This window comes from Argopecten irradians, chromosome 15 (genome assembly GCF_041381155.1).
Source record: "Argopecten irradians isolate NY chromosome 15, Ai_NY, whole genome shotgun sequence".
Lineage (NCBI taxonomy): Eukaryota > Metazoa > Mollusca > Bivalvia > Pectinida > Pectinidae > Argopecten > Argopecten irradians.
Genome location: NC_091148.1, coordinates 29,783,249 through 29,927,427, shown reverse-complemented (window position 1 = coordinate 29,927,427; position 144,179 = coordinate 29,783,249). Strand labels below are relative to the sequence as shown.

The 144,179-nt window shown below is 36.2% G+C and overlaps 4 protein-coding genes, 1 long non-coding RNA gene and 1 pseudogene across 5 annotated transcripts; 3 read left to right on the top strand and 3 right to left on the bottom strand.

Annotated features, from left to right (window-relative positions):
- Nucleotides 1–43,756: 43,756 nt before the first annotated feature.
- On the top strand, nt 43,757–44,815 carry LOC138308764 (uncharacterized; the record flags this gene model as incomplete). Its single annotated transcript, XM_069249785.1, has 1 exon — nt 43,757–44,815. A coding segment is annotated over one exon (1,059 nt), but the record flags the coding sequence as incomplete, so codon positions are not given.
- Nucleotides 44,816–45,200: 385 nt separating this feature from the next.
- LOC138308861 (uncharacterized) lies at nt 45,201–46,584 on the bottom strand. Its single transcript, XM_069249892.1, has 3 exons — nt 46,451–46,584; nt 46,108–46,204; nt 45,201–45,851 (listed from the first exon to the last, which is right to left on the bottom strand). Exons 1-3 carry the CDS (start codon nt 46,558–46,560, stop codon nt 45,201–45,203), a joined length of 858 nt encoding a protein of 285 aa, XP_069105993.1. The 5' UTR covers nt 46,561–46,584.
- Nucleotides 46,469–49,542, bottom strand: LOC138308862 (uncharacterized). The gene is made up of 4 exons (XM_069249893.1): nt 49,367–49,542; nt 48,697–48,857; nt 47,967–48,136; nt 46,469–46,607 (listed from the first exon to the last, which is right to left on the bottom strand). Exons 1-4 carry the CDS (start codon nt 49,462–49,464, stop codon nt 46,596–46,598), a joined length of 441 nt encoding a protein of 146 aa, XP_069105994.1. The 5' UTR covers nt 49,465–49,542; the 3' UTR covers nt 46,469–46,595.
- A 775-nt stretch (nt 49,543–50,317) lies between these two features.
- Nucleotides 50,318–66,652, top strand: LOC138308763 (uncharacterized; annotated as a pseudogene).
- A 12,160-nt stretch (nt 66,653–78,812) lies between these two features.
- On the bottom strand, nt 78,813–131,828 carry LOC138308762 (telomerase reverse transcriptase-like). Its single transcript, XM_069249784.1, has 33 exons — nt 131,257–131,828; nt 123,198–123,303; nt 121,706–121,817; nt 121,213–121,269; nt 117,611–117,723; nt 115,563–115,645; nt 115,204–115,290; nt 113,991–114,060; nt 111,459–111,535; nt 110,706–110,770; nt 109,866–109,939; nt 109,256–109,344; nt 106,151–106,233; nt 104,373–104,457; nt 103,979–104,052; nt 98,450–98,564; nt 97,037–97,074; nt 96,358–96,486; nt 95,398–95,454; nt 94,846–94,924; nt 92,730–92,754; nt 90,585–90,678; nt 89,686–89,859; nt 89,124–89,198; nt 88,198–88,408; nt 87,874–87,966; nt 86,309–86,378; nt 85,970–86,012; nt 85,638–85,770; nt 85,140–85,201; nt 82,918–82,964; nt 81,825–81,933; nt 78,813–81,560 (listed from the first exon to the last, which is right to left on the bottom strand). The coding sequence occupies exons 2-33, from the start codon at nt 123,296–123,298 to the stop codon at nt 81,483–81,485; spliced, it is 2,802 nt and encodes a 933-aa protein (XP_069105885.1). The 5' UTR covers nt 123,299–123,303; nt 131,257–131,828; the 3' UTR covers nt 78,813–81,482.
- Nucleotides 131,829–134,405: 2,577 nt separating this feature from the next.
- On the top strand, nt 134,406–135,436 carry LOC138309848 (uncharacterized). The gene is made up of 3 exons (XR_011206334.1): nt 134,406–134,790; nt 134,967–135,037; nt 135,349–135,436. It is a non-coding gene; the product is annotated as an uncharacterized lncRNA (long non-coding RNA).
- Nucleotides 135,437–144,179: the final 8,743 nt, after the last annotated feature.

The window sequence follows — 144,179 nt, the reverse complement described above, 5'->3', positions numbered from 1 at the left end:
TATTGACCGATCTGTCCCAAAATGCAATATGCACAACAAGGGTCCTAGGGGGAACCTACATATGAAATTTGAGAAAAATCCCTTCAGTACTTTCTGAAAAATAGCGGTAACAAACTTAACTATCAAAATCCAAGATGGACACGGGTCGGCCATCTTGTTCACCGATCGGTCCCAAAATACAATGCACAACTAAGATTAAAGGGGAACCTACATATAAAAATTTGAGAAAGATCCCTTCAATAATTTTTGAGAAATAGCGGTAACAAACTTTAACTATCAAAATCCGTTGACGGATCTGTCCCAAAATACAATATGCACAACTCGGGCCCTCGGGGAACATATGAAATTTGAGAAAGATCCCTTTAGCACTTTCTGAGAAATAGCGGTAACAAGAATTGTTAACGGACCACAGACGAAAGGCGATTTGAATAGCCCACCATCCATCTGATGATGGTTGACTAAAAAAGGTAATATTATTGTTTACAAAATCATTCTTTTAACCACAATATACTATATATTACAGGAGCAAACATGTTTCCATATAACAGTTACTGTTAATATGAAGCATACCAGTTCTATAGAAATTAATAATTCTAATTCATAAAATTCTACCATATGATAATTTTTTTTTGTCACAACAATCTGAGTTATTAGAATGTGTCTGAATATTTCTTCTGTCAAATCAATTATGAAAATTGTTGTTTATTGTATGACAAATACTTCTAAAATTGAATTCAAAATGTATTTAAAACAACATACATGGATTAATTACAAAATGTTAACTTAAATGATATTTCCAAGAAAGTTATTATACTATCCCTAAGGAAGATCTCTTCAATACCAAATACCAGAAGCAAACTATAAATATCAAAATTCAAGAAGAAGATGGCTGCCTAGTTGCCATTTTGGTTGCAGAACGACTACAAAATGTAACACGAACAAGAGGCCGATCGGCCTTAACGGTCACCTGAGTTAGAATATATATTGAAACAAATTAAAGACATATAAACACTATATGCTTGGCCTTGAAGTTGGTCAGTGATTTATAAATTTGACTTTTTAGACTATGAAGAGTATTTGCTTCCATCAAACCTGTGAACTTAAGAGGTATTTTTTGAAATTTTAATCATTTTGACCCTGTTTGGTTCTGCCCCTCTGGTCCCCCAGGGGGTCATCGAGGACGAATATGGATGTTCAAATGCTATATCTTAGGCTAATAATTCTAATCTAGTTTGACTAATTTCCTACGAAAATTGGGCAAATAATGTTCACAAATATGTTTTCCTTATATAAATTAAAGTAAACTTGACCCCTCCCCAGGGGGTAACGTGAGACCCCAAGGTCATATAATTCACAATTTTTATAAAACACCTTAAGACCTTTCCAACTATAATTATTTGATTCTATTTCCAGAATTTTAGAAGATTTTTGAAGTTTTAGCCTATTTGACCCTTTTTTAGCCCCGCCCCTCTGCCCCCGGGGGGTCGGCCAGGACCAATGTGGATATGATATTAAAATGCTATCTCAGGCTAACAATTCTAACCAAGTTTGACTCGTTTCCTATGAAAATTGAGCAAAAAATGTTCATCAATGTGTTTTTCCTATATAAAATATAGTAAACTTGACCCACTCCCCAAGGGGAAACATGACCCCAGGGTAATATAATTTACAATTTTAATAAAACAAACTTAAGACCTTTTCATCTTTAAACTGTAATTGATTCAATTATTTGTAGAATTTTAGAAGATTTTTGAAGTTTTAGCCTATTTGACCTTTTTTGGCCCCGCCCTTCTGCCCCCAGGGGGTCGGCCTGGACCAATATGGATATGATGATAAAATGCTATCTCAGGCTAATAATTCTAAGCAAGTTTGACTCGTTTTCAATGAAAATTGAGCAAAAAATGCTCATAAATGTGTTTTCCTTATATAAACTATAGTAAACTTGACCCCCTCCCCAGGGGGAAACGTGAGACCCCAGGGTCATACAATTCACAAATTTTGTAAAGGACCTTAAGACCTTTCTATCTATGAAGAGTATGTGATTCTACCACATCTGTGAGTAGAGAAGAAGATTTTTGAAATTTTACTCAATTTAACTCCTTTTGGCCCCTCCCACAGCCCCCTGAGGGGGTGGGGACCATATAATGCACAATTTTGATTGACCTTATGCCTTAGAAGGTTTGTGCACAATTTCATTGAGTTTTGGAGAAGAAGTCGAAAATGTAAATTGTTGACATATGACGGACAAAAGGCGACTTCTTCTCAGGTGACCTAAAAACTAGGAAATAGGGTCACAAATGAAAGGCTGATTTGAATTAAGCCCATGGTGGGCAAAAAATCCAAGATTGCTACATGTAAGTCATCTTAGAATGCAATATGTGTCACATATTACACTACTCCAAAGTATGCATTCTGGAATGCATAGTCATACAGAGAAAACAAGTCTTCATCTGTTGGAAGATGAGTGGTTATTGTTGGTCGAGGAAGATAGAGTGCATTGATGCATACGTTTGCTGTAGGATTGAATCCACGCTCTGCATCACCTACAAAAAATTGATAGACGGAGGTTGAATATATCCAAGGACTGGCTCTTCATCAGCTCTTGTGGCAAACTGTAGAATATGACTGACGGATATTACACTATTCCAAAGTAGGCATTCTGGAATGCATAGTCATACAGAGAAAACAAGTCTTCATCTGTTGGAAGATGAGTGGTTATTGTAGGTCGAGGAAGATAGAGTGCATTGATGCATACGTTTGCTGTAGGAATGAATCCACGCTCTGCATCACCTATGGTGAATTTGATAGACGGAGGTTGAATATATCCAAGGACTGGCTCTTCATCAGCTCCTGTGGCAAACCGTAGAATATGCCTGAGGGATACTGCCCCTCTTCTTCCTGCTAAAGAAAGAAAAACAAGAGGCCCATGGGCCTTAACGGTCATCTGACTATTAGTACAATACAACATAATCGTTTAAAGATTTTAGCCTATTTGACCACTGTGACCTTGATTGAAGGTCAAGGTAATTCATTTGAACAAACTTGGTAGTCCTTCATCCCAGCATGCTACATGCCCAATATCAGTACCCTGGGCCTTCTGGTTCTTAAGAAGAATTCATTTAAAGATTTTAGCCTATTTGACCCTCGTGACCTTGAATGAAGATCAAGGTCATTCATTTGGACAAACTTGGTAGCCCTTCATCCCAGTATGCCACAGGCCTAATATCAGGTCTCTAGGCCTCATAGTTATTCACAAGAATTTGTTTAAATGATTTTAGCCTATTTGACCCCTGTGACCTTGAATGAAGGTCAAGGTCATTTATTTGAACTAACTTGGTAGCCCTTCATCCCAGCATCCTACAGGCCAAATATCAGTACCCTGGGCCTTCTGGTTCTTGAGGAGAAGTCGTTTAAAGATTTTAGCCTATTTGACCCTCGTGACCTTGAATGAAGGTCAAGGTCATTTATTTGAACAAACTTGGTAGCCCTTCATCCCAGCATCCTACAGGGCAAATATCAGTACCCTGGGCCTTCTGGTTCTTGAGAAGAAGTTGTTTAAAGATTTTAGCCTTTTTGACCCTCGTGACCTTGAATGAAGGTCAAGGTCATTTATTTGAACAAACTTGGTAGCCCTTCATCCCAGCATCCTACAGGGCAAATATCAGTACCCTGGGCCTTCTGGTTCTTGAGAAGAAGTTGTTTAAAGATTTTAGCCTATTTGACCCTCGTGACCTTGAATGAAGGTCAAGGTCATTTATTTGAACAAACTTGGTAGCCCTTCATCCCAGCATGCCACAGGCCTAATATCAGGTCTCTAGGCCTCTTAGTTATTCACAAGAAGTTATTTAAAGGATTTTAGCCTATTTGACCAGTGTGACCTTGAATGAAGGTCAAGGTCATTCATTTGAACAAACTTGGTAGCCCTTCATCCCAGCATCCTACAGGGCAAATATCAGTACCCTGGGCCTTCTGGTTCTTGAGAAGAAGTTGTTTAAAGATTTTAGCCTTTTTGACCCCTGTGACCTTGATTGAAGGTCAAGGTCATTCATTTGAACAAACTTGGTAGCCCTTCATCCTAGCATGTCACAGGCCCAATATCAGTACCCTGGGCCTTCTGGTTCTTGAGAAGAAGTTGTTTAAAGATTTTAGCCTATTTGACCCTCGAGACCTTGAATGAAGGTCAAGGTCATTTATTTGAACAAACTTAGTAGCCCTTCATCCCAGCATGCCACAGGCCTAATATCAGGTCTCTAGGCCTCTTAGTTATTCACAAGAAGTTGTTTAAAGGATTTTAGCCTATTTGACCCTCGTGACCTTGAATGAAGGCCAAGGTCATTTATTCGAACAAACTTGGTAGCCCTTCATCCCAGCATCCTACAGGGCAAATATCAGTACCCTGGGCCTTCTGGTTCTTGAGAAGAAGTTGTTTAAAAATTTTAGCCTTTTTGACCCCTGTGACCTTGAATGAAGGTCAAGGTCATTCATTTGAACAAACTTGGTAGCCCTCCATCCCAGCAACCTACACGCCAAATATGAGTACCCTGGGCCTTCTGGTTCTTGAGAAGAAGTCGTTTGAATAAAAAGTTTACGCACGGCGCACGGCGGACGGCGGACGGCGGACGGCGCACGGCGCACGGCGCACGACGACGGACGGTGCATGATGACAATAGGTCATCCTGACCCTTCGGGTCAGATGACCTAAAAAGATAAAATGAAAACTGAAAGTAGCAACCAGATGGCTGTGACTAACTAGAACAATGACATGTTAGAAAGGACCTTGTAATATGATTTAAATCATATTTACCTTCAGTTTTGCTTAAAGTTATATGTGCTGTGACTGGTCGAAAATTTTGACTGGTTTTCTCCCGAAATCTTTCGAATATCAGATATTGATGAAATAAGGTCATTTAAAGCCAATGACAAACATGCATAATACTTTACAGACATTCGTAAAAATACAAACTTTATACAAATGTTAAAACCTTCTTTAGATATTCTAAGCATTTTAAATGAAAACAAGTGAAAAGAATCGCATTAACATCACTGGATTGTTAGTACAATATATCACAATGGAATTATATAGCAGTTGAAAAAATATCTTTGAATAAAATACTGAAGACCAAATGGGCTGAAAGTGCTCGCCCTTTCTTCCATTAACAGTTCAGACATTGTCTACTAAGAATTCTTCACTAGAAGTTGCTAGTTTTTTTTTTATTTATTTGTTTACAAGTATTTTGGCCTTGAAAGTAGTATCAGATCTCTAGGCCTCTTTGTTATTGAGAGAAAGTCATTTAAAGATTTAAACTTATTTGACCCCTGTGACCTTGAATGAAGGTCAATGTCATTTATTTGAACAAACTTAGTAGGCAGCATACTACAGGACCAATATCAGGTCTCTAGGCCTCTTAGTTCTTGACAAGTGGTTTAAAGATTTTAGCCTATTCGACCCCTATGACCTTGAACGATGGTCAAGGTCATCCATTTGAACAAACTTTGCAGCCCTTCATCCAAGCAAGCTACAGGCCCAATATCAATACTCTGGGTCTTTCGGTTATTGAGAAGAAGTCGTTTGAATGAAAAATGTATGAACTGTGCACGACGATGACGGATGAAGCACGAAGACTATAGGTAATCCAGACCCTTCGGGTAAGATGACTTAATGGATTTGTATTAAAATTACATATACAATATCTACACCATACATGCCATATATACATGTATGTATCTATACCTGCTGCCAGCCTTGCATATTTCATAAAAGCTGCGTAAACTGCTCCCTCAAACTTCCTAGCATTTGAACCTTCCTCCGAAAAATCAGGTTTCAAATGGTGGATGACAGCCCTAAATGTCAATGTTTGATTGTTTTTCCGCATCAGATGAAGGAACATCGGAAGCTTGCAACCAACCTATACATGAATGTGAACAAAACGTTATGGAATGTGAAAAGAGAAACTGCATTGCTCTGGTATGATATTAAGTAATTATTGTAAAAAACTTTTCAAAACACCAGAGCTATATTTCCCAAAATTGCTCAAGAAGTCAAGCTAAATTAAAAGCTCCAAAGCAAATACCAAAACCTATTACCGGGTATGTGTTTCTTGATAAGATGGTAGTCTTATGGTAAGGGAGATAACTTCATATTTTTTTCATGCAGACACTTGAATTAGTACAGATGTCCCTAGATCTTCAAGCATTAAAAAACATATGAACACAACTCAAGTCACTAGATATTGCTGAACAAGCTGTTTCCTTTGAAGAATTATTAAAAAATTCATTTATTTGTTTTAAAAAGGCCAGTCCCATAATCTTAATAGTGCTATTTATGTTAAACATACATATGTACATTGTTTAACTATTGTTATTTAATTCAAGATTAAAGATATTGACATCTAGGTTATATAATAACAGAAATACATGCATTGAATTTAAAAAATAAAGGATATAACTCCATAATCATAGTGCCTCGTTCTGCTTAAAATGTTGTTTCTTGATAAATCTAGGTTCAATTCTCTTGAAAATTTGACTTTCAGAATAAAAGCAAACTTGTAAATTTGTATTCTATTAATTCTCTGCAACAATTAAACTTCACAATTTTGATCCGTTTTGATTTTTTGTGAGGATTTTTAGTGCATTTTAGAAAATTTTACGTCAATACCAAAAACTATATCCTCAAAAATTAATTTGGAAGAGAAAGGAAATATATTTTCTTGAAAAGTATAACTATATATTACGTCTGTTAAACAATAAATCATTAACTTTTTTGGTTCAGTTTTCTTATTAATTTGGCAGATTTACCATTAATCCATGCATAACTCTAGGACAAGTACCGATTTATAGGATTTACCTATAATTCCCCTATTGGGCCCCGCCCCTCCTGCCCCCCGGGACCAGAGCCAAAATTTATACAAACTCAATTCTTATTCTCCCAAGGAAATTTCTGGCCAAATTTGGTTACATTCCATGCAGAACTCTATGACTAGTAGCGATTTAAATGATTTACCTTTTATTTCCCCTATTGGGCCCCATCCCTCCTGCCCGCAGGGGGTCAGAGCCAAAATTTATACAAGTTCTGTTCTCCTTCCCCCAAGGATGTTTGTGGCCAAATTTGGTTACAATCCATGTAGAACTCTATGACTATTAGCGATTTAAAGGATTTACCTCTATTTCCCCTATTGGGCCCGCCCCTCCTGCCCCCGGGGGGTCAGAGCCAAAATTTATACAAGTTCTGATCCCCCTCCCCCAAGGATGTTTGTGGCCAAATTTGGTTACAATCTACGCAGAACTCTATGACTAGTAGCGATTTAAAGCAAATGTTGACGGACAGACAGACGGACGGACGGACGGACGACGGACGCCGCGCCATGACATAAGCTCACCGGCCCTTCGGGCCAGGTGAGCTAATGATACAACCTGGTATATTCCAAGCTGATCCAGACCTTCCCTAAGATTCTGAATGCACTTAGAATCACTTGAGCTTCCTGGCAGTGAAAATATCTCATCCAGTACCTTTTCACCAATTGTTGGTATGGGTCCATTTTGCAGAATGCTTAGTGCTTTGAAGAGAGAAAAATTAAAGACAAAATTTGATATGAAAATGAATAAGTGTTCCAAGGAGGCCTTTATTGTAAATTTCCATAGAATACTTAATTTGATACTGTATATAATAACTCAGCTCAATTAGAGTACCGGTGTAGTATGGTATTTTGACCCCCATGGTAGAATGACCCTGGGGTCAAAATACCATTATAGTGAAATGACACCCCCCCCCTCCCCCTTATAAAAGTTACTACTATAACACTCGTAGACATGATTTTTTCTTCTCATTTATGATAAAACTCCAAATTGGCATTAAGTTCCTATGGCTAGCATGTGGAAGGCATTTTGTTTTTGTTGAGGGAGGAGGGGGGGGGTCAAACTCATATTTAACAGCCTTTTAATGAATATTAAATGTTAGTTGCAAAAAACTATAACTATGAGAACTTCAACTTAGAAGGGGAAGGGTTGTGGGTTCAAAATACCATGGCCATGGTAAAATGACACCCCCCCCTCCCCACACCAATTATATCTTTTTACTTCACACTTAACTGCCTTAAGAGGTTCATTTCACCATGGCCATGGTTTTTGACCCCCCTCATAAATCATAATATATATAATTTTATTGCAGCTTAAGGCAGTTACATGTCAGTTCAAAAGAATTAATTGGAATGGGGAAGAGGGTGTCATTTCACCATGGCTATGGTATTTTTACCCACCCCCCCCCCAAAAAAAAAAAAGAAAAAAGAAAAAAAAACTTCCACTGCTAGTCATAGGTCTAACTTAATCCCAATTGTGGTACCGGTGTTTATCATTAAAGAGAAGACAAAATCATGTCTTCAAGTGTTATAATAACATGGTTCATACAGATTTTCAAACTAAAATTCCAGCACTTTTCAAGCACTTTTCCAGCACCTTTTCTAGATTTTCAAGCACTACTTTTTACTTCTACATTGGTCTCGAAATCAGAATTTTCAGATAACATGCCTAAAATTTTGCAAGCAATTTGTTAGTACAATTTTGTTAGAGTAATTAGATTCAATTACACATTCTTATCAAACAACAAAGTCATCCCAAGTAATGTCTGATTACTGAAATTATGATAAATTGATTGACAACAGAGCTTTTGTCCGTGTTCTGGGAGCATGAAGTTTCAATTCCAGCACTTTTCAAGGATTTAAAGAAAAATTCCAGCACTGACCCCAAATTCCAGCACTTTTCCAGCACTGACCCCAAATTCCAGCACTTTTCATCTTCTGTACGAACCATGAGTAACTTTTAGAAGGGGGGGGGGGATCATATTTCACCATAATGGTATTTTGACCCTGGGGTATAACCCCTCTAACTCAAACTTTCATTCCTAGAATACCCACCAAATTTGTGGAACTTATCCCATGGTCCGGACTAGGTCTCTTCAAGTATAACAAAACCCCAGATATCTTAACCATTATTTGTTGAATATAATGTACCCTTATTTCTTGAACAGAAATATATCCCCTTTCCATCAAATATATAGTTATTAATAAAACCATCTCTTCACAGAACAAGTGTTTATACTCTTGGGATTTATTGTGCCCTGCTGATTCCCTTAAGCTATTGCAGTAGCCTAGTAACATATCTTTAGTAACTGTGACCTTTAATTTGCAGGTGACCATTTGACTCTAAATTCAATCCCAATCTGTGTTACCTTATAAGCTACCGTTGTAAGAAGTTTCAACAAAATCAATCGATCTGATAATTCTCATTGACAAGTTATCGTCTGGAAACCAACATCCGGACAGATAGACAAATATACAGAAATGACGCTAGTCCCCTCGGGTTTCACCCGCAGGGGACTAATAATTTAAATGCCATAAAACTCAGAAATTCAGATGTCATTGACATGCATGCTTTTGTCATATTTTGATATTATAGTTTTTTGACTCTTAAAGTCCTTGAACTATTAACAACAAATGCTTAAAATTTTTATTTTCCTTCATAACTTTAAACTGTACAAAAATATTACACATGATGATATAAAAATATCAGGATCAAAATCCACAAGAATTTTTCATGGGATCTTTTCATCTATATGGCAAAAAAACTATGGGTCCCAGTTTTTACTGACCCATTTCCAGAAATTTCAATAATTAACAATTAATCTATTCATATTTCTTAACAGTTTAAATGTTTCTGAAACTTTAAATCGATAATTGATTGCAAGATCAAATTGATGGAGCTTCATAAAATAGATTTAAAATAAATTATTCAGTTATGATATTTGATTATCATGATCATCATTCAACTCTTTTATGTACCTACCCATTATTTTCCCAACAACCTTGTAGTCTTCACTGAGCAATTCTCTGAGATCATTGTCAAAGTATTTCCTCTGGATTTCACCTAAAACCAGCCTGAAGAATTCCTTACGAGGACCGCCACAATCTTCCGCTGCCTGATAAAAATTTTTAATGAGAAGTTGTGTAACTTGATCAAAAAAGGTTCTACCACAAAAATGTACAAGAGGCCAAAAGGGCCTTAACGGTCATCTGACAACCACTTGAAGTTTGGAAAAAACACCTTTTCTTGGTATTTATGCAAATTCTTCTAAAAATAATGAAGTCAAAATGGGTCATTTTTATACTCTATCAGCATAAATTGTCTATGCCAGAATGCTATAGTGGATTGATAGTATGAAGGGAGATAACTCTCAAGTTGTTGATTATATCAAAAGAAGTAGAAATACTTGGAAGTTGTCAGTTTCTGAAATATTTCACAAATTATGACCTTGAAAGAGTGCTTCATCCTGCATTGATAATATCTGAATACTTTAGGCCTTTATATAACTGATTGAGAAGATGTTTGAAGGTTTTAGCCTATTTGACCCATGTCACATTGAAAGTAGGTCAAGGTCATTCATCTGAACAAGCTTGGTAACCCTTCATCCCAGCATGCTGTGAGATCTCTAGGCATCTTGGTTTTGAGAAGGTGAAAGTTTACGAACGGGGAACGACCACAAAGACGGACGAAGCATGATCACTATAGCTCATCCTGACCCTTCGGGTCAGATGACCTAACAAGCAAGCTTCAATGCCAGGAGCCAAGGTCTGCCACCCACTGAAAACCTGTAGGTTTATGTCTAGATTTGCTTTAAATTACAGATTAAACTAGGAAATGTGTATATCATTTATTATCCTGTATGTTAATTAGGAGATTTAAGCCAAAAACTATATGTGCAAAAGGGTACAGTGATGAGGCCCATTACTGGGCCGAGTGCAATACCCTCTCACACATATAGTGCATATTAAGGCTTATCTTTTAAACACGGTTCCTTTTGTGTTAATTAAAACCCTACAATATTAACCATTTATTACCTATAAACAAGGTAAAGGTAAATTAGCACATATGTGTTCATCCATATCATCACATTCATTACATGTATACCAAAAACTAGTAAAGCCTTCACCGCTTAATGTAAGGCTGACGTTCAGTGGTCTGTTTCTGCTGTTCAGATGAGAATAAGAAGCCTGAAAATAATTACCTCACCATAAAACTCCACTTTTAGTGTTGGTCTTAAATCATTAAGTGATCCCACTTCTTCCAAAGCTGTTTCAAGAAGATTTCCCCGATCTACCAATATAAGGTTAGTGTCCCCTTCCAACACTTCAGACACATCTTCAATTTCCAGTTTTCTTCCAGTAACAATTTGTTTCTGCATGGATCTGAGGATTTCAACAGGATTGGACACATCATCCTTCAAACATTCCTGTATGACATTTGCGACCAATACATCAATGGAGTTATTGTCCTCTTGTATATCTGGCAACGATTCATCATCACTAACACTGATATCCTGGACTGTTGAACTTGATGCATGCAGTGGCACACCACGAGTAGGTGTCAAGCTTGGTCCAAGGTATGATAGTCTGTTCCTGTTAGAATAAGCCCGAAATGGTACCGATAGTCTTGGCAATGATTCTGGTCTGTGAACAGTTGATAATTGATCCAGTGGTAGTGGAAAATCTGGAATGATGGGTTCAAAGGTACTAACTTCATTATCATCCTGACCCCTAGAGCTTGAATTCTCTGTGTTCTGCTGTCTATTCAAAATTGTTGCAGGTTCTAACAGTCTTGTTGGAGGTGTTCCAGCATCAACTTGTGCACTGTTTATTGCTTGATCTTGTGGCTCAACACTGGTAATGCTATTATTGGAATCTTCACAATTCTGTACATGATCTCTTAGCTGGAGAACACTCACAACTCTGCCACAATGATAACATTTTTCTGTGAGTTCATTGGTGCTTGAGGCTGAACACTCGTTGGTTTCCAAGTCTTTTTGAATGGGTCTTATATATATTTTTGTCTGATGACTTATGTGTTTTTTTATCTCTGGGATACTCCATTCACATTTTAGCACTTCCAGTTTTCTGGTGCTTGAATTACATGTTAGAAGTTCAAAGCCTCCAGCATGTAAAAGTTTTGGGAATGTTTCTTTCAAAATTGAAACAACATTATCTGCTGTGTCAGCTTCTGAAAATGTTATCTTTCTCATCCCCAGTCCATTTTGCTGTAGCAATGTCTTTTGGTAGCTACTGGGTACTTTTTGTACATTTTTATCTGACAAACAAAAAAATATGATAGTCCATGTGCGAGATTTCCTTTTTCTGGAAGATCTCTGCATGTTGCCTCTTGTAGTAGAAAGGAACAATTGCCTAATCCTGTTATGGTTTGTAGGGGTGGCATCAGCTGCTGTGTTGTTGACAGCATTTCTTCTTTCTGAAAAACAATCAGATTGGCTTTAAAATTTGCAACCAGGTAGCTAGGAATTCACATTGAATCTTACAGATAAGTCAAAGATTGAAAAGGAGCTACATACATCTATAATTGTAATTTGTAATTAGTATAAAGGTTGGATTTTCACTGAAAGATAATAGGCCAAAGGGGCCAATTATCAGTAAAATATCACACAATAAGAAGAATACATAGTCCGACTATCGAACTTTGGATCAAATATGAAATACAAAATGAACTGTAAATCCTCACATTTTCTTTGGCCAACAAGTAAGATATTATATATTAATTAAGAATTATTAGGTAGAAATTGTTAGTTTCTAATATATTTGACCCATGTGACCTTGAAAGTAGGTCAAGACCACTAATTTTAGCAAACTTCAGATCTTCACCCCAGCATGCTAGAGGCCCAATACCAATACATTAGGCCCTCCAGTTATCCATAAGAAGTTGTTTAAGATATTAAAGCCTATATGACCTCTGTGACCTTCGATGAGATCTGGGACGGTTCATTCATTTAAACAAACTTGGTAGCCCTTCATCACAGCATGCTACAGGCCCAATATCAAGTCTCTAGACCTCTTTATCATAGTTATTGTCAAGAAGTCGTTTAAAGATTTTAACCTATTTGAACCCTGTGACCTTGAGTGAAGGTCAAGGTCATTAAATAACTTGCTAGCCCTTCATCATAGCTGCTACAGGCCAAATATCAGTAGCCTGGGCCTTTTGGTTTTTGAGCAGAAGTTGTTTGAATGATCGCTATAAGTCACCCTGACCCTTCGGACTGAAATGATCTAAAAAAAGATATATGAAAGGACAACCTTATTACATTAGGGCACCAGCATCTTGATGTACAGATGTTGACACATATATATGTATACCGTATTCGACCCAATAAGCGCCCAGGGCGTTTAAAAAATTGAAAAAATGAAAAGGTGTTAGCCTAATAAGTTTGGTGTAGTTTTGGTCTATATTTATGCATGGACAATTGAAATCGAGGCCTCAAAAAGGGGGAGGCCGCTTATATGGACATGGGCGCTTATTGGGTCGAATACAGTAATACAGTTTGCTTTATAATTTTATCGAAATTATTTTGAAGTAAATATAAAAATTGTTCATGAAAATATAAAGTCTGTGTGATAATGGAGACCCTAACATACATTTTATTTTCTGCTTCACGGGTTTTGGGGCCAATAATAAAGCTGCATTGCAATAAAATTACAGGGAAAGTATAGGAACTTTGTGGCAGGTGAGCATACGTACATGTACATGAATAATATACCTTTATGACGTCTGATTTCTAAACGAAGTCTGATTCTTTCACCCATAACCAGACCAAGGTTTTCTAAATCCTTGTCTCCTAAGCTGTCGATTAAATCCACATCATCTAACTTGTTCTCAAGAAATTTTGGACCAAAATGCCATAAGCCACACTTCTTCAGGACATCTTCCATTTTCCCCTGAAATCATTGAGAATTTGTAAGTACAATGTTTATACAATAGTATCATTACATTATGGAATTTTTTCAAAAGCAAATATCAGATTTGTTTATCATTTTGCTTTGTTTTCATACAAAAATGCAGACAAAAATTTCATCTTTGATTTGGTTTATAAAGCTTCTTATAATTAATGTCCTATTGAGTATTAGGACAAAAATAAAATATGGTTTGTTTAGAATGTTAACATCTTTTATTGACGCACGGTTATTGGGCCAAAAAAGTTATTTTTATACCGAACAAGAGATCCCAGAGGGATCTTGGCGCCCACCAAAGAATGATCTACGTCTGACAATAGAAAGAGGGATCTTTTCTCTGCTTTCAAACTTTTACTACATATGAAATTTGAGAAAGATCTTTTCAGTACTTTCTGAGATATATAACACTAACAAACTTCAATTATCAAAATCCAAAATGGCTACCTGTTGGCCATCTTGTTGACCGATCGGTCCCAAAATGCAATATGCAGGTCCTAGGAGAACCTACATATAAAATTTGAGCTGATCACTTCAGTACTTTCTAAGCGTTAACAAACTTCAATTATCAAAATTCAAAATGGTGGCCTGTCGGCCATCTTGTTGACTGATCGGTCCCAAAATGTAACATGCATAACTAAGGACCTAAGGGAACCTGCACATGAAATTTGAAACATATCCCTTCAGTACTTTCTGAGAAATAGCGGTAACAAACTTCAACTATCAAAATCCAAGATGGCGGCCTGGCGGCCATCTTGTTGACCGATCCGTCCCAAAATGCAATATGCACAACTAGGGCCCTAGGGGAACCTACATGTGAAATTTGAGAGAGATCCCTTCAGTACTTTCTGAGAAATAGCGGTAACAAACTTTAACTATCAAAATCCAAGATGGCGGCCTGGCGGCCATCTTGTTGACCGATCCATCCCAAAATGCAATATGCACAACTAGGGCCCTAGGGAAACCTACATGTGAAATTTGAGAGAGATCCCTTCAGTACTTTCTGAGAAATAGCGGTAACAAACTTTACCTACCAAAATCCAAGATGGCGGCCTGGCGGCCATCTTGTTAAATGATCCGTCCCAAAATGCAATATGCACAACTAGGGCCCTAGGGGAACCTACATGTGAAATTTGAGAGAGATCCCTTCAGTACTTTCTGAGAAATAGCGGTAACAAACTTTAACTATCAAAATCCAAGATGGCGGCCTGGCGGCCATCTTGTTATCCGATCGGTCCTAAAATGCAATATGCACAACTAGGGCCCTAGGGAACCTACATATGAAATTTGAGAAAGATCCCTTCAGCCCTTTCTGAGAAAGAGCGGTAACAAGAAATGTTAACGGACGGAAGGACGGACGGACGGACGGAAGGACGGACGGACGGACGGAAGGACGGACGACGGACCACGGACAAAATGCGATTTCAATAGCCCACCATCTGATGATGGTGGGCTAAAAAAGCAGAAGGCCGAAAATACCCGAAGGCGCTCTATAGGCCTGCCTAATCAAAATATCAAAAAATGAACGAAATCCTTGAGAGGAAACCAGAAGGGACTGTCTACTCTAAATCAAAACATGTTTTAAATTTCCCTCTAGTGTGGTCCAGATTTACCGGGATGTAACACTCGCTCTGTGGGATAGGCCTACGATCGCGAGTGTGATTTTCACATGGAATTTAATACAATCATTCTAACAATCTCATCATATAAAATTTTGAGGATTATTCTGAGGTTTAATTAATCAACTTTTATTCACTGAAATGATCCGCTACTCGAGGAGGTCCGATGCTGCATGAACAACTGTAGATCTATTCAAATAAATTTACCGCCAAAAACCATGTGGGCCTGCATATTCACACATAGGCCTATCTTGTATCTGGGCGCTGCCATTTTGGATTCAGAAAGCTACCGGCGGCTTGATTTCAAAGCCTAAAAAGACGCGTATACTCCCTCAGTTGGTTAAACATAAACTGGATTTTGAATGTTATGTTATGAAGTATGTTCCTTGTATTTAAATCAATAAATGACGAGAAAACTTACCAACTTCAGTTGTCAGGCGAGCCGCCTCTGTCTCCGGACGCTGATGCAGGTGCACAGGTGAATTTATCCCGAAAAATTGTTCCGGCCCTGGTCACGTGAACGCTTCTCATTAGCATATTTTGCTAGCATATAATGGTGAAATGGTATCATATAATGATGAAATCCCGCCATATAATGTCAGTTTATCAGAATGACGAAATCCCGTCATATAATGATGATATCGTATCATATAACGCTAAATTCGCATCATATAATGATGATATCACATCATATAATGGTGAATTCGTATCATATAATGGTGAATTCGTATCATATAATGGTGAATTCGTATCATATAATGACAATATCGTATCATATAATAGTGAATTCGTATCATATAATGACAATATCGTATCATATAATGATGAATTCGTATCATATAATGGTGAATTCGTATCATATAATGACAGTATCCTATCATATAATGTCAATATCCTATCATATAATTAAAACTTGTATCATATAATGCCAATATCGCATCATATAATGATAAATTCGTATCATATAATGATAAGTCATATCATATAATGACAATATCGTAACATATAATGATGATATCGTATCATATAATGACAATGTCATATCATATAATGCCGATATCGTATCATATAATGATGAAAACGTATCATATAATGATAAGTCATATCATATAATGCCGATATCGTATCATATAATGAAAAATCGTATCATATAATGATGATTTTGTATCATATAACGATGAAATCGTATCATATATTGGACATTTATAATATAAGGCAGCTATGGCTTTCCATACGGACGTTTTCAGTAGTCAGTAGTGAAACAATATAGTTGCCTTCAATTCAAACGATTAATCGATTAGTAATCGATAACATGTGACCGAATAATCGAATACAAAAATTACTAATCTTTTCAGCCCTAAATTATTTATTATTCACAATCACATTGTGTGTACTTTGCTTCAACTACTGCCAGAACACGTACGGTTATTAAGTTCGCCTCAGCTGACAATCAGTACTTACATAAACTATTGCAATCCATTCGAGTCTTGATTCTGAGCAAACAACAATTACAATAGGCAAATACACTATTAAAATCTTCCATATCTTTGAATCAAAGTCCATAGCACTGTCTGAAGTCTACGATCTCTAACAAAAGACTACACCTGATTTCATTGTACAGCACGTACGCCAAAGCATATCTGAAATGACGTGCCTCCACATTAAACACAATGTCGCCAAAGAACGTCATCAGTAAGTTGTCAACATGACATGTCCTTATTAAATGTCCATAAATTGAAATCAAAGTACTGAAAGTACTGAAACACAAAGGCTACCTGATCAAGTTGGTTCTAATAGCAATACCATTACCATTGTTATGAAAGGAGTAAATTGGCCGATTACAATTTTTTCATGAATGTATGTACTTTTCCAAGACTGGCACGAAATTATTGCATTCTAGATAGAGACAAATTTTATACATACTGTATGCTAATAGTTATTGAGAAAGAGAGAAAAAGCATTTAAGTAGGTATAACGAATTGAAAATAAGAAATAAATTGATAGTTTCTATAAAAAGACAAAGTCCAATAACAATTATTATTTCAAAGGGCAATAACTCCGTAAGTTACAGTCGAATCAAGCTGATTTTCGAACTCGTCCGAGATCTTTCTAATGTTAGTCTCCTTTAAAGTTTCAATAAACTCTGTGCATACTTACTCAAGTTATCGTATAAACAAAGTTCAGTAATAATTATTAGTGCAAAGGGCAATAATTCCGTAACTTACAGTCAAATCAAGGTGGTTTTCAAACTCGTTTATTCATTTAGTTGGTTCAAATTTACTGAAGTTTGTGTTCACAAGAATGGACAAAAGAATATCACAGGTCATCATGACCTATGGTCAGGTGACCTAAAAAATTAAAATGTATGCTTCACGCGTAATTACGGTAATTTAAGTGGATTTGAAGTGGGTCACCTATGGGGATTTTAAGCATTTAAAATATTTAAATTATTTACCAGTGTTTCTGCTAAGGGGATTTGCAGTGGTCCATTTAAGGGGTTATCAAGTGGTTTCGATAAAGGGATTTGAATTGACCCCACTATGGGGGTTTGCAGTGGTCCAGCTAAGGGGATTTGAAGCGGTCACACAAAGGGCATTTTTTAAAAACGTCTACAATATGTAAATGAGGACACCAGTGGATTTGAAGTGGTATCCTTAGGGGGGTTTGATGGGGTCTCACTTAGGGGATTTAAAGCGTCTAATCAAAGTACTGAAAGTACTAAATGGCTCGGTCTCGAGGATAGGAGGAATATATTTCTAAGGTCAATACTACTGTAGTTTTGTACAATAAGAATAAATTTGGCTGGTGTTCCTTCCAGTTTGGACTTTTGAGGATTCCTTGGACACCAAGATGTAAAATAAGAGACACATACTAAAATCTTGGAAGCCCATTCTAATATTTCCTATGATGTTATATGTCAAATGATTTTACTGGTCCTGGGACCACAGTATCAGTTATAACAAGTATTGTTTTGCAGCAGAGAAAGACAAGGGGCATACTTTTCTATGCCAAAATGTCTTAAATATAGAATATGTCTGTCCTCTCGAAGACTTATCAATATCACCATGTGATTTTTTAATAAATTGGTCAATTGGTCTACTTTTAACAAGTTTTGTAAGTATTCTTTTGTAAAACAGCAAGTTGATTGATATACATGGTATCCGAACTTCAATTCAAACCGGATAACTTGTTAGCTCACCATAGACCATGAAATTGTTTGTACACTTTCTTAACTTCAGGATCGTTTTACAAAATTACAAATGAATTTTTCTACAACATTTTTTATTTTCAAATCCCCATACCTCTGATGAGTATAATAAAACTGTCATTACAAGTGAATCAAATATTTTCAGTTTAAGATGAACAGGAAGAGATACATTCCTTTATTTCTTATAAACAGCAAACACCGATTTAATTGTTTGTTCAGCAGGTTTTTTCCCTTTCTTTAAAAACGCTAGCATTAACATTATTTTCTGTACCTAGATATGTAAACAATTCTTATAAATCTAATTCTGTATTCCATAACATCAACTGGTGTTGTTGTACCGATTTACGTCTTGAGAATATCACAATTTTTATCTTTCTGATATTAAAGGCCCACTACCTTTCCGAAACGGCTTTTAATTTTTAAAATGGGAATGTAAAACAAGATCGATAATTTTGTAGAGGCTTAAAATTATTAACTTATCGTTAATACTACATTTATCATTACCTTCTGAACTATTTGATTAAAATAAATAAAATGTTTATTTTCATAACGCGGGTCGTATTATGTTTCCCGCCGCCGTCCTAAATACCGCGCGGTAGTTGACTATCACTGCGCCAGACGGCAAAACAGCGAATTGACTCTCCACTGTATTCATATATTACGCAGGAAATCTTGCATATGTTTGGTGTCGTAACCTTATTTTAGGTCATCGGTATGCATTTTCTGATGTTATTAATGTTATTAATGTTTTTTAAGAAACCTTTATATTTTGCTCCGGAAAGGTAATGGGCCTTAAAGTTCTAATTTCCATGTTATGCAATATTGTAAAAATTCATGTAACACTTGTTGTAGACCATCAGATGTTTCTGATATCATAAGAGTGTAATTGGCAAATAATATGATAAAAAGTTTGGGATACATTCCAATACCATATACCGTAAAAACTGGTATAATTTTGCGCAGGTAATATTTAGGGCTGAAAATGCTTAAAACATCTACTATCAGTATATTTTGCGCATCACAAAAATGGGGAAAACAATGTACAGGGAGTCCCAAAACCGATGTATGAAGGTGACAATTTCAATGCAAAATATTCCCCATAAACGCTTGACAACTTGCACAAAAAGTGTTGTATTTAGAAGAAATAACATATGAAAACCGCATTGTGTTTGTTTTCTTTTATTGGCCACCGTAACCTGAAACTGAAATATCTAGCAGATGTCTAAAACATCGGCGGTCTGCTCCGCCGTACTCCGTGCACATGTCAATGTTTTGAGATATTACACATGAATAGTAATCAGGAATATTTGAAAAGAGTAGAATATATTTACTTAAATTGGCACAATAAGTAATTAGTGTGTTTGAGATCATTAACAATCAACAGCAATCAGCTAGCGGATACGTAGTTTAGCTTGCAACAATCACAGTGTGCATAATTTGTCAAGATTTGTAAGACAAAATATTCTTTTCCACCAGGTAAGATTCTAAGTCATAAAGGTAGATTGAAAATAGGAAGGGAGATAAAATAACCAGATAAATATTTGTAGCGGGATCAGACTGGGTTGATTACCGGTGGTCAGGTAGCTCAGTCGGAAGAGCTACATTTTTTTCTCTCCTGTTACAGAATTGGCGCCCAACTAAATAACCAACGGCTGTGGTGTTTGAAAGGGTCTCGTATGTATTCAAAAAAGGAGGGAGGAGTGTAGCGGGACTGGACTGGGTCGATTATCGATGACCAGGTAGTTCAGTCGGTAGAGCACTCAGCTAGTGTTCGGAGAGTCCCGGGATCGAATCCCGGTCTTGCCGCTACATTCTCTCCTCGCCTGTAAATCATCAATGTTCGCTGATCTTGCAGAATTGCCTTACAGTGTTATAATGAATGCAGTTAATGTATGTCTCATTGGTGTGATTGATTTAAAGGCAGTTCATGTGGTGACCGAAAAAAGGTAAAATCAATACTTTCAGAGTGATCAGGGAACATTGATAGTCAAGGCGGGGAAAACATAAGACGACCTGTGTTATACAAATAATGTTTAATTGATTTTCATTAAATTGTCTCGAAGGTGATGATTAGTGTGTTATGAACGATAAGCTTAATATGTTTTGACAAAAAATATAAACAGCTAATGTCATATTGTGTTTTAAATTAAAATAATCTTTTATTTATTCATTTCATTTCAAGCATGTACATGTCATAGAATATAAACAAATATCAGGTATATGCTTAAATCATATTACAGTTAAATTCACAATAAGGAATTTGAAGATGATGATAGTAATTATTTTCGGATTGAAAATCATTACAGTATTAAGCTTCCACAGTTGAAAATTACTTCTTTTTGTTCACACAATTCTTCTCCTAGACTGTTTCCAGTTGAAATGATACATGCATGCTGACATTCTGTAAAACATAAGGAAACAATAAATGTATTAACAGAGTAATTACTGAAAAGGCTAATATCATATAATTAAACATTTTAATCATAAATAGCAATACCAGCATAGAGGAAATATTATTGAAGTTTAATTCCCGCTGTTTTTCAGTCCTCCTGTTCTTGCATGTAATAGTTTTGTCCTTCATAAATTGATTGTAATGTACAGTCTATAGCAGTTGTTATATAATGTGCACAAAGAAGTATAAATACACACGTACAATGTATGCATGGGTACAGTGGTACATAATAAGTTATACAGAAAATGATGGTGCTGATCATGAAAAGCGTAAAGTCTATTTTGTTGAGTAAAAAGTTAAAAAAATTAACATTGTTCACACCCTAAGATGTAATCGCACTAAAAACAGTGATCATGTGGGCTTTTGTGCGATTGCATTTGTAAGACTGTGCCAGGTGGTAGAGATTAGTTCCGCTCGAGTGATCACACAATGCAAGTGAGAGTCGGGAATATGTTTATGTAAGTTTTAATTGCTAATCTCTGATGCTTGTTGGTAAAATATAACTCAGGATAATTGCTAAACAATTAACAGTTTTCTCTACATTTGTTACAGATTGAAACAGCTTTTTAAGTGCCGTTTTACGGAAGAATCAAGAAAAGAAATCGTTACTTTCGTCGATCTAGTAGTCCCAAAAATATCACTTCGAGTTATATGGTAAAATATAACTCAGGATAATTGCTAAACAATCAACTGTTTTCTCTACATTTGTTACAGATTGAAACAGCTTTTTAAGTGCCGTTTTACGGAAGAATTATGAAGAAGAAATCGTTATTTTCGTCGATCTAATAGTCCAAAAAATATTACTTCGAGTTATATGAACATTCCATATATGATTTATGTCATTCGGCCTAAAATTTACTTCGTATTACCTAGTTTAATGAATATGCTGTATGTATATGATCAGAACGTCAAGCTCCTGTGGTGAAAATAACTAAAACGTTTTAAAAGTATGGTTTAGTGGTAATCTCTGAACGTGCTTTAGTATATATAGATATAATCTGATATTTATACATGTGCTTATAAAATTATCGATAATAATGAATGTGGTAAATATTCATACATTATTAACTGCCGTTAGTTTTAAGATTACGCCACCTTGGTTCACCGTCTGTCACGAGCTATTTTATCAGTAGTCCAAGTTTGTCCAAAATTTTGTTAGAGTTGTCTTTCTTCCATTGTGGATTTACACGTACATGTGGCATAACGCAGCCGTGATAAACAAATCTCAATATCGTCCTGAAATATATTTGCTCCCGAACTAATATGATTCAAACTGCAAAAATCATTATTGTAACAATTTGAATGTTTGAGGTGAAATATAGATTTCATTTTTTCCATTGCGGGATAATTGTCACTAGTAGGGACTAAACGCGTGGGGCGAAGCGAAGCATTTTCGGGACGAAACGTCTTCATGTGTTGAAAACAACATTTTCGGGACGAAAAGTCTAGATACATTGTACACAATTCAAGTGAAAATTTTCCAACATAAGATCATTTGGATGATGTATATGGTAAGGATATGAAAGCAGTAATCTACTATTCCTATTTCAACATTACAGATACGCTTATTTCAGTAACTTTCATATTCAAAATTTGCTATTCAAAATTCCCGGTAAAATCAAAGTTGTTGAATACACTGCCGCTAGGAGCGCTAGTATCTGCGAGCAAGTTCTTAGCCAATCATATTGAGGAAATTGACTGTAAGAGAATTTTGTAACCACGATCACAATGGCGAGGTGACCCTCGCCAAAAATCAAATGGTGCTTAACAAGAGTTATTTCATTAAATTCATCTTTGGTAACTTCTGGCTTAAAAGAAATAAACTGCTGTAACAGCTGTTGTTTGAATATCTAAGCAAATCTGGAGTCTAGGGGTTTGTGAAAGATGTTTTACTGGAATAGCTCTTGTTTCTGAAAAATAACAAAAGTGACAACTAAATAATAGTTTATTGTATTTCATATACATTCTTCTTTCTTTCTTTTTTTAAAAACATTCATAAATAAAATATTGAATGGTAGTACATGTACACATAAAAATTAGAAATAAATACCATAATTACAGGACAACATGCATGTCAATCTACATATGCTCAATTTAAAATATATATTTTGTAATATAACAGCACAGTCATTACTTTATAGTATAGATATTGACTAATGATATTCTGTATTTGCATATAATAGAGTTATCTGCCCTAGCGGGTAGGTATTGATTGTGATGTCATGTGTTTGCAGGCATAATATTATACTTTAAGAGAAATCTACCAGAATTTCTCACACAAAATAATGACATCATAATGGATACCTACCCGCAAGGGAGGTAATTCTGTAATCTGCAAAGATTGAATAGGTTTTATATGAGGAGACACAACAATATTTTATAATTGATGAGTTTGGTCAAATCCATGAGTTTCCATTTTCTTCATTTGGTTTATTTCTTCGTTGTTAACATTAACTTTAAAATAATTCACATGTTGTTTTTAGTGTCTTTTTGTGAACAGCATATGTCTTTCTGTCATCGCAGTCTACTTCAGTGTCTGAAATGCATGTAATAAAAAAAACCATTAATAGTTTTTGCATGTGTGATGAATTTCTATTGAATGATATATTTTTGTATACTGGCACAAGATGAATTCATCACTATTTGTTTTTAAAAAAAAATGAGATTTCTTATTAACAATCCTAATAATATTTTCATATTCAAAGGACTGTAAATTCATACAACTTTGATCTTAAAATGAATATCTCAAATATGGTCCTCGCCATTCCTCTGACAAAAGGGGTGTAGGGAGGCAGTAGGACTCAATTTATATAGCCATAAGGCCACTGCTTCCCATAGAGGGGTTTTAATCAATTACAAAAAGGAAGGCCTTATAGCTATAATATACCGACCATTTTTTATTAATTAAAAACATCTTCATAACAGCTACAAGTATATACCCAGTATAAATTAAGGAGTTGATTAGACTACACATTTGTACACGCAGTCTCCATTATTCTAGGCTGGCGATACAGATTTCATTTCTTGTACATTTCTTCAAAAACAATAAAACATACATTTAGGAAGCTCTTCATTTCTTCGGGAATAAAACCTTTAGGAATATTATGATCATTGACTAGCAGATTACCTGGTACCAAAATAAATATTTAGATTCTAAATACAAGGCAAATTGAATTTTGAAATGTAAATCTCCGAAGTTAAAATTGAACAGAATAATTTCCAGATAAAAAATATCAAATGTCACTTCATAAAAAGTTAGTTTTTAGCCCACCATCATCAGATGTTAACAATTCTTGTTACCGCTATTTCTCAGAAAGTGCTAAAGGGATCTTTTTCAAATTTCATATGTAGGTTCCCCTAAGATCCTTGTTGTGCATATATTGCATTTTGGGACCGATCGGTCAAACATCTTGGATTTTGATGGTTAAAGTTTGTTACCGCTATTTCTCAAAAAGTACTGAAGGGATCTTTCTCAAATTTCATATACAGGTTCCCCTAGGGCCCTAGTTGTGCATATTGCATTTTGGGACCGATCGGTGAACAAGATGGCCGACAGGCGGCCATCTTGGATTTTGATAGTTAAAGTTTGTTACCGCTATTACTCAAAAAGTGCTGAAGGGATCTTTCTCAAATTTCATATACATGATCCCCTAGGACCCTTGTTGTGCATATTGCATTTTGGGACCGATTGGTGAACAAGATGGCCGACAGGCGGCCATCTTGGATTTTGATAATTAAAGTTTGTTACCGCTATTTCTCAAAAAGTACTGAAGGGATCTTTCTCAAATTTCATATACAGGTTCCCCTAGCACCCTAGTTGTGCATATTGCATTTTGGGACCGATCGGTGAACAAGATGGCCGACAGGCAGCCATCTTGGATTTTGATAGTTAAGTTTGTTACCGCTATTTCTCAAAAAGTACCGAAGGGATCTTTCTCATATTTCATATATAGGTTTTCCTAGGGCCCTAGTTGTGCATATTGGATTTTGGGACCGATCGGTAAACAAGATGGCCGACTGACGGCCATCTTGGATTTTGATTGTTAAAGTTTGTTATCGCTATTTCTCAGAAAGTACTGAAGGGATCTTTCTCAAATTTCATGCACCCTAGTTGTGCATAGGACTGATGCGTAATGCCTTTCGGGACTGATCGGTAAACAAGATAGGCAACCGGCCGCCATCTTACATTTCATTGTTGAAGTTTGTTACCACTATTTCTTAGAAAGTACTATAGCGATCTGTCTCAAATTTTATATGTAGTGTGTTTGAAAAAGTTTGAAAAAGTTTGAAAGCAGGGAAAAGATCCCTCTTTCCATTGTCAGACATTGATCATTCTTTGGTGGGCGCCAAGATCCCTCTGGGATCTCTTGTTTTAAACAAAAGTTAAATAACATTTTTTGTCATCATATACATATATCATGACTTTTTGTAATTTTCACATGGATCAATTGAGAATCACTGCAATCATACCTGTTTGAATGACTTCATAATAGAGGACATGTAGCTGGTGTGTTCTCCATTTGCCCACTTTTTAGAGGTATAAAAAATTCACAGGTAATTTTAAAACATAGGTAAATCCTGGTTTACTTCTCTGAAATAGACTATAACCCTTGTCATAACATTCTGCTAATTATCAGATTATAAAAAGTGGGCAAATGGAGATACAGCCATGTAGCTCTGTAATATTCATGATTGATCAGCCAAAAATGAATGTATTCTGCATGATGACATAATTATGTAGTTTAATAATTAGGATATATACTACATAATCAAATTGGATATATCTCACTCAGATTGCATGGTAAATTAATCTAATTAATACATGTATACAAATATTTCAAAATCAAAAATAAAAATTAATTTGATATAGTCTACTTCAGTAGGCGGCCTTATTGTTTTTTATCTCTACATTTTCCCAGTTTTAATTTTACTTTGCTTGTTAAAAATTAAAAAATATGCTATAATGTCTTCAATAAATTTAAATACCAGATACTTAACTTTAAATTATAGATTTTATTTAAAGTCACATTATTTCTTTTGGAAACAATCATAAACACAAATATCTAAGCTAAAATCAATAATTACAAATTAATCAGCCATGGCAAATAACTCCATCTCTCAAAATATTACTGTGAAGTTTGCCGTATATGTATGTCATACCTACCGGTCGTAGTCATCGATGTATTGAAGAACTATTCTGCTGTCCTCACGAAGTCTATGTTCTCCAGTGTATAAGAATATTTAGCATGGTCAACATCGGTTGTAAGCCAAGCAGTCTGTGTCCGTATTTGTTTACATTCAGCAATCAGACATTACGTAAACAAACACACATACCTGTGTTCCCCGCGCTGAATAATCACGTGACTAACACATGTGTCACAAAAGAATGCCGTAGACACACTCTCTAAACGGTGCCCTCTAAACAAAGAACTGTCGCCGACAAGTTTTGTTGTTAATACTCTATTTAGTAAACAGTTAACAGTTAACAGGTATTATGTTGTTCTATTTGGATAATGCTTCACGTAATATAAATAATATTAGATCGACATCACATGTACGACAACTTTGTCTATTTGTATCAAGAACATTTTCCGGCATGTCGTGAAAACCGTAACGATCGAGATTCTAAAAGATTACAGAGAACTTCCACTTCATTTGGCATATGTCTGATGAGAATTGTCATTATATCATTGCTTAAATAATATCGGTACAACATAGGCCTACTGTACGGTATTTATTGTGGTAGGCCCTACGAGTATGTACTGAGTATGGAATAGTGCGTCAGATCCAAGCTATCAACCGATTTCACTTCATAACTTTCCTAGTTTTACACACGTGTCGTGTTACAAAGACCTCGCTCATGGCCGTTCATGATTGTTTAATTAATATCAATTGCTTTATATATAATTGCTGAACATTCTTTCATATTTACACGTAATGATATCGGCAAAATCCTGTCTTTAGTCAACCGGAGCTACCGAGGGGAGATTAATCAATTATGTGTAATGCCCGATGTCGTTCAGGTTGGTCTTTAGTGTGACCTTCTTTCAACCGGAAGTTGCGCAGATACGTACACATATGCAAATGACGGGCGGAAATAAGGTCATCGGTCATCATAATTTATGCAAATTGTCTTGACCATTTTACGTAAATAGCGACTTTATCGTACTTTTTTATGAGTCCTTGGTATCTTATTCCCAAATTAAATCATCATTATAGATATTTGTTAATTCAAAGATGTGTTATGGAAGGTAGATATGAATAAGAGGAAGATAAAGAAAAAATCGCATTTAAATGAGAGGTCAACCGCATTTAAATGAGTACAAATGTAGGTCAGCCATACGTGCTTGTATAAACACAAAAGGCATATACATGCCTTTGTGTTAAAAACGTGTCCACTTTCGATAGATGACAAATATTAAAACTAATATCATAATAAGAATTGCTAAAACTGCAGACGTCTCACCCGCCATTCCGCCATATTGTTACGACCGAAAGTCGCAAATGGCTTCGGGAATTTTTTTTAATATTAATACGTAAACTGTTTTTTTTTCGATCTGGATACGTAAAAAAACATGAAACGACTACCACTTAACACAAAAAAATAACTAAACACAATTTTTATCATCCATTTGTATCGACAATATTTCGTTATGACGTTTCATTTTCATTGAGGGTCCCTTGTATCAACGTTATACCATCGAAACTAGCACGATGTAAATCCGATTTTGTGGAGATGTTTTCACGTCAATAAGGATGCGATTTATATTTTAAGAAAATATTAAAAGAAAGTACTACATTTCTCTCATTACTCGACGAAAACTGCAATCATCTGATCAAGTCTTACACACAGAAAAACAACAGACGATAGTGAACCCCAGAAATCATCGTAAAAATAAGAACCCCAGAAACACTGTCCACCAAACGATGCATCAACTGATTTTTTGAAGGAAAATTTTTGTTTGTTTGTTTGATTTATTAACGTCCTATTAACAGCTATAGTCATGTAAGGACGGCCTCCCATGCATGCGGTGCATCTCTATCTCTATCAAACTACATTGTAGTCTTTTAGCTATTTCATTTAAGTCATGTGTGTCAGTTAGATTTCCTTAATAGGTCGTCGATATAAAAACAATCGTTGTCACTTACCTTCCAAGCGGTAGCCTCCATGGCGGTGTGATATACCGGAAGTGATCATTCGGAATACCTCGTCGTTTCCGGATCAAACAATGCTGATCAGTACGTTGATGAAAACTTCATTCGGGATAGCGTTTTTTCTGACTTTAGCGGTGCGAGTCCAAACCTACTCATTTACGATGTGGACGAGACACTGTGGGGTTGCAATTTTTTTAACATGCAGCCCCAGAATGACATTTTAGACAGACTTTCTTGAAGTGTTTGTGGGGTCGACCCCACAAAGCTGAATTGGACAAACAATCAACCCCATAATGTCGCCTCGCTGAAACCCTGATTGGTGTTTACTTATGACCTGATGTTTAGTGATGAAATTTAAGACATATTTAAAAATAATATGTATAACAGAATACTGCGGTTATCGCAATTGGCATGTAATTAGTTGTATTGGAGGCATTACCTTTACCTTTATAAATAGCTGTAACATTTGATTAGTGTCAACCACTACTTATGCGTATGAGGAGAGTTGCTCCGGTTGCAGAACATGTACCAGTGAAGCTCCTGGTTGTTCCGGATATTTGTCGAGGAGCCCTCTCGAGATGGGAGGTTTCTTCAGATGAAGAGGTAGAAATGTTTGTTGACTCGGATGAATCAACATGGCCGATTTCAGTCCGCAAACTGATTCAGATACAACAAGCTACAGCAAAGGATTTGCAGCTCACGATAGCTTTGAGCCTTACTAAGACTGGCTAGCTAGATAGCGAAAACTCTTTACAACATATGAAAGGCTATTTTGCGGTGCGGAACAAACTGTCAATCTCAAACGGATAGCTACTCTACAGACAGGATCGTTATATCTGGCTGATTACAGAAACAAATCCTGGATTCAATATTGCCAAGCTGTGCCGTATGCCTTTTCAAGGTCAACAAGATGTTCTTTCTTGGCAAAGGCTTCTCGTAAAAATATTTTCTAGTCTAACTGGTCTACCGTTTCCCTGCGGTTTCTAAAGCCGCTTTGCAAAGGACTTAAAGGACTATAATAGTAAATTCCTTCCAAAATTGTACCAATCAATTCCCAAACTTTCTTCGAAGATGTATTTTTAATTGTAATTTTTAAGACGTACTCTTTCCAAGTACTTTTCTTGTTAGATTTGATAGACCTTCAAGCTTTTGCTCTCCATATTTTAAAATTGTTATAGTTTGAGACGGTTGGTGAAGCCAAGTACCGTCTCAGAGCTGCATTTCTACCAGATCTTCTGATGAATGAATCATTTGAGAGAAGGACTTTCGTCAGTACCTGGGGAGCCCCAGAGGCTATTATGACTGTTAAAGTCACCCATGATAATATATGGCACTGGTAGTTGCGATACGATGTTACTAAGTTGATCATAACTAAATGGAGTATTTGGAGGTAAATATATAGAACAGCCTTATTTTTCGGTGAAGAGTTGTACTTATGGCAACAGCTTGTAAGGTGGTGTTTAGCTGGATGTTTCTGTTGGTGACATGTTTATGTACTGCCATCGCCACACCACCTGATACCCGGCCGTCTGTTGTTTGAGTGTTGATGTACAATGTAAATTGTCTGAGGTTGATGTTGTCTTTCAGCATCACTTCTTGAAGGCAGAATATAGATGGGTTCTTTGTTTGTATAAGATGTTTAAGTTTTTCACTTTAATTCCGCGTTAATAGGACGTTAATTAATCAAACAAACAAACAAATTAATTCCGCGTTTGTTCCATTGTATGATTGTGTTGGTCATGGTTCTCCCTGAGGATAGTTTGTCGGACAGGTAAGTTGTTTGGTGACGTTAAATGTGCTGTCGTCCGAAAGAACATCATAGATGTTCCGGCCAATGATAGGGTCATCTGGTCCCTTACTGGGTTTGTTGTTTAGTGCAGGTAGCCACACCAGCTTTACCTTGGTGATATTGGTCTGGCGTTGCTCCTGCGGTGGTGTATTTGCTGGTTGCTTGGCGATATCAGGAAGCGTTTTAACGTCAATAGACGGTTGAGATAAAGCACGTCTATGACGAGCGCCGGTAACTTTTTTCTTATGCTTGATGTTTTTTGTACTTTTGGAGACGCCGGTGGAGTTGACGTTTTAACTCAAGGTTGCCCAGCAGGTGGTTTCGTCTGTGGTTTAGGAGGTTGTTTCTGTGGACCCGACTTGAACCATTTCGGGTCCCCCACAATGACTTTGCAGACCTTAGCATCAGCCATGTCTCGGACAACATTGCCCCGGTTAGGCTTATCAACCAAGGCCCGGGCTGACACTTTTTTGACTGTGACACTGTCATCCGGCGTCTTTGCGCGAGTGATCTCTGCATAAGTGGCCACATTCAGGTCTGACTATCCTCCTAGCTTCGGGTAGACGACTTGGGTGTATTTGACCTGTAAGATCTCCCTCTCCCGAGTCCAGGTACGAGCAGACGCAGCATAGTCACCTCTGCAATTGACGCAGTGACAGTTGAAAATGTCACATTGTTTTTTTCGTTGTGGCCTTCAAGGCCACAGTACTGACATACCATCTTCCGTCTACAATTGCTCTCGTGATGGCCGCACATCTGGCAGTTACGTCACCTCAGTGGAACTGTTGTCCTTTTTGTTGTGCTATATCACTGAAGCGTGTCGCCGAAGACACCAAGTAACACACCCCAGAACGGGCGAACCAGTCGTCTCACTCCCTTTATGCTGAGCGCTAACCAGATTACCACTCTTATAGACTTTGGTGTGTCTTGGCGATAGAACCCGGACGCCAAAAGTGAGTTGGTGACAAGAGAAGACGTTAGGAAGAATAAAGTAATTTAAGGAAGAAAGAAAAGAGAAGATCCTAAATTTTGTCGCCTCTTACGATAATGCAATAGGGACAGCAAGTACAATTCTTACGTCCTACCTGCAGGGCTATACTGAATATATTAACACCATTTTTACCGACATCTACATCAAAGTTCAACAACAATTAACATGCATCTACTATGCTACCCTTTAGTTATAACCCATAGGTACCACAACAACATCTGCAGACACCAATGACTAACGCTACTTTGCATGAAATGGATCAGGATGATTTCCAACATGCCTGGTAACTTTCCATATATTGATCTAGTACCTGCTGACCAGATCACAGCCATGACATCACAGGACTGCAGAATTAGAGGAAAGGGTTAAGTTCATTGAGAGTAATCTCCTCAAGGAATTACTGACAAAACTTTCATTTGAGGATGAGCCATTTTCTTTTTTAATGGAGTTTATTTGTGAATAAAAAGTTACTAAATACTAAGTACTAATTATGCCTGAAAATATTTTTAATTAATTTAATTTGGAATTCACATTTTCAAGGGGTTGCTATAAAATTGTTTCATGGGACTTCCGGTTGACCGGTCAAGGCAGGTGGACGTGTTTTGTATCGCTCCAGCGATACTCGCCAATATCTACAATATTTTCAATCGTACCGTGCCTATTCTTGGATGATGGATTATACGATTATGAGTAACTAAAACAGAACAGGAAATAAACTCGACAACACCCTGAAATGTGAGTAATTAAGGCATTATTTGTGACATTATAGTTTACCACTGAACTGTACTCGCCTTTACTTGTACATAGCGTAACGCGCATATATGTACGTGTACCTTCCTCGCTAATATCGATATCGTGCATATATATACATCACTGAACATTTTACTGTACACACATCTGTGATTATAATGGCCGACAAAAGAAAAACTATATCGACGTCAAGTTCTGATTGCAGTTTCCTTGATAGTCAAGATCCGTGTGTGAAGCCCGCCAAAAGAACTGTGAAAAAGGCAAAAACTAGTTTAAGCTCGACCCAGTCCACCCTATCAGCTTTCAAACTAGATAGTAACCAACTAAAACGATTCGGAGAAGAAATGATGAAGGCCATTACTAATTTAGAGTCGAAAGTGTGTTGTGTAGACCAGAAACTTTCGGGTATGGTTACCATGGAAACATTAAACGAAAAATTCAGTATAATGGCAACAAAATCAGATCTCGATAGAGCAGCATCGGAAATTGTAGAGAAACTTAACACCAAGGTAGAGAAACTCGAAAGTCGTGTATTTGACTTGGAAGTAACCAACGACGAACTCACAAAAAAATCGATTTCTAGAGCAAAAAGTGTCGAGTGTAGAAGAGTCCATATCGGAAGTTGGATACACAGCTGAAAAGGCCTCGTACGACGTAAACGAGTTAGAGCAGTACACTATGAAATCCAGCGTCCGCATCTTCGGTCTTCAGGACGACAAAGGTGAGTAGGTCGAAAATACATGTAAAAAAGTGGAGGAGCTTCTAAGATCGAAGCTAGACATTGCTATCACTAACAGCGATATAGACATTGCCCATCGTTTGGGTGCCTATGACCAGAAGAAAACCAGGCCGATCATCGTGAAATTCATGTCCAGACGTAAGAAAATAGAGTGCGTTTCCAATAGATACAAACTAAGAGGATCGCGTGTAGTTATTAAAGATGACTTGACATATGAAAATCAGTACCTGATGGACACTTTCAGATATGACAAGAATATTGAGGACGCCTGGACAGACAACGGGAAACTATACGCTCAGTTGAAAATAGACAAATCTATTCATAGAATCCATCCTGGAAAGTGTTGAAGATCTCCTTGTGGGATAAAACGACATGTACATATTGCATGCGGACAGACGTACTGTGTTTTTATCTGTTAGTGATCGCTGACCCGACACCTGGACAGTCTTTTTGTGTTAGTGGTTATTGCAGTGAATTCATTGTGTATCTGTAATACGTACATGTATATATGTGCATGTTCTTTTGATGTCCTCTGAATATTTTCTCCCTTACTTAAAAGCTTACCAACCATTTTTTATATAATTATAATATATATATATACATCATTTATGTTGTATGATACTTTGTGTGATTATATTGATATTTACTTATTTATTCGATGACTAATGGGGGAAAAATATGTGCATATCTAGTGAGTGCCTCCATAATTACACTTATGATATTTACAAAAACAAAGAAGATATTATAACTAAATCTTGTACTACATTATTATACTATGCATTTTTTGCTCATCAGGCAATTATTATACAAGTTATAATCTGGTATCACAATATGAAATAAGTGTACATGTTTAAAATGAGACACCATGTTATCATTTACATACGAGTCGCATGTATAAGTCAATATTCTCAGAAACATATATTTGTTCATATTGAAGAAACTGTCGCTTATCGAAATTTGGAGTAACACATTATATAATGAACCGGTTCCACCTGGTTGGACACGAGCTATTTCGACACTTATACCTGTAAGCCGAATTACGTGATTTGATAGACAATATTCCATCTACGATCTGATATTCCAATATTACTCTCATCGCTAAAAACAGTTTTGTGAGTGGCCAAGATTATGACATTGAACAATGAACTGTGAAAAGTGAATTATTTTTCTGACGGTTCCACTTGATTAAACAAGAGTTATTGTTCACGGGCAAGCTTATACTACCGAAAAACCGTGCACGTGTGTGTTTGTGTGTTCGTATATGTAGCACTGACTTTGAACCAGTGTGTGGACGACGTATAATCTACCATGGATAGTCAACAGGAAACACCCAAAAGACCAAGAGAATCATTTTCAGAGAGTCATGAAGAAAGTCCAGAAATGTCTAGGGCATCTAAAGGTAACAAGAAAAACAAACATAAAAAAAGAACAAACAAGAAAATAAAAAGCAAAAACATTAGAATTCTTTACAAACAAAGCAGCAGAAGAAAGCTCTGAATCGCCGAATAGTTGTGAAGAATACGTGAGTTTGGTCAAAAGACTTGAACGCATAGAAACTATATTGTCAAGCCTACCTTCGAAATCTGGCTTACAAAACCTTCTCACCAGAGAACAACATGAAAAGTCGATGAGACATCTGGAAGCAAAGTTTAACACTCAAATCGACACACTAAAACACGCTCAATCAACTGAAATAGAAAAACTTGATAGTAAACTCCTTGAACTTGAGCATCAAAATAGAAATCTTGAACACCAAGTCAAGAAATTGACAACTGACAACGAAAATTTTAAAAATCAGCTTGAGTGTCTATTTTATAACAATGAAGAAACTCTGCATTCCATCAATGATCTAGAACAACATGGACGCGCAAATTCGATACGGATTTCTGGTGTAGATGACAGGAAAAATGACGAGACGGTAGAAGAAACTGTACAGGCTATTACTACAATGTGTAAAGGAACCCTCAACCTAGATATCGATTCCAAAGAGATTGACGTCGCACATAGACTAGGATCTTACACAGAGAAATGCTCGAGAAATAGCATCTGTAAATTCGTTCAACGGCGGACAAAATTCAAAATCATGGACCAACTACGCTCTGTAGATAAAAGAAACGTACTTAAAAATAAAGGAATAACAATTCGGGACGACACAACTAGTTATAATCAGTCGATTATCGAGCGCGCCCGCCAATGCCCCTTTATCCTACGCGCTTGGTGCAGCAACGGAAAAATAAAAGTTAAGACAAACTGTGGTGATACGGTACAAATTATATCGGAAGAAGACCTCGACTATCTATGGGGATCGCTTCCATAAAGGATCAGTGACAATAAAATGTGACAAAGTTCTAACCGTAGAAACTTACATGTATAAAGAAAATTAATGCTTGACTTTGAGTTATTGTATCTACTACCCTTCAATCCGTTTCCTATACTTATATATAAGTACATATAAATATGTGTACCATAGTTTATAAACCGGACACCGATGAATTTTTGATAAATGTATATTTGTATTATTGTAATTACAATCACATGCATGTACATGTGTATATGGGCAGATATCAATATATATACAAAATGTATGTGATTTTTCAGCTCACTGAACTACATGTAAAATAATTTCAAACTTTATGACCTGATATTTTAACTAAATTCCTACAAATAAGTACTCCAAAATCTGTACTCTTAATTAGTCTTATTTCTTTTTTTTTCTCTGAATAATACTTTTTAATACTTTTCCCTATGGGAGTGGGAGAGCCAAATACACTACTTTCAAAAATCCTAAATATTTATATATATAATATATATATCAATTCCTTAAATACAGCACAAAGTGCATAGCTAGCCAAATAAGTTTTTTTTTCTGCTATGCGCTTTCTACTTTAACGATGGGAAATCTATTTTTTATTCTATTTTTTGTTTATAATATTTCTAAATTCCGGATTCCTAGTACGGCAGAGGAACCAATTTAACTATTAGTCGCTGAAACACAACTTCCTGTTATTAGTCCCATGTGCTCACTCCCAACTCTGTCGAGGAATTATTAAGGAAATATCAGCCAATTATGACTAGGCGGATCTGTCCCTTGTAAGTATTTGCGACATATTCTAATCTATGATATATTTGTGTTTCATTTTGCTCGATGATAGTTCTTAAACATATTCGTAACTACATACAGCAGAAAGCATTTTCCCGGTACGCACATGTGTGTGTTTTAATTATACCTGTTACAATTCTACAAGGTGCTCATATGTATGGTCCATATCTATGGCAGATGAACCTTTTTTAACATGTATTAAAATACCATTACCCCTAAAGCGAAACATGAACGTCTTTTTAATAAACGCCATGACTTCTGTGTTTTTTACAGCAGCGGTTATCCCCCTTAGATAAATCTAAATTAATATCTAAGCTCAAATGCTTTCTTACTTACCTATATCTTTAGAAGTATAAGACAGTCTCCAAATAATTTACCATGATAATTTATCTTTTTAAGTAATAATGGTCAAACATAACAGACAAGCGAATTCATTGTTATTGAGAACTCAAATCATATATCCACAATATATCAGAAATTACTTTGGATAACAGAAAACTGATCTGTCAAATTTATATGGTCAAGTGGAACAGTCTTTTTTTTTTTGCCCCCTTTCTTCATCTTAATGTACTTTAATATGTTGTTTTTAGCTCACCTGGCCCGAAGGGCCGGTGAGCTTATGTCATGGCGCGGCGTCCGTCCGTCTGTCCGTCCTCCGTCCGTCCGTCCGTCAACATTTCCTTTAAATCGCTACTAGTCATAGAGTTCTGCATGGATTGTAACCAAATTTGGCCACAAACATCCTTGGGGGAAGGGGGAACAGAACTTGTATAAATTTTGGCTCTGTCCCCCCCGGGGTAGGAGGGGCGGGGCCCAATAGGGGAAATAGAGGTAAATCCTATAAATCGATACCTGTCCTAGAGTTCTGCATGGATTGTAACCAAATTTGACCACAAACATCCTTGGGGGAGGGGAAACAGAACTTGTATAAATTATGGCTCTGGTCCCCCAGGGGCAGGAGGGGCGGGGCCCAATAGGGGTAATAGAGGTAAATCCTTTAAATCGCTACTTGTCCTAGAGTTCTGCATGGATTGTAACCAAAATTAGCCATAAACATCCTTGGGGGAAGGGGAACAGAACTTGTATAAATTTTGGCTCTGATTCCCCGGGGGCAGGAGGGGCGGAGCCCCTAAGGGGAAATAGAGGTAAATCCTTTAAATCGCTACAAGTCATAGAGTTCTGAATGGAATGTAACCAAATTTGGCCACAAACATCCTTGGGGGAAGGGGAACAGAACTTGTATAAATTTTGGCTCTGGTCCCCCGGGGGCAGGAGGGGCGGGGCCCAATAGGGGTAATAGAGGTAAATCCTTTAAATCGCTACTAGTCATAGAGTTCTGAATGGAATGTAACCAAATTTGGCCACAAGCATCCTTTGGGGAAGGGGAACAGAACTTGTATAAATTTTGGCTCTGGTCCCCCGGGGACAGGAGGGGCGGGGCCCAATAGGGGAAATAGAGGTAAATCCTTTAAATCGCTACTAGTCATAGAGTTCTGCATGGATTGTAACCAAATTTGGCCACAAACATCCTTGGGGGAAGGGGAACAGAACTTGTATAAAATTTTGGCTCTGACCCCCTGGGGGCGGGAGGGGTGGGGCCCAATAGGGGATTTAGAGGTTAATATTAAAATTCCTTCAGAAAAGAAACAATGAACCTGTATTCAGAACATTACTTGGCATTACAAACCAGGTGAGCGATACAGGGCCTCTTGTTCATGTTGATGTTTTCTTTTGTGTGTGTTAATGTATGTATGGGCATCTTAGATGATGAAGATTTAATGAAGCCTTGCAGGTTTTAGACACTTTTGGACAAATATCAGGCCTGAAAATAAATAATGATAAAACAAATGTCATATGGATTGGAAGTAAGAAATTCAGTAAAGATGTCTACCACCATAGATGGAAACTAGTGTGGGGGGAAACAAAATTCACCTTATTAGGTATTGACTTTTCTATAAATTTAGATGAAATTAGTAATATGAATTATGATAAGGCAATTAATACAATAGATAAAAATATTGTGCAATGGTCAAAAAGGGTGCTCACATCCATAGGAAGAATTGTAGTAATAAACTCCATTTTATTACCTAAATTAAATCACCTATTTATGTCTATTCCTAACCCAAATATAGATAAAATCAATACGCTGAATAAAAACTTCTTTCACTTTGTTTGGCAATCATCAATTGATCGAATAAAACGGGATACATTGATTAAAAATTATGAGGACGGGGGTTTAAAAATGATTGACCTCCAGAAATTTATAATAAGTTTAAAATCAACTTGGCTACGAAGACTAATAGTGGCTGAAGAAAAAGAATGGATAAGTATATTTGAAACAGAACATTTTAAAATTTCAAAGTTTATAGATATGGGATCAGATTTTTTGAAAAAAGTTAAAACTAATAATAAATTTTGGGAAAATGTTTTCCAAGCATGGTCAAACATATCTGATTCTGACTTCATCACAACACTTGAAGAATTTATAAAATCTCCTGTATGGTATAATCCTCTTCTTAAAATAGATAATGTATCCTTTTTCAATAAAGAATGGTACGAAAAAGGTATAAAATTTATATCAGACTTTATGGATTCAAATCAAATGTTTTTGAATTTTGAAAGCTTCAAACAAAAATTTAATTTAGAATCTTCCAATTTTTTGTTCTATAGAGGAATTTGCGAATCAATCAAAACTGCGCTAAGATCGAACCAAATAGAAAAGGGAAAAAATTTTGATATAACTAGACCTTTTATTCCAAATCATATAAATATTCTGATAAAAAATAAGAAAGGATGTAAAGACATGTACAATTCACTTATAAATTCCGTACAAAATACAAATACAGCTGAATTGAAATGGACTTCAAACTTAAATATTGATATTGAAAATTGGAAGCAAGTTTATGAAAATACCTTTAAACTGTCAAAAGACACTACAATACAATGGTTCCAATACAGACTACAACATAGAATTTTGCCTGTAAACACTTATCTAAAAAACATAGGAATAAAAAACTGTAATAAATGTAATATATGCAAAACTGAAATTGAAAGTATTCAACATCTATTTTGGGAGTGTGATGAAATTAAAAGGATTTGGCAGATGCTTATAGAGTGGATACAAAATAAAATAAATAAAACTATTCAATTAAATTTAACTTCTATTCTTTTTGGTAAAAGTGAAAATTTGCAAACTTCTTATCCTCTCAATTTCATAATCCTCCACACAAAGTACTCTATTTATTGCTCATCCAGGAAAAATGATAAAATAACGTTAAATGAAATAAAAAACTTCCTTTTGTATAGATTTAATATTGAAAAAACATTAGCCCAGAAAAACATGACTATTGACAAATTTAACAAACTGTGGGAAAATTGGCAAAATATTTTCAGCTAATGATTTCTCTGAAATAAAATCAATCACTTATGCTGGTCCAACCATTTGATTTTCTTTATTTTATTAAGAAACCAACTACAATACTCTGTATTACTCAATCATAGTTTCTTATCCATAACTTAGTCCTGTATTATTTAAAAAAATAAATGGCAACAAAAATGTTTGTTTTTTCGCGTATCATGTAAATGTAATATATCGTTATGCACATCCGTGATTACTGTGTGTGGGTGTATGCGCTTGAGTCAGAGAATATGTGTGAGAGTACAATGATACATGTACATTTGAGTATTAGAAATGTGTTTTTCATTAGATATTTACCAAGTCATTTGAGTAAAATATATAAGATATTTCAAGATAAATCATTATAATCTTTTTATTACTGGATAACTGATTTAATGTGATTGAAAATACATTGCCTGTTCAAATACGTATTTTAAACTAGTACAACAATACACTTGATATTAATATTGTGCTATTTATAACAATTATAAAATTCAATTCTAAAATTTTCCCTTAAAATGAAATATTTGTGTGTACATTCTTGCACGAATGTGGGTGTGTGTAAGGGTGAGTGTGTGGATGTGTGTATGTGTGTTTTTATGTGTGCTCGCGAGTGATATGTGATTGTGAATACATATATATGTGTACCTGTATATTGTTTTATGTGACTGTGTACATTGTGTTGTAATGTAATTATGCAAAAAGAAAAAAAAAGAAATTTTTTTAAAAAAAAAGTCAATATTCTTTTCCAGCGGTGTAAATAACAACCAATATTATGTGTATATATACACATATTTCTTTATTTTTACATCAATAATGTATCATCATGTAGAATTCCCTATTTGATATTTATTTTTACATCATAAGCGAACGCACCAACTATAATACAAGATCCGTCCATCAACATGATCAGGTGTGATGTCGAGTTTTTTCCTTCCTGTCGGACGTCGATCGGCCTGTTGTAGATGTCTATGTATTACTTCTTGTTCAATGTAAGTGGGGCCGCGGTGGCCGAGTGGTTAAGATGTCTCGACATATTACCACAAGCCCTCCACCTCTGGGATGCGGGTTCGAATCCCATGTGGGGCAGTTGCCAGGTACTGACCGCTGGTCGGTGGTTTTTCTCCGGGTACTCCGGCTTTCCTCCACCAACAAATCTGGCACGTCCTTACATGACCCTGGCTGTTAATAGGACGTAAAAATAAACAAACCAAACCAAACCAAAAATCAATGTAAGTGATGTTATGTCTCTGTTTTTATGTTTTGTACCAATATGTCTGCTAAATTTAGGTCAACTATGTTATTATTACATCGGTTATGTCCGCCACTAAAAGTTTGAAAATTTTGTCTGCCAACTACCAGGGTCTTGGAGATTTCACTAAACGAAAAGATGTGTTCTCTTATCTAAAAAATAAAAATTATAACATATACTGTCTTCAAGACACACACTTTACTGTAGAAAAAGAAAATAAAATCCGTTCAAATTGGGGATTTCATTGTATTTTTAATTCATTTACTTCTCAATCTAGGGGAACTGCTATTTTGTTCAACAATAACTTTGAATACAAGATTTTACAAGAAAGAAGAGATATATATGGTAACATTTAAGCTATAAACATACAGACACACGAAGAAAAAATAACAGTAGTTACATTATACGGCCCGAACACTGATCAACCTACTTTCTATGATGAAATTTTCAATATGATAGAGGATTTTTAAGATGAGAAATATGTATTGTGTGGTGATTTTAATATGATTATTGACCCTAAGCTTGATTGTGATAACTACAAAAACATAAATAATCCAAACGCAAGAAATAAAGTATTAGAATATAAAAATGATTTTGGTATAATAGACACATATAGAGAAATGAATCCTGATACTAAAAGGTTCACCTGGCGTAGAAAGAACCCACATAAACAGGCTAGACTAGATTATATTCTTATAGCAGATAGTTTACTACCATGTCTCACATCTTCAACAATTGAACCAGGGTACCGCTCGGATCACTCCTTCTCAGTAATTAATCTATCTTTTAATAATTTTAAACGTGGTAAAGGTTTATGGAAGTTCAACAACTCTCTTTTATTCGATAGTGAATTTTAAAATCTGATTAAACTAACAATAGATAATATCAAACTACAGTACGCAATCCCAGTTTACAATATAAACAATATCAATAGTGAACCTTTAACCCCTTAATATAAATTTCACCATTAATGACCATTTTTTTTTAAACGCTCATGATGGAAATTAGGGGTAAATCAATTGCATACTCGAGTCACATTAAACATAAATCTAACCAAAGAGAAAATACATTAATAAAAGAAATAAGATCTTTAGAAAACTCATATCCTAACAACACCACAATCATTGAGTTCGACGAGAAAAAAAAGAATTAGAAGAATTAAGAAAACATAAAATAAATGGTAAAGTTATACGTTCAAGGGCCAAATGGATTAGGGAGGGAGAAAAACCAACTAACTATTTTTGTAATTTAGAATCTCGTAATTATACAATTAAAATAATTCCACCCATAACAAAAGATAATGGCACAATTGTTTCTGATCAAACAGAAATTCTTAAAGAAACTGAAATTTTTTTCACAAAAACTTGTACAAAAAATAACACTGGACGATGTTAATCTTAATCAACTTTTAGAATCCTACAATGTACCTAAATTATCAGAGCAAGAATCAATAAATATCGAGGGTCCTCTTACATTAACTGAAATTTCAAATACGCTATTTAAAATGAAAAATAATAAAAGTCCAGGTTCGGATGGCTTTACTGTTGAATTCTTTAAAATATTTTTTAACAATTAGGACCATTCATTCTTATATCTTTAAATTACAGTTTCACTGCATCCGAACTTTCAACAACGCAGAAACAAGGAATTATTACATGCATTCCGAAAGGCGATAAGCCACGGAACAAACTAAGTAACTGGAGACCTATAACTCTTTTAAACAATATTTATAAATTAGCATCTAGTGCAATAGCCGAGAGATTTAAAAAGGTAATATCTAAATTAATTAGCAACAATCAAACTGGTTTTATTCCTGGTCGATACATAGGTGAAAATACAAGATTGATCTACGATATTATGCAATACACTGAGGAAAACAATATACCTGGCCTCTTGCTTTTAATTGATTTCGAAAAAGCTTTCGATTCTGTTTCATGGAACTTTATAAATAGAACTCTTGATTATTTTAAATTTTTGTCCCAACATTATAAAATGGATTAATATTTTTCAAACCAATACAAAATCGGCTGTAAATTATCTAATTTCTTTGATATTGAAAGGGGATGTCGTCAGGGTGATCCTGTTTCTTCTTATATTTTCATCTTATGTGCTGAAATTTTATCAATAATACTTAGAAATAATGAAAACATAATAGGTATATACATTGAAAACAAAGAAATTCTCCTTTCACAGTTTGCTGATGACACATCTGTAATTTTAGATGGCTCTGAAAAATCTTTAGATCAAACGCTAAAACTTTTTTGCGTGTATATCAGGATTAAAAATGAATTACTCCAAGACCCAGGTAGTATGGATTGGCAGTATGAAATATAGTAATAACAATTTCAATAATAATTTTAATTTATAATGGGGGTCAACACGCTTCAACCTATTAGGCATTGAATACGATGTTGATTTGAGTCAAATAATAGCGCTCATCGGCTGCACATTTTCCCGGTAGGTGGCGCGCGTGCTCTACTTGGTATGTTCTGGAAAGACTGAAGAGTTCCAATACATAGGTTGGTAGCTAGGCCAAACAGTACGCTTTTTATTTCATTTGCAATGCCCTATTACTGTTGTGTTCCCGGTTGTAAATCGGATGGAAGTGGTCATTCATTCCCTTCTGATCCACACTTTAATAAGTTATGGCGAGTTGCAATCCGTCGTGTGGACGAAAAGACCAAAGGTTTATGGGAGCCCGGCAAGCATTCAAAGGTCTGTTCGGATCACTTTTCCGAAACGGATTACGTTGAGCAGACATTGCTTGGTAAGAGACCAACGATATCATCTATGTATTTTGGAAGGAAGACACGAACGGTTACTGTGAAATGTTCATTTTTTCGTTGATAATATAAGTTAAATTAAATATCAAGACCGATTCGTTGTTAGTTGTTAATAGTGGCGAATGCGACCACGACAGTGGCGTGTGTGTCCTACTATTGGTATGACCACAGGTGCATGCATATTTGATTCATATCGAATAATTTCAGACAGTAATCGAAACATTTCTGATAAAATCAAATATGTGTAATCCTGTGATACACGTTTACCTACAAATATCTTGTATATACATGTAAATCTGCATGCATGTATATAATGAACATGACAGCTGAATGAGAAAAAAACACTTGTCCATTTGAATTTGTGACTGTGTTTTATTTAAGATCATGATATGATTTAAACAATTTTATGCATATGAATTGCATCAACAAAATGCAGTGTACATGTAGCAGTATTAAAAAGAAGTTGGAGAAAAAAATATACAAACAAAGAGAAAAAATACATAATGTATACAAACAAAGAGAAAAAACATACAAACAACTACACACAGAATTTACTTTGTAATACCTGATAAATTCAAGATCTCTTAATTATTGCTATCTATAAAAGCTTTAACAGTGTTTTTTGTGTACCTACATTGTATATCAGCTTCACAGCAACATTATAAAAAGCCAAAAAAAATAAATTAATTAAAATACTGCCAAGTTTTTCCCCATACAAAAATCTTATTCTTACTTGATATTATATTTCAGGAGAACGTAAAAGATTAAAACCAAATGCTGTCCCTTCAGTATTCCCATTCTCCTCTAGCAACACTGTCAGTCCTTCCTCTAAAGCACGTAATGAACGGCAAAAGAGAAGAGAAAGTGATTTAGTGCATGTGCCTATTCCTAGTGTTGGTAACAGTGTTGTTGTGGAAAGTGAAGTTTCAGAGTTACATATAGTTACAGCTACTGAACATGTTGACCAAATTAAATCATTCAGTGATATGTCTACTCAGTGTGAAATTCAAGAGAGTAGCCAAGGTTATTCAATTGAAAATTTCCGCAGCTCTCCAAAAATACTAAAATACTACACAGGATTTGATGACTATGATCATTTCAAGTTATTTTTCAATATACTTGGTCCTGCTGCATATGACTTGCAGTTCAGATGCTCTGTCTTGTCACCAGAAAATCAGTTGTTTTTAACATTAATGAAATTACGCAGAGCAACAGAAAACATTGAACTTGGTCATCTTTTTCACATCAGTGAAACTACTGTTTCAACCCTGCTAAATGTTTGGATAAACTTTCTGTATTTCCAATTGAAAGAACTTGACATTTGGCCATCAAGAGATGTTGTTGACGAGCATATGCCAGATAACTTTTCCCAGTTCAGTAAAACCAGAGTAATTTTGGATGCTACAGAGATTCCAATTCACAAGCCGCGCAATGTTAATGCCCAAAGTGCTACATTCTCTTCCTATAAAAACAAAAACACTCTCAAGACTATGGTTGGCTGCACACCCAAAGGTGCTGTTTCTTACATATCAGATGCTTACGGAGGCTCCGCGAGTGACCGCCAGATAATTGAGCGTTCTCGCCTTGTACAAGATCGTTCTATGTTTACATCTGGTGACAGTATCATGGCTGATAGGGGGATTATGGTACAGGATCTATTTGCATCAAAAGATGTTCAAGTAAATACCCCAACAATGTTAAAGGGTAAAAGTCAGTTAGAGGCAGAAGATGTAGTTAGAGATAGGCGTATTGCTTCCAAAAGAATTCACATTGAAAGAGTAATAGGCTTAGCAAAAAACATATAAAATACTGAATTCAAATCTGTCACATTGTAAGGTTACTCTTGGATCTAGAATTTTATATATATGCTTTGCTATTCAAAACTTCAGACAATCCATTGTAAGTTAATTATATAAATATCCTTCATACATGTAATGTACATATATAGGCGTACATAATAGTGTACAAGTTCATTATCTTTTTGTATCATGATCATTAGTCAGCACTACTAGTACAATGTACATGTATATAAAAGTAAATACCTACTTCAACAGAATATTAATTAAAATATGGTAACTTATAGTATTGTAATTCTAGAAAAATACCAGAGTACCATAAATATTATAGTTGATTACCTTAATGTTGTACACAGGAGCATATTTAACAACGTTTTGAAAAAATATTGCAAACCTACATTTTTCCTGCTACAAATTTCCTGTAGTATTTTTGGTAAAATAATTCTAACTTTGGCAGCATACTACCTGACCAAAAAGAATTATCAGCATAAATCTCCTCTACAAAAATATCTGTAAATGTATAGACTACAAAAAAACATTTCTGTTTCTTGTAAATGTTCAGTTGCCCTTGAATTTGATAGTAATAATTATGGTTTGACTTAAGATGCATGTTTCCATGCTCATCTTTTACTAAAAATGGAAAGTCAGTGTTTACATCAATTACAGAATGTCTACCTCTGTATGGACATTTGACTTCTACAAGGTCACCCTGGCTTGTAATGCCATCTGGTGAGGCAGCAAGAAAACTATTATTGATATCCACCCTCAACCCACATGCATAGACTCTTGTCCCCTTAATTTCCTCAAACTTTTTAACTGCGGCCTTCTCAAAGGATTGTCCATGTATGATAGCTGGTGTACTAAGTGTGGCAGGTTCAAACATAGATTGACATAACTGGTCCTTGTTCCGTCGGTCAGTGGCTTTACATATATCCCCGAATCTGGAAGAAGTCAGGCGCCACTTTCTCTCCTTGTGCCACTTCTTGCATAGACTTTGTTTTTTTGTAGTTTCTTCAATTTTTAGGGATTCTTCCATAGATAACACCTAGAATACAAAATTAAATACTTTTTAACTTATTTTAAAATATTGTTAGTATTTAATTCAGGTAGTAAACATGCTATAAATAACTTATAAATAATACACAAGTCTTATAAATTCAACATTCAATAAAAATTGACTCTCATGATAAAAAAAACTCATTATGCAATGTCATTCACCATGTTTTTTAAATGACAGGGGTTAACAACTCTTTGACAGTCATATATTCAATGTTGTAAGTTTTTTTTTTATATAACAATACCTTATTTCCTGCATCAACCCAATGTTCAGTAATAGGTAGTGTGCTGTAATCATGGTCTCTTGCTGCCACTTGTATGTTCGCCTTCGGCATGAGATATCTGTTGCAAATTGACCTAATGTTATTTTCATGTGTGCAATATTAATCATTTCCAAGTTTACTAGTAAATTTCAGCAATTAACAGTAGAATACAATATTTAAAATATTTACTTAAGCAAGTAATGTTCTGAATCTAGATTCATATAGGTTTCTATATTTTTGCATTAAATTTTACATATTTTTCTTAAATTTTCATACATACAAAGATTTCATGATAATGCAATTTAATCACTGTTTAAAAATTTACCTAAAAGCAAGGTCCTTGGATGATGCAGCGCAATAGTTGATTACTTGGGTTTTGACAAATGCGTTGTAACCAGCATTACCTCGGTATCTCTCAGGTCTAGGATCATCCATGTTGATGTCGTAACTGGATTCAATATCTTCTGCCTTCACTGGTGAACCTATGACACACGTAGACAACACAGTTCAATATATGCATGTATAAGATTATTTTGGAACAGAAAACACAGTAGCAGAAATAAACTGAATTTCAATATTACAAACCAAATATATATTACACTGTAATACTGACTTAAAAATTATGGTGATTGGTATAGACTAGGCGAACATACATTTCTTATAATACATGTATATGGAAAGGGAATGTGTGTAGTAGTATTATTACAGATTGCAATATGTTCTGTTCAAAAGCTATTAATTATCTTGGTACATGTATGAAATATAGGTTTGATCAGAACTAGCATTTCTAGATGATATTCTGTTGTCATATAATACTGCCAGCACCTTTATATTGCTATAATAAGTCCATTAATTATTGTCACCAAATAAAATGCTTGTTTATTAATGTTTAAAAACAAACAATAACAATCAAAAACAAACAACAGCAATAAGAACAAAAAAAAGAAAACAATAAAGATGTGTTGATATGTTCAGTAATTATACAAAATACCATACCCGGTATAAATAAAATTCTGAAAACAAACTGAATATAACCAATTAACCAAAGGCAGATTGATAATTACAATTTGTTTTCAGGTCTTCTTTCAAATTGGTACATATATGTGTTTTGTAATTTTATTCTAACACTATATAATTGTATATACAATGGAACTGTGTTTTTTTTCAAATCCTACTGCCCATTCACCACTGGTTTATTGATTTATATTAAAAAGAAACAAAAAAACTTGAACGAACATTTGTTTTGTTATTGCCTTGGTAATTCTTCTTTGGTTTGTGAAAAGTTTGCAGTTGTTCTGTGCAGCTTCCCTGAATAGCAAGTCTACCCGTTTCAATAAACTGAACAAGGACAAGCAGAATGGCTGCGACATGCTTGCATGTACCGCATGGACCTTTACCAGCTGGACACTCACAATCCGTATTTATGACTTCGCCATTTGGTCCGAGTCTTACTTTGTAGTTGTATGAAATCTGTAAAAATTGTACAGTAAAACCTACCTTAACGACCACCTCTGTATAAAGACCACTTCACACTGACAGAACATTGACTTGTTGGTAAGACAAAGTCTACAAGTCATGTAGGTGATTAACTAATCTCAAATTAACATCAAGACCATTTTTCTAAGGTCTAAAATGACCAATTTTAACACAATTCAACCTGTGTATGATGACCACTTGGCGATTATGACAATTTTTGCTTTGTCCATTGAGTGGTCTTTATTGACAGGTTTGAATGTACACCAGGTATATGTACCAAAGTGGACTAAATAAGGTGTTTTATATCTAAGTTTTAAGTATGTTTTTCAGTAGATTGTTTGTCTGGTTATATTTTGCAAGCTTACTCTTTTTTTCATTGCTGCTGCAACTGTTCCAGTCAGAAACACATCAGAAGCTTCTGCCTTAAAGCTGCAGGCCTCGACCCGTCCAGACTCCAATAGGAGACGGCCTTTAGTAATAGCTTGAATATCGGACTGATGTTGTTTGTCAACAGCCATCCTGTACAAAAAATAACCTACAAAAACAAGATACAGTTATACATAGTTATATGAAAACAAAATCATATCAAATTGGAAAGAATGATTAAATTTTTTGGGATCATACTGTTTAAAATTTCAAAGTAAATTAAATCAATTTTATAAATATCCTGCAATAGCTTTTCATACCAAGTTTGTGTGAAGATCAATGTTTTTTACTGTAATAACTACAACCTACATTTAATTACATTTCCTTGAATACTAAGTAACACATGTACTTGAATTGGACTTCAATATTTGACTTTACACATGTGTATACCAATGGGGCCACAGTGGCCAAGTAGTTAACATGTCTCGACACATTACCACAAGCCCTCCACCTCTGAGTTTGAATCCCAAGTGGGACAGTTGCCAGGTACTGACCACTGGTCGTTGGTTTTTCTCCAGGTACTCTGGTTTTCCTCCACCGACAAACCTGGCACATCCTTAAATGACCCTGGCTATTAACAGGACGTTAAACTAATAAAACCAAACCAAAATCTATACAAAAAAGTATGGTTCATGTTATGTATTTTAATTAAGTTAAGATATACAGTACCTTCTACCTGTGACATTCCTAGACTTGGCAGTTGGTTTCTGTGGTCTAGCGTCAACTGCCGAAACCCAAACATTCCCACTGGCCAATCAGGTAATGGTGATGGTGTTGGCAGAAGGACAACATCATCCCGAAAGTTTTTGTTCCTGTCGTAGGCTTCTAGACTGCAATAAATATATACAGTACACTGTATAGTGTATATGCATGTAATTTTAAATCAATCTGCTGGACTCATTGGCTTAATGTTGTATGCATATTGCAGTAAATAATCATGTTGTTGGTTTGTCCATGGGAAAACATGCGTTAGCTTACTGTTAATATGTGTGAGATACGTTACGCCTAGGCACTATCAGACTTTAACATACATAAACAGCGACTAATGTATATACATGACATGTAAATAAATAATTTATGTGTTGCGGTAATTTACCGTTAACGATCTGTATCTGTATATTAACATGAAATTACCAACACTGGCATGTAATATTGACGGGAATAGCGTTCATACAATGTTCATGTATCTGCCGGATAGGCCTACACTAGTCGTTCGTACATGTAACTGTTGCTTCAAGCGAGATTTGAAGAAGTTGACAAGTCCTAGATAGGCATTATATACATATAGCTTCATATTCGTAATTCTGTGGAATGAAAAAATGCCCAAATATACACTTACCGTTCAATTAAATCAGCTTTTCTTCCTCGTAATACCGCACCACGTTTTGCCAATTCTAACTTCAATCTGTCAACTTTCCACAAATGATAAGCCGCCATATTGTTTATATTTCTATACCAACTAGAGCACTAACGCCACCTAGTGCCGCCAAGAGCGATAACTCCCTGATGAACCCTATTACGAGCCTTCCGTCATCACATAGACCCGCCAACCGTACTATTAGAAACCAAAAATTGCAAAATGTCTGTACCAAGGGATTAGTCAGATATCTAGCACCCAAATAATATTAAAGATGCTACAACGCTAGCGATTGGTATATTTTCTCTTTCATATCCATATACATGTAGCTTTTTATTTTACATTGAGACAAAGCATATTACGAATATTTAATTGCGTCCCGAACAAAGTCCAAGGCAGAATACCCTATATTGAATGAGGTACTGATCCATGAAAAGCAAAACAAGCTGTTTTATAATATTTTTGTGTTAATAAGAACCCATTTAAGGATGTTCCGAACAGCGATCGAATGCGCCGTTCGTTCGGACCTCCTCGGGTCAATGAGTGCATTCGGAAATGCACATGAAAACTCTTTTGTGACTAAGATTATGAAGAATAGCGATCTATATGTAATCCGTCTTACGACATCTTACCTTTTAACGTTAAAATCAGGATAATATAGTCGATAAACGGCGTATTTGTCGATATTGTACTTAGTTCGGTTTGCCGAAAGCTTGATACCGGAGGAAAATCAAAGTTTGTGCGGTAGGTCTAGGACCTAGTTTCGACAAACTAGAAAAAAATAATGTTGTCAGATCTTTGAATTTGGTTAGGATAATATAAAATGAAGCTTCATTTATCTTTTGGGAAGCAAATTACATAACTCGTATATGCCGATACCGTCTCGATCTTGTACCGAATAAAATGAGAAATGGGTAAAATCTATGTATAATAATGTCTACGGGTATGTTTATAATAATTGGATTTCAGACAGATTTAATATACATCGTGGTATTCGACAAGGTTGTCCGTTATCTTGTCTACTTTTTATCATAGCGGCCGAAATTATGGCAATTAGGATACGCACCAACAAGAATATATGTGGTGTAATGGTAAGAAACAAACATTTAAAAATAAGTCAATTAGCAGATGACACAACTTTGTTTTTGAAATATGCTGACATAGTAACGGCCATAGAGGCAATTGGAAGGTTTGGGGAACTTTCTGGGTTATAGATTAACAAAGACAAATCAGAGGGTATTTGGCTAGGGAGAAACAAATTTAGAAATAATGTATATGAGAATACAACCTGGAGTAGAGGGCAAGTAAAATCGTTAGGATATTTTTGGACCAGATAAATTTGCCTGTCAGAATCGAAACTGGGAGTTAAAATTAGAGGCTATAGAACGTGACATTAAGAATTGGAAGAAAAGAAAATTAACTATGCTAAGTAGAATTACTGTCGTAAAAGCCCTACTTTCATCTAAAATAACATATATAGCGTCGACTCAAAACATAAGTAAAGTACATATTAGTGTACTGGAAAAGATACTTTTCACCTACATTTGGGATGGAAAAATGCAAAAAGTTAAGAGAAAGACACTTATCGGTAAACACGAAGACGGCGGGCTACAAATGATCGATGTGGAATCTCATATATATATGTTAAAAGTGGCATGGGTTAAACGATTTTTGATAATGTTGGTGCTAACTGGACCTCTATTCCATTTTTCTATTTTGATCAATACGGTATAGATGGCCTTATTTTCTTATGCAATAAGAGTCATACTGACCATGTAGTCAACTTTAAATCAGATTTTTATTTAGATATAATAAATGCGTGGAAAAATTGTGGGGGGTGGATACAAATGCAATCCACGAAATCACCTAGAGATAAGAAAAGAAATCATTTGGGGCAACAGAAATATTAAAAACGGGAAATATTCCTTATTATTTCAAAATTGGGTTAAAGATAAACTATTAATAATTGACAATGTAATCGATGACTCTGGAAAAATCTGTGAGGAGTACATTTTGAACAAAGCTGACCTCGCAACAGAACTGGATGTCACAGCTTATTATGTTAAAAAAATCAATTCCAAAATGGTGGTTACAGGAACCTCCAATCTAATTCTTCTATTAATACAACAATCACGCATGACGCTTTAAAATTGCAAATAACGACTAAGAGTAGACAGTGTATTCCTCTTGAAAAACTTACCAATAAGTAATTTATGACTTATTAGTAAAGAATAAGAAAATTCAAGCACATACATTTAATTTTTGGAAAAATAAATTTGAATTGTCAAGCGATACTCAATTAAAAACAAGTCTCAACTTTTAGTTTTCACTTTTTGGATGAGAATAAATTAAAAATATTTAGGTGGAAACTGTTCATGTGTATACTACCCTGTAAAAAAATACTGTACAGATGGAAAATAGAATCCAATCCTTTGTGTACTACATGTCAGGTAAAGGAGGATTACGATAATTTCTTTATTTTATGTGAACATGTAAAAAGATTCTGGGAAAAAGTCAATGAAACGTTTAAGAAAATTAAAATTGGAAGGAACTTAGCAAATATAAAATATATTATTACCGGCTATAAAACGGAATCGCCAGTATATGAAGATTTAAATGTCCTAGTATCGATTATATATTTTTCTGTTTATAAAACGTGCTACGTTAGTGAAAAAAGAACGAAGGAAATTGACATTTTTAGGGTATTAAAAAAACGAATTGAAAATGTATAGCGATGTAAGGACAATTAGACATTTGCCAAGCAACACATGCATAAATAACTTTTCACATGCGCGTAATGATACCTTGTAAATTAATTTCTTTAAATTATCTAATTTGCATGTACATGTTTGTAATAATATCATGCAAAATATGGCAATTAGTATTCATACTTGAAAAAGGTTTTTTTTTACTTTCTATGTATAAGTTTTGAGTGTCGTAGCCTTTTTCCTTTTTATATGGACTGTTTTGGTGGAATATAGGGCAATGGCACTTGATGTATACATGTACAAATGAAGATAGCGTGCGCATGAAATCAATTTTGTTAAGTATAATTGTATGTAATGTTTTTGGTTCATGACTCGCTCAGAAATTAAATACAGTGTATTTGAAACAACGGTGAAAAAAGATAATAACAAAAAAAATGCACTATGATGACACTGAAAGAAGAATACATGTATCTTTAGCAAATATGGAAAAAGTGAGACAATGGATATTTACACCAATTAAAAAAATCACTCAAACGATATATAAATATTCACATTTCTTCTTTCTGCATGATTGTATTATAATTGAATATTAGCGTACTGTGAATCCTTGTAAGAAAGATGACGACTTCATGACTCTCACATAGCTTACTTTAGCTTTCGCACTTGATCTAGCCTGTCTCTCATTTCTCTACTCACTCCCTTTACCGGATATACTCACTCCCTTTACCGGATATACTCACTCCCTTTACCAGATATGCTATTTTTCTCTAAGCTTTCTCGCTCATCTACTGTAGTCCTACTTGCCACGCGCCCACGACTGTCTTGCTTGCCTCCACATCATCTCTATTCTCTAACTCCCTCTTCCTGTCTTTCCCTCCTGCTTCCTTTTTTCTGCTCACTCTCGCTGTCTTTTCCCTCCTACCCTCTCTCGTTCTGTTTTTATTTCTCCCCTTCCCCCTATCGCTTTATGTGTTTTCTCTCTCTCACCATCTCTCTGTATTTCTCTCTATCTTTCTGTATTTTCTCTCTACCCCCCTCTCTCTACGTTGCTCTTTACTCTCAATACCCTCCTCTCTATCTCGATTCTCCTCTCTTTCTCTGTCGGAAACAATTACTGTTAGAAACAATGAGACTTGTTATTGTGAAAGATATAAAAAAGATATACATATGCTATATACCATTGTCGCATAGGGACCATATATGCATAGAGAATGACCTTAGTCCTGAGTGATTAAAAAAATGAGATTTCGTTAAGTTCAATCAAGTGATTAAAATATTTTCTGTTCAACTACGTTAAACTGAATATATAACACTTAATACCCCACGTGTTTTAAGGGAGATGCATAAATACAGAAATATTTTCATCTCTCAATCGCCCCACCCCTGCTTTTCGTTCAATTTGTACAAGCTAGTATATTTCATGAATATTGCGATGTAGATGTCTACATGTATCATGTTTAGCTAATATGATCCTCAATAAGCACTAACACATTCGGGAAACAAGACCTTATTTACTGTATACATGTACGATAAGACATAGGCCTAACTGCTGTAATTAGATGATGCATGTATTTCCCGTTTTGAGAAAATGCATGGAAGTAGTCTGATTCAGTTGATCAAACATTATCTTACGAAAAAGCACATGTAAGCTAGTGTCAACAACAGTATTATATCTGTGATATAGAATCTAAACATGTACGTGTAGGCATAGACAAATTATTTTCCTGTTTACAGTAATCACCTGAACGTAGATCGAGGAGAGATTTTTTCTTAGGCGTACACTTGTCATACAGGTTCTATTGAGGATCCAAAAATCTGTTTTAGTTTACTTCGGATAATAAATATATATCTACATGTATTAAACATGCAGATATCTCTTCAAAAAACATACAAAGACATACAGTTGTGTATGATGACATCGATTTTATCGACATTATTGTGATCAATTTGTTGTTATCAACTTCGATCGTCGTCACGTAGACGCTTTTCATCGTAACAAATTTGGCGCCAAATTTATGCTTGAATATCTGCCTCAAACGACCATTGAAGCTAAGATATCTTGACGATGGAAATATAGAATTTGATAAAATATTTTTTCCGCTAAAACAATATAAAATCATGGATTATCTAAATGGTAATTGAAGTGGAGCCTTACACGAAATTTTCCATATTAATTTTACAGATATTATATCCAGGCAAAATAATGGCTTATTTGTGCCATTTCTTAGCTTTGTATAGCATCAAATCGGTGGCATCGTGACATAAAATTAACAGGTATAACAATTTATATTATCAGACTATTACACTTTATAATGTTGAATATATAAGATGTTATTTATAAAAAATATTACCGCTCGATTTCGGTCTAATAATATAATTGTGAAAAAAAGTCATTTTTAGGGAGTAGGGGTATAGAAAGGCTAATTACTCAAAGAATTTTTTTTATATTCTTTCATCATAACCCAAACAACAGTCTAATTATGTGGACAAAAAATAAAGAAAATTAAACGACAATTTTTTTTTTGAAATAAGGTATTTAAGTTGAAATTCAAATGCAAGAATTGGCTCTTTTTAGGCCTCATTTACACGCATTCTCGTTAAAAATTCACAATTAATGTATTTCTAAGAGTGGAAACGGCATTGAGGTTATTGATAGCCATATAAACTTACATATTAAAGATAAAAAATGTTGTTGTTGCAATATTTTAGTTAATTACCAAACTTTGAAAATATGTGTGTAAAATTGTATTTTGAGAAAAACAGACGGTAAAGTAGGGTTATTGAGAGTACAATATTTTCAAAACCGAACGGTCAAATTTCAAATAAAAGCCTTAATAAACAGTTTCTCAACCAATTTTTCAGTGAGCAAATTTTAAAGAAAATTAAACGAGGGGAAATTTTTAGGCCTTACTGTATCGAACCACCTTAAATGAGTAAACACTATTTATTGTTCAAATAATTAGTATCGTTTCTGCTCTGTCGGTGGTGGAACATCTTTAAATTAGTCGCCCTCGCGAAAATAAGGGTGGGAGACAATTCTAGATGTATCCCTCGACAGAGGGCCATAATTGTATAGTGTTTTTCTTTCAGAAAACATTGGTTTTGTCAATTTTGCAAATACTCATATCTACTAACCAACCAATATGCAAACTATTGCTTTAGTTGGCCGTATGTATGCTTAAAACAGTTCTGATAAAATCACAATCTGCGTCAAATAGCTATCTTTGATTCCAAATAGCTCAAAATCAAGCACACCACCTTCTTTATTAGACAAATTATTATGCATTATCTAAATTATCTTGTCAAAGTAAAATAAGATTGCTGAGTGCATTTTAGACTCGAACTTAAGTCCAATTCTTATGGAAAATTTAGCTGATTGTATTCAGTGCATTTTGCAGTAAGAATAGACCAAAATGCGGGTCGCAAAATTTACCCAGTAATTCTACTTCGACAGGATAATTTACTTTGAAAAAGTAATTTACTTTACAGGAAAAGAAAGTAGAAATCACTACTTTTTTCACGATTTCGCAAACAGGAATGTAAATATCAGTGATTTCCCACTAATTTGGAGATTATCACATGACTTTTTCCATTGTGAAGTTATGAGATAAAAAGCTTTCCATAATATGATATGAAACTAGTTCCTATTGCGGTGAATACCCACGACTTCGATGGTGTTCAACAATGTGTTTCTTTTCAGGAATACGTCCGAAACTTAAGGCACTGTTCGAGAAAGAAAAACCGACACACGTTATCCTTCTGGCTGAACGAGAAGGAGGTTGATTTTAATAACAATCTCGAATTATATGATAATCATATATATCATAAAAAATATTTTTATACCTCAAGTGAGAATCCTGCATTTTGATTAGTCGAGAGATATTTGGTATTTCACACTATCACACGGCAGTTAGCATTATAACAATAAGGAGAATACAGGCACTTTCGTAGCTAAATTTTTAGCCTATTTGACGTTTGTGAACTTGAATAAAGACTAAGATTAATAAAAAAAGCATAACTTTTGTAGAAATCTTCCCATACTCTGTCTACGCGAAAAATATATCAGTAAAGTATTAAAGGCCATAAAACCTTCAACATGTTTGGCTATATCGCCGTCATTTATGACGCGATGACCTTTAAATTGGTCATTATATGTGCCTGACTACATTCTCTTTCATATGCACCCTTCGGAACACTTCTATGGTAATGTTATTTGACCTCATCTGACCCTCTAGCGAACACTGACTTTGACATAATCTCTGATAAGATATTGTGAAAAGACCTTCAATATCGCGATTTACCTTAATAACCAAATGTACACGTTGTAGAACCTATGGTTATTGAGTTATAAGCGTTTAAAATTCCTTCGAAAAAAATACACATCTGTGATCTTGACCTTGAATTGTACAAATTGTCCAAATCTGAACATCGTAGCGTGTGTACCGTTCGTGAGATATTGTGCTAACAAGATTTGTGGATATAAGAAAAAGAAGAAAAAACATAACAAAACAAAAAACATCCGAAGTGGAAATCCTTATTAAAAATAATAAGGAAAAAACTAAATCATTCATTCCAAAGTGGAAATCCCTAACAAGGAACAAGGCATGTGCAAATTTGTTGAGTAATAATTGATTTTGCAATTGGCAATTACATCGAAACTAGCATTGATATTTGCTTCCATCAACCATAATTATATTAGTTGTAGTTATTTTCGTGTTCATATTGAGTGTTATAGTGTGTTATCTATTTTTACAGATTAGAGACTGATAAAAAAAAACATTTTGCTCGTCATCATAATGTGAGCGGGTGAGATATGTGTGTTATATACATGTATGTGTGTTATATATGTGTGTTATATACATGTATGTGTGTTATATATGTGTGTTATATATGTGTGTTATATACATGTATGTGTGTTATATATGTGTGTTATATATGTGTGTTATATACATGTATGTGTGTTATATACATGTATGTGTGTTATATATGTGTGTTATATACATGTATGTGTGTTATATATGTGGGTTATATACATGTATGTGTGTTATATATGTGTGTTATATACATGTATGTGTGTTATATATGTGTGTTATATACATGTATGTGTGTTATATATGTGTGTTATATACATGTATGTGTGTTATATACATGTATGTGTGTTATATACATGTATGTGTGTTATATATGTGTGTTATATACATGTATGTGTGTTATATATGTGTGCTATATACATGTATGTGTGTTATATATGTGTGTTATATACATGTATGTGTGTTATATATGTGTGTTATATACATGTATGTGTGTTATATATGTGTGTTATATACATGTATGTGTGTTATATATGTGTGTTATATACATGTATGTGTGTTATATATGTGTGTTATATACATGTATGTGTGTTATATATGTGTGTTATATACATGTATGTGTGTTATATACATGTATGTGTGTTATATACATGTATGTGTGTTATATATGTGTGAAATGTATCTGCGCGGACGAGTTAATGTTGCTTTTTTTCAGTTTTAATTTACGAAACCCACTACAGTATGTTACTAAATGTTTAATAGCCATTCCGTTCGATTTCACAAATGTATATATATATAAATTGTATTGTATATTGTATATATAAGCAGGGGATGTGGATGTGGCGCAGTGCTAGAAGGCGCAGGTATGTTTGGCTAGGCGATTGGGTGCCGTAGATCGTGAGTTCGAGGCCCGGATAGGATACGAGTCAATAAATTGTCATGCTTTGTTAAATTGTGTTTCTGTGATATTTGATATTTTATACATATTGAACATATATATTATCTTCGTTGGATATCTGACAATTCCAATCGGGACGTTTTCTGATGTGCTAGTTCTTGTCCTCGGGTTGTCCTTGACTGTCGCAAGTGCCATTCACAATTGTGGTCGGTAAATATGCCCAGAGCATCCAATTGCCTTATTTTGTTCATTACACTTTAAAGGGACAATTAAGTGAGGCGTATTATGTTACACAACCACGAAGCAAAATATCACATAAATGTAGTGTTCTACATTCCCTATGAAGCATATAAACATAAAATATTTTTAAATCCACGATATTGTGAAGTACTTTAATTCAAACCGTTGAAATTCGAAATCGTATAGCAATACCGTTTATCAGTTACAATATGTGCGCTGTACTCATAGTAGAGTCAATGTCACATAAGTTAATACTGTTAACACACTGCTATATTCACATATTGTAGTATGTTTTATATAACAGTTTGTTAAAGTGACAAACTAACATATGAAATACAAAATTAAGAAAAAGTTACAAAAACTACGAAGTATAGAAATAATCGTCTTCGTGTCAGCGAGTGTAGACACACACCAGAGCCTGTACACAACCTGACTTCATCGGAATGCATTAATTGAATAGCAATGTATCATATACAATTATGGACCTATATGTAGGTGGACATGGCTCTAGTAATCAATTCAATAAAGTATTATGACCCGAGGCCGCTTGTCGTTGTTAACTAATTCACTCCGCTCACAGTGTGAGTAGCACTATACCCGAGATATAATATCAACGCGCATACGACTGGCTGAAACTATTTACGAGTTTTGTGGTTTGAATGATGCGACGTATGACTTTACATATGTAATTATAGCACGTCCTCCTCCTCCAATGTGACAATGCCTCAAAGGTAAGCACTTAATTCTTATTTTTTTTTTTTTTTTCTAAAAAAAATCAAACCTTTAATATTTTGGATAATAAGTCAATTACTTGACGTCTTCACCAATATACCACGTTACATCAAAATAAAAGCTGATGAGATTAAATTTAGAAAAGTGAAAAATAAGAAAAGTCCAATGAGATATATTTTATTTTGAAAGAAAAAAACAACAAAAACAACACAAAAATACACTGTAAGTCTGGTTAAGTGCTCCCGAACTAGGTCCTTAAACTCTATTTGTCTTTGAATTAATCTTTAAAGCCAGACATAAAAAATATAAATGTAAATATAAATCTACTTTAGTGCGTTCTTAGAATTCATGTGTTCTAAAGATGTACTAACCATCCGATATCGCTAACAGTGTCACAATTAAAGTGAATTAAAGATTCATCACTTGTTTATGCCTTACTAGCTAAGTCCGTATTCATCACTTGTTTTATGCCTTACTAGCTAAGTCCGTATTCATCATTTGTTTATGCCTTACTAGCTAAGTCCGTATTCATCACTTGTTTTATGCCTTACTAGCTAAGTTCGTATTCATCACTTGTTTTATGCCTTGCCAGCTAAGTCCGTATTCATCACTTGTTTTATGCCTTGCCAGCTAAGTCCGTATTCATCACTTGTTTTATGCGCTGCCTGCTACGTCCGTATTCATCACTTGTTTTTATGCGCTGCCAGCTTAGTCCGTATTCATCACTTGTTTTACGCCTTGCCAGCTAAGTCCGTATTCATCAATTGTTTTATGCCTTGCCAGCTACGACCGTATTCATCACTTGTTTTATGCCTTGCCAGATAAGTCCGTATTCATCACTTGTTTTATGCGCCTTGCCAGCTAAGTCCGTATTCATCACTTGTTTTATGCCTTACTAGCTAAGTCCTTTCATCAGATGCCTTACTAGCTAAGTCCGTATTCATCACTTGTTTTATGCCTTGCCAGCTACGTCCGTATTCATCACTTGTTTTATGCCTTGCCTGCTACGTCCGTATTCATCACTTGTTTTATGCGCTGCCTAGCTTAGTCCGTATTCATCACTTGTTTTATGCCTTACTAGCTAAGTCCGTATTCATCACTTGTTTTATGCCTTACTAGCTAAGTCCGTATTCATCACTTGTTTATGCCTTACTAGCTTAAGTCCGTATTCATCACTTGTTTTATGCCTTACTAGCTAAGTCCGTATTCATCACTTGTTTATGCCTTACTAGCTAAGTCCGTATTCATCACTTGTTTTATGCCTTACTAGTTAAGTCCGTATTCATCACTTGTTTTATGCGCTTGCCAGCTAAGTCCGTATTCATCACTTGTTTTATGCCTGCCAGCTAAGTCCTATTCATCACTGTTTATGCGCTGCCGTCCGTATTCATCACTTGTTTTATGCGCTGCCAGCTTAGTCCGTATTCATCACTTGTTTTACGCCTTGCCAGCTAAGTCCGTATTCATCACTTGTTTTATGCCTTGCCAGCTACGTCCATATTCATCACTTGTTTTATGACTTGCCAGCTAAGTCCGTATTCATCACTTGTTTTATACGCCTTGCCAGCTAAGTCCGTATTCATCACTTGTTTTTATGCGCTGCCAGCTAAGTCCGTATTCATCATTTGTTTTATGCGCTGCCAGCTAAGCCCGTATTCATCACTTGTTTTATGCCTTACTAGCTAAGTCCGTATTCATCACTTGTTTTATGCCTTACTAGCTAAGTCCGTATTCATCACTTGTTTTATGCCTTGCCAGCTACGTCCGTATTCATCACTTGTTTTATGCGCTGCCTGCTACGTCCGTATTCATCACTTGTTTTATGCGCTGCCAGCTTAGTCCGTATTCATCACTTGTTTTATGCCTTACTAGCTAAGTCCGTATTCATCACTTGTTTTATGCCTTGCCAGCTGAGTCCGTATTCATCACTTGTTTATGCCTTACTAGTTAAGTCCGTATTCATCACTTGTTTTATGCCTTACTAGCTAAGTCCGTATTATTCATCACTTGTTTTATGCCTTACTAGTTAAGTCCGTATTCATCACTTGTTTTTATGCCTTGCCAGCTACGTCCGTATTCATCACTTGTTTTATGCCTGCCTGCTACGTCCGTATTCATCACTTGTTTTATGCCTGCCAGCCTAGCTCCGTATTCATCACTTGTTTTAATGCCTTGCCAGCTAAGTCCGTATTCATCACTTGTTTTATGCCTTGCCAGCTACGTCCATATTCATCACTTGTTTTATGCCTCGCCAGCTAAGTCCCGTATTCATCACTTGTTTTACGCCTTGCCAGCTAAGTCCGTATTCATCACTTGTTTTATGCGCTGCCTGCTACGTCCTCGTATTCATCACTTGTTTTATGCGCTGTCCAGCTATGTCCAGTATTCATCACTTGTTTATGCCTGCCTAAGTCCCCCGTAGTATTCATCACTTGTTTTATGCGCTTACTACTAGTCCGTATTCATCACTATGCTTACTAGATAACGTCCGTATTCATCACTTTTTTTATGCCTTACTGCTAGTCCGTATTCATCACTTGTTTTATGCCTTAGCCAGCTAAGTCCGTATTCATCACTTGTTTTATGCCCTGACTAGCTAAGGTCCGTATTTCATCACTTGTTTATGCCGCTGCCAGCTAGTCCGTATTCACACTTGTTTTATGCCTACGTCAGCTAAGTCCGTATTCATCACTTGTTTTATGCCTTGCCAGCTACGTCCGTATTCATCACTTCGTTATCCTTGCCAGCATAAGTCCGTATTCATCACTTGTTTTATGCGCTGGCCAGCTTAGTCCGTATTCATCACTTGTTTATGCCTTACTAGCTAAGTCCGTATTCATCACTTGTTTTATGCCTTACGTAGCTAAGTCCGTATTCATCACTTGTTTATGCCTTGCCAGCTAGCTAAATCACTTGTTTAGCCTTGCCAGTCCCGTATTCATCACTTGTTTTTGATGCGCTTATTAGCTAAGTCCGTATGTTCATCACTTGTGTTTATGCCTTGACTAGCTAAGTCCGTATTCATCACTTGTTTTATTGCCTTTAGGTAAGTCCGTATTTCATAGCTAGCTACGTCCGTATTCATCACTTGTTTTATGCCGTGCAGCTATACGTCCGTATTCCATCACTTTTTTATGCCGATGCTTAGTTAGTCCGTATTCATCACTTGTTTTATGCCTTGCCAGCTAAGTCCGTATTCATCACTTGTTTATGCGCTTGCCAGCTACGTCCGTATTCATCACTTGTTTTAATGCCTGCCACTGCAGTCCCGAATTCATCACTTGTTTATGACGCCTTTGCCAGCTAAGTCCGTATTCATCACTTGTTTTAATGCCTTGCCAGCTAAGTCGTATTTTATTTTCATCACTTGTTTTATGCTGCCAGCTAAGTCCGTATTCATCACTTGTTTTATGCCTGCCAGCTAAGTCCGTATTAATCACTTGTTTTTTATGCCTTACCAGCTAAGTCCGTATTCATCACTTGTTTTAATGCCTGCCGTATTAAGTCCGTATTCATCACTTGTTTTATGCCTTGCCAGCTAAGTCCGTATTCATCACTTGTTTTATGCGCTGCCTGCTACGTCCGTATTCATCACTTGTTTTATGCGCTGCCAGCTTAGTCCGTATTCATCACTTGTTTATGCCTTACTAGCTAAGTCCGTATTCATCACTTGTTTTATGCCTTACTAGCTAAGTCCGTATTCATCACTTGTTTATGCCTTACTAGTTAAGTCCGTATTCATCACTTGTTTTATGCCTTACTAGCTAAGTCCGTATTCATCACTTGTTTTATGCCTTACTAGCTAAGTCCGTATTCATCACTTGAGTGATTGCGTTGCCTAGCTAAGTCCGTATTCATCACTTGGGTTATGCATTGCCAGCTAAGTCCGTAATTCATCACTTGTTTGATTGCGCCGCCACTACTAAGTCCGTATTCATCACTGTGTTTTATGCCTTGCTAGCTACGTCCGTATTCATCACTTGTTTTTATGCCTTGCCTTGCTAAGCTAAATTGCATAAGTTGTTCATTCACTTGTGCCCTTACTTACTAGCTAAGTCCGTATTCATCACTTGTTTTATGCCTTGCTACGTCCGTATTCATCACTGGTTTTATGCGCTGCCAGCTATCCGTATTCATCACTTGTTTATGCCTTACTAGCTAAGTCCGTATTCATCACTTGTTTTATTGCCTTGCCAGCTAGCTAAGTCCGTATTCATCACTTGTTTATGCCTGCCTAGCTTAAGTCCGTATTCATCACTTGTTTTTTGCACTTACTGCGCCAGATAAGTCCGTATTTGCATCACTTGTTTTATGCCTTGCCAGCTAAGTGCGTATTCATCACTGTTTATGCCTATACTAGCCTAAGTCCGTATTCATCACTTGTTTAACGAGCTTACTAGCATAAAGTCCGTATTCATTGTTTATGCCTTACTAGCTTAAGTGTCCGTATTCATCACTGTTTTATGCCTTTACTGTCTACTTAAGTCCGTATTCATCACTTGTTTTATGCCTTGCCAGCTAAGTCCGTATTCATCACTGTTTGATGCGCACTGCCTAATTCCGTATTCATCACTTGTTTTTTATGCCTGCCAGCTAAGTCCGTATTCATCACTTGTTTTATGCCTTACTAGCCAGCTACGTCCATAAACTTCATCACTTGTTTTATGCCATTGCCTAGCGAATGTCCTTCATCACTTGTTTTACACGCCTTGCCAGCTAAGTCCGTATTCATCACTTGTTTATGCGCTGCCAGCTTAGTTCCTAGTATTCATCTTGGTTTTTAGGCGCTCAGCCTGCTGAGCCCGTATTCATCACTTGTTTTAGTATCATCATAGCTCATATATATATACTATATATAAATTAGTTTTATCGTTTAGGCCTTATTTTCAACTCTACATGGACACATCCTTTTTTTCTCTTTTTGATCTATATATATATATATATGTATTCTATCATCACTTGTGTTTCTGAGTTTTTATCCATGATTACAGTAAAAATATATATAATATATGCACTGTTGTTGAACTTCAGATATACATTTGAATTTCCTGCTTCCTACTATGAAATTACATATATATGCATGAGTACATATATAAATTATAAGTAGATTTTAATAAAAAAGAATTCCATATATTCTGTAATATGTATACTATTATATTGGAAGATATCCTTGTGAATCGTTGTTATTATAAATTTCTATTGAGTAGTCATATTGTAATATTAATTTATTAACCTATAATATTTTATATTTGGTATATATGATTTATTTTTTATTTTGCAGGTCTTTGCAATGCTCTATGGTTCTAAACAAACCAACATTTAACCATCAATGATGCATCCCGACGACAATCAGATGTTCTCCCTGTACCCCAACGATTTGAAGAATACCAGGACTATAATGACTTCAGACAAGTGAAACAAATACCTGTTACTATTGCTGATCTTAACTCCCAATCACAGGCATTGTATAGGTATTGATATAACTATGATAATTGGCAGGATAAATCAACCCTTAAGTAATAGGATTAAGATGGAACTACATATATATCATACAATAAATTATAAAATGAATGGGATTTCTATTTGTCAATGAATACTTGTAATCTTTGTTGGCTTAATGAGATTTGCAGGGGAAATGAAATATCAATCAAAATATTTAATACTAACAACTACCAATTGTGCAACAATGTCAAGGAGTTTTTTTAGAAGATCCAAATGTTCTCTCTAAAATGTTTTAGGATATTAGAAAGTTTGCTCCATGTCTATCCAATCACAATCCGATGTAAAAAGGGGGTTTTATAAAATATTTTTTTTTATGTTTTCAGTATACTTCTTAAAGATGTCATGAAGTCGTCACCGTCTTGGAAATCTGGTGCAGAGGAAATCAAGGCTTTAGCCGATTGTCTTGTTTCACAGAAGGACTACCTACATACCCAGAGCATAACGACGACAACAAACCAATCTCTCCTACATCCCGTACGAACTTTTGCCAAGAATGCTACTATTGAGCACAGAAAACATGTTGCTGATGTAAAGAAAGTATATATGAAGTGAGACACGGCTATGGTTGCCACCAATCTACTGGAATCAGTTTTCTTTGATGAAGAGCAGCATCTTGATGACATATTACCCCCCCCCCCAAAGCGGAACAGAATTTTGGGAAATATGCATCTGTCTGTTCCAATTGATATCATTAGATTTAGTCCGGGGGTGGGCAACTGACACACACGGCCATATGCAAAACTCAACAAGACAGGTCCGAAGCCGAACTGCTGGTACAAGGTGCGAGGGTAGTCCAAAGCCTGCAACAGAATATGAAAGAATTTCATACAAGAATGCAGAAAAAAATTCCAACAGAAAATGAAAAAAATTGTTTCACTGACTCCACATGTGAGGGACTTCATATACAAGGAGCTGTCATTAGATGCTTCAACTGCAAATAACCCTCATCATAGCTGTTAAGGCTGATATCTTTAGGGAATAAGGAAATCATAGCTGACCAACGACATGTCAACCCAGGAAGACCAGGTGGAGGATTTGATGGATTTTTTTTTGTATCTTGGGCGAGATTGTGGAGAACATAACCGCTGCTGATGATCGATGGCATGGACAGGCTCATTTATCGGAGTTCATCTCTTTGGCAAACATGGTCGAGCAGGCTGCAGAGAAATGTCCTCAGGACACACCGATTCCTTATGAGAGCTTAGTTAGACTCCAGTTTGCACCACGCAACCCATATTGTTAAGGTGCACTTCGTTTTACATCAAAGCTCAATGTACAATACAAGATTCAACGACGTCAGCTCAAATAAGCTCATGTTGATGCACATTTCTGCAATGCAAATTTTCGGGTTTTCTATCGAGATGAAAGACGCACTGCAATATTCCTTGTTGTGATGACAAGGCCAAGGTACCTGGAGAGCCAGGGCAACCAATATCAACTGGCGCAAGAGGAAAGATGTCCATCGCTGCAACAACAACAACACTAGTAGCAATGGATCATGACATGTTTAAAGTATCATTCACCCCATCTGTAGTACTTGATTGTCACATCCCACCATCAGCAGGTCACATCCACCATCAGCAGACTCTTTTTTGTTCAGGGACAGGTCACAACAGTTTTAAATGACAGCATTTTTCAGCAAGCGTCACCATTTCGCCTTTTCGGCAGTTATTGTTAAAGTTCTTGACCAACAACAAAAGCCAATACTGCAGAAGTTCACAGATGGAGGAACTGATCAAAGAAATAATCTAGAGAGTGTTCGTGTAGCAAACATATGAGTTTTTAGGGAGCTTGGCCTCGACCTCCTTGTCCATTCTCGCTGTGCTTCAGGACACAGCTTCACAAAACCCAGCTAAAAGAGTAATGTCCATCTTGAATCTTGGCCTCCAGAATGTGTCAATGCAACGAAAGGAAACTACAGAGAGGGTAGAAACTACCATCAAGCGGAAAAACAGCATGGCTGAAATTCGAAAAGCCAATGAAGACTACCCAGACTTGAAGATCAAAGATGAATGGGTAGAAGTAATAGAACCTGTGCAAGCCCTTATTGTGAATAGGTATCTCCCGCCTAAAACTGAAAGGCAATCCAGTCAAGGTCATGCCTGCCGTTTCAGATATATAGATGTTACCCAGCGACACATACGTGAACTGTTCCCTGAAATGGATACCAGCAAACTAAAAAAAAGCACACACACATAAATGTAAGGCATGTCAGGAATGGATTGAAGAACACTGCAAGTGTTCTCATTACACATTTCAATTCAAGAAGTGCTCAAATAGAGGATGCTGCCCCGAGCCAGTAATTCCTGGGCTATCCTTTCTCCCCGACCCTATTATAGATGACAACGGAGAAAGGTATAAACAATACTACGGATAATGACAGACCATCTCTTAAGGAATTGTTGAAAGCCAGTAAGACCATGGAAAAAAAACTAAAAAAGTAATTGATACTTTAACTTTTGTTTAATTATATCACTATACTGAAGCATATTTTGATTGTTACATAACACCCCTACTAGGGTATTTTCAATATTACACTACATACTGTAGATCGATATACATAGGATATGAGAGAGATTGGCATACAACATGTATTGGTACTAAGTTATGTTTCATATTCAGTGTTTTTATAGCTTAATTTTTTGCAAGTTACACGCGCATGTTTCCTCGTATAAGACCAAGGGCAGAATAATCCCTTTTTCACCTGAGGGCAGTCTACCCTATGATGGTGTCATATCATAGTACCATATCATGTTTTTTATGTATTTTGCCATATAACACTACATACTGTAGATTTATATAGATGAGACATCTATATTTAGATATGAGAGGGGTCTGCAAACAACATATATTGGTAGTTAATTATGTTTCATATTCATACTTGTTTTTATAGCTTAATCGATGATGCCAAATGACTCAGTTATTCGTTTTTGCAAGTAACATGCGCATATTTCCTCGTGTAAGGCCAAGGGCAGAATAATCCATTTTTTCACCTGAGGGCAGTCTACCCTATGATGGTGTTATGTCATAGTGCCATATCATGTTTTTATGTTGTTGATTTCAGGTCAGTTGTTTTTCTTGTAGTGTTACCTTCATTATATCATAAAAGTTTCAATGCTATGGAGTGTGTTTTGGTTGTTATTAAAAACTGTCATTTTACATTAACCTATGTTTCATAAATTCATTTTTGCAATTTTATCACTCGCTAAAAACGTTAAATATGTTGTTTTACAGTACTTGCATATTGCTTAGTACCAATTTCAAGATTATGATTATCTTTACAACAGTATTATAACTTTTCTATAACAAATATTAACCCTTACTTCTTTTTTAATGAAAGAACAAAAGGGATACATGTTGAAGATGCCCTCTATGTTTCGCCCCCCCCCCCCCAACAAAAAAATATCCCTAACGACCTAACCTATTTTTTCAGTCATGTAACCTGAAACAAACATATTTTTATTTTGCCTTATCAACATCTGTATCGAAGGTGAGGCCGTCATATATTTCTAACGCATCGGAACCGATACATGTTAAAAACCTTGCTGTTCTGAGTTCTTTTGGCTTACTCTGTAGGCCTGTAGTCACTTCATAATTTTCCCAAACAGTTTCGAACTTTTTCCAATTGACAGACAGGTTTCCCTTCATATACAACTTTGTGGGGAACGGCAAATTGGAAGGAACATGTACAAACATGGGTTAAACTTGTACTTGGGGTGCTCATGATGATTAAATGTGATAAAAACGGTTAATTATCCTCACGTAAATCACTCATCACATACATTGGCTACACTCGTAAAATGGCGGGAACCGCATGGTCAAAGCATGTTTACACATTGTCTGGGAAAAAAAGTTCATTTTCTTGCCCGTTTGCGTAATTTTTTCATAATTCCAATGAATGTTTGTGAATGTCAATCTTCTTACCACTCATTGAACCGCTTCTGACACCATGTTACGTGGGGTAATGGTTTATATAGCCCATACAATGCAGCAACAAGAGGCTCAGAGGACCTGTATCGCTCACCTGGTTTGTAATGCCAAGTAATGTTCTGAATACAGGATCACTGTAAATTCTCCGTTGGGCCCTACTCTTTCTGTTCATAGGGGTCAGAGCCAACATTTATACAAACTCTGTTCCCCTTCCCCCAAGGATGTTTTTTGCCAAATTTGCTTAAAATCCATGCAGAACTCTATGACTAGTAGCAATTTAAAGGATTTGCCTCTATTTCTCATATTGGGCCCCGCCCCTCCTACTCCCGGGGGGTTAAAGCCAAAATTTATTCAAACTCTGTTCCCCTTCCCCCAAGTATGTTTCTGGCCAAATTTGATTAGAAACCATGCAGAACTCTATGACTAGTAGCGATTTAAAGGATTTACCTCTATTTCCCTCATTGGGCCCCGCCCCTCCTGCCCCTGGGGTCAGAGCCAAAATTTATTCAAACTCTGTTCCCCTTCCCCAATGTATGTTCTGGCCAAATTTGGTTAGAATCCATGAAGAACTCTATGACTAGTAGCGATTTAAATGATTAACCTCTATTTCCCTTATTGGGGCCCCGCCCCTCCTGCCCATGGGGGTCAGAGCAAATAAATATATAAACTCTGTTCCCATTCCCCCAATGATGTTTCTGGCCAAATGTGGTTAGAATCCATGTAGAACTCTATGACTAGTAGCGATTTAAATGATTAACCTCTATTTCCCTTATTGGGGCCCGCCCCTCCTGCCCATGGGGGTCAGAGCAAATAAATATATAAACTCTGTTCCCATTCCCCCTAACGATGTTTCTGGCCAAATGTGGTTAGAATCCATGTAGAACTCTATGACTAGTAGCGATTTAAAGGATTTACCTTTTTTTCCCTTATTGGGCCCCACCCCTCCTGCCCCGCGGGGTCAGAGACAAAATTTATACAAACATTGTTCCCCTTTCCTCAATGATGTTTCTGGCCAAATTTGTTTAGAATACATGCGGAACTATATGACTAGTAGCGTTTTAAAGGAAATGTTGACGGACGGACGGACGGACGACGGACGCCGCGCCATGACATAAGCTCACCGGCCCTTTGGGCCAGGTGGACTTACATCCATGTACATCGAACAGCCATGCTTATGTACCATGTTATTCAACACACGCATATCAGTTAAGTAGTGCTACTATTACTTTACACAAGTAAGTGAACCTAACTGATAGATACGTTACAGATACGGGCACATCCTCGATACTCCAGGGGTTCCGATCACTTACGATCTCTACACCCCTGGACTATCTCATAGTGAAATTGAACGCAGCTCAGCGGAAAATATTTGACCAAGCGCAGGCCAGCAAAGATTCCCCTTGAAGACTACAGAGAGGGCGACGCCTAACACCAAAGCCAACAGTCAACCACAGTGTACCGTTATCAAACGACTAAATCACCTGTTATGTTCTGTTGCCTCCAGTTTTACTATGAGATAGTCCAGGGGTGAAGATATCGTTAGTGATTGGAACCCCCGTAGTATCGAGGATAATACGGGTATGGACGTTACAATAGGGCTACCAGTTATCAATGTGGGTATTGGGGATGAAAGCGATAACATTGGTACTTGTGACTGTTGTTCGGCTTGGCCCGTAGCTTGTGTAGTAACAGGTGGGGAATTCGTAGTCGCCATCACCGGAGTACATGTACACGTTACGCACGTTTTGTTGGGTGGTGTCAGGCCTGTACGTCCAGTTTGTCCAGTTTTACTTAGTTTTCGCTTTCGCCCATTGCATAACAAAATTTCAGCAGTAAGACTATCAAGATATATTCAGAAGTTTAGTTTTGCACATTACGGAAACAAAGCAATGTAAAATTCCACGAATTCAATAAAATTCTACAAGAGCTCACCTAACACCTGCCGTCCATCTTGTCATGCGCAGTGACCTATATACAATATACAATATGCTGATCGAGAATGTCCAGAGGAGAGCGACCAAAAGATTAAATGGATTAACCAAATTATCCTACGAACAGCGTCTAAGATCCTTAGGACTACCAAGCCTTGAGTATAGGAGAAAACGTTCCGATCTCATACAAATTTTCAAGATTATCAACAACATTGATAAAGTCGACAAAGATAAATTGTTTACAATGTCTCCCATCACCTTCACAAGAGGTCACTCTAAAAAGATCTTGAAGCCAGTCTCCAGACTAGAATTGACCAAACATCGGTTTAACAGCAGAATTGTATATATTTGGAACAATTTGCCAGAAAACATAGTGTCTGCAAAATTTTCAAGATTATCAACAACATTGATAAAGTCGACAAAGATAAATTGTTTACAATGTCTCCCATCACCTTCACAAGAGGTCACTCTAAAAAGATCTTGAAGCCAGTCTCTAGACTAGAAGTGACCAAACATCGGTTTAACAGCAGAATTGTATATATTTGGAACAATTTGCCAGAAAACATAGTGTCTGTAAAGTCTGTGAACTCCTTTAAATCGCGCCTTAACCAGCACTGGCACAATGAACCCTCCAAATTCTCTCCTTCTTGTTATAGTGCTACCTGATCGATTATTTGATCACATACAAGGATACGCCTCCAGAACTCAAAAGGACTTTAATTGATGTTATAATTACATGAGTACATGATTACATGCACAACTAGGGCCCTAGGGAAACCTGCATGTGAAATTTGAGAAAGATCCCTTCAGCACTTCCTGAAAAATAGCGGTAACAAGAATAGTTAACGAAAGGAAGGACGGACAACGGATGAAAGGCAATTTGAATTGTCCACCATCTGATGATGGTGGGCTAATATAAAAAAACAGAGCTCTGATGAAGCTGTATAATGTGTTCATTGATAATCAAAAGTCATATCATAACTGCTTGAATATAAGATCTCGGTTAAAGGGACAATTAACTCAGGCTAATTCTTTTATATAACCAAGAAGCAAAATATGGCATAAATGTATTGCTCTACATTTCTTATGAAACATATGACATTAATTATTGACGAATTCTACGTCAATGCTTGGTATTTTAATTTATACCGTTTTAATAACGAATCGTTGATCAATACGATTAAGCAGGTACAATATGTACGCTGTACCCATATCCGAGCCAAAGTCGTATTACTCTACGAGCAAGGGACAGGGTTCGGCATACAAGATGTTTGACCACAATTGGAATGGCGGACAGCGAACGAGTTGGAACATTTCACACGCATTTCAACACCATGGGCCTTTCTGGCATATCACAATAAAACCGATCCCATTTCCATTAGAACTTGGGGTTTTCTGATATATGTACAAATTTAATGTCCCCTTAGACTGAATTGTCCCTTTAAAATAGTTTTTTTAATATCAATACAAAAGAAAAATCAAAATCAAATTTGAGGATTTTGTTTGTTAACTGAATGTAGTAATTTTACCATTCAACTGAAACAAACGGTCGATATGAATAGCATGAAATTTTGATATGCTGTGAGACATTTAATCAAAAGAGAAGCAGTAATTACGGAGGTACACACATTACACTATATTGAAAGTAGATACAGTAATAAAATAGATGGACTGTAACATCGTAGTTCTAACAGCTTACATACAATGCTTCATGATAGAAACTGAAATCTGCTTCATAAGTACCACTGTGAACACAATCATCTTAACAGGCCTAACCGACCGTGATTTATTTGCCAAATACAATTGCTTGGCATGCATAAAACGAAAAACAAAGAAACTAGTCTACATGTAGCATTTTTCATCAGGAAGACTAATTTGGACTTATCATTCGTTCATACAAATTTCAATATCGCTGTAACATATTTTCATTTTTTTATGGGAAAATATTTTTATTCAAAATTTGCCTTTGCACTATTACAAATAATGATCTCTCTATTCAGCATTTACAAATGAATATTGAAGATGAATTTATCAAGTATCTTGATACTGACAAGTCTTAACTACTTGTTAATGCTAAAGGATGAACGAACAAAGTGCAATGGTATGATTCAAATGACTGGAGTAACTCATATTGTAATTTAGTTCATACACAGTGAAGTCAAAATGCGACAACAATTTTGACTCAATGCTACAGTAAAACTCCATCGTATCGCATTGTCGCATTGTGACAGCACTTAATTCCAATGGACGGAAACGGGCACCATTCTTTTCCTACTTGTAAGTTGTAAAGCTGCAAATTACACAAGATGAAAACCCCATGTCCATCTGATTGATTTTCGCACTGCCTCCTATAAATACACCAGGGTCTTCAAACCCCTCCAAATGAGCATAATCGAGCACGTGTGTGCTGATTGGAGCTGCTGTGTGCTCTCAAAAGAAATGTGGGAGCCAAGTGGTTAAGATATCTCGACATATTACCACAAGCCCCCTACCTCTTGGTCGCGAGTTCGAATACCATGTGAAGCAGTTGCCAGGTATTGACCGCTGATCTGCGATTTTTCTCCGGGTACTCCGGCTTTCCTCCACAAATAAACCTGGTACGTAATTACATGACCCTTACTGTTACTAAAAGGATGTTAAACAAATAAAACCCAAACCCTAAAAAAATTCAAAAGACTTCTCAAAAATCCCTTTGGAGGTGTGGTTGTCGCCCCTGTCCATAAAGAGAGCATTTCCTCTAGGGTAACGTGTGTGGAGCCTCCTTAAAATCATTGTCAATATTTTATAATTTTTGTCATATTGTAATTAACGAACCGATTTTTCAATGATTCAGCTGTTTTGTGCCTTATAAACATACAATCATCTTCTATCTGATACTCATATAAAACAATCACCAGCTTGACTAAGTAGTTCTAATGAGTATGGATCTATCTGAGGTTTATGATTATCTAGAATAATCGAGTAGCCGATTGCATTGTTGACCACCATGTGATTCTTGGGAGGGATATTTCCGAGTGTCCAGATTGTACCTGATGTGTTCCGGAGTCTGGTACCTAACTAAAATACATGTACATACAATGAAATAATAGTGTTATGATTGACAGATGTTGCTTATCTAGAAGTGTCAAATTAGTGCAAAAGGAAAATGACCAGGCGGTTCTGCTCAGAGTTTAGCTGAGGTGTTGTACCTAAACGACTAAGAATTAATCAATGTGTGATGTTTTTATAAATATATTTCACAGAGAGTCTTTTGAGTTTCTTTATTTCAGTAGAAAATAATTAATGTAAAGTTTTCCGTTTCGCATTTCCCTGTAATACTTTTTTTATGGGAAAATATTTTTATTCAAAATTTGCCTTTGCACTATTACAAATAATGATCTCTCTATTCAGCATTTACAAATGAATATTGAAGATGAATTTATCAAGTATCTTGATACTGACAAGTCTTAACTACTTGTTAATGCTAAAGGATGAACGAACAAAGTGCAATGGTATGATTCAAATGACTGGAGTAACTCATATTGTAATTTAGTTCATACACAGTGAAGTCAAAATGCGACAACAATTTTGACTCAATGCTACAGTAAAACTCCATCGTATCGCATTGTCGCATTGTGACAGCACTTAATTCCAATGGACGGAAACGGGCACCATTCTTTTCCTACTTGTAAGTTGTAAAGCTGCAAATTACACAAGATGAAAACCCCATGTCCATCTGATTGATTTTCGCACTGCCTCCTATAAATACACCAGGGTCTTCAACACCCCTCCAAATGAGCATAATCGAGCACGTGTGTGCTGATTGGAGCTGCTGTGTGCTCTCAAAAGAAATGTGGGGAGCCAAGTGGTTAAGATATCTCGACATATTACCACAAGCCCCCTACCCTCTTGGTCGCGAGTTCGAATACCATGTGAAGCAGTTGCCAGGTATTGACCGCTGATCTGCGATTTTTCTCCGGGTACTCCGGCTTTCCTCCACAAATAAACCTGGTACGTAATTACATGACCCTTACTGTTACTAAAAGGATGTTAAACAAATAAAACCCAAACCCTAAAAAAATTCAAAAGACTTCTCAAAAATCCCTTTGGAGGTGTGGTTGTCGCCCCTGTCCATAAAGAGAGCATTTCCTCTAGGGTAACGTGTGTGGAGCCTCCTTAAAATCATTGTCAATATTTTTTATAATTTTTGTCATATTGTAATTAACGAACCGATTTTTCAATGATTCAGCTGTTTTGATGCCTTATAAACATACAATCATCTTCTATCTGATACTCATATAAAAACAATTCACCAGCTTGACTAAGGTAGTTCTAATGAGTATGGATCTATCTGAGGTTTATGATTATCTAGAAATAATCGAGTAGCCGATTGCATTGTTGACCACCATGTGATTTTCTTGGGAGGGATATTTCCAGAGTGTCCAGATAGTACCTGAATGTGTTTCCGGAGTCTGGTACCTAACTAAAATACATGTACATACAATGAAATAATAGTGTTATGAAATGACAGATGTTGCTTTATCTAGAAGTTGTCCAATTAGATGCAAAAGGAAAATGACCAGGCGGTTCTGCTCAGAGTTTAGCTGAGGTGTTTTGTACCTAAACGACTAAGAATTAATCAATGTGTGATGTTTTTATAAATATATTTCACAGAGAGTCTTTTGAGTTTCTTTATTTCAGTAGAAGATAATTAATGTAAAGTTTTCCGTTTCGCATTTCCCTGTGATACTGCGGTTTCAGCTCCTTGTTAAGGAGTCCAAACTACATACAAAAATACACAAAATACTTAATGCATAGATTGTATATATGTTTACATGTTTTGGTAAAAGTTATGAAAGTTAGCCTTTGTAACAAATCAACAGTTACTAATTACTTTCGGTGGATATGATTTCACAAACCGCTATCTAAATACAATCACATGCTACAAAATTAAATGTTATTGTAAGAAACCTTCACTTACTCCGTTATAAGTTGCTAGTACTCTTGTGTGTGTGCGCCAAGTACATAAATCGTTTACTACTCTATCGTCAGGGAATACTAATTCCGTGAACGCAATAATTATTTCGTGGGAACGCAATAACTATTGCGTTCACACGCAAAAGTATTGCGTTCGAACGCAATAATTATTGCGTTGCATGCAATAGTATTGCGTTCGTACGCAAAATGTTTTTTTTTTCATGTCCTTTCCCAGCCACCGCACCTTTTAGCTTCGCGGCGGACCAGTAAATCGTGGGTCGCGGGTTCAGGCCGGTGTAACGTTGATAATGGACCTGCGTTGAAAATTGACCTCGGGTCATTTTTTCAACGTTGAAAACGGACTCCGAAATGCCGTTGAAAATTGAACATGCGTTGAAAATTGACAGCGTCTAGGGTCTATTCTCAACGGCAGGTCTGTTGAAAATGACCACCCTCGTAAATAAAATAGGTTTTGCGAGTTCCGTTTCAACATGCGTGCAAGTAATTGTGTCGTCTCCTTCATGTAAATCTGACTGGTACACGTACGAACAAGTTGTTCCTGACTAATCAGAATCCGGAGAAGGATCCCTTTCCTTCTGTGTACAGTTAAAATTCATATCCACTTTCCCACGCTTGGATTATGGTATCAGATCAGTTGTTCCTTTTTCACTAATACTGCGTCAGAACATCGGTTGTCCTACAAATAGTGCTTCAGTCTACTAGCATTGATGATGCTACGCAAACCTTCAAGGCGATATGTCCTTTTCGGAAAAACAGATTCGTCTTGTATGGGCCAAGCCATCGGGAATCATGATTTCTTCCTTTCCTCATGTTTTTCCTGGTGTTATGAAAAAAAAAGACTATTGTTTTTGACGCTTTTTTGTCATGATAATGTTTTTGTCGACCCTGTGCCCGCTTCACGTGTTCCGATGCCTGTTTCCGTTATGCAGCTAAGTTGACAAAACACTCCACCATCAACTGCAGAGCGGCTCATTTGGTAAATCCTCTCCAACAACAGATAAATCCAGTCCAACTGGCAGCACAGCTTTTTGTGCCATTTACTAATGAGAATGGGTCCATTTTGGTAGACTTGTGAATCGCCGTTCTGTATGCCAACAGGACAAAATCCAACTTTTATTCCTAGTCGTCGCTATTTTCGTTTGTATATTACGAAATCATTGTACATAGTGTCCAGTTATACCTCTCTGTAAGGTCCCCGGTCTGTGGATGATAAGCAGAAGCTATCCGGTACTGTATCCCCATTCTTTTGCAAAAGGCTTCTTTTATAACGTTGCAAAATTCGCGTCCTTGCTCGGTTATAAGAGTTTTTGGAACACCATGATTCGAGTGTTGTGTTGATGTGTGTTGTTGTTTTGTGTGTTGTTTTAAGTGTCGTGTGTTGTTGTGTGATGTGTTGTGTGATATTATGTTGTGTGGTGTTGTAGTGTCGTGTTGTGTTATCGTATTTTGCGTTGTTCAAAGGTGTAGTGTTGTTGTGTGATGTTTTGTTGTGTTGTGGTGTGAGGTTATGTGTGATGCTGTTGTGTTGTGTGTTGATGTGTTGTGGTATGGTGTTGTTGCGTGTTGTGTCGTTGTGAATTGCGTTGTGTTTTGTTTGTTTGTTTGAGTTTTACGGCCCATCGACAATTGTGTTTTCTGTGTTGTGTTGTTGTGTGAATTGTGTTGATGATTTGCCGTTTGGTGTTATAGTGTGTTGTGTTATGTGGTGTTGTGTTTTTTTGGTTTTGCTGTGTGGTGTTGTGTTTTTTTTGTTTTTTGTTTGTGTTGTTGTGTGTATTTTGTTGTTGTGCGATGTTTTGTGTATTGCGTTGCTGTGATGTTTTGTGTTGCTGTATTTTGTTGTTGTATGTTGTGTTATGTTGTTTGATGTTGTGCTGGGTGTTGTGTTGTTTTGTAGCGTTGTATGTTGTGTTGCTGTGTGACGTTTTGTGTGATGTTGTGTTGTGGTGGTGTTGACTGATGTGTTGTGTGTGGATATGTTGTGTTGTCGTATGGTGTTTTATGTGTTGTGTTGTCATTTGGTGTTGTTGTATGTTGTGTTAGTGTGTGTTGTGTAATGTTTTGTTGTGTGTTGTTGTATGATGTTGTGTTGTCGTATGATGTGTTATTGTGGTGTTGATGTGTAGTGTTGTTGTGGTGTTTTGTGGTGTGTTTTTTCTCTAGATGCTCTGGCTTTCCACTACATGTACCTCCTAAACCTGGCACGTCCAGAAATGACCCTGACTGTTAATAGGAAATAAACCAAAAATAAACCAAACCAAACTAACTAGCACATTTGTCCGACAACTTTTTGCTAATTTATGCACTTATTTCTTCATGATATCGTAAAAAATCGATAAAAATGTGCAAAAATAATAATATTGGGCTTTGATAAAAACGTTGAAAAATGACCCGAGGTCAGTTTTCAACGGGGGTCCATTTTCAACGTTACACCGGCTGGCGACACACAACTCTCTCCCTGTTACACAATTATGAAACTGTTATGATCATGTATTTCGAAAAGGTTGTGCTAAAACTGGTAATATGGATACTGGTCTGTAAATTAGAAATCTCGGACTCAGATCCGCCTTTAACTTTAGTGATACTCAACTTACGATGATAAAATTTGAGAGCTTGTACTGTACAATTGATATCATCAAGACCAAGCAACTAAAATACAAATCTATCTCAACTTTAAATATATGCCTATTGTTTGGGTGCCACCTTACGGAAATATTTCTACAGAATTTTAGGGTTATTGAGATTATTCTTAATCATATTCTGAAAATAGGTCGACTTTGTGTCTTATTACGTTTCGTTGTACTTATACCTCAGATAGTGGATTCAATTAAGTCCAAATATTTACCCAACTTTTTATTAGCTTCTCAAAAGCATCGTCTGTCATATCAGCATTGTAAGAGCACGTCTGACTCCGACGGATTGAACTGAAGAGGTAGAGCTATTTGAACCATCGAGTGTATGTAGAAGTGTGATTCTCTATCTCATCTCTCAGACGAATGTTTTCGTGACGTCCGACACGGTACAAATGTAGAAATCATACTAAAGACTCAATTGACCTTAATGACTGTAGGTTCATCATAAATACCATACAATAAAGAAAACATGAAGTACACTTTGAAGCATTAATGATTGTAGCATATTTGATCCTTGTGACCTTCTGACATCCGTCATTGAACATAAAGCCATTAATAATATTTTCGCCTATTTTACCCCTGTGACTTCATATATATGCCCCTTAATTAACCATAATATTTAGCCTTTTTGTCCTTATTGGCTTCAATGAATGTCAGGGTCATTCATATCAACAAATTTGGTAGCCCTTTATCCCAGCATGCAACATAACCAAAATCAGGTCGCTAGGAATAATACTTAGTGACAAGTCATTTGAAAATTTGAGCTTTTGTGACCGATGTGACCTTAAATTCAGGTCAATGTCATTCATCCCAGTATGGTAAATGTGCAATATGAGTATGGTACTCCTTTTGATTATTGAGAAGAAGATCCTGAATGAAACGTTAACGCACGACGGATGGTGCATGACCTAAAATTCATGTAAACTTTGATGTTCTGAAATCTAATATAATTTGTTTTGTGTAAAAACATTTATACAACAAACGAAATAATTACTATACCTATCTCAGTAGATGGTGTGAATAGCGTGAATTCAATTTGGTGGACGATACACAAGCAACTAAGGAATGTCTCTTTGCCATTTTTAATAGGTTTCTTTTCCAGATATTTTACACATAATTCTTGTATCGTATAAGTGCACTGAAAAATGTATTGGTACAGTACATGTTGTCTTTTCCTGGTTCTAGACACTGTTATGACAATGTTGTAACATAGATAAATGTATATATGTATATATGTACAAAGTTAAAGTTCCAAATTTGGACCAGCTCATTGTACTTCTAGGCAACAGAACTTATGCCAGAGAAAATATATAATACAGAGTCAAAGCCATGCATTTTTCTGAAACATTGACATACCGAGTACTTAATCCTCGACTAAAATGAATGTACTTCTTTCCTGCTATAGCTACATATATGTAAAATTATCAAGATAACAATTTCTGTTCCATTATATGTAATGTACTTCAGTAACACATTGTTGCACAACTCAGATATGTTATACAGTAACAACTTCAATTACACTTTGTTGTACAACTCAGATATGTTATACAGTAACAACTTCATTTAAACATTGTAGTACAACTCAGATATGTTATACACTAACAACTTCAGTTACACATTGTTGTAAAAACTCAGATAATTTCTACAGTAACGACTTCAATTACACATTGTTGTGCAACTCAGATATGTTAAATATCAACAACTTCAGTTACACATTGTTGTGCAACTCAGATATGTTAAATATCAACAACTTCAGTTACACATTGTTGTACAACTCAGATATGTTATACATCAATAACTTCAGTTACACATTGTTGTACAACTCAGATATAATATACAGAAACAACTTCAGTTACATATTGCTGAACAACTCAGATACATTATTAGGTAACAACTTAAGTAACACATTGTTGTACAACTCAGATATGTTATACACTAACAACTTCAGTTACACATTGTTGTACAACTCAGATATGTTATACAGTAACAACTTCAGTTACACTTCGTGTACAATTCAGATATGTTATAAAGTAACGACTTCAGTTACACTTTGTGTACAACTCAGATATGTTATACAGTAACAACTTCAGTTACACTTCGTGTACAACTCAGATATGTTATACAGTAACAACTTCAGTTACACTTCGTGTACAATTCAGATATGTTATAAAGTAACGACTTCAGTTATACATTGCTGAACAACTCAGATATATTATTAGGTAACAACTTCAGTTACATTTTGTTGTACAACGCAGATATATTATACAGTAACTTCATTACACTTTGTTGTACAACTCAGATATTTTATAAAGTAACAACTTCAGTTACATTGTCGTACAACTCAGATATGTTATACACTAACAACTTCAGTTACATTTTGTTGTAAAACTCAGATATGTTATATAGTACAAACTTCAGTTACACTTTGTTGTACAACTCAGATATGTTATATAGTAACAACTTCAGTTACACTTTGATGTACAACTCAGATAAGTTATATAGTAACAACTTCAGTAACACACATTGTTGTACAACTCAGATATGTTATACAGTAACAACTTCAGTTACACATTGTTGTACAACTCAGATATGTTATACAGTAACAACTTCAGTTACACTTTGTTGTACAACTCAGATATGTTATATAGTAACAACTTCAGTTACACTTCGTGTACAATTCAGATATGTTATAAAGTAAAGACTTCAGTTACACATTGCTGAACAACTCAGATATATTATTAGGTAACAACTTCAGTTACATTTTGTTGTACAACGCAGATATTTTATAAAGTAACAACTTCAGTGACATTGTTGTACAACTCAGATATTTTATAAAGTAACAACTTCAGTAACACATTGTCGTACAACTCAGATATGTTATACACTAACAACGTCAGTTACATTTTGTTGTACAACTCAGATATGTTATATAGTACCAACTTCAGTTACACTTTGTTGTACAACTCAGATATGTTATATAGTAACAACTTCAGTTACAACTTTGTTGTACAACTCAGATATGTTATACAGTAACAACTTCAGTTACACATTGTTGTACAACTCAGATATGTTATACAGTAACAACTTCAGTTACATTTTGTTGTACAACGCAGATATTATTATACAGTAACTTCATTACACTTTGTTGTACAACTCAGATATTTTATAAAGTAACAACTTCAGTTACATTGTCGTACAACTCAGATATGTTATACACTAACAACTTCAGTTACATTTTGTTGTAAAGCTCATATATGTTATACAGTAACAACTCCAGTTACACTTTGTTGTACAACTCAGATATGTTATACAGTAACAACTTCAGTAACACATTGTTGTACAACTCAGATATGTTATACAGTAACAACTTCAGTTACACATTGTTGTACAACTCAGATATGTTATACAGTAACAACTTCAGTTACAGATTGTTGTACAACTCAGATATGTTATACAGTAACAACTTCAGTTACACATTGTTGTACAACTCAGATATGTTATACAGTAACAACTTCAGTTACACTTTGTTGTGATCAATCAAGGAATACTGTCCATAACGTCAGTTACATATCATTAATTTAACTTGTTAAAAATTGTCAACAGACTTAACGCAAGTTGTGACATTCTGATTGCAAAGTTCCATGGTGGTTACTTCTGCCAGGAAAAGCTCACTGCCCCCAGTCCAAGATACAAAAAGGAGTGGTAAATTAGTGGCCTAAACTTTAGTTTTTATTTTTCAGGTAACAACTTCCTGTAAGTCATCAGGCATTCTGTCCCCACACAGTTGTTTTAGCATTGCAGGCAAACCTTTCTCCTGTAAATACAATAACAACATTAATGCCGGTCATTAGACGTGTGATTACAACATTAACAGTCACATTCAACAACTGTCATATTTAAAAACAAAGTGAAAATTTATATTGATGTTAATGTGAACCCTACAATTCATCTGACTTTGATACTCAGCGAATTTAATCCAATCTCTTCATTTGTTTGCTTTAATGTGTGAGGGGAATTTCTTTTTAACTTCCACAAATAATTAACTGTGACCCTACAGTAACACTATGGAAGCACCTACCTGGGATTCTAGCCTGGCAGTGATGAGTCTTGACTGACGTCTAATTGCTTTGTGACTGCTTTTGTTCTTTACATATTTGAAAATAGTTGAATAGGCCTGAATACATAACCTGGAGGAAAACAATACCAGAAACTGCTGTACCATACAACACTTATAAATGTACAATGTTAAGACATGTAGAACAAGAGGCCCATAGGCCTAAACGGTCATCTGACTATTAGCACAAAACAACATAGTCGTTTAAAGATTTTAGCCCTGTGACCTTGAATGAAGATCAAGGTCATTCATTTGAACAAAGTTGGTAACCCTTCATCCCTGCATGTCATAGGCCCAATATCAGGTCTCTAGGCCTCTCAGTTATTCACAAGAAGTTGACCCCTGTTACCTTGAATGAAGGTCCAGGTCATTTATTTGCACAAACTTGGTAGCCCTTTATCCCAGCATGCCGCAGGCCCAATATCAGTAGATTGGGCCTTCTGGGTCTTGAGAAGAAGTTGTTTAAAGATTTTAGCCTTCTTGACCCATGTGACCTTGAATAAAGGTCAATGTCATTCATTTGAAGACACTTGGTAGTCCTTCGTCCTAGCATGCTACAGGCCATATATCAGTATCCTGGGCCATTCCATTATTGAGAAGAAGTCGTTTGAATGAAAAGTTTACGCATGGCGGATGGCAACAGACGGTGCATGATGACAATAGGTCATCCTGACCCGAAAGGTCAGATGACCTAAAAATGCACAATGTGAAGAAATCATACAACTAGGATAAGATAAGAAAGGCAATGATGCACCAAACACATTGTGGTCAAGGGTATATACATTGTGTACATGAATAATTCTAATCTCATTTACCCACAGTAAAACATACTCGGTTCTGAGATCAACACTTAAATGGAAGATCAAGATGAAACTAAAGAGATAAAGGTATCAGGAATTTAATGATAGGCGAGAAATCTCAACACAGTAACATACAGTGAACTACGAAATAGTGTCATCATTCAGATCATCAAGTCCGTCTCAAGTACGACATGGACATTTAAAAGTAGACAGACTATACAGAGTATTGATAAAGAAGCCTGAGCAGGGTTACCTACCATTGTACGACATCCTTGGATATGCTGAATACAGCAGGCTGAGATCCCTGTAAATCAAACATTTTATAATGAGGTGTTGATATTTATAAACATTGGGGCTCACAATTATAACTTTACAGACAAAGATTTTTATACACCTGAATTTTCATGAATGTGAAACTTGATTTGTTTTGGCTATAGGTTTGTAAGAACAGTCAGGCCACAGGATCATGAAACTTGAATAAAATTTTTTTTTTTAAAGTTTTTGCATAGCCAATCAAAAATGATGTAACTTTTTGTAAAGTTATCGGCGATTGGCTTAGTCTAATTTCCAGAATATTTAAGACTTAAGAATGTTTCTTGATCTTGGGGCTCGGACATAGTGAAAACAGTAGATGAAGTAAGGTTACAATTTGTCAAAGTTTTGACACTGGTACTTTAAACAGTAGATGAAATAAGGTTACAATTTGTCAAAGTTTTGACACTGGTAGTTTAAACAGTAGATGAAATAAGGTTACAATTTGTCAAAGTTTTGACACTGGTAGTTTAAACAGTAGATGAAATAAGGTTACAATTTGTCAAAGTTTTGACACTGGTAGTTTAAACAGTAGATGAAATAAGGTTACAATTTGTCAAAGTTTTGACACTGGTAGTTTAAACAGTAGATGAAATAAGGTTACAATTTGTCAAAGTTTTGACACTGGTAGTTTAAACAGTAGATGAAATAAGGTTACAATTTGTCAAAGTTTTGACACTGGTAGTTTAAACAGTAGATGAAATAAGGTTACAATTTGTCAAAGTTTTGACACTGGTAGTTTAAACAGTAGATGAAATAAGGTTACAATTTGTCAAAGTTTTGACACTGGTAGTTTAAACAGTAGATGAAGTAAGGTTACAATTTGTCAAAGTTTTGACACTGGTAGTTTAAACAGTAGATGAAGTAAGGTTACAATTTGTCAAAGTTTTGACACTGGTAGTTTAAACAGTAGATGAAATAAGGTTACAATTTGTCAAAGTTTTGACACTGGTAGTTTAAACAGTAGATGAAATAAGGTAACAATCTGTCAAAGTTTTGACACTGGTAGTTTAAACAGTAGATGAAGTAAGGTAACAATCTGTCAAAGTTTTGCCACCGGTAGTTTAAACAGTAGATGAAGTAAGGTTACAATTTGTCAAAGTTTTGACACTGGTAGTTTAAACAGTAGATGAAATAAGGTTACAATTTGTCAAAGTTTTGACACTGGTAGTTTAAACAGTAGATGAAGTAAGGTTACAATTTGTCAAAGTTTTGACACTGGTAGTTTAAAACATTTCTTCTATGTTTTAATCAGTATGATTTACCTTAGACTAACATTCTAAATATTACTAGGATAAATCACACAAAATGTTCTGATGTTTTTATCAGTATGATTTACCTTAGACTTACATTCTAAATATTACTAGGATAAATCACACAAAATGTTCTGATGTTTTTATCAGTATGATTTACCTTAGACTTACATTCTAAATATTACTAGGATAAATCACACAAAATGTTCTGATGTTTTTATCAGTATGATTTACCTTAGACTTACATTCTAAATATTACTAGGATAAATCACACAAAATGTTCTGATGTTTTTATCAGTATGATTTACCTTAGACTAACATCCTAAATATTACAAGGATAAATCACACAAAATGTTTTGATGTTTTTATCAGTATGATTTACCTTAGACTTACATCCTAAATATTGCTAGGATAAATCACACAAAAATGTTTTGATGTTTTTATCAGTATGATTTACCTTAGACTTACATCCTAAATATTACAAGGATAAATCACACAAAATGTTTTGATGTTTTTATCAGTATGATTTGCCTTAGACTAACATCCTAAATATTACTAAGATAAATCACACAAAATGTTCTGATGTTTTTATCAGTATGATTTACCTTAGACTTACATTCTAAATATTACTAGGATAAATCACACAAAATGTTTTGATGTTTTTATCAGTATGATTTACCTTAGACTAACATCCTAAATATTACTAGGATAAATCACACAAAATGTTCTGATGTTTTTATCAGTATGATTTACCTTAGACTTACATTCTAAATATTACTAGGATAAATCACACAAAATGTTTTGATGTTTTTATCAGTATGATTTACCTTAGACTAACATCCTAAATATTACTAGGATAAATCACACAAAATGTTTTGATGTTTTTATCGGGGAAGGATTCATATATAACTGACCTTTTTGGTAAGAAAGGTGAAGGTCTGGTGATAAAAATAGCCTCCCAGTGCCGGAAGTAGGTCTGAAATAGTAGTGGGTTCATTATAAAGATTCCATTATGTATTTCACAATTGGATGTATATGTGACAAAATCCTACAGTGTCAGCCCCACCATTTGTATAATTTTTAATTACCATCACATAAGAATGCAACCAATACAATATGAGTGCATTTGAGTGCTATCCAATGCTTACTTTTAGAGAGGTTACTTATATAGAAAGAGGCATATTGACCCCTTGGTATCAAATAAAGCTGATCACCTTAATTTGATAAGAAATGTTTTTACCCGAGATGTTCTTACCTGTTATGAATTGGTAACCTTGATGTTACAAGATGTTCTTACCTGAGATGGTCTTACCTGTAATGAATTGATAACCTTGATGTTACGAGAGATGTTCTTACCTGACATCTCAGGTAAGAACATCTCTCGTAACATCAAGGTTATCAATCAGTCTTACCTGTAATGTATTGATAAACATTGTGTGATGATAGAAGGTCCTCAGGAAGGCGTTTCTGGTAGCTGTGAAATTTCAGTGCATTCAGGACAAAAACTTTGAAAATGTTGGTCACAACTGTGTCTGTTGTGTTCAGCTGAAACAACAAAAATAAAGATAGGGACCATTAATGATGTCAAAAAAGTATTTACCATTCAAGGAACTTTGTGACAATACTTTTTCTTTTAAATATTAAACATACCTTGATTTGTGGCAATACATTTGTACATTTATATTGTAATATCTAGTATGTATTGCGTTTATTTTTGAAAATCAGAACGACTTATAATACTTACTTCTGTGTCTAAGTTCACAGCACGAGACTTTGGCTGTAGGGCACTACAACAGATCACAATAAGTATAACATATATATAGTCATTTTATAACTTGTAAACTGTGTTCTTAAATACAAGAACTAAACAGGTATGTGAAGCTTGGAAAATGAATTGATACATGTACCCCATTTATGCAAAAACAATTAAATTGTCCTTGTGGTAAAATGTAATTTAAAGCACTGTAGTTCTTTATTCATTTATTGCCTAAATTATTTCTCAGTTACATTTGACTTAAAAATGATTGCTACAAGTTGTCAGTATCACTGATTGGGCTATGGAAGGTGTCCAAAACATTCTTACCTCAAAAGCTTAGCCTTCAAAGTTTTCAGGGGTTCTCTGCTGACTTCAAAAGCTATGGTATCTCTTATGGCTAAAAGTGAAGGAAAACAATAAATTTGCAAAAAGAACCCAACAAACAAACAAGAGACCTAATGGACCTTAACGTGTACGGTCATCTGACTATTAATACAATACAACATAATAGTAGAACTGAAGTACACAGCAAGTTTTTAAAAGCGTGTAGCCATTTTTACCCATGTGACCTTAAATGAAGGTCAAGGTCATTTATTTGAACAATCCTGGTAGCCATTCAACCCAGCATGCTACAGTCCCAATATCAGGTCTCTATAGGGCTTTCAGTTATTAATAGGAAGTTGTATAAAGCTTTTAACATTTTTGAACCATGTGAACCATTGGGTAGGTGTCAGCTAATAGATAACATTGATATTCATCCTGTAGGAAACGTATAAAGTAACATTGTTTCTTGGAAATAAACCTTACAAGGCAAAGAGTAGACACTACAATTTAACCTCATGCGTACTAATTTGCCAGGCAATTAAAAAACAAAATCTTTTAATGAGGAATTACTAATTGTTGTGCATCAAAATTATCTATTCAGCATCATTTGAATACATTATTTATCAGGTAATCCACCTGATATACCTGATTTTTACCTGTGTAATTGTAATTTTGCCAGGCAATTAAAAACCAAAATTCTTAGAACTAATGAGGAATTTACTAATTTCCCCTATTGTTGTGGGGCCATAATTTATAGACATTCAAAAGTTTATCTATTCAAATTTGCATCCATTCTATGAATACATTTATTTATCTATTTCCCCTATTGGGCCCCGCCCCTAATCCACCTGACATATACCTGGATTTTAGGACAACCTCTAATTCCCTATTGGGCCCGCCCCCTCCTGTAATTGTTTTTGCATATGGCCAAATCATTAGTGTAATTTAAGGATTATGACCCCGCCCCTGGTGCAAATTTTTTCATTGGCCAGAATTTGGTTAAATTGCAAGAACTATTGTTGATGTCACGACAGAAATCACCGGCCCTTCGGGCCAGGTGTGAGCTAATAAAATGACGTCAGGATTTAGAGGATAGTGCATATAAAATGGCAACCTTCCCTCAGATTTTCACATCAAATTTTGATGCTATGAACATTCGAAATTTAGCTTGTTGTCGTAAGTGAGATTTTCTTACAGTTTTTGTATGTGATACATTTTGATGCAAGACACTTCCAGAAATATAGCTTAGTTTTGTAGTTAAATAATATCCCACACCATGTGATAGAAACTTATCTTATCGCTAAAGTTTTTGTTGATTATGTAAACATTCATTTTTTTTTATTTTATCTCTTTCCCCTATTGATGAAAAATTTTATACTTGTCCCCTTCCCCAAATGTTTGTGGCCAATTTGTGTTAAATCCATGGCAGATACTCTATGTTATTACTCCCTATTGAGGCCCCCGCCCGCCTACTTGCACCAGGGGGGTCAGATGCCAGTTCGTTCCCCTTCCCCAGCTAAGCTAATAAAATGCAATAAAAGCTTGTAAATTGGATCTAAACCTGAGTTAGTGGACTGGAAATGATTCCATATCCTGAGTAGGGTTCATGAAGTTCGTAAGGACTTTCTCTGAGTTGACCTCCAGATTATAATCTCTTAGTCCTGTTAGGTAAAACATTTAACTTTTGATAATATGACATTTAATAATTTGATGGAATGCAAATTAAAAGCAGAGTAACTTGAAAAACAAAGACTATTTAATTATTGCTTAGAAACCCAAACCAAATGTGGCTCTAATACTAAATAATGGATCATTATCTATATTCAGGTGGAAGGTGAAACTGCAATAGAAACACAGAAACATTAAAGTGAAATACGTAAAGTCAATCTGACCTTTGTTCATTCGGTTGAGAAAGTCAATGGCCTTGTCCTTGCAAGGGGTCACAAACAGGGAGTCATCCACAATCCTCATCAACAGGTCATGTGGTCCTAAAGGGGGAAACAACTCTTTCTCCATATGCCCACAGTAGATACTACACAGCATAGAAGATAGAGTTGAGCCCTGGCTAATACCTCGTGTCTGACGGAAATGTCTCTGGCCTACCTAAATACAAATATTAAAGAAGATAAGATGGAACCCTGAGTGATTCTAAATATCAGAGGAGAATGTAAAGTTTTAACAAAATGTTTAATAATTCTCCCATACTTGACATTAATTTTGGTGTCTCTGATGGCAACACTATGAATATAATTCTGAACAACTGAATTTTTATTTAGAGTATTGAAGAAACAATAATCATACATGGGTCTGTCGAGTGACAGGGATATATCAACCCTCGTGAAAGATTTTGGCCGCCAATCCTCGGCAAGCCTCCGGTTACCCAGCCAAGATCTTTTAACTCAGATTGAGATATCCCTGTCCACTTGACTGATCCATGTAAGGTTATATTAACCTTAATTAACTGAACATAAATGTTATGACAGGTTAGATTTTAGCTGTTATTTAAATGTTATTGGTACAGGGCTGTGTGATAGGTGATCTTTTAAAGGGACAGTAAAACACAGTGTTAATAAATCTCTAGGGACCAACAAAATATTGTCATTATAAGCATTTACTTGTGATGAAAAGCCAAAGTATTCAGAGAAAACTACTGACCAGCAGTCAGTACCTTGCAACTGCCCCACATGGAGTTTGAACTCGAGACCCAAAGGTGGAGAACTTGTGGTTATATGATGGGACATCTAAACGGGGAATAAAAATTACTGTCATAACTATGAATATGTTGCAAGTGTGTTTTACAGTATGTACCAGATATTACCTTAACGAGATTGTTGAACACATGAGATTTAAGCTGTCTCACCAGACATGTCGAGGTCTCATTTTGGCACACAACCTGAAATTATATTACAATTGGCATAGCATTATTGGATCCCCAGATCCCCTACACTATGACATCCCTAATTTGTATTCAATGCAATATGTAATAATTATAACCTTAGAAATTATCACCCTCCGCCCCACCCCCATTTCATGAATTTTTTTTATGTATTTGTCCTTTATCAGCTGGTTACTCATTGAGTAGTACATATACCACCAGATTCTGTCCATTTAAAGTACAGAGGCCTCCGGCTAATCGCAGAACCATTATTCTAATTCTAATTTCTTATCTTAGTATTTTAACTCTGTGAATTTGCATAAATTTTTACATGACCTCTGCTTATTTGAATCTGTGAAATGAAAATGAAATTAGTTATTTTTCAATTTTGCAATGTTATTTGGCAAAATTTGATGTACTGATCAAATTTTGAAAACGTTTTAATGGCTTGACACAAGACTAACACTAACCTATCATTATGAGCCAAAAAAAGGTATCTACGAACCTGGTCAACAAATATGGTGTTTGTTAGACCTTTCTTCTCAATCCGGTTTTTCGCAAACTTGATGAAGCTTGGGTCAAACTCTGCTAGAGTCGAAGCTTCCTTCCTATAGACCTTTTTAATTTGACCGCCAGCAACATACATGGTCACATACCGTCGGATCTCATATTCATTCACCTGAAAATAAGAATAATTCCAGCTTGTGTTAGTTATAACAAGTATGCCTGTCTAAAGAATGGCTTTTCATTAGTGCTTATTTATTTATTTATTTAAGTAATTGACATCATATCATTTCAAAACTATACATCAGTTACACATTAACTTGTACAATAATTTAAGTTGCCTTTCATCACGAGTTTGGTTTAGATGACTGTATATTTAATATTTAGAATTATACTTATTTTGATCTTAATACACAGTGTATAACAAGACTTATAAATGATGTGTTTTCGTATATAAACCTTATCAAATGGTCTATACAAGTAACTCAACTGTAAATTAGCATTACACAACACAGGACCATAAACTCAGACCGTGGTACACATAATGAAATTGTTTTAAAGCCATATGAAGGTGAAGCCTTATACATCCAGGGGTAGTTTTATCCATATCTTGATAATGCTAATGCAGAGTCATGTGTCCTTGATATAATTATTTTCAACAAATCTTGTAGCTTATTCAAATGTTCAATGCAGTAATATATGAAGCGTTTAAACTCAACACAAACAATGTCTTGAAAACTTCCGGGGGTAAAAACTATTAACTACTTCAAAGGTGGAATCCAAGTACGGAAACATTTCAATATTTAATAACAGTTTACAAAACTTATATCTTTGTTCGTTTCCCCAATTAAAACATATCATCAATATTCATGTTGACAGGTTCTATTCTATGCTGAATACCTGCTCGATGATATTCTTGACAATGCTGAACAGTTTATTTTGGTTGATGTTGTCGTAGCAATTAGAAAAGTCCACTTTGGTGAAGAAGAGAGGCCTAGTATCGGACCTGGTAAAAAAGACATGAATCATAGTCTAGGTAGTGAGTTATACAATGGCTGACATTCTATAATAATCCATAATGTCAGGTAGAAAGTCATCTCCAGTATTCAGATATTACCGGGTACCATCAATTTAACTCATTCACCCCCTGAAGACACATTTAGACTCTTCTAAATCAAAGACTAGACCAGTCCATTATGAAATTTCAGGGGTGAAAGAGTTAATAAAACTGAGACACAAGTTCTCTGGTTATACATTAAAGTGTTATTACTAAGATATAACAAAACCCATCTATATAAGCGTTCGGAGTGTAAAACTATCCCGTCATGGGCCTCCTGGTTCAAATAGCCGATTAACCATTACATCAGCGCTTCGATTTCAGTCATTCCGCATAAAACTATAGTTCGGTTATATCAAAGACAAAACGATGATCAATCGGTGCATACTGTTTAATAATTAAAAACAACAACTAAACAATGCATGGTAAATCACTGAATGCACATATTTCTAATAATATTGATTAGAACTTATCTGACGCTAGTGGACGTCACCGGTTCGAGAGTTTTGACGTCAAATGCGCGGACTGTTACATGAATGGCGTAAAATTCCGCCAAAATTCGCGTAAAGGTACCCAGACAGATCGGACGAGATAGAAAAATCTAGCACCGGCTATCATGTGAGATTTCCCTGTCCGAGGTGCGAGAATAATCCATAACGTCAGGTAGAAAGTCATCTCCAGTATTCAGATATTACCGGGTACTTTCAATTTAACTCATTCACCCCTGAAGACACATTTAGACTCTTCTAAATCAAAGACTAGACCAGTCTATTATAAAATTTTAGGGGTGAAAGAGTTAATAAGACTGAGACACAAGTTCTCTGGTTATACATTAAAGTGTGATTAAATGCATGTGGGACCAAAACACTGTATTTAATGGCATTTTAAATTAAACAAATCTGGAACAATGGAGTTCAATATTACATGTTTGATCTTCTTTAAAATTATTCAAATTGTTAATTTAGTCTGAAATGGTAGTAAAGTTTACACAAAAAATGATGGCTGAATTGAAGAATGATTTAATTTTTAAAATGATTTGTGAGTTACAGTATAAATATACTCAAGATAATCTACAGAAATGGTGATATTTTGTTGGGACTATAATCTACAGAAATGATGGTGTTATTTTGTTGGACTATATTTAATGTGCTTACCGTGAGGCAAACTGTTTCCAAACCGGGTAGATTTTGTCTATACCAAGCAATGAAGAACAAACTATTTCCGGATTTTTCTCCTGCAAAGTTTAGATCATTTTGAATTATCCTTAGTGTTGGATCAGAAAGGTTATCAACATTAAGATTTCCTGAATCTTTCCATTTAGCCCAAAAGACTTCATATTAAGGCAATCAAAGTGTACAAAAGTAAAATGTTTTGAGGATAAGACTCAGAAATGTTGAAATGCCAGCCATCCAAACTTCATCAAAATTCCAGTGAACACAAAATGTTTAAATTGGTTATTATTTGTATTCAGTTTATATAGAAGAATATAGAAAATTATCATGTAGTCATATGAAATGTGCCGTAAATTTATTCAAACTAGACTAATGAAATACAGCTATTGATAAGCCATGAAAGGAACTGGATGCTATGCTATGTAAATCTCTATGGTAAAGTGTCTAGACCAATACACCAACACAAGGTTAAATATAACTGAAGTGAACTTGATGTGTCCACACAAAACGATTCAGGTAAAATATAATTACCACATGGTACTTGAGTACATTCAGTAGATTTGGTAATTGTCTGTTGATGGGAAGATTCTGTATCAACAAAGAATACATATTCAGATTAAAATATAGTGTTTTTCTCAATAAGAATACAGTAAGCCTAGCTAAAGACATCATATTATTATGGTTACTGAGTAAATTTCCTTCACATTTCTTGCAGAATTTAAGTACAATATCTCCATTTATATCATTATCAAACATAGATCATCATTTCATATGGGTAAAACCATAATGTGGGTTATGACAAAATCACATTTATACTGACAACTTGATTGTGATTGGATGTCATCAACAATTATTTGAGAACTTGATAATGATCAGAACAATGATAAAATCTCAACAATGTGTTTTTTTGTTTGTTTGTTTTTAAATTTTTAACATTGATATTAACAGTTATGGTCATGTAAGGACGGCCACCCATGTATGTGGTGTGTGTGTGTATGTTGTGCGAGGTGCGTGCTTTAGGATTAATGTATATTCATGTTGTGTCTTCATGTATAAAGAACTGTTGCCCTTTGAATAGTGCTATATCACTGGAGCATTGCTGCCGAAGACACCAAGCAAACAATGTGTTTTTGTAAATGATGGTGGTTTGGTAAAGTGTAAAAGCATGAACAAATGAATGTGGTGGTAAAGGGCCAAGACAGTTGAGAAGGAGCGCACATACATTGGATTGATGGTTATAATTTAACTATTACAGGTAAATGATGTTAAACAAAGAAGGTGCTGAAGACATTTGAAAATTTACAGAAAATCACCCACAGTGGGACTGTGACATTGATTTTACCATTTTACAAACCCGTTTTAAAATTATGTTTACATACCACCGTTTTGACTTTGGTTTTCTTACCTGTTTACAACCCGTTGTTTGTTACAAATACAACCCGTTTTCTTACCCCGTCGGAGGTTTTTTTGAAGTTTCTGTAAAACAAAAACGGTTTTCTTACCTGTTTACAACGTACCACTTACTGTTTAAACCCGTAAATGGTTTCTTACCTGTTTACAACCCGTCAAAAGTTCTTACTGTTTACAAAATCGGAAGGTTTCTTACCTGTTTACAACCCGTCAAAAGGTTTCTTACTGTTTACAAACCGTCGTTTCTTACAAACAATGTGTTTTTTACTGTTTAAACCCGTCGGAAGGTTTCTTACCTGTTTACAACCCGTACGGAAGGTTTTTACTGTTTTCAACTAGGAAGGTTTCTTAATGTTTACAACCCCTTCAGGAAGGTTTCTTACCTGTTTAAACCCGTCACTGAAGGTTTCTTACCTGTTTACAACCCGTCGGAAATTTTTCTTACAAGTTTACAAAACTTTCTATCTTTAAACCCGTTTTAAACCTGAAGGAGACCTGTTTACAACATCTCGGAGGTTTTTACCATTTTACAACCCTTTCGGAGGTTTCTTACCTGTTTACATTTTGTTTGACTCGTCTTCTTAATGTTTACAACCCGTCAAAAGCCCCTTTCTTGGGGGTCGGAAGACTTATTTAAACCCGTTTTAATAAATGCCTAATTTCTGAAAATTTCGAGTTTCTTACCATTTTAGTGGTCAACCTAAAAGGTTTAAGCATTGATTCGGAAAGTTGGCTTACCAAACCCGTCGGAAGGTTTCTTACCTGTTTACAACCCGTCGGAAGATTTCTTACATGTCAAAACTCGGAAATTTTTACCTGTTTACAACCCGTCGGAAGGTTTCTTACGACGTTTACAACGCATCGAAAAGGTTTTTACTTTTACAAAAGTCGATTTCTTACCTTTTACAACCCCATTTGGAATACTTACCTGTTTTAAAATAAAAGGTCCTGTTCAACCCGTCGAATGGTTTCTTACCTGAACCAGTAATTTCTTACCTACAAAAATGGAGGTTTTACTGTTTACAACCGTTTGGACTTACCTGTTTACAACCCGTTCACCTTTTTTGGTTTACAAAGTGGAGGACTTTTTATGTTTAAATACCGTAAAAGTTTCTACCAAAATGCATTAGTGATACAACCTTACAGTTTATTAACAGGTTCACTCTAAATGTTACAACCCGTGTTTCTGGACACAGAAATTGTTTTTTAGGAATTTAATTGGTTGTATAATTTACACATATGCATCATACTCATAAAATGGGTGATTTATTTTGTTTAGTGACCATAATCTACAGAAATGGTGATAGTTTTTATTAAATCTACAGTTTATTTCAACTATTTTAAATTTTGTATTTCAAATGGTGATTTTTGTAGGATTATAATCTAAAGGAGATATTTTGTAGGATTATAATTACATGAAATTTGTATTTTGGGACTATAATCTACAGAAATGGTAATATTTTGTAGGATTATAATATACAGTAATGGTGATATTTTGTTTGACTAATTTAAAGTGCTTACCGTGAGGCAAACTTTTTCCAAACCGGGTAGATTTTGTCTATACCAAGCAATGAAGAACAAACTATTTCTGGATTTTTCTCCTGCAAAGTTTAGATAATTTTGAATTATTCTGAGTGACGGATCAGAAAGGTTATCAACATTAAGATTTCCTGAATCTTTCCATTTAGCCCAAAAGACTTCATATTAAGGCAACCGTAGTGTACAAAAGTAAAATGTTTTGAGGATAAAAATCTCTGAAATAAGTTGAAATGCCAGCCATCCAAACTTCATCAAAATTCCAGTGAACACAAAATGTTTAAATTGGTTATTATTTGTATTCAGTTTATATAGAAGAATATAGAAAATTATCATGTAGTCATATGAAATGTGCCGTAAATTTATTCAAACTAGACTAATGAAATACAGCTATTGATAAGCCATGAAAGGAACTGGATGCTATGCTATGTAAATCTCTATGGTAAAGTGTCTAGACCAATACACCAACACAAGGTTAAATATAACTGAAGTGAACTTGATGTGTCCACACAAAACGATTCAGGTAAAATATAATTACCACATGGTACTTGAGTACATTCAGTAGATTTGGTAATTGTCTGTTGATGGGAAGATTCTGTATCAACAAAGAATACATATTCAGATTAAAATATAGTGTTTTTCTCAATAAGAATACAGTAAGCCTAGCTAAAGACATCATATTATTATGGTTACTGAGTAAATTTCCTTCACATTTCTTGCAGAATTTAAGTACAATGTCTCCATTTATACTTATCAAACATAGATCACATGTTATGGGTAATATGTTTCAGACATAGACTGACCACGTGTGATTGGATGTCATCAACAATTATTTGATTTTGATAATGATCAGAACAATGATAAAATCTCAACAATGTGTTTTGTTTGTTTGTTTAATTATTTTAACATCTTATTAACAGTTATGGTCATGTAAGGACGGCCTCCCATGTATGTGGTGTGCTGTGTGTATGTTGTGCGAGGTGCGTGCTTTAGGAGATTAATGTATATTCATGTTGTGTCTTCATGTATAGTGGAACTGTTGCCCTTTGAATAGTGCTATATCACTGGAGCATGCTGCCGAAGACACCAAGCAAACAATGTGTTTTGTAAATGATGGTGGTGACAAAGTGTAGCCAGCATGAACAAAAGATGGTGGTAAAGGGCCAAGACAGTTAGAAGGGGCTTAGATAGGGAATGATGATAAGGGAGTTATTACAGGTTAAGAAGTTTGTTAGAGACTTGTCAGGGTGCTGAACATATGAAAATCTACACCTTGAATAATCACCCACAGTGGGACTGGTCAGACATTGTTGTCTTACCTGTTTACAACCCGTCGGAAGGTTTCTTACCTGTTTACAACCCGTCGGAGGTTTCTTACCTGTTTACAACCCGTCGGAAGGTTTCTTACCTGTTTACAACCCGTCGGAAGGTTTCTTACCTGTTTACAACCCGTCGGAAGGTTTCTTACCTGTTTACAACCCGTCGGAAGGTTTCTTACCTGTTTACAACCCGTCGGAGGTTTCTGGCCCAGATTGATGATTGGTCTTAGAGATGTCCTCTTGGGGATGAATCTTAAGCCCGACACACCCAAAGCTGTACCATTCGCCATCAGAGTCATGGCTTCAGTCTTGTTAGTAAATAAAACTGAATGTTACAATATGTATATTGACACAGATTGTATTTTTAATACAATTTAATATGATAAGTGATGGATGCAAGCTTCAAAACATCAATGCCTATATATATCCACTGTACAAAGTATTAATTTTAAAATAACATTGGGTATATATATATGCCCATTACAAAATGTGTAGGTGAACCATCTTGAGGTGAATAACTTGGTCATATATCAAACATAATTATTTTCAAGTCGACATAAATTCATGTTTTTGTTTTTAATGACATTTCCACAGCGATTTCTACTCCTTTGTGAAATACATGAAATTTAAACCAACATGAAAATAAAATTAGTTGATAGTACCATTTTTATCCTTTATTCATACGCATTATAATTATTCAACAAATATTAATTACAATTGCCATTGATTTTGGCCTATGAATTTAAATCTAATACCAAAAGTCATCAAATTTTTTTAATAAAAGTTCATAAGAGAATTGTTATCTTAACTAAGTTTAATTTTGATGCCTAGAGATACTTTATATAATTTAAGGCTTACCTGTGGAATGGACACGAACATCTTCTTTTTCAGTAAAGCTGGAATGATTTGTTTGGTAAATATATATTTAATGTTGACAAAACTACTTCAAAAGTAATACATGTCCCCTGATGATATCCGCAAGCTTATACATTGATGTTAACAATTATAATACAATTCCAACTAGTCTCAAGTCCTTTGTATCTAATAGAAGTGCAGTGAAAATCAATTAAGAATTAAAAGAACCCATTATTGAGTGCACAGAATGATTTTATAAAAGTAAGAAACGCAACATTTTGTAGAAATAAATAAATAAAGTCACCAGAGTCTGACCATGATTTCTTATTACAATCTATTTTCAGTAACCATAACCTGTCATTGACCCTTTGACCCAAAGTTAGATGGTGAGTTTTGCTATGCGCCACAAAAGCTACACGTACCATTGTATGAAATTCCAATAAAACCCATCAAACTGTTCTCAAGTAATCGTCTAAACATTAACATCAAACATCTGGCAGAGAGTAATAGGCACTATAATAGTGACTACAAGATTCACTATTGCTGGTATAATTACAAATCATGTGTACTCATCAACCGTGATTATAACATAAGTACATGTAATTAATAAATCTTATTGTAGCCAATTAATGTCATGTTAACTCCAGGGACCTGCTAACATATATATACACTGAACTCCAAACGTTTTGTTACACAAGCATTTTTACAAATATACATAAAGTATGGAAATATGTTCACCTTGTTATTACAAGCATCAGTATATAATACTTATCAACTTATTTATCTTATATAACTCATTAATAACATTTTTGAGAGTTTTCTTAGAGATCAGTTGTCAGCATTTTAACACATGTAACAGAACGTTTGGAGGGCAGTGTTTGTACATTGACCAAGTATGCATCACATGTAAAATATGTAACACTTATATAGGAATACTAATATACCGGTGCCTCAGGAGCCTCAGCACTATGTATTACAAATCTGGAGTCTATATATCAGCACTTTAACACTCTACAGAATACAAACGTCCTATTCCTCTCATATGGAGCCTCAGCACTGTAAAAACTCTCATATAGGAATACAAACTGTCGCTATTCATTCTCATATGGAGCCTCAAATGTAACAATATAATACATACCGTCTAATCCTCTCATATGGAGCCTCAGCAATGTAACACTTATATAGAATACAAACCGTCTATTCCTCTCATATGGAGCCTCAGCAATGTAACACTTATATAGAATACAAACCGTCTATTCCTCTCATATGGAGCCTCTCAATGTAACACGTGGAATACAAACCGTCTATTCCTCTCATATGGAGCCTCTCAGCAATGTAACACTTACATAGAATACAAACCGTCTATTCCTCTCATATGGAGCCCTCAGCAATGTAACACTTATATAGAATACAAACCGTCTATTCCTCTCATATGGAGCCTCTGCAATGTAACACTTATATAGAATACAAACCGTCTAATCCTCTCATATGGAGCCTCAGCAATGTAACACTTATATAGAATACAAACCGTCTATTCCTCTCATATGGAGCCTCAGCAATGTAACACTTATATAGAATACAAACCGTCTAATCCTCTCATATGGAGCCTCAGCAATGTAACACTTATATAGAATACAAACCGTCTAATCCTCTCATATGGAGCCTCAGCAATGTAACACTTATATAGAATACAAACCGTCTAATCCTCTCATATGGAGCCTCAGCAATGTAACACTTATATAGAATACAAACCGTCTATTCCTCTCATATGGAGCCTCAGCAATGTAACACTTGTATAGAATACAAACCGTCTAATCCTCTCATATGGAGCCTCAGCAATGTAACACTTGTATAGAATACAAACCGTCTAATCCTCTCATATGGAGCCTCTGCAATGTAACACTTATATAGAATACAAACCGTCTATTCCTCTCATATGGAGCCTCAGCAATGTAACACACTTATTATAGAATAACAAACCCGTCTATTCCTCTCAATAGCTCTGCAATGTAACATTGTATAGCATCAAACCGTCTAATCCTCTCATATGGAGCCTCTGCAATGTAACACTCTTATATAATGCAAACCGTTAGTATCCATATATGAGCCTCTGCCATACATGTAACACGTCTAATCCCGTCTATTCATATATGGAGCCTCGCAGAGAATGTAACACTTTCTATAGAATAGACATAACATCTAGTCCTCTCATATGTGCCTCCTATATACAACTAAAAACTGGAACCCGTAAGTACATGTCCTTTAACGGATTAATTTCCAGGTGTAAGTGTTAACGAGGTTATACAGCTCTGTGTGACTGAAATAAACAAAACCTAAGTGTACAGTTACTACCACCAGACTGTGGCACACAATTATATAATATGTAGTGTAATGTCCTATCAACAGCCTAGAACAAGTACTATCATTACATACCTTCAGTACTGTGGTGTATGGAGTTGTATGAAGTGTAACGTATCGCTAGCCTCAGTGTATCATTGACATACCTTCAGACACTGTGGTGTACGGAGTTGTTATGAAGTGTAACGTATCGTAGCCTCTCAGTGTATCATTACATACCTTTCAGACTGTGGTGTATGGAGTTGTTATGAAGTGTAACGTATCACAGCCTCAGTGTATCATTACATACCTTCAGACTGTGGTGTATGAGTTGTTGTATGAAGTGTAATGTATCGTAGCCTCAGTGTATCATTACATACCTTCAGACTGTGGTGTATGGAGTTGTTATGAAGTGTAACGTATTGTGGCCTCAGTGTATCATTACATACCTTCAGACTGTGGTGTATGGAGTTGTTATGAAGTGTAACGTATCGTAGCCTCAGTGTATCATTACATACCTTCAGACTGTGGTGTATGGAGTTGTGTGAAGTGTAACGTATCGTGGCCTCAGTGTATCATTTACATACCTTCAGACTGTGGTGTATGGAGTTTTATGAAGTGTAACGTATCGTAAGCCTCAGTGTATCATTACATACCTTCAGACTGTGGTGTATGGAGTTGTTATGAAGTGTAATGTATCGTAGCCTCAGTGTATCATTACATACCTTCAGACTGTGGTATATGGAGTTGTTATGAAGTGTAACGTATCGTAGCCTCAGTGTATCATTACATACCTTCAGACTGTGGTGTATGGAGTTGTTATGAAGTGTAACGTATCGTAGCCTCAGTGTATCATTACATACCCTTCAGACTGTGGTGTATGGAGTTTATAAGTGTAAACGGTAAATCGTAACCTCAGTGTATCATTACATACCTTCAGACTGTGGTGTATGGAGTTATTATGAAGTGTAACGTATCGTAGCCTCAGTGTATCATTACATACCTTCAGACTGTGGTGTATGGAGTTGTTATGAAGGTTATAAGTGTGTAATATCGTATCACAGTAGCCTCAGTGGTATCATTACATACCTTCAGACTGTGTGTGTGTGTGTGTGTGTTTTGTTTTATGAAGTGTAATGTATCGTAGCCTCAGTGTATCATTACATAGACCTTCAGACTGTGGTGTATTGGAGTAGTTGTTTATGAAGTGTAACGTATCGTAGGCCTCCCGTGTATCATTACATACCTTCAGACTGTGGTGTAAGGAGTTGTTATGAAGTGTAACGATATCGTTAGCCTCCGTGTATCATTACACATACCTTCAGACTGTGGTGTATGGAGTTGTTATGAAGTGTAACGATATCATCGTAGCCCCTCAGTGTATCATTACATACCTTCAGACTGTGGTGTATGGAGGTGTTGTTATACGAGTGTAACGTATCATAGCCTCAGTCCAGTATTCATTACATTACCTTCAGACTGTGGAGTGTATGGAGTTGTTATGACTGTGTAACGTATCGTAGCCTCAGTGTATCATTACATACCTTCAGACTGTGGTATATGGAGTTGTTATGAAGTGTAACGTATCGTAGCCTCAGTGTATCATTACATACCTTCAGACTGTGGTATATGGAGTTGTTATGAAGTGTAACGTATCGTAACCTCAGTGTATCATTACATACCTTCAGACTGTGGTGTATGGAGTTGTTATGAAGTGTAACGTATCACAGCCTCAGTGTATCATTACATACCTTCAGACTGTGGTGTATGGAGTTGTTATGAAGTGTAACGTATCGTAGCCTCAGTGTATCATTACATACCTTCAGACTGTGGTGTATGGAGTTGTTATGAAGTGTAACGTATCACATAGCCTCAGTGTATCATTACATACCTTCAGACTGTGGTGTATGGAGTTGTTATGAAGTGTAATGTATCGTAGCCTCAGTGTATCATTACATACCTTCAGACTGTGGTGTATGGAGTTGTTATGAAGTGTAACGTATCGTAGCCTCAGTGTATCATTACATACCTTCAGACTGTGGTATATGGAGTTGTTATGAAGTGTAACGTATCGTAGCCTCAGTGTATCATTACATACCTTCAGACTGTGGTGTATGGAGTTGTTATGAAGTGTAACGTATCGTAGCCTCAGTGTATCATTACATACCTTCAGACTGTGGTATATGGAGTTGTTATGAAGTGTAACGTATCGTAGCCTCAGTGTATCATTACATACCTTCAGACTGTGGTGTATGGAGTTGTTATGAAGTGTAACGTATCGTAGCCTCAGTGTATCATTACATACCTTCAGACTGTGGTGTATGGAGTTGTTATGAAGTGTAACGTATCACAGCCTCAGTGTATCATTACATACCTTCAGACTGTGGTATATGGAGTTGTTATGAAGTGTAATGTATCGTAGCCTCAGTGTATCATTACATACCTTCAGACTGTGGTGAATGGAGTTGTTATGAAGTGTAACGTATCGTAGCCTCAGTGTATCATTACATACCTTCAGACTGTGGTGAATGGAGTTGTTATGAAGTGTAACGTATCGTAGCCTCAGTGTATCATTACATACCTTCAGACTGTGGTATATGGAGTTGTTATGAAGTGTAACGTATCGTAGCCTCAGTGTATCATTACACACCTTCAGACTGTGGTATATGGAGTTGTTATGAAGTGTAACGTATCGTAGCCTCAGTGTATCATTACATACCTTCAGACTGTGGCGTATGGAGTTGTTATGAGTGTAACGTATCGTAACCTCATCGTATCATTTACACACCATCAGACTGTGGTGTATGGAGTTGTATAAGAGTGTAAACGTATCGTAACCTCAGTCTATCATTACATACCTTCAGACTGTGGTGTATGGAGTTGGTATAATGTGTAACGTATCGTAACCTCAGTGTATCATTACATACCTTCAGACTGTGGTGTATGTAGTTGTTATGATGTGCTATGTATCGTGCCTCAGTGTATCATTACATACCTTCAGACTGTGGTATATGGAGTTGTTATGAAGTGTAACGTATCGTAGCCTCAGTGTATCATTACATACCTTCAGACTGTGGTGTATGGAGTTGTTATGAAGTGTAACGTATCGTAGCCTCAGTGTATCATTACATACCTTCAGACTGTGGTATATGGAGTTGTTATGAAGTGTAACGTATCGTAGCCTCAGTGTATCATTACATACCTTCAGACTGTGGTGTATGGAGTTGTTATGAAGTGTAACGTATCGTAGCCTCAGTGTATCATTACATACCTTCAGACTGTGGTGTATGGAGTTTGTATGAACACTGTGTAACGATATCAGCCTCAGTGTATCATTACATACCTTCAGACTGTGGTGTATGGAGTTGTTATGAAGTGTAAACGTATCGTTCACCTCAGTGTATATGGAGTGTCATTACATACCTTCAGACTGTGGTGTATGGAGTTGTTTTATGAAGTGTAACGTATCGTTAGCCTCAGTGTATCATTACATACCTTCAGACTGTGGTGTATGGAGTTGGTATGAAGTGTAACGTATCGTAGCCTCAGTGTATCATTACATTACCTTCAGACTGTGGTGTAATGGAGTTGGTATGAATGTAACATTATCGTAGCCTCAGTGTATCAATTACATACACTTCAGACTGTGGTGTGAATGGAGTTGTGTATATATCGTGTAACAAATCGTTCATGACAGTGAAGTTTAGCATACATACCTTCTGACTGTGGTGTATCTGGAGTAATGAATAGACAGATGTAGCCGTAAAAAATCCACACAACCATCAGTGTTATCAACAGACCTTCAGGCTGTGGTGTGGTTATGTTTCAACAGTGGAAAAATGTGATATTAACTCCGATGTGAACATGAAAATAAAATTGGCAACTATTAGACATAGGGCAGTTGGGTCAATGTGGTAGTGGGGTTTGGTTGTTCCTAGGATGGGGGTAGTGGGACAGGGTTTGGTTGGTCCTAGGATGGAGGTAGTGGGTGGGTTATGGTTAGTGATAGGGTGGGGTTTGGTTGTTGTTGCTAGGGTGGGGGTAGTGGGTGGGGATTGGTTGTTGCTAGGGTGGGGGTAGTGGGTGGGGTTTGGTTGGTGCTAGGGTGGGGGTAATGGGTGGGGTTTGGGTGGTACCAGGGTGGGGGTTGTGGGTGGGGATTGCTTGGTGCTTAGGATGGGGGTAGTGGTGTGGGGTTTGGTTGTTGCTAAGGGGTGGGGTTTGGTAGGTGTTATGGCGGGGATAGTGGGTGGGGTTTGGTTGGTGCTAGGGTGGGGGTAGTGGGTGGGGATTGGTTGGTGCTAGGGTGGGGGTAGTGGGTGAGGTTTTGTTGGTGCTAGGGTGGGGATAGTGGGTAGGGTTTGGGTTGTGGCTGGGTGGGTTGTGCTAGGGTGGGGGCAGTGGGAGGGGTATGTTTGGTGCTAGGGTTGGGGTAGTGGGTACAGACTTGGGATGTATTTGAGTAAACACGTGAGAGGCCTCAGTACAAAAGTTGTTTATATCAGAGATATATAATAAATCATTCTAATCAATCCTTTGAATAAATGTGTTAATATTTCAATACAGTGATACAGTCATGTAATAGTCTGTAGAATATATCCTCCATACCTTCATCTGATCTATCTTCATCTCCTTCACAGTAAACTTATCACACTTTCCCAGTTTTAGGAAGGCTTTCACACCTGTGTTATGGTTAAGGAAAATACAAGTACACACTCATCTGTAAAACATCAGTGTAATTCAGTGAAGTATACAGACACATTTATACATGAGTGTAGTAATATTTCACACACAAAACATGACAAGAAATGTGACTAGACATAACACCTATGTCTGTATGTTATGAATGTCAAGGTCATTTATTTGAACAAACTTGGTAGCCCTTCATGCCAGCAAGCTGCAGGCATATGAGTACCCTAGGTCTTTTGGTTATAGACCAGAAGTTGTTTGGTTAAAATGTTTACAGATGGTGGATGGCTGTGTGTTCAGCTTTTAAGGATACATTTGGCGAGTCTATTCTTGTTGGTTTTACCAAGGAGATCATTAGGTATGACCTTGGTGATAGCTAGTCTCAGGAACTGGTGAATCTGGGCAGGAATATAACATTATAATGTAGCTGTAAAGGCGGAAATACCACAGAGAAATGGTCATATATATGTAACAAGTTATGTATTATATATTCAAAATACCACAGAGAAATGGTCATATATATGTAACAAGTTATGTATTATATATTCAAATTACCACAGAGAAATGGTCATATATATGTAACAAGTTATGTATTATATATTCAAAATACCACAGAAAAATGGTCATATTAATGGTATATGACAAGTGTATTATTGAAATATTCAAATTACCGTCACGGATAAAATTTGTCATATATATGGTACAAGTGTGACAAGTTATGTATTATATATTCCAAAATTACCACGGAAAATGGTCATATATATGTAACAAGTTATGTATTATATATTCAAAATTACACAGAAAATGGTCATATATATGTATACAATTACCACAGTATATGGTCATATATATGTAAACAAGTTATGTATGTATTATTCAAAATGTTGTTATATATTTTCTTAGTGTATTATGTATTCAAAAATAACTGGGTTGCAAACTACAGAACAGTATCACATATTGAGGTCAATATTTTGTAATTCTCCTTATGTATGATTATATTAAGGAAAAAAAAAGATTCCACAGAGAAGTCATTGTAATAGTGTAATTCATGTAACAAGTTATGTATGATACATTAAAATTACCACGTAGTATGGTCATAGATACCTATGTATACAATGTATGTAATCCACCTGTATTTGAACAAACTTGTAAATACCACAGGAATGAAACATATATTATGAACAAATGTATTGGTTATGTCAATTCAAATATGTTTACACGATGTGGAAATTTGTGATATAATTCATTAAGTTTATGTATTAATATATTCAGTCAATTGTACCATGAGAAATGGTTGCCTATATATATGTAACAAGGTTTGTAATGTTTAACATTCAAATACCACATTTATATGGATGTTTATGAAAGCTGGTTTAATACCAACAATTGGACTTTTTGTTCTAAACTTTCTTATATTCAAAATAACCACGTAAATGTAATGTAAATAAGACCACAAATACCCTCGCACAAAAGTGCAAATGGTCATTATACATGAACAATTATTTTGTTAAAATATTTAAAATTCTATACAACCAACTATGTATGGTGTAAATGTATTAACTGGTCGGAACATACCAACATGGATTATAGATCATGCATAAAGATTAACAAGCCATGTAATATATATAATTCGAAACTATCCCACTGTCACCATGAAGTTTTTATATGTAACAAGCGATTGTAATTTTTTTATTCATATTTACCAAGGGCGAATTTCAGGGTCAATAAATATACTGTAAAATTATATATTCAAATTCATTTATAGACCACAGAAAAATGGTCATATATATGTGGGCTAACAAGTTAATGTATTATATAAAATCAAAATACCACGGAGAAAAATGGTCAACTATATATGTAAACCAAGTTATGTATTATATATTCAAAACTAGACAAATTTACATCTAGAGGTCCTCTAGTCCTATTAAAAGTATTATACAGTTTTACCTAATGTATTTAGATTTTGATCAGTGTTTAAAAGTAAAATTGCTTATTTAATTGTATGAATATGTACAATGTAAGTAAGACCCCTCACACACTTACATTAGTTGTATAACTTGTTTTCACAATTCATTTAAAATACCTAAGTACCTCTGGTATCCCCAAACGTGATCCAGTATCTGCTTTGGTGGTCATTTTTCTTTTCTGTGTTCTCAAGGCATGTTCTTGTTTTCCTGTTAATGTAAGACTTGTATACACATTCAGTTACCCTTTAAAATATAAAACGTTCTGCACTAAAATTTTGATGAGTAATTCCTTGTCATATTTTGTATTCAGTCTTAATTTTCTGAGGATCCAATATAACTCTCAATGGGCCATTTTTTAGTCACATGTCCAAATAGGAAGTGTGAGTTTTCCTAACCCTTGGTACAATTTTGAATCCCAACACCATACAGTATGCTACCAGTTCCAAGTCAAATTTTATGAAATTCCATGATCTGTGGACTTTGTTTACTATGATCATTATAATAATCCACCTGATATTCCAGTATCTGCCCCCATGTAATATTTCTGCATATGTTACTAATGTTATATGTAATACAATTTTCACTAGCTGGAAATCCATTGTGATATAATGACCTTACGTCATTAAAATAATGACGTCGTGTAAGGATTGGAGGATGTTGTGGACAAATGGCCAGCAATCACATATTTTAACATCAAGACGCTTCCGAAACATTACAAAGGATAACACTATAAAGATTCTGGTTTACAGAAGCCAACATAGTATCATGTAAGCACTTTAAGATTCTGGTTTACAGACCACTATCATGTAAGCACTTTAAGATTCTGGTTTACAGACCACTATCATGTAAGCACTTTAAGATTCTGGTTTACAGACCACTATCATGTAAGCACTTTAAGATTCTGGTTTACAGACCACTATCATGTAAGCACTTTAAGATTCTGGTTTACAGACCACTATCATGTAAGCACTTTAAGATTCTGGTTTACAGACCACTATCATGTAAGCACTTTAAGATTCTGGTTTACAGACCACTATAGTATCATGTAAGCACTTTAAGATTCTGGTTTACAGACCACTATCATGTAAGCACTTTAAGATTCTGGTTTACAGACCACTATCATGTAAGCACTTTAAGATTCTGGTTTACAGACCACTATCATGTAAGCACTTTAAGATTCTGGTTTACAGACCACTATAGTATCATGTAAGCACTTTAAGATTCTGGTTTACAGACCACTATAGTATCATGTAAGCACTTTAAGATTCTGGTTTACAGACCACTATAGTATCATGTAAGCACTTTAAGATTCTGGTTTACAGACCACTATCATGTAAGCACTTTAAGATTCTGGTTTACAGACCACTATAGTATCATGTAAGCACTTTAAGATTCTGGTTTACAGACCACTATCATGTAAGCACTTTAAGATTCTGGTTTACAGACCACTATCATGTAAGCACTTTAAGATTCTGGTTTACAGACCACTATAGTATCATGTAAGCACTTTAAGATTCTGGTTTACAGACCACTATCATGTAAGCACTTTAAGATTCTGGTTTACAGACCACTATAGTATCATGTAAGCACTTTAAGATTCTGGTTTACAGACCACTATAGTATCATGTAAGCACTTTAAGATTCTGAGTTTACAGACCACTATCAGTATCATGTAAGCACTTTAAGATTCTGGTTTACAGACCACTATATTATCATGTAAGCACTTTAAGATTCTGGTTTACACGACCACTATAGTAACATGTAAGCACTTTAAGATTCTGGTTTACAGACCACTATCATGTAAGCACTTTAAGATTCTGGTTTACAGACCACTATAGTAATTCATGTAAGCACTTTAAGATTCTGGTTTACAGACCACTATAGTATCATGTAAGCACTTTAAGATTCTGGTTTACAGACCACTATCATGTAAGCACTTTAAGATTCTGGTTTACAGACCACTATCATGTAATGCACTTTAAGATTCTGGTTTACAGACCACTATAAGTATCATGTAAGCACTTTAAGATTCTGGTTTACAGACCACTATAGTATCATGTAAGCACTTTAAGATTCTGGTTTACAGACCACTATCATGTAAGCACTTTAAGATTCTGGTTTACAGACCACTATAGTATCATGTAAGCACTTTAAGATTCTGGTTTACAGACCACTATAGTATCATGTAAGCACTTTAAGATTCTGGTTTACAGACCACTATCATGTAAGCACTTTAAGATTCTGGTTTACAGACCACTATAGTATCATGTAAGCACTTTAAGATTCTGGTTTACAGACCACTTTTATAGTATCATGATAAGCACATTATAGATTCTGGTTTACAGACCACTATCATGTAAGCACTTTAAGATTCTGGTTTACAGACCACTATCATGTAAGCACTTTAAGATTCTGGTTTACAGACCACTATAGTATCATGTAAGCACTTTAAGATTCTGGTTTACAGACCACTATCATGTAAGCACTTTAAGATTCTGGTTTACAGACCACTATAGTATCATGTAAGCACTTTAAGATTCTGGTTTACAGACCACTATAGTATCATGTAAGCACTTTAAGATTCTGGTTTACAGACCACTATCATGTAAGCACTTTAAGATTCTGGTTTACAGACCACTATCATGTAAGCACTTTAAGATTCTGGTTTACAGACCACTATAGTATCATGTAAGCACTTTAAGATTCTGGTTTACAGACCACTATCATGTAAGCACTTTAAGATTCTGGTTTACAGACCACTATCGTTATCATGTAAGCACTTTAAGATTCTGGTTTACAGACCACTATCATGTAAGCACTTTAAGATTCTGGTTTACAGACCACTATCATGTAAGCACTTTAAGATTCTGGTTTTACAGACCACTATAGTATCATGTAAGCACTTTAAGATTCTGGTTTACAGACCACTATCATGTAAGCACTTTAAGATTCTGGTTTACAGACCACTATAGTATCATGTAAGCACTTTAAGATTCTGGTTTACAGACCACTATAGTATCATGTAAGCACTTTAAGATTCTGGTTTACAGACCACTATATCAATGTAAGCACTTAGATTCTGGTTTACAGACCACTATCATGTAAGCACTTTAAGATTCTGGTTTACAGACCACTATCATGTAAGCACTTTAAGATTCTGGTTTACAGACCACTATAGTATCATGTAAGCGCTTTAAGATTCTGGTTGACTGAAGACAATCATGCCTACCATGGGTTGCTGTCCTGGCTATGTTGACTGTATTCCCTGCCTGGCGGTCACTACAGCATTGGTCAAAAAGTTTTTGATAGGGACATCTCCTAGAATGAATAAGTTCATATTTGTAGATAATTTTAACATAAAGTGACCTTTAAAGATGCTCCACCGCTGACAAATGGTATTTTTTCACTATCAAAAACAGCAGCAGACAATTTAGTATTTTTCTTTAGTTACAAAAGTTACTTACTTTACACCATTACCCCCGTTGAAAAGTTTGAGCTTCTAATTTTTCTTCAAGTTAAAAATATTAAAAAAATAATTAATTGCATCCCGAAAAAATTCCGTGGCACTATATCCTATATGGAATGAAGTACTTATTGCGCATGACCCAAAGGCAAAATAAATTATCTTATATTATTTTTTGTGTTAATTAGACATATGTATACACGATTAAACACTAATTATTGTTCAAATGATGAATATCATTTATGCTCTGTCGGCGGTGGAACATCTTTAACCAATAAGATCAATTAACTAGGTCAAGCAACTGATATCAAACAAAGAAAATAAAGCAATATACTTATATCAAACAAAAACAAAGAAAATAAAGCAATATACTTACTTATGTAAGTGTAACAGTTTCTGTATGGCATCAGTTAGTCTTGACTTGTCCATCCCAGAGTCTCCAGGCACGTTCTAAGAATAATATAATATTCATGTTACACAAAAATTTATGGCTGGATTCTGTTTCACTTGTGAGGAGGGATTGCGGTGGCCGAGTGGTTAAGATATCCAGATGTATCACCAAAAGTCCACCACTCTGGGTTGTGAGTTTGAATCCCATGTGGGGTAGTTGCCAGGTACTGACTGCTTGTCGGTGGTTCTTCTCAGGGTACTCTGGCTTTCTTCCGCCAACAAACCTGGCACGTCCTTAATTGACCCTGGCTGTTAATAGGACGTTAAACTAAAGAATCAAAACAAACCAAATCCCTTGTCCTTTTGTTGCTCTTTATAGACAATTTTGCCTGAGGTTCAATACTCCAGTACTACATAGTCATATCAATAATTTACTCCTTTCTAAATACTTACCCAGGACAAAATATGACTGAAGATTTCAGTTTGCAAAAGGTCTCGTTTTGTCCTACTGGGATCCAAGTTTCCCAAACCAGGATCCTGGTAAGATGGACAAATCTAGTTGTGATCCCAACAAGATAGTTGTGATCCCAACAAGATAGTTGTGATACCAATAAGATGAGAAAAACCAGTCGAATTTTCTATTTGGTAAACTCATTATCGTGAAACTCAATATCCATGAAAGAAAGCTGTTGTTTTACAGTATTGTTTCTGTGACAAACCATTATTTTACAAAGTTGCATTATTTCCATCCATCCAATGGATATAAATGTGAAACAATGATTTATAAATGATACAAACTGAGAATGAAGATTTACACGTAACAGACCTTGAATATTTCCTCAAACAACTTCTCAGCTCCATCTTGGCTAGGTGGCAGTCTATTTAGGATATCTAGGTAGAAATAAAGTCCAAATCAATAACATAAATAAGTGTAACAATGTCACATCTTCAGAACTTCAAATGTCTGATGTCCCTGACCATAATATCAGGAAAATTTGACATCATTTCATTGTGGTAATAACCTGAAGTTATCACAATGCTATGTTCTAAGTAGTTTGAAAAGTAAAGTCTATTATATCACATAACTGACTTGTTCAGCCATGCCATACAGCCATGTCATAAATTTCGTAAGACACATGTGTATTAAAATTATTGCGACATCACAGATACATGTAATAATGGCGTCATGATCAAAATATGACGTCAAACTATTGTCTCAATAAAGATAAATGTCAAATCTGCGACTGATTTCACCACTCTTATATAGAAAAATAAAAAATTTGTTTATATTTCAATTAATACTAGTTAAGTGATAAATAGAATCTTACATTCGTGGCTATATAATATCAAATTTATTTAACTTGTTAAATAATCTGATATGCCACTCGCCTAAAGGCTTGTGATATATAGAATTATTGAACTCCTTTGATAAATTTCATTTTACACAGCCACTCATGAGATCCTCTGAATATCCTTGATAGACTAGTAATATCAGTCTATTGTATCTTTGTTAGAGTACATTGTTATAACACAGATAATTTTTATCCTTGATACACTATCTAAACAACTATATATTTACAGGATTTGGGGATCTTCTCCACAAGTTCTTTTGAATAAAGGATTTTCTTTCGTGGCAAATACTGTTCGTGCTGCAAACTGAAACAGACCCAGAAAGATAAGACTTCTGAAACTGTATTTTAGTAAATAGTCAACTGTATGTTAGTTAATATTCATCACATATTCATCAAACACCTAGAATAATGATTCTAAAATTCTAAATCCCTAAAATTCTAAATGTCAAGACAAAATGTTTACATTCTTAGTCCCCACTCATTTATTTACACACACACATTTGACCTTTGACACAGGGAATACAGTATATTACAACTGAACACAGTGAATACAGAATGTTTCAATTGAACACTGTGAATACAGTATGTTTCAACTAAACACAGTGAATATAGTATGTTTTAACTGAACACAGTTAATAGTTTGCATGACCTGAACACACAGTGAATAGTTTGCATGACCTGAACACAGTGAATAGTTTGTGTGACCTGAACACAGTGAATACAGTTTGTGTGACCTGAACACAGTGAATAGTTTGTGTGACCTGAACACAGTGAATACAGTTTGTGTGACCTGAACACAGTGAATAGTTTGTGTGACCTGAACACAGTTAATAGTTTGTGTGACCTGAACACAGTGAATAGTTTGTGTGACCTGAACACAGTGAATACAGTTTGTGTGACCTGAACACAGTGAATACAGTTTGTGTGACCTGAACACAGTGAATACAGTTTGTGTGACCTGAACACAGTGAACTGTTTGTGTGACCTGAACACAGTGAATAGTTTGTGTGACCTGAACACAGTGAATACAGTTTGTGTGACCTGAACACAGTGAATAGTTTGTGTGTGACCTGAACACAGTGAATACAGTTTGTGTGACCTGAACACAGTGAATAGTTTTGTGTGACCTGAACACAGTGAATACAGTTTGTGTGACCTGAACACAGTGAATACAGTTTGTGTGACCTGAACACAGTGAATACAGTTTGTGTGACCTGAACACAGTGAATACAGTTTGTGTGACCTGAACACAGTGAACACAGTTTGTGTGACCTGAACACAGTGAATACAGTTTGTGTGACCTGAACACAGTGAATACAGTTTGTGTGACCTGAACACAGTGAATAGTTTGTGTGACCTGAACACAGTGAATGTTTGTGTGACCTGAAACACAGTGAATACTTTGTGTGACCTGAAACACAGTGTGTACACACAGTTTGTTTGTGTGACCTGAACACAGTGAATACAGTTTGTGTGACCTGAACACAGTGAATACAGTTTGTGTGACCTGAACACAGTGAATACAGTTTGTGTGACCTGAACACAGTGAATACAGTTTGTGTGACCTAAACACAGTGAATACTGTTTGTGTGACCTGAACACACAGTGATACAGTTTGTGTGTGACCTGAACACAGTGAATACAGTTTGTGTGACCTGAACACAGTGAATACAGTTTGTGTGACCTGAACATAGTGAATACAGTTTGTGTGACCTATACACAGTGAATACAGTTTGTGTGTACACTGAATTACAGTGGATACAGTTTGTGTGACCTGAACACAGTGAACACAGTTTGTTTATGTGACCTGAACACAGTGAATACAGTTTGTATGACCTGAAACAGTGTATACAGTTTGTGTGACCCTGAACACACTGATACAGTTTGTGTGACCTGAACACAGTGAATACAGTTTGTGTGACCTGAACACAGTGAATACAGTTTGTGTGACCTGAACAGTGTTACAATTTGTGTGACCTGACAGTGAATTTTTGTGACCTGAACACAGTGAATACAGTTTGTGTGACCTGAACACAGTGAATACAGTTTGTGTGACCTGAACACAGTGTTACAGTTTGTGTGACCTGAACACACTGATACAGTTTGTGTGTGACCTGAACACAGTGAATACAGTTTGTGTGACCTGAACACAGTGAATACAGTTTGTGTGACCTGAACACAGTGAATACAGTTTGTGTGACCTGAACACAGTGAATACAGTTTGTGTGACCTAAACACAGTGTTACTGTTTGTGTGACCTGAACACACTGATACAGTTTGTGTGACCTGAACACAGTGAATACAGTTTGTGTGACCTGAACACAGTGAATACAGTTTGTGTGACCTGAACACAGTGAATGCAGTTTGTGTGACCTGAAACACAGTGATTACAGTTTGTGTGACCTGAACACAGTGATACAGTTTGTGTGTGTGACCTGAACACAGTGAATACAGTTTGTGTGACCTGAACACAGTGAATACAGTTTGTGTGACCTGAACACAGTGAATACAGTTTGTGTGACCTGAACACAGTGAATACAGTTTGTGTGACCTGAACACAGTGAATACAGTTTGTGTGACCTGAACACAGTGAATACAGTTTGTGTGACCTGAACACAGTGAATACAGTTTGTGTGACCTGAACACAGTGAATAGTTTGTGTGACCTGAACACAGTGAATACAGTTTGTGTGACCCGAACACAGTGAACACAGTTTGCGGACTTGAACACAGTGATAGAGTTTGTGTGATGTATGGTACCTGGTTTGCAGTGATTTTGACCTCTTTACTACCTCTGTCGGTGGTTCTTTCCTTGACCTTTTCCTTTTTCCTATAATATAATAAAAGATGCTTTCATTCACCAAGTATGTGCTGTATCAATTCACGGACATTTGTCCCTATGAATGATGTAGTCAAGCTGTGATAAAATGTAGAACAAGACAATTCCATCACCTACAGTAGATTTTGCCTGGAATTTGCGTTTCCTTATTATGAGAGTTATCTGCCCTTTGTATCAGAAGAATTGATTATTTAATCATTTGTTTTGAAGTTGTATCATTAACTTACCAGAACACATCATTGTCCCCTCATTTCTGCATACTACAGACTGAGCTATCTGCTTGTGTGGGCTGCCATACTGATTGTGATATCATGGATTTGTGCATAATCAAACCTGTCTATAAAGACCACCTAAGAGTCTTTATATCAAGGTGGTCCTTATACACAGGTTGAATTATGTTGAAATTGGTCATTTGGGACTCTAGAACAATTAAGCAGGTGACCTTATAGAGAGCTGATTACTAAGACAGGTATCCATGCATTTCATTTATTCTATGAAAACTAAAATATGTCTGTTTGACATTAAGTGCGAGCGTTAACTTCTCCATCAAACCTTAATTCCCAGTACAATATGCATAGGTCTATAAGACCCCTACTCAGAGATATTTTGCATGTACGAAAATTCATTAACTCTTGGGACTATTGCAAGATGGTTACGACCATGATAAATTGTAATGAATACTTTCGTTTACTTCATCAGAACTTATAGTAGAACATCGCTGACAGGTATTTCATAGTATATATTTTTAAAAGGTTGGTGTCACTAAATCACGGCGAAATCTATTAAACCAGAAACATATATGACAAGATATAAGACATTGACTTCAGGTATCCCGTACACAGTTGAAATTTGCGCATTGCAGATGTACACCGACTCCAAACCCGAAAATGAAAATAACAGTGCGAGATTACGCTCGCACTAAGAAATATGATAAAAGGCTTACATAACAAACTAACATGACATAATAATAATCAATAGCTCAATCCCGACAGGAGCAGATAAGTCTGTAATAATAAAACTAGAAATTACAAACTTAACAATCACCACAGACCATTAATGGCACTTATCATCAGTCCAGACTACATACAGACCATTAATGGCACTTATCATCAGTCCAGACTACATATCACTTACTATTTTTACGGCCCCTTTCTCTGTGTAAATCTCTTGGCAGACTGTCAATGACAATGCCTGGTGTCCACAGTTCGAAGACTGGCTTCCCTGAAAATGTAAATTTGTGTCATGGAACTCGTTCTACATGTCTGGATTCTGTACAACACCAAAAACATATCTCTTCGGTTCCATGTCTTTGTTTATTACCCTTTTTTACATGAAGAAATTTGACCAAGGTGAACAAAGTAACATTTAAATTCCCTTTGGCCACATAATGTAATCTCATCACACCCAACATTTGGTTATCATAAAAAGCACAATGGAAAGTGACACAGCCAGACTCCTCAAGAGTAAACGCTTAGACAACTTGGGTAATCTACCTGTTAATTGGACATAGGACGATGGTGGAACAAAAGTGAACACTGAAGCCTCCAATATATTAGCCATCATGGTACCTCCAACTCTGTAAAGAGAAATATTTAATATCTTTACAATTCTGCTGGTAATTATAAACATCAATACATCAGAGTGTAACTTGACAATACAGATGTAACGGGATTAATATTCATTGTGTATAGAACTCCAGCTATTCCTATTCTGTATTTGCATATTACAGACTTATCTGTCCTTGCGGGTAAGTATTGATTGTGATGTCATGCGTTTGCCAGCGTAACATCAGAGTTTTTTGGAGACAAAAAGACACCACAATGGATACCTACAAGGGAGCTTACTCTGTAATATGCAAAGGCAGAATAACAGTTATGCATGATATACTTGATTATTTGCATAATATTTTGCGATCCCGATTTTTTCCTTCGTTATCTTTGTACTTCAACTCTGTGTATTTCCATCAATTATAACATGATCTCAGATTTTTCCAATAAAAAGCTAAAAAGAAAATCAGATTTTTTTTTCAATGTTGCAAATGAAATGTATTTGTATGCAGTCACTCTATAAACTATACAAGAGCTGTTGGAGAACAGCAAAGCTCGCCTATTCAGAAGAAGTTGATGTTCAAGTATTTATTATTTAAACATGGAAATATGACAAATTAACAGACTCAAAAAAACCCTAAAGGGCCCCAAATTGGTTGTATTATCACGTTCAGCATCCATACACATTAGGAAAATAAAATCATAAACATTTATGATGACTTATGATTAACCCTTAAAGGCCCACTACCTTTCCGGAGGAAAATTTAAAGGTTTCTTAAAAACATTAATAACAAAAGAAAATATATATCAATGGCTTAAGATGAGGTTACAACACCAAACATATGCAAGATTTCCTGTCTAATGTACGATAACAGTGGAGATTCATTTCGCTGTTTTGCCGTCTGGCGCTGTGATAGTCAACTACCGCGCGGCATTTAGGACGACGGCGGGAAACATAAAACGACCCGCGTTATGAAAATTAACATTTTATTTATTCTGATTAAACAGTTCTGAAGGTGATGATAAAAGTGCTTGTAAACGTATAGTTAATAACTTCTGCGACTCTACAAAAATTCTTGATCTCGCATTCCTATTTTAAAATTAAAAGCCGTTTCGGAAAGGTAGTGGCCCTTTAAACAATTGACAAAATAGAAACTTGGTCAAAAACTTTAAAGATCTCCACCACCGACAGAGCATAAATGATATTCATTATTTGAACAATAATTAATCGTGTACAAATATGCCTAATTAACACAAAAAATAACATAAAATAATTTATTTCGCCTTTGGTGCATGCGCAATCATTACTTCATTCCATATAAGATATAGTGCCACGGAATTTTTTCGGGATGCAATTAATTATTTTTCGTATATTTAACTTTAAGTAAAATTAGAAGCTCAAACTTTTCAATGGTGGTAATAGTGTAAAGTAAGTAACTTTTGTAACTGAAGAAAAATACTAAATCGTCTGCTCCTATTTTTGATAGTGAAAAAATACCATTTGTCGGCGGTGGAGCATCTTTAACATTGAAATATGGCAAATTATTCAAAAACCCCCTAAAGGGCCCCAAATTGGTTGTATTATCACGTTCAGCATCCATACACATTAGGAAAATAAAATCATAAACATTTATGATTGACTTATGCTTAAACAATTGACAAAATAGAAACTTGCTCAAAAACTTAACATGGAAATATGACAAATTAACAGACTCAAAAACCCCCTAAAGGGCCCCAAATTGGTTGTACTATCACGTTCAGCATCCATACACATTAGGAAAATAAAATCATAAACATTTATGATGACTTAAGCTTAACCAATTGACGAAACAGAAACTTGCTCAAAAACTTTAACGTGAAATGGGACGCCAACGCTGACGCCGACGCCGGGGTGACAACATTAGCTCCCCCTATTCTTCATAGGCGAGCTAATAAATGACCTAGGTGTGTTACTTAGGACACCTGATCATTACAGGATCTCCATATAAACTTACTTGGACAAAAGCTTTCTCCACTTGGGGAAGTTGAGATGTGTCACCGCGTAGTTAGGATGTCGACAGTCCAGTCGACTCAGTGTCGACATATACACCCCTGTATCCTCAGACATCTGTATACAGACAATGTTATCTACCATATACACCTCTTTATACTCAAACAACTGTATACAGACACACAATGTTATCTACATATACACTCTGTGTCCTAGGGGCCGCGGTGGCGAGTGGTTTTAAGATGTACCGACAGTATACACATGCCCTCCACCTCTGTTGGTCGCGATGTTCGAATCCCATGTGGGGCAGTGTGCCATGGTACTGACCGATGGTCGGTGGTTTTTCTCGGGTTCTCAGCTTTCCTCCACCAACAAACCTGGCACGTCCTTAAAAATGACCCTGGTGTAAATAGGACGTTAAAATACTAATTCAAACCTCTGTGTCCTCAGACATTCCTGTATACAGACAATGTTTTTACATATCGACCTCTGTATCCTCAGATATCTGTATACAGACAATGTTATCTACATATACACCTATGTATGTCTCAAACATCTGTATACAGACAATGTTATCTACTATATACACCTCTGTATCCTCAGACAACTGTATACAGACAATGGTATCTACATATACACCTCTGTATCCTCAGACATCTGTATACAGACAATGTTATCTACATATACACCTCTGTATCCTCAGACATATGTATACAGACAATGTTATCTACATATACACCTCTGTATTCTCAGACATCTGTATACAGACAATGTTATCTACATATACACCTCTGTATCCTCAGAACATCTGTATACAGACAATGTTATCTACATATACACATCTGTGGTCCTCAGACATCTGTATACAGACAATGTTATCCTACATATACATTTGTATCCTCAGACATCTGTATACAGACAATGTTATCTACATATACACCTCTGTATCCTCAGACATCTGTATACAGACAATGTTATCTACATATACACCTCTGTATCCTCAGACATCTGTATACAGACAATGTTATCTACATATACACCTCTGTATTTCTCAGACATCTGTATACAGACAATATTCTGTACAACATTATACAGACATATCACATATACACCTCTGTATCCTCAGACATCTGTATACAGACAATGTTATCTACATATACACCTCTGTATCCTCAGACATCTGTATACAGACAATGTTATCTACATATACACCTCTGTATCCTCAGACATCTGTATACAGACAATGTTATCTACATATTCACCTCTGTATCCTCAGACATATACACTACAATTGTTATCCTACATATCGACCTCTGTATCAGACATCTGTATACAGACAATGTTTATCTACATATACACCTCTGTATCCTCAGACATCTGTATACAGACAATGTATCTACATATACACCTCTGTATACAGACATCTGTATACAGACAATGTTATCTACATATACACCTCTGTATCCTCAGACATCTGTATACAGACAATGTTATCTACATATACACCTCTGTATCCTCAGACATCTGTATACAGACAATGTTATCTACATATACACCTCTGTATCCTCAGACATCTGTATACAGACAATGTTATCTACATATACACCTCTGTATCCTCAGACATCTGTATACAGACAATGTTATCTACATATACACCTCTGTATCCTCAGACATCTGTATACAGACAATGTTATCTACAGAATATCACCTCTTGTATCCTCAGACATCTGTATACAAGACAATGTTATCTACATATACGACCTCTGTATCCTCAGACATCTGTATACAGACAATGTTATCTACATATCGACCTCTGTATCCTCAGACATCTGTATACAGACAATGTTATCTACATATACACCTCTGTATCCTCAGACATCTGTATACAGACAATGTTATCTACATATCGACCTCTGTATCCTCAGACATCTGTATACAGACAATGTTATCTACATATACACCTCTGTATCCTCAGACATCTGTATACAGACAATGTTATCTACATATACACCTCTGTATCCTCAGAACATCTGTATACAGACAATGTTATTATCTACATATTCACCTCTGTATCCTCAGACATCTGTATACAGACAACAGGTTATGTTATCTATGAAAACAGACAATATATCTACATATTCACCTCTGTTTCCTCAGACATCTGTATACAGACAATGTTATCTACATATACACCTCTGTATCCTCAGACATCTGTATACAGACAATGTTATCTACATATACACCTCTGTATCCTCAGACATCTGTATACAGACAATGTTATCTACATATACACCTCTGTATCCTCAGACATCTGTATACAGACAATGTTATCTACATATACACCTCTGTATCCTCAGACATCTGTATACAGACAATGTTATCTACATATACACCTCTGTATCCTCAGACATCTGTATACAGACAATGTTATCTACATATACACCTCTGTAATCCTCAGACATCTGTTATACAGACAATGTTATCTATACATATACACCTCTGTATCCTCAGACATCATGTATACAGACAATGTTATCTACATATACACCTCTGTATCCTCAGACATCTGTATACAGACAATGTTATCTACATATACACCTATGTATCCTCAGACATCTGTATACAGACAATGTTATCTACATATACACCTCTGTATCCTCAGACATCTGTATACAGACATTGTTATCTACATATACACCTCTGTATCCTCAGACATCTGTATACAGACAAGGTTATCTTTGGAATCCATTCTGATCAGTATGAAAATCCATTAAACATGACTTTAATTCTTTTTATCTGCAACTTGCATCCGCATACACCATGTACAGATTATCTACTGCTGGATAAACTTGCTGTGCTTTATCTGACATAATATGATCATGTGAATTTTGTTCCTTCCAATGATCGATAAACTGATTTAGAACATTATTTGCAACTTTGACCAGCGATACTTTAAAACCTTTCGGTTAATTAAAAGGTGTCATATTATCAGTCCCCCCATGAACTAATTAATAGTGACATCCACATTCACACAGGTGTTCATTCTTACGTTCATCAAAATTCTTGTATGGTGTGTCATCTTTTTCTTGGTTCATGGCAAAGGTATGTATTGTAAAGTTATTCTTTGATGTGTAGTTATGGTTTATTGAGTATTTTCATATTGTTTCAGTGGTATTACACACTGAATAGAATGACTGGTACTGTTTGCAAATGCTCTTATATATTTGCAATGACAGTAAAAAGGATATACACTCTCATTTGGTTTAGTGAATTAATCTTTTCTTCTGTATCAAAGATGTGGCTCTCTTCTGGCGAAACCAAGTACATAACTGGTAATTTTCTTCGTTATGAATGCCATAATCATCCAGGATAAACAGAATATATGGTAAGTATCTTACAATACAAAGTTTTATTTAGGTGATCGACACAGGAAGCCATGGTGACGCGGCAAAGCCTCATCATCTCGGCTTTCCTAAGTTGTGCACCAAAATAAACCTTGTTGTATTGTAATATACTAACCATGTATTCTCTGGATTTGTTTGTTTGTTTGTTTGAGTTTTACGGCCCATCGACAAGTATTCTCTGGAACCAGTTGTTTATACGTACCTGTCCAAAACCTAAGGTTAATACATTTTGCCCTGTCCCTTCTTTCTTGATCAGTTTCTAAACAAATAAAAAACAAAATGTAAGGCAAGTTGTATGGCTGTCAATCTGATTAAAATACAGATCCTTATAACCACTCCGTTAAATAGAGCAAACTTAGTGACAATAAAGATCTGTATCTTTATTTTTGATCAGAAAGGACTAATTCTTACTTTATTCATGGGTTATTTCTATTAAAAATAAATGAAACAAAAAGAATAAGCAAAACAGCCTGTATAGCTCAGTTACCTTTTGAAAATGACAAACAAGTGAACATTTCCCGGTACAAATTATTATTATTTAAGAGAACCAGAAATGTTTTTTTTTTTTTTTAAATATACAACTAAAAAATTAAACATCTTTAACAGAAGGACACCAACATGACAAAATCTGTCTAGTCTTTAACTACTGTACATATTTCAATTTTCAAAGGAAATGTCTAATACACTAAGCTTACCTCAATCAATTTCATGACCAGGTCCTTTTGATCAGAACATTGGTCAAGGTTTGTCCTTTGAGCCACTCCTAGTGGTGCTGCAATCACTGTCTTCTCCACAAAAGTCACAAAACTAGAACAATACAGATACAGGAAAATGTAGATTTACATTTGAATCAAAAGTTCTCGGCGTCTTAATCACACATAGTTTGTGTATTATACCAGCTGCAGTGCGTTTATATATATATATATATATGCAAATCTGCCTATAAAGGCTATCCAAGGCAAAAGTAGTCAATCGGTCATTATACACAGATCCAATTGCGTTATAAATGTCAATGTGTTACATTCAGAGAGGTCTTAGTAAGCAGGTGGTCTTAATACAGAGGTGGCCACTGAAACAGGTTTCACTCTTTATCAATATAGAATTCATAAAACACTTTGTATTGACAAAACCTTACTGATGACCAATCAATTTCAGAAGATTCTAATTTAAATATCTTCTGACAAGGGACAATTCACTCAAGTTAATTCTTTTACATAACAAAGGAGCAAAATATGGCATAAATGTATTGTTCTACATTCCTTATGAAACATCTGACAAGAAATAGTGACAAATTCCACAACATTGTTAAGTATTTTGATTAATACCATTGAAATTCCTAATCATTGATCAATTCGATAAAGCAGGTATAACATGTAGTATGCACCCTTACCCGAGTCAAATTCACGCACGTTAAACAAATGCAATACATAACCACTGAGGAGTTGATGAAATTATTTTTAGACAAGAACATGCATCTAATAATGTTAACACAACTGTAAGAGCGATTTGAGTAGTTCTAGACAAACAATTCTTTACTACACAGGCAAGGGTCAGGGTTCGGCATACAAGGCTATGTGTAATGGCGATTGAACTTTTCACATACATTTGACTACAGTGGGCTTTTCTGACATATCACAGTTAAACAAACTAATCTAATTTCCCTTAGAAATAGTTTGTTTCCGAAATATGTGCAAGTTTAAATGTACTCTTAGACCGAATTGTCCCTTTATGATTGTTTAATCACATAATCAGCAGAAGATTGTTTAATCACATAATCAGCAGAAGCACGCACACATTGAACAAACAAGAATCTGGAAAGCCTCTATTTTCAACTGAGTTCCTCTATAATATCATCCAAAAAATATCCCTTTTTGACCCTAGCTACTATCTAACTGTAGTATCTGGTGTTTGAGCATCTCATTTGCTAAGAAGTCATTGAAATTATAATTGTAGTTCAATCTCCTTTATTAAAGGTCAGGATCATTTATAGAATGCAAATGTCCCTTCATCGATCTTGGATGGTATAATGATGGTCAAAATAGTAAACCTCTTGGTCATCCAGGCATATTCATCAGAGTGTGATGTTTGATCTCATTAAGCTTCAAATTCTCTTTCTAGGCATCAACAGTTATAAAATGGATCTTCTATATACAAATTTACTATCATATACTTAATGTAAACATATACCTGCGAGATTCCTCAGCCCAGGATATTGTAGGGTCGATGGTTGTAATCCATTCATTGAGTGTGTACAGGTTATTTTTATACACAGATCGTAAGATATCCATTGTGTCTGAAAATGCAATATATCTATAGCAAACAACATATTTCGCAATGAAAGGCAACATAACTGTAATATCCATACTATAATCTAATATGATATTTGTTCAGTTATTGCTTTACTACTGGTAATTTAAATGATACACATTAAGGAATTAACTGGACCCAGAATTTTCATATAGATATAGTATTATAGATTTTTTAATTAACATTTTGCTCGCACCAACTGCAATCATTTAAAACAGCTTCTTTCCAAATATGATGAATAAATAGAATCTTAGATCAACATATTACTAGCTCACAATATTAATCCTCATCAATTTTCAAAAAAATTTACTTAATAAACTAAGTTAATTTTTATATACTGTATTCTACCCAAGAAGCACCCAGGGCATTTAAAAAATTGATATAAATGAAAAGGTGCTAATAAGTCAAAATTATTGCAAATCTATACCGTTTTATGTAATTTTGGTCCTTATTTATGCCTGGGCAATTGAAATTGAGGCCTCAGAAAGGGGGAGGGGCGCTTATTGGGTCGAATACAGTATCCATTCCGTAAGATTGTCATTACAATGTTGTCTAGACATGCGCAGTATGCAATATAAGACCATGCCGTTTTACAGAATACAAGTATAAAGTCACAGAAGCTGAGTTTAGTGTTGTATGTTATGTATTGAGTTTGCTATGATCCGGATTTATATAGTTTGGTTTCAGTCATTAGTTACGCCCTGCGTAAGAATACAACCTGTCTGTCTGTTGGTCAATAAAAAGTAGTTCTATAATGGTGAACACGTGTTATTGATGTTTTGTTTGATTGTTTGTTTAATTAACGTCCTATTAACAGCTATGGTCATGTAAGGACGGCCTCCCATGTATGCTGTGTGTTGCGTGTATGTTGTGCGAGGTGCGTGTTTTGGGAGACTGCGGTATATTCATGTAGTGTCTTCTTGTATAGTGGAACTTTTGCCCTTTTTATAGTGCTATATCACTGAAGCATGCCGCCGAAGACACCAAGCAACACACCCCACCCGGTCACATTATACTGACAACGGGCGAACCAGTCATCCCACTCCCTGTATGCTGAGCGCTAAGCAGGAGCAGAAACTACCACTTTTATAGACTTTGGTGTGTCTCGGCCAGGGGACAGAACCTAGAGCCTTCCTCACAGGGGTGAACGCTCAACTCAAGGCCAAAGTGGAGGCGGTGCCAAGGGAGGCATTAGGAAGGAAAAAGTCAGTTAGGAAGAAGAGAAAAGATAAGTTCCTAAATTTAGTCGCCTTTTACGATCATTGCAATAGGGGCAGCAGCTACAATTCTTACGCCCTACCTGCAGCCCAGACGTAACACATTTCTGGCGACGAGGATTGTGGTACAACCTTCGAAAATGGATGAAAACGCACCACCATGTCACACTCGATCTATTGGTAAGATCGGACAATTTGATGACTCAATTAAGTCATGGGAAACATATGTTGAACGGGCAGAGATCTATTTCACCACAAACAACAATGACGGTGATGTTAAGGTGGCTTCATTTCTCATAGTAATTGATGCAAAAACTTACAGGTTATTAAACAAGAGGCCCAAGGGCCTTAACGGTCATCTGACTACCTTGGCAATAGCTGTATAGGAAATTAACTAGATATGGTGTCATGGTTAAACACTTGCTCATGACCATGTAAGGATCATTTAATGCAAGTTTCAGTCAAACTGCATGGGTAGAACTTCAAGAAGTTCAAAATGTGTTTTCAAGATGGCGGCTTTGGTGGCCATCTTGGTTTTCGGGTCAACCCGACAAATAACAACACTTTGTTGGGAAAATGTCAGTATCCTTAAAATTATTCAGACAAGTTCCAGCAAAATCGCACTGGTAGAACTTGAGAATAAGTTCAAACTATATTTTCAAGATGGCGGGAGTGGTGTCCATCTTGGATTTCAGATCAACATAAGATATAAAAACACTTGGGTCACGACCATGACAAGGATCATTTCATGCAAGTATCAGCTAAATCACACTGGCAGAATTTGAGAAGTTCAAAATTCAAGATTTTAGAATATTTGACCCCCCTGACCTTGATAGTTGGTCAAGGTCATTCATTTCAATAATTTTGGTAACCCTTCATCCCAGCATGCCACAGGCCAAATATGAGTACCCTGGACCTTTTGGTTAGTTAGTTAGAAGAAGTCATTCAAAGATTATAGCCTAATTGACCCCTGTGACCTTGAAAGTAGGTCAAGGTCATTAATTTTCACACCTTTGGTAGCCATTCATCCCCGCATACTACAGGCCAAATATGACTACTCTGGGCCTTATGGTTAATAAGAAGTCGTTCAACGATTTTAGCCTATTTGACCACTGTGACCTTGAAAGTAGGTCAAGGTCATTAATTTTCACAACTTTGGTAGCCCTTTTTCCCCTGCAAGGTACAGGCCAAATATGAGTACTCTGGGCCTTATGGTTATTGAGAACAAGTCATTCAAAGATTTTAGCCTATTTGGCCCCTGTGACCTTGAAAGTAGGTCAAGGTCATTTATTTTCACAATTTTGGTAGCCCTTAATCCTAGCATTATACAGGCCAAATATGAGTACTCTGGGCCTAATGGTTATTGAGAAGAAGTTGTTCAAAGATTTCAGCCTATTTGACCCATGTGACCTTGAAAGTAGGTCAAGGTCATTCATTTTCACAACTTTGGTAGCTCCTTATCCGAGCATGCTACAGGCCAAATATGAGTACTCTGGGCCTTATGGTTATTGAGAAGAAGACGTTCAAAGATTTCAATCTATTTGACCAATGTGACCTTGAAAGTAGGTCAAGGTCATTCATTTTCATAACTTTGGTAGCTCCTTATCCCAGCATGCTACAGGTCAAATATGAGTACACTGGGCATTATGATTATTGAGAAGAAGACGTTCAAAGATTTCAGCCTATTTGACCACTGTGACCTTGAAAGTAGGTCGAGGTAATTAATTTTCACAACTTTGGTAGCCCTTCATCCCAGCATGCCACAGGCCTAATATGAGTACTCTGGGCTTTATGGTTATTGTCCCAAAAATTCAGCGCTGGACATAGAAAAAGAGAAATTCCACCATATCATACCTATTAGTATTCAATGGAACACGCCTAACTACAAAACAGAATTAGCTGGGTTATTGAGAAGAAGTTGTTCAAAGATTTCGGCCTATTTCATGCTACAGGCCAAATATGAGTACTCTGGGCCTTATGGTTATTGAGAAGAAGTCGTTTTAATAAAAAGTTTACGCATGACGGACGCCGACGGACGGTGCATGATGAATATAGGTCATCCTGACCCGAAGGGTCAGGATGACCTAAAAACCTATGTGCTCGAGACAAGCCTGCTGATAAAACTTTTGATGATATCATTGTTATATTGAAGAACCACCTATGCCCCCAGCTGTCAGAGATCGCCGAGCGTTTTCATATTCATTCAGAGCTTAATTTAGAAATGGCTGTGAAAACTGCTGTCGCTATGGAAGCAGCCAGTCGTGATGTGAGCTACAAAACAAACGTTAAGAAACTGTAAATAAAATAAAGTCCAATACACAACGTCGGGGAAAGGGAGGTAACACCAATCACAACAATCAGACTCGTGGAGCAACAGGGGGCCATGTGAATTAAATCTGCTCGTACTTTCGAACCCTGTTGGCGATGCGGAGCAACGACACACAAATTCGACAACTGTAAACATGTGAACTCTACATGCCATTTCTGTAATAAAAAGGGACATATTGCTGCTGCATGTATGTCTAAGAAGAAATCTGGACAAGGAAAAACAGTAAGGTGTGTAGATGATGGTCCTGGGGAGGAGGGATATGATACTTTTGAGCCCATGTTCCAAATGGACACAATTAACAATGTAAACACTGTCAACCCTATCATAGTGAAACCTAACATAGGTGGCAGCACTATTCCTACAGAATTAGATACAGGATCCTCAGTATCCATCTTACCCGAGGTGACCTATAAACAACATTTCAGCAACAGGCCACTCCAGCGTAGTGCAATAAAACTACAGACATACTACGGCGAACAAATAATACCTGTGGGAGTTTTGAGGATACCAGTCAGTATCAATGAACAAACTGCTGAATTAGACGTACTAGTAGTACGACAGAAGGGATCAGCACTTTTCGGAAGGGACTGGTTACAACATTTCAAGCTCGATTGGAAAGAAATCACGAATTCGAAGGCTTTAAAACAATAGGAAACAAACACTTACCAGACAGAGAAGGAACTACAGGCAATACTTGATAAACACAGGACTGTGTTTACTGGAATGGGAAAACTTAAAGGTATTAAGGCTCAGCTGTACTTGGAGGAGAACGCACAGCCTAAATTTCACAAAGCTCGTACTGTACCCTATTCATTCAAGCCAAAGATAGAAGCTGAACTATAAAGACTACAGGATAGTGGCATCATTAGTCCTGTACAGTACAGTGACTGGGCGTCTCCTATTGTTCCTGCCTTAAAGAAGTCTGGACAAGTGCGAGTGTGGGGTGACTATAAGGTCACAATCAATCCAGTGATGAAGGTAGAGCATTATCCTCTACCAAAGATAGAGGATATCTTTTCATCTCTGGCTGGAGGCAAGAAATTTACAAAGATTTAACAAATGCATACAACCAGATAGAAATGGAGGAAAGTTCAAAGGAAATGCTCACCATAAACACTCACAAGGGTCTGTTTAGGTATAACAGATTACCTTTTGGAGTTTCATCTGCTCCGGCTATATGGCAAAAGGCTATGGACCAGGTACTACAGAACATCTCCAGATAAAGTCGAGGCAGTCGTGAAAGCCCCTAAACCAGAGAATGTGACACAGCTGCGTTCATTTTTGGGATTGGTAAACTATTACCGCCGATTCCTTCCTAACCTAGCAACTGTGGAGGCACCACTGAATCAACTACTACAGCATGACAACACATGGTGCTGGACAGACGAGTGTGATCAATCTTTTCAAAAGGTAAAAGAACTTATCACGTCAGAACAAGTTCTCTGTCATTATAACCCTAAGCTTCCAGTAAAGCTAGCATGCGACGCCTCACCTCATGGATTGGGGAGTCTACTTTCCCATATCACAGAGGATGGAACAGAGCGACCTGTGGCATTCGCTTCACGATCACTGACAAAGGCTGAGACGCCCGGATAATCACAGATCGACAAGGAGGCCTTGGGTCTCTATTGGGGTGTACAAAAGTTCACCATCTATCTCTACGGTCGTCATTTTACCTTAGTGACAGATCACAAGCCACTGGTCAGCATCTTACATCCAAACAAGTCGATACCTACCATGACCGCAGCATGATTACAAAGGTATGCTATGTTTCTCTCTGGACACACCTACAGCATGGAGTATAGGAACACTCATAACCACGCATATGCTGATGGACTCAGCAGACTTCCTTTAACGACTCAGGGTGACTATACAGACACCTCATCTTTGTTCTATACCTCACAGATAGAACAATTACCAGTGTCGGACACACAAGTACGCAAGGAAGCAATGCGGGATCCAGTACTGTCGAAAGTATTGGAGGCTGTTCTACAAGGAAGTATAGAATTTCTATGTGACGATGTGTACAAACAAAACGATATCTGTTTGCCTGTTCACATACATATGTGTGAGGTCAAACAAAGGTGCAAAATGTCATCTTCGCCTATTCGAATACTCCGGTTATTTGCATATTTTCTTCTGGAAAATGGCTTATTCAAATAAGCGGAATCCTCTGTACATCTTTCATAGTTTTGGTACTTCTAAATTGGAAGGGAGGAAATGTTAACTTATGTATTGAGTTTGCTATGATCCGGATTTATATAGTTTGGTTTCAGTCATTAGTTATGCCCTGCGTAAGAATACAACCTGTCTGTCTGTTGGTCAATAAAAAGTAGTTCTATAATGGTGAACACATGTTATTGATGTTTTGTCATCAGCCCCAGACGTAACGTATGTCTTCACTAAACACTGAAGACACTACAATAACCGTTTAGTTTTTTTTTTTATAATTTACATTTTATTCAGTTTTTTCCCCATCAATACAAGTAATAATGTACACAGGATAACTGTGATCAGTGATCATCATACATAGTTTTTTTTTCTCTCTCTCACACGTGTAATCATACATACCCTTACACTCATGCATATCACTTTCTCATGCTGTAGATTATCAATGTACATACACCGAACACTCTCTCACTATTACACTTGCATTCACATATATCCACAGCACCTTCTATTTTTTATGTATAAAATTTTATCTATCAATTGTTTGTTTGTTTGATTAATTAACGTCCTATTAACAGTGTGGTGAAATACGGTTGTATTACCATGCTATCCGGAATTGCTGTCCGCTCTATTTTATCTGTTAGTCTCGCCGTCAAGTAGACGCTTGTAATGTTAAGCTATATGTAAGTTAAGCGTTCTATGGCATAGGATTGTTGTAAATAGAGGGCGCTAATGTCGTTGCCCGGCAGTATATAAAGCCGCGGTTTCAACGGGAGTTTTTCTTATTGTTGGACGAGCTGCTGAAGCGAAAACAACTAAGAGGTTAATACAAGGTAAATATAGATGTGCCTGGAGAAGGCTTGCCTATATACGTCAGTTGATAATAACTTACGGTAGAGTTGAGATCGGAGATTGACACGCCTGAATAAGGCTTTCCTCCTTTGCGTTAAATACTCTGGAGAGTAAGTTGTAAACTGAGCCTTGGGATGCTCGTTGAATGATTACGTTTAAGTGAATCATTGAGATTACTAGTGATTACTCTGCGAGTACTCGGTAATATGTAATGATTGTGTGTGAATCATTGCTGGAGTGATTGCTCTGAGAGTACTCAGTAAACGTGAGTGCTCAGTAGCAGTGGGTACTGTGAGTACACAGTGATATTGATACTGAGTAGCTCGGTTGTGTTAGGCCTTAGGGAAAGGTTCTTAATAGATAATATTACATTGATTTTATCGTAGTCTTGTTATATATGTGCGAGTTGGGATTTTCGAATCACCCGAGGTAGGGGAGACTACTTGCATAGGCTTATAGATCACTCAGTATTGTTGCTAATCATTTAATAATTATTCTGATCTGTATGATTTATGCTGTTGGTATATTTTGAAGTTAAGTTATCATGATCACTCAGAGGCACTGAGTGATCAGTAGGATTGATATTGTTAATCATAATATTTAGGGATATATAGAATCAGCTAAGTCAGCTGTGTATTATTTGTATATATTTGCACTGAGTAATTTGATAGGAACAGTACATAATATAGACACTATAGATCATCAGTTAATTGTGACTGGACGGACCCGGTAAACGTCACGTCAGCTATGGTCATGTGAGGACGGCCTCCCATGTATGTGATGTGTTGCGTGTATGTTTTGCGAGATGCGTGTTTTGGGAGACTGCGGTATATTCATGTTATACATTTACACCAACATGTAGCACTTTCTTAGAAAAATATCTAATTTTATGTATCTATACACTTACATTCACATATCACTTAGCACTTACATTACCACAGAGTACTTTTTAATTTTCAAAACTTGCATACACACACACAATCTTGATTAAAATGTAGATCCTTATTACCACTCCGTTCAGTAGAGGATCTCACAATATCCCATAAGGGGTCATTTTCGGATGTCTTTTAACACGTGTACTTCAAGATCAAATACATTTCCTATCCATTGCTACGATCACTTGATAACGCCATTTCGTCCCTATAAACATATGCATTAAGTTATGTTGTGCACTTTGGGCGAGATGACTACAACAATTCGGACAGCTTTTTCAAACTATTTCGTCCTCAGTCAAGATTCTGGCAGTGTTTCATTGGCCTTTTCCATTTTACATATTTATTGACTGCCAATCTGATTAAAATACAGATCCTTTTAACCACTGCGTTCATTAGAGGATCTGACAACATCCTATCAGGGGTCATGTTCGGATTACCTTTCTAACATGTGTCATAGATGAAAGTAATTTTCTACACATTGTCAACTCCATTTCGTCCCAGTATACATATACATTTAGCTTTGGTGTGCTCTTTGGGCGAGATGACTATATACAGGAAAATAATTCTGGCAGTTTTTTTTTTAAAACTATTTCGTCCCCAGTCAAGATTCTTGCAGCAGCAATTTGATTGGCAATTTCCAAAGGTCACCAGAATGTGACCCCTAATGCGATGTTGTCAGATCCTCAACGTAGTGTTAATAAGGATCTTACTAATCAGATTGATTGACTGCGGGTCTACATCCCGTGGCCCCGTATACAAATAAACATGTGCATGTGCCAGTTACTAATACAATTAAGATCTATTGACGACCATCTGTATTTTAATTTCTAAATTGCTTCAATCTAATTAACATACAGATCCTTATTATCACTACGTTAAGTAACGTTAGATTAGAGGATCTGAGAAAATCCCATTAGGGGTCATGTTCAGGTGACATTTGTAAATGGCCAATTAAATTGCTGCTGACAGAATTTTGACAGTGAATTTCAGGGGACGAAATAGTTTGAAAATCTGCCAGAATTATTTCCGTGTACGTAGTCATCTCGCCCAAAGACCACAATAAAGCTACTCGTATTTGTATGTTGGGGCGAAATGGCGTTGTCAATTGACAGAGCAACGTGCAGAACATCCGAACATGACCCTTAATCGGACTTTCTCAGATCCTCTATTGAACGAAGTGGTTACAAGGATTTGTATTTCAATCAGATTGTAAATTGCTTATTTTGAATATGATTTCGGATATCTTGGTCCATCTCTACTCTAAATTTATATTTTTTTTTTTTAATTCCAGAACCAATTTTGTTTTATTTGTTGTTGTGAGAAGAAAAAAACAACTAAAAACCAACAACATGGAAGCCCACTGAAAAGTTTTATATCCACCAAGACAACTACATTTACAAGTATAAATGCATTTTTTGTGTTTGCTACATGGTGGAGAATCTAATCCCGAGCTCATGCATTTGTTGATTGCCTTTTTAATTGAATTTTATATGATTTAAACAACTGATTCTGTGGAAAACTTTCCAAATATTTTGACCACGTGTGTGACAACATGGCGGGCCCTGCTCACTCGCCTTCTCTGTTATTTGGTGATGAAGTTGACTTTACGGGTAGCCCCATTTTATCACGTCCTAAAAGCAATTTATTAACCCATGGTCATGATAACACAGACAATACCATTCACAAACTGGTATATAATGATATGTTTTTCACCTGGAGTCGCCAATGACACTGTTAATTCTAACATTGCAAATACCGAGAAGAAGCCAGATGCGCCCACGTACCTGTGATAGTTGCACCGGCGATGTTGACAAGACAAGGCGTCCCTACATAATTTTTCGGGTTATTCACACGAGAATGGCGACATATTTCTGTTTGATTTTGACAACTTATGTAACATTAAATGGCCTAAATTTGCACCCTACGTCTGCGAGAAAGATAGCAGCGTTTCATATGAATTTAGCGAGTCCATCACAAGTTTGGTTTCATGCCCTGCCATCTAGGGCTGGGACGGTACAGTGATTGCACGTTCCGATATGTAACAGTAGTTGTATTTAATGACAGAGGCAAATACCCGGTCTTGATCATGTCGTTTATTTACTTTAACACTGAGCAATTCACACAGTATACAATTAGAAATACTAAAGGGACGCAACTCTACATCTGCATCTGATCATACTTCCGGTTATGACGACCAGGTGAGAGGACGTGCTGTTATCGCCTCCGTAAGTGATTTAATTTAAAGCCAGATTTGTGCAAGTGTTTCACCTCAGACTGTGATAATTTTACTGGAATGTCTGTCTGACTGTCTAAATTATATAATTTCGTCATAATTTCATGACTTATAGAGCTATTTAATAGTTCTTACCTGGACACGCACCTGTGTAACATTTATACGTACACGTGTCACATTCTGCCGCGGTGGCCCTGAAGTATACCTTGCCAAGGCTAGTATGAATACCAACCAATGTATTGTACCCGAGTACAAGTGTGAGAATTTCTCAGATATGTCTGAGTGTTTTAAAAGTCTTCACCGTTCCTTTTCACAAGAATTTAAAAATGTTAAGGAAGACGTGTGTGTCCTGAAAGAAAAGGTCGACGTACTTGACTCGGCAGCTACTTGGGTGAACTCCGAAATTAATGATCTGCATAGAAAACATCTCCCGTCTATCAGAGACAAATTAGAGGAGAAGAGAAAATTTTCGTTTAGCTCTGGATCTCTGGGGCAGGAAATGGAACCTCGTGGTGAGGGGGATTCCAGGCACCAGTAAGGAACTGCCTAAAGATACCCTTGTTAAATTTCGTGAGTTCCTTGTCGATGAATTGAAGCTGGATAAATCATATGTCAATTCCATTTTGGTCCAAGCCATTCATCGCTTGCAATCTGGAGATGACGACAAAAGGAATATCATTGTTCGATTTGTGTCCCTAATAGACAGGGACACAGTCCTGAACCAGGCAATCAGTGTACTTAGACCAGGATGTGGGAAAGCAGTTATTACTGACCTGCCACCTTTATTGTCCAAACTGAGGGGAGAACTTTTACATAAAAGATCCAAAATGCATGATTCCTGAAAAAAGAACTCGTCACTCGAGGACAGTTAAACTCGAGACATTTCATTATTACTACTTAACAGTATAATTACACATGGATACGATCTTGTTGGTAAAATCTTTCTAATAAAATCAATTTAAGTATCCTTTTTATATACATGTGGATTTATCTGATTCTCCATTGATTAATAATATGGTGACTTTTCTCTTGTATGTGGGTGATATATATTATTTCAAGAATTGATCCGATAGATCCTCTCTTCAGTCATGTTGCTATAAACACCTGTATAGTAGATCTATATAATAGTGTTTCATATATGTACACGTACTGCGACTATATTTAACCTTGCAATTGATGAGCTGTTGAATTTTTTTAATATATATATATTTTATCATACATACCGTAATAAGGCCATAACTAAAGCCATATTACATTGTATGTCTAATTCTTGGCCTAATAGCTCAAATTTAGCTATGTCTAACTTGAACTGAGAGATGAATATAAAATAAATGATAGTAAATGTAGCAGAGTTTTAATTAAAATATTAATTAAATGTTGTTTTATTTTAACTTTGTATGCGTGTGATATAGCGCGCCGCGCATGCGATGTTCTTCTTGTGTGTTCGTCTATAAGTATTGTTAGCTTGTCGTATATACGTTTGTAATATGTCCGTGAGAGAGAGTTTACCTGTATAGCCACGTCGGTCACGTGTTCGTTATGTATATTGATATGTCACGTGATATACAAGTAAGTAAGTATGGGATATGTATGGATGCCTCGTTTTGGGTTGTGTGCTTTGTCTTTGACGTTTTACCGCCTTTTTAATATATAGCCACTAGACTTTTGACATTGACGGCGACGGACGTACTCTGTCCACTCCGTGCATATAACGAATCGTCCAGAGACTGCCTATTTGGTATGTATTATTGTACTATTATTATTAATTTACTACTGTAAGAATAACAATTCCTATCGTTATATTTATATTTACTTTAGTCGGTATAGACGCGTTTTTGTCTCTATCGTGATTCTCTTTTTACTTGTAAGATCACATTCTTACCTGTTTAATCGATATGTATCTTCATTTTACAGAGTATATATCTATATTGCTACACCTGTAATGCAAGGCTGAAAGCATGTAGTGCCCTTAACCCATTGTTAGGGTAGGTACAGTTGTAAATGTTTGACTTATATGCGTAATTACATAATTATCATGAATCTGTTTTAATACGTATATCTTGTACACGAAGAACCATTATCTTGTAAATGTAAAGCAAATTGTATTTATTATAGTTTGTAGTGAGATACGGTGTATATGAAGTATCTCATAGAGATCGTATTATTATAAAATGATGTATAACGCTATTGTGAGTAGTTGTCAGGGTAAAAATCTAAAAGTGTCTATGTAACGTTTGGTAGATTATATATGTATTGTCCATATGAAGTTATCTTATATGTTATTATTTTATTGTAGGGTACAGTTAAACATGTAACTGGATGTGTATGAATTCGGAATAAAGGAATTTGAAAAGGCACAAAACCGACTTTGTTACATATATATAAGTCTAAATCTTCTGCATGTGTACATGTATCTTATCAAAATAGATTCTATTGTATCTGTAACTGGTATTATACACGTGTATGCTAAATACAGTACATATTTTATCTGTGAATCACACGCTAAAATATTTTGTCATATCACATTAATTGGCTACTGTATAGTGTAAACTAGTCGAATACACTGTTTTACAATATTTATCAGTCAGCTAATGTGCCGGGTCCCTGTGTAATGTGCTTAATTCTTATACACTTAGTTCGATACTTTTGTCTGATATACATATCAATGGTCTTACCGGCTATCCTAACCTGAACACGTTGTTGTATGGGTCAGGTGCGTTTATTAATCATGTTATTCGATTGTAAACACATGGGAACTTCGAAGTGTTGGCCTGATGATTACTTATTGATTAGTCTCCTGTATGAACTCCAAACAAGATGTAAGTTCAGCAAATACCTTTTAAACATATCTCGTTTTTAGCTCACCTGGTCCAAAGGACCGAGGTGAGCTTATGGGATACCGCAACGTCCGGCGTCCGTCGTCCGTCGTCCGTCGTCCGTCAACAATCGACTTCTTCTCCATAACCGCTGGTCGGATTTCAACAAAATTTGACTGGTAGCATCCTTATGGGCTACTAACTGAAAATTGTACAAATGATGGGGCTGACCCCCCGGGGGCCTGAGGGGCGGGGCCAAAAGGGGTCAATTTGGCTATTTCCATATAAACGACTTCTTCTCTGAAACCAAGTATGGGATAGCACCCATAATGCAATGGTAGCATCCTTATAGGGTGGGGATTCAAAATTGTACAAATGATGGGGCTGACCCCCCGGGGGCCTGAGGGGCGGAGTCAAATGGGGTCAGTTTGGCTATTTCCATATAAACGACTTCTTCTTTGAAACTAAGCATGGGATAGCACCCATAATGCAATGGTAGCATCCTTATAGGGTGGGGATTCAAAATTGTACAAATAATGGGGCTGACCCCCCGGGGGCCTGAGGGGCGGGGTCAAAAGGGGTCAATTTGGCTATTTCCATATAAACGACTTCTTCTCTGAAACCAAGCATGGGATAGCACCCATAATGCAATGGTAGCATCCTTATAGGGTGGGGATTCTAAATTGTACAAATGATGGGGCTGACCCCCCGGGGGCCTGAGGGGCGGGTTCAAAAGGGGCCAATTCGGCTATTTCCATATAAACGACTTCTTCTCTGAAACTAAGCATGGTATAGCACCCATAATGCAATGGTAGCATCCTTATAGGGTGGGGATTCAAAATTGTGCAAATGATAGGGCTGACCCCCTGGGGGCCTGAGGGGCGGGGTCAAAAGGGGTTAATTTGGCTATTTTCATATAAATGACTTCTCTGAAACTAAGCATGGTATAGTACCCATAATACAATGGTAGCATTCTTGTAGGCTGGGGATTCCAAATTGAGCAAATGATAGGGCTGACCCCCGGGGGCCTGAGGGGCGGGGTCAAAAGTGGTCAATTTCCATATAAATGACTTTTTCTCTGCAACTTAACATGGGATTGCGCTCATAATGCGATGGTTACATCCTTATAGGGTTTGGATTCAAAATTTTGCAAATGATGGGGCTGACCACCCGGGGGCCTGAAGGGTGGGGTCAAAAGGGGTCAATTTGGCTATTTCCATATAAACGACTTCTTCTCTGCAACTAAGAATGGAAGAGCACTTATAATGCAATGGTAGCATCCTTATAGGGTTGGGATTTGAAATTGTACAAATGATAGGGCTGACCCCCGGGGCCTTAAACGGCACTAGATGCGAGGTCAAAAAGGTCAATTAGGCTACTATTTTCATATAAATTACTTTGTCTCTGAACCTATGTATTGGATAGCATATTTGTATGGTATCAATAGCATCATTGTATGGTTGTGATTCAAAATTAAACTTTGGTAGTCAATTTTGCTTATTTTTCTAATTGTCAGAGTCTTGTGATAATTACTAACAAAAAACCAGGTGAGCGATACAGGCCCTCTGGGCCTCTTGTTTTAGCTCACCTTGTCCAAAGGACCAAGGTGAGCTTATGGGATACCGCAGCGTCCGGCGTCCGTTGTCCATAAACAATCGACTTCTTCTCTATAACCGCTGGTCGGATTTCAACAATATTTGACTGGTAGCATCCTTATGGGCTACTAACTGAAAATTGTACTAATGATGGGGCTGACCACCCGGGGGCCTGAGGGGCGGGCCCAAAAGGGGTCAATTTGGCTATTTCCATATAAACGACTTCTTCTCTAAAACCAAGCATGGGATAGCACCCATAATGCAATGGTAGCATCCTTATAGGGTGGGGATTCAAAATTGTACAAATGATGGGGCTGACTCACCGGGGGCCTGAGGGGCGGGGTCATATTGGGTCAATTTGACTATTTCCATATAAACGACTTCTTTGAAACTAAGCATGAGATAGCACTCATAATGCAATTGTAGTATCGTTATAGGGTGGGGATTCAAAATTGTACAAATGATGGGGCTGACCCCCGCCGGGGCCTGAGGGGCGGGGTCAAAAGGGGCCGATTTGGCTATTTTCATATAAACGACTTCTTCTCTGAAACCAAGCATGATATAGCACCCATTATGCAATGGTAGCATCCTTATAGGGTGGGGATTCCAAATTGTGCAAATGATGGGGCTGACCTCCCGGGGGCCTGAGGGGCGGGGTCAAAAGGGGTCAATTTGGCTATTTCCATATGAATGACTTCTTCTCTGCAACTAAGCATGGTATAGCACCCATTATGCAATGGTAGCATCCTTATAGGGTGGGGATTCCAAATTGTGCAAATGATGGGGCTGATCCCGCCGGGCCCTGAGGACGTATGATAAATACCAGATTAGTTTGGTTCCTGGAATCAAACAATATTTTAAGTCCTTTGCAAAGCGGCTTTAGAAACCGCAGGGGAACGGTAGACCACTTAGTTAGACTAGAAACATTTATACGAGAAGCATTTGCCAAGAAAGAACATCTTGTGGCCGTATTCTTTGACCTTGAAAAGGCATACGACACAACTTGGCAATATGGAATCATGAACGATCTCCATGATATCGGTATACGTGGTAATTTGCCAAAGTTTATATCAAATTTTATATCTGACAGGCATTTCAAAGTTCGAACGGGTTCAACTTATTCAGAAACAGAAACACAGGAGATGGGCGTCCCTCAGGGTGGTATCTTGTCCGTCACACTTTTTGGACTAAAAATTAACAGCATAACCAAATGTCTTGGCCAATCTACGGAAGGGTCTCTATTTGTGGATGATTTCTTGATCTGTTACAGATCAAAAAACATGCACACTATAGAGAACGGCAACTACAACAATGTTTAGGCAAATTACAAAATTGGGCTGACGAAAATGGCTTTAGATTTTCAAGATCAAAAACTGTCTGTATGCACTTCTGTCATAAACGAAAACCACACAATGATCCTGACCTCACACTCAATGGAATTAAAATTCCAGTAGTTGAACAAACTAAATTTCTTGGATTAATATTTGATTCGAAATTGTCCTTTGTTCCACATATCAAACATCTGAAGGATAAGTGCTCGAAGGCGCTGAACATTCTACGAGTTCTTTCCCATTCTGATTGGGGTGCAGACCGTGAAATGCTTCTACATATCTATCGGGCACTTATTAGATCAAAACTTGACTACGGCTCTATTGTCTATGGATCGGCTCGCAGCTCCTATCTACAGATGCTTGACCCTATACAGAAATCAGGGACTGCGTCTCGCACTTGGAGCTTTTCGAACAACACCTGTGAAGAGTCTCCATGTGGAAGCTAATGAGCCATCTCTAGACGATCGACGAAAGAAATTATCCTTACAGTATGCTGCTCAACTGAAATCCAACCCCAAAAATCCTGCATTTAACCTTGTATTCAATCCACAACATCAAGAAATATTTACACAAAATCAAAAGCTCATACCAACATTTGGCATCAGAATTTCAAAATTTTTACTGGAACTTAATATAAACTTTCGACACCATTGACGAGTACACCGTATCGGATGTACCACCATGGCTCATTCAAACACCTGATATCAATTTATCTCTACATGAGAGGGCAAAATCCGGTGCATTACCCGAAGAACACAAATCCTCCTTTCGGGAGTGCATTAGGGCTTTCCCTGACCATGTTCAGATCTACACTGACGGATCAAAAGATGGTGATAATGTTGCGGCAGCATGCTGTACATCTAATCACTGCTCCTCTATCCGACTCCCGGATACTGCCTCCATTTTCTCTGCGGAAGCATGTGCTATCGGTCTGGCGCTTGACCATATCGAAGAACACCGCATTGAAAAGGCTATCATCTGTTCAGACTCTCTTTCGGTTCTTCAGGCTTTGAAATCAAGAAGCCCTAGAAATACTCTAATCCAAAATCTTTTAATCCGAACATTTCGATTATCTTCTAAAACTCAAATTACTTATCTCTGGATTCCCAGTCATGTGGGTATAAAGGGGAATGAACAGGCTGATAAAGCAGCTAAGACTGCTCTTCGCCTAGCACAAACAGATTTGAAACTACCATACACCGACATCAAACCTTCAATTCAGTCAGCCATCAAACACCATTGGCAACAAAGGTGGTCTACCGAAACAAACAATAAACTGTTTAAAATTCAACCTACACTTAATCCTAAACTGTCCAGTCGGAAAGACCGCAGAGAGGAAGTTGTTCTCTCTCGGCTCCGAACTGGACACACATATTTTACACATTCCTATCTATTGAGAGGGGAGGATCCTCCCACATGCCATGCATGTGATTCTCCTCTCACAGTGGAGCATATTTTATTGCATTGTATTGATTTTAAACACATACGAGATAAATACTACGATGTCTCCGACATGTACACTTTGTTTCATGCCGTGAGACATAATCGTATTTTTAATTATCTCAAAGAGATCGGTATTTTAAGCAAAATATGAACGTTTTTCAGGCGAAGAGCAGTCTTAGCCGCTTTATCAGCCGGTTCATTCCACTCTGATTTTGCAAAAAGAAATATGCAAAGAATGCGTATGACCTTAACTAGAATGCAAGGGATGCGTCATGTACAATTGCATTGTTTTTTTACTGGCGAATAAATTGAGAATGCAAGGACTAGAATGCAAGGGATGCGTCATGTACAATTGCATTGTTTTTTTACTGGCGAATAAATTGAGAATGCAGGGATTGTTCCAATGCAAGCGGTATCCAGACAAGACATGACTGGTGAGTTTTATACATTTGCCATTATTTATATATATCTATATATCTAACAATTAACATTGATGCTACGCACTTCTGCTTTATGATTACATTCATTTCAAATAAGTATACGTGGAGACTGGTTGATACAACGTTGTTTTCCTTTCTTTTTTTATAGAATGAAATCAAATATGTGATCACATGTTAAATGGTACTGCCCAATTGAACCACATCAATTCAAATTACTTTTGGTCAACTTGACATCACTTCAATGAAAAGTGTGAAGTATCATGTATTTGGAAAGAATCCAAACATATTTTAGTTTAAGTGTGCATATTATTTTAATTTTAAAGTGAGTTGTTTGTTACATACCTGGGCAATCTTTCCAACAACCGTATATTTTTGTGGAGAAGCAAGAGAATCTGCTAGTTTCCTCTTCAGCCCCTGTTGTGGGTGATCCTCTGGGAGACAGGTCTTCAATGCCAATGGCCACTGGGATTTTGGACGATAGTGATATGGTGCTGGAACTGACACACCAATAGGCATCACCTTTGACTACCAGGTCGCTGAACGTGAAGGATCGTCCTACTTGGACAAAGTTGAATTTGTGTTTTTGATAACACCTTATGTAAACAATAGTGGTGTTGTTTATGCCAATAACATTGAAGTAGGTCATCTTGTTTCCAGTGTTCTCATAGGATTGTAAAGTATGTGATTTCTTTACCACATTCACTTTCACAGTCTTTTTCTCAGACTCGGATGCAACAGCTTGCGACTGAATTGAAAAGGAATAAAAAAACAACCATATTGTATTCTATCATTTATCATGTACATAAAAAGTAATTATAGATTTTACAAATGTAGGCAAAAGTTGCATCACATATATATGGATCATAAATAAAATATAAATTATTCATATCTTCATCATTGACATTGATTTTCAGTAAAACAAACATACATGTTCATAAATAAATGTCCAATGCACTGCAAACTGTTTACTTATTCTGAAGCAGAGATCTAAAACGATCATATTCTTCCAAAACATCATCTGGTGGGCGAACATGTTTAGGGTAAAATTTCAACACACACAAAAAAGACCCAATAATGATTTAACTCTACTCCATGCAACATATGCCATTCCTTTTTCAAATAATGTATTGCCAATATCCAAAACAACTTTATCCAATTTTATTTAGTACTCGTGCAATATCTTAATTTCATTTAGTACTCGTGCAATATCTTCAGAAAGGATAACTTATTCAAGTCCATAGTACTGGTTGAGAAAAGCCATGTCAAATCTCTCCATTGTTGTGTCGCTGATCTGGGTAAGTATCTGCAAGGTGAGTGTATTTGTTTAAATGGAGCTTCTACAAAGGATATGATTTAACGCCTCCAAAGGAGATTGTGGATGAACACAGTTATGGGTACTATTTACCATCACAAGCGTAGATTTTGTGATTTCGGCTTGGTTTTTGAGGTACCCATTAGAAAGGAGACGACATTTCGACTGGATAGGGAAATGTCTATCTAGCTTATTTTTCTCGTAAATTCTCCGATTCATCAGGCCATATCTTTGTCAATACTTGGCCAAATTTGTTCATCAAGCACTCATTGGAAAGATAACTTATTTCTCTTTAATGTAAGATATGCGTTAATGGTGTATAATGCCCATTTTTTAAATAATCACGTTTTTAGCTCACCTGGCCCAAAGGGCCCGGTGAGCTTATGTCATGGCGCGGCGTCCGTCCGTCCGGTTGTCAACATTTCCTTTAAATCGCTTACTAGTCATAGAGTTCTGCATGGATTGTAACCAAATTTGGCCACAAACATCTTTGCGGGAAGGGTACAGAATTTGTATAAATTTTGGCTCTGGCTCCCCCGGGGGCTGGAGGGGTGGGGCCCAATATGGGAAATAGAGGTAAATCCTTTAAATCGCTACTAGTCATAGAGTTCTGCATGGAATGTAACCAAATTTGGCCAGAAATATCCGTGGTAGAATAAGAACTGCGTCTGGCACCTGGAGCTTTTCGAACAACACCTGTGAAGAGTCTCCATGTGGAAGCTAATGAGCCATCTCTAGACGATCGACGAAAGAAATTAGGCTTACAGTATGCTGCTCAACTGAAATACAATCCCAAAAACCCCGCATTCGATCTTGTATTTAATCCACAACACCAGCATTTAATCCACAACACCAGCATATATTCAGACAAAATCAAAAGCTCATACCAACATTTGGCATCAGAATTTCAAAGTTTTTGCATGAACTAAATATAAATTTCGACACCATTGACGAGTACACCATATCGGATGTACCACCATGGCTCATCCAAACACCTGATATCAAGTTATCTCTACATGAGAGGGCAATATCCAGTGCATTACCCGAAGAACACAAATCCTCCTTTCGGAAGTGCATTAGGGCTTTCCCTGAACATGTTCAGATCTACACTGACGGATCAAAAGATGGTGATAATGTTGCGGCAGCATGCTGTACATGTAACCACTGCTCTTCTATCCGACTCCCTGATGTTGCCTCCATTTTCTCTGCGGAAGTATATGCTATTGGTCTGGCGCATGACCATATCGAAGAACACCGCATTGAAAAGGCAATTATCTGTTCCGACTCTCTTTGGGTTCTTCAGGCTTTGAAATCAAGAAACCCTAGAAACACCTTAATCCAAAATCTTTTGATCCGAACATTTCGATTGTATTCTAAAAATCAAATTACTTATCTCTGGATTCCCAGCCATGTGGGTATAAAGGGAAATGAAAAGGTCGATAAAGCAGCTAAGACTGCTCTTGGCCTAGCACAAACAGATTTGAAACTACCATACACCGACATCAAACCTTACATTCAGTCAGCCATTAAACACCATTGGCGACAAAGGTGGTCTACCGAAATAAACAATAAACTGTTTAAAATACAACCTACACTTAATCCTAACCTGTCCAGTCGGAGAGACCGCAGAGAGGAAGTTGTTCTCTCTCGGCTCCGAATTGGACACACATATTTTACACACTCCTATCTATTGAGAGAGGAGGATCCTCCTACATGCCATGCATGTGATTCTCCTCTCACAGTGGAGCATGTTTTATTGCATTGTATTCAAAGTTTTAAACACATACGAGTATGAGTACTATGATGTCTCTGACATGTACACTTTGTTTCATGCCGTGAGACATAATCGTATTTTCAATTATCTCAAAGAGATAGGTATTTTAAACAAAATATGAACGTTTTCTCATCATATCATCGTATCAACTCAAACAAACAAACCCCAGGACCCTAGTTGTGTATATTGCATTTTGGGACCGATCGGTCAACGAAATGGCCGACAGGCGGCCATCTTGGATTTTGATAGTTAAAGTTTGTTACCGCAATTTCTCAGAAAGTACTGAATGGATCTTTCTCAAATTTCATATGTAGTTTCCCCTAGGACCCTTGTTGTGCATATTGCATTTTTGGACCGATCGGTCAACAAAATGGCCGACCAGCGGCCATCTTGGATTTTGATAGTTAAAGTTTGTT

Bases quoted from the DNA above. Each gene is read 5' to 3' on its own strand.
- LOC138308861 (XM_069249892.1), bottom strand. From the start codon at position 46,560: ATGGATGATCCTAGACCTGAGAGATACCGAGGTAATGCTGGTTACAAC. The intron at 46,205-46,450 runs GTAAATTTTTAA...AATTTGCAACAG, and splicing joins TCCAAGGACCTTGCTTTTAG to ATATCTCATGCCGAAGGCGA. The intron at 45,852-46,107 runs GTATTGTTATAT...TTTGTATTCTAG, and splicing joins GGGTTGATGCAGGAAATAAG to GTGTTATCTATGGAAGAATC.
- LOC138308862 (XM_069249893.1), bottom strand. From the start codon at position 49,464: ATGGCGGCTTATCATTTGTGGAAAGTTGACAGATTGAAGTTAGAATTG. The intron at 48,858-49,366 runs GTAAGTGTATAT...TATTTATTGCAG, and splicing joins AAAGCTGATTTAATTGAACG to TCTAGAAGCCTACGACAGGA. The intron at 48,137-48,696 runs GTACTGTATATC...TTGTTTTTGTAG, and splicing joins AGGAATGTCACAGGTAGAAG to GTTATTTTTTGTACAGGATG.
- LOC138308762 (XM_069249784.1), bottom strand. From the start codon at position 123,298: ATGGATATCTTACGATCTGTGTATAAAAATAACCTGTACACACTCAAT. The intron at 90,679-92,729 runs GTATAAATGTGA...GTCCGATACTAG, and splicing joins CAATCACAATCAAGTTGTCA to GCCTCTCTTCTTCACCAAAG. The intron at 87,967-88,197 runs GTCAGATTGACT...TTTACCTAACAG, and splicing joins TCTCAACCGAATGAACAAAG to GACTAAGAGATTATAATCTG.